This window comes from Xenopus laevis, chromosome 2S, assembly GCF_017654675.1.
Source record: "Xenopus laevis strain J_2021 chromosome 2S, Xenopus_laevis_v10.1, whole genome shotgun sequence".
Taxonomy (NCBI): Eukaryota; Metazoa; Chordata; class Amphibia; order Anura; family Pipidae; genus Xenopus; species Xenopus laevis.
In genome coordinates this window covers 9,612,741-9,756,919 of record NC_054374.1, presented here as the reverse complement: position 1 = coordinate 9,756,919, position 144,179 = coordinate 9,612,741, and the positions used below count along the sequence as shown (strand labels likewise).

The following is a 144,179-nucleotide window of genomic DNA, read 5'->3' as shown; positions in this document are numbered from 1 at the left end:
TTGGTGGAGGATTCGGTATTCAGCTGAATCCAAAAATGATAAATTTAGTGCCATCCCTTCTTTAAAGCTTGGAAAGAACAAAAAGAAATAGGTATCATGGAATCATGTACTTTTGAGTACATCAGGCTGTGATAAAAGATTACAATGAAATGCTCAGGACTTGGGGTTTTCTATAATGTTGAGCCCCATTACTTTTCCAATGCTATTTTAATTCTCTGAAGCCAATACTATACGTGGGGGTCATTTACTTAGGGGCAAATTCACCAAGGGTCGAATATCGAGGGTTAATTAACCCTCGATATTCGACTGGGAATTAAAATCCTTCGACTTCGAATATCGCAAATAATTTGATTAAACCCTTCGAATCGAACTATTCGAAGGATTTTAATCCATCGATCGAATGATTATCCTTCAGAAAACACTTGAAAAGCCTATGGGGACCTTCCCCATAGGCTAACATGGACTTCGGTAGCTTTTAGGTGGCAAACTAGGGGGTCGAAGTTTTTTCTTAAAGAGACAGTACTTCGACTATCGAATGGTCGAATAGTTGAACGATTTTTAGTTTGAATCATTCGAAGTCGTAGTCGAAGGTCGAAGTAGCCCATTCGATGGTCGAAGTAGCCAAAAAAACACTTCGGAATTCGAAGTTTTTTTACTTCGAATCCTTCACTCGAAATTAATGAATTGGCCCCTTAGTGTAAAGCGCAGGGAACAAAGTGAAAAAGGGTGCAAGGATATATACTGTAGCTCCATGCTTCAAGAAAAGAGTAGTTGCTAAAAGTTCCCTAAATATTCTTAACCTTATCTGTTATAAGCAGTCACTTTCACAACCCGAGATAATCAAAAAAAATACATAAATATATATTTTAATAATCTCCAAAAATCTGTTAATTTAGGTAGAATTTTCTTAAAGGAGAAACATGTGTGCCCCAGTTTGACACTATCCATAATCATAACTAACAAAGCAAAAACAAAAGCTAGTCCTGGTCTGAGACATGAATTCATGACCTACTTTTACTTCTTGATCCAAGGCAAATGAATAACACCGGAGCAGACTGTGACCTGCTTAGGCTGGTTTAGTGTGTCAACCACCACCTGGTTTTATGTCATTGAACATTTAATGAAGCCGTCTAAATAAGGCAGAGTTAACCTAGAAATACAACAGTCTTTAGTTTTATTTTTAGGTTAAATCCTGTTAAATACATCACCGTCTTCTGAAAGTTTGTTAGACCGGCTGGCATTGAAAACTGAAGGAAAAACATCAAACTCTTTAACTGAACTGCTTCCATCACTCCTGCAAATGAATTATAGCTACTCCATATTGTGTTAGGTATCAATTGAGTAAGCCTGGTAAATCTTACTGCATGCTAAGAGTATTATTATAGTAGTGGGCTGAGTAACCAGAGGCACCATCTCTTGCCTGCAAGACATAACAGAAAGAAGGATTTCAATGTCTGAAGACTTAATCCCTACAAAGGCTAGAAGAATGAGAAAGGTCACTAGGGTTGTGTTGGTCCAACACTGTGTGTAGAGCCTTTTGTCTCGTTTTGAAGCAACATGTTTCCATGGAACAGTAACTGGTGGTATCCAATAAGCAATGACCTTTGACTTATCTAGTGCAGTTATAATAATGAGTGCAAACTTATTTTTGGTTATTCTACTAGAGCATATCCATACCATGTTACTGTATAACCCTGCAAGTATTTTTTAATTGTGTGATTAGGAATTAAAAGGGTCACACTTATTTACAGTGCATGGGGTAGAAGATCCTGTTAATGGCAACCTCTTACAAAAAATGCTCAGATTTTTGTGTTTGTGGTTTAACCAAAGTATATGTAAATGTATGTAGACCTAAAAACTGTCATTAGTACATTCTTTGAAATGTTTATGAAGATTAGAAGCACTTAAAATATATGTGGCCATACATGAGCCAATATCTAAATCTTTTGACATCTATGCTGATCCAGTCCTCTCCTGGCCTCCATTATGACCCAATCGTTGGTCCAAGAGCAAAATGATTGGATCATCCTGTGTGTGTTGGTGGCCAAAATGTCTCTCTGTGCCTCTTGCAATGCCTTAATTGGGTTCCTTTTTTCCACAACTGACTTCTCATTTTACTTTTTACTAGATTATTGTAAATTTTTTTCTAAGCTAAATTTTTTTGCAGAACTTATTCTTCAGAATTTCAGTACTGAAGTGGGTGAGGCTTCAGTGCTGACTATGATAATCTTGTTAGACTGGACCCAGACATTATTTGTTTCATTCATTAAGTGCAGTGAACAAAGTGCCATTTCGCGCACCATCACCATTGCCAGAATTCCAGCATCATCAGGCCCGGATTTGTGGCCACAATGGCCTAGGGCAGCAAAAATTAAGGGGCGGCATGCTGCCCAGCCACGTCCCTAAGGAGCACTGGGGACTGATGCATTGAGTATCTAGAGATACATAATCATAGGCATACTAATTAAGGAATCAATAACTTTACAACAGAGAAATGTCATTCAGCAGTAAAAATAGAGGTTTCATTTTAGAAGACAAGTAAGCGCTAGGGCAGGGGTGCCCAACCTTTTTTACCCATGAGCCACAATCAAATGTAAAAAGAGTTGGGGAACAACACAAGTATGAAAAAGCGGTGAAAAAGAAGGGCTGTGATTGGCCATTTGGTAACCCCTATGTGGACTGACAGCCTACAGGAGACTCTACTTGGCAGTATACTTAGTTTTATGCAATTAAAACTTGCTTCCAAGCCCAGAATTCAAAAACAAGCACTTGCTTTGAGGCCACTAAAAGCAACATCCAAGGGGTTGGTGAGTAACATGTTCCTCACGAGCTACTGGTTAGGGATCACTGCGCTAGGGGGACCAAAATAGCAACCCTTGGTGCTCATTCAATTTACACTTGTGTCCAGTGATAGTGTTTCCTGCTAGTTGGCATTGATGAAGGAAAACAAACACATTAAGAAGCAGTTTCAGAGATAATGGGTTGTGATGAATCATAATACAATGAAGATAAGCAGCAAGTAACATAAGAGGTATTTAAATTCCCATGTTAACACATGTAATTTTGAGATTTCTACCAAAGATGCTGAACAATTATCCAGATGAACAGATTAAACTTTAAAAGGCAAACCTAAAATACACTGGTATAGATAGAATGGAAACCAATAGGCTAGAGTCCTGCGCAGCTCCATTTTTTGGAACCCGTACCGTACCCGCAACCTGCAATCCGGAACCTGCAACCCGGACCCGCAACTCGCATTCTTACACGCTTGAACTCGCTACCCGACCTGCAAGTACCTTATACCCGTGACCTGCTGACCAACAAGAATCAGGAAGTTCTGTCATTGTAAACCGGAATTGACATGATCGGAAGTAGGCATGATCAGAAAAAAGGAGTAAAAATCGCTGACCCGCGGCCCGACCCGCAAACCGCAACCTGCAATCTGGACCTGCAACCCGCATTCTTACCCGATTGGACCCGCTACCCGACATGCAAGTACCTTATCCGCAACCCGCGACCTGCTGACCATCAATAATCAAGAAGTGCTGTCATTGTCAACCGGAAGTGACATTATCGGAAGTAGACATGATTAGAAAAAATGAGTAAAAATCGCTATTGAGAAGACCCGCGACCCGCAAACCCGCAGAACTGAGGACCCACATCTATACCCGCACCCGGAACTTCTACCCGCAACACGCATGGTACCGCAGGTTTTTGTGGGTACCCGATCCGCTGCAGGACTCTACAATAGGATACTGAAATGCGAGTTAACATAATTAACAGGAACAGTATTTAAGGGAGCAAATTGTGACAACATTGCAGGAAGATGGTTGATTAGCAGCTAATTATAGCTGGGACAAGAAAAGCTGTTATAATTGTTGTGCTCCAATATATTCTGCAGCACCGAATTCAGTCCTCGAGACATTTCTAATCTAATTGCCCAACCTGAGGCCAACCCATGACTTCAAAATTCAAGTACCCAAGCAGTGATCGGCTGAGAACCCATCCGCCCAAACACAAAACTCTGTGCCAGGAGCTTTTTCTTCAAATTGGTCAAAGAATTGGACCACTGACACATTTTGCTTGTAGCTGATGTGAATGACAAGGAGCTTTAATCAGCTATCTGTCTTTGTTGAGTAAAACTTGCTTCTAAGGCCTGAAGAACATTGTGCAGGACAGCTGTGGTCTAGACAGCCAATATCATCTAACATACACTTCATAAGAAACAAATAAATAAGTAAGTAAATCCCCAGTTCATCTATGTATACTATGATTTAGGTGTGAGCTAGTGGCTATAGCATTGGCTGATCCTCCTCAAGGCTCACTACAAAATATGTGCACCTGCTTGATTTTTCACAAACCCCCCATTTAGATGCAATTTCTGTCATTCAGTGAGTGTCTTACAAACCACAGTTCAAACAAATTGCTGTTTTAGACATTTCAGTAGTAAGAGCTGCTCGACTGTAGAAATACCCCGTGCCATAGGCCTAAAGGTGACCATAAAACTATGTTGGCAGCTTATTGGACAGTGTATGGGGACCTTGAACAGGGCCTACATAACCAGAAACTGGGCAAATGTCTGCTTATTGATGTAGTCCTTGTCCTGATGGATGGTCTGTATCCCCGTCATTGTGATCTTTTGGTCCTCTCTTGGCCACCTCAAGAAGACTTGTCGAGGCTGCTTGAACCATTGCTAAATTCATTTGAACTGTCTTCGTTACCTACTGAAAAGTCCAAAGTTGCTTACACTATCACTCTGCTGTTTGGGAAGGCTCTGGCATGGGATTCCCCTCTCTGGGGACGTGATGACCCTTTGGTACATGATTCCAATGCTTTTCTCTCTGCTTTCTGTGAGATCGTTGACACCCCTGGTCTAAAGGAGAATGCTTCTTTCTGCAGCAGAATATGCAAATGATTTGCACACCTTTGCAGCTGAGGTTTCCAGATCTTGCTTCTCTTTTGAGACCTAAGGGGTTATTTATCAAAATCTGAATTTTTCTGATATTTTATTCTAAAAGTCAGGCCAAACTAGAATTGACGATTTGACCTTATTTATTATTTTAAGTTAGATTTATTCGGAGCAGGGAAAAACTCTCCAAATGTTTTTTTTTTTTTTTTGCAGCCTCAGGGTATAATAAATCTCGAAAAATTTGATTTTTTTTCCCCACTATAAATTTGAATTTTATAGTTAAAAAAAACTCAAATTTCAAGTTTTTTGCATACAAACTTTAATAAAAAAAAACCCTAGCCTCACTAGCAAGCGGAATTAAAACAGGGCCAAATAAGAAACAATCCCTGACATCTTGGGTTCACAGATTGGCTCCTAACTCCATTGTTCCTGCCCCCACTGTGGCTATATCAGAGCAAGATCCACTCATCTGCCAACCTCACCAAATGAATGAACATTTCCCAGATTTCCCCTCCTTAATTCATCAGTCAATCACATACAGTAGCTATTACATAAGGCACCTATTTACCAACTTTCTGTTTTTTTAACTTATTCAGTGGATTCTGCTTCCCCCTGTTATTGATTAATTCTCCCTGAAACAGTCAACAGACTGTATAGGAAATGATGCCACATCTGAGCAGAACAATTTGACGATTTCAAAAACAGTGTCTATATGGTTAAAGGGGAACTCCGGCTTCCAAACCAAAATTTGATAGAGACCCACATAACACAGAAACCCCTAATATACCCATCACATTTACCTGTTTCTTTAAAAATGAAACTTTACACTTTAATGTTAGAAAAACAGTGACACATAGAAAATAGAAAGTAATTGGAAAAAGTCATTATTTCCGGTGATCTATCTGAAAACAACTAGTTGTTTCAAGGTGAACAACCCCTTTAAAAAAAAATCCCAGCACCTCTCCAAAAAGGATGAAAAAGAAAAATAAAAGAACCTTTTTGATATTTTAACAAACTATTGACCTTCAATAAAAAGGTTTGGTTTGTGATTTTCTTCTCAGCAGCATTCGCTTGTAATTATAGTCATTTACCTGTTGCTGTCCTTATCTACGTTTAATCTCAGAACCACCTGAATAAATATGTGACTACTCTTTGGCTTTATTTTCAGGGGGGGTTTAATGGCAGATTTTACAAGTGAACAGGTAAAATAAGGTCATTTAAGCTTTCTAGCAGAACCACTGACCCAGTTCTGTTAAGCTGTTTATATTTGGTTAAGGAGCAAAATGCTAGAACATGTGTCAAATATCTGCGGATGATCGGGTCTACCGATTAGAAAACACGGAAAATACAAGCTATTTAAAGCTCACAACCAATTACCATGCCATAAGTGCTACCGCCTGGCTCTGGGTTTATAGGGTCAGTTTCAAGCAAGTTTATATTTTCTTCTTGCATTTAGTGGCTCCTGAATCTGACACAAGTGTGTGTGTGTGTGTGTGTGTGTGCTTCTGGGAGGGAAATTAGATTGTAATCTCCCCATGCGAGGGTTCTGCAAAACATTGTTCAATATATTGCTACATAATGTACAAGTCATGAGTATCCTATAAATTATATCCTTATAAACAGTGATTGGTGATGTAATTTATAATTGGTACTTGGTGATGTTATTTCTTTTGCATGATTTACTGAAACTTGTGAATTTTAATACATAAAGTACCCCCTGATGTAAAATATGATGATATTAGAAGTCACCTTGGCGTTCCATGGCCTACATTAAAAGCAATTGGCCTCTCTAATTTTATATGGTCATGCAACGCCTGGTGACTTCTAATATCCTCATATTTTACAATAGGTGGTACATTATTTATTTTATAATACACAAAAGCAATGAATAACTTGTAAATTATATCCTTATAAACAGTTCTGATGTCATCAGTTATAAACGGTGAGTTCTGATGTCATCAGTTATAAACGGTGAGTAGTGATGTCATTTATGTCACATGATTCAGTTAAACTTGTGTATTATAATAAATAAAGTACCCCCAGTTGCAAAGTATGAGGATATTAGAAGTTACCTCGCTGTTCCATGACCTGTATAAAAGCACTCGGCCTTCAGCCTCGTGTTTTTATATGGTCATGGAACTCCTCCGTGACTTATAATTTACAAGAGGGGGTACTTTATTCACTATATAACTAGAATAAGGGGTTACTTGCACATGTGAATGTATCCTCCAGAGTGTCTCTGAGCTTCCATGTCTTTGATCCACCCAACTACTGGTAAGGCCGTTGGGCATGTACAGAGACTGGTAATAGAGTGCTACTAAAGTGTAGGGGTAAAGCCAGCGAAATGAGCTGAAGAAAACCAAAGAATCTGCCATTGCCAAGGACATGGAAGAAGAATCTAAGATAAGATCCACTGAACACCAATGTTGTTTTTTTCTTTTAAATTTTATTAAACCCCTGGCCACCAATGTATTATTTAATCCTCTATAGGCCCTGGCCACCAATGTTTTTTTTTTGATGACCACCAATTTATTTATTTTTAACCCGTGGGGGGGGCTGTCCACCAATGTAGTCATCCAATGAGAAAGAAAGAGGCTGCTCTGATGTTCTTCTGCTTAGGAAAGATTTAAGAAAGATTTCTAATATTTTTCCTAAGCAGAAGAACATCAGAGCAGCCTCTTTCTTTCTCCTGACAACTTCCTTGACTACTTGGTGGTCAGACTGGTTGAAATTTGACCAGCAGGTGGCGCTGTTGTCACAAAGTTTATTCATATTAACAGTACAGCTTTTCTTTAATATCATGGAATAAAAACAAAATAAATAATGAATGCACATTGCAAAAAATAGCTTAGAATAGCCCCCTCATCAATTTTACATTCACTTATTTTAAAAGTTTATTTATTCTTTAACAACCTACAAAACAGTGGCTCATAACTAAGGAACACCTACCATTAAGTTTACTGCCCTTTTAATAAGCTGTAGTCCTGAGCAGATAGTGGGGTTTTTGATTTCCCAGGTGCCATGTAAGGATTCTGTGTTTCAGTCTAACTTACAAGGGCGATGACAAGAATAAAAAGGAAGACAACATTATCTGATGCAGTTAAAGACGTACAAAAGACTTAATCACGGGGGTGAACATAAGGAGAATGACAAGGTGAGAATAAAGCATGAAGAAGAGGAATAGAATATTATGGCAGAACGTATGGAATGTCTAGCCCCGAGCCGTTAACATGAACCTGACAAACATCTGACAGGAACTGTGTAGCTTCTTGGATTTCTTTCAATAATTACAACACAACATTTTCACAGTACCTGATAATTTTTCCTACACCACCCAAATGCCGCATACCTACTCAAGCATAAAGATGTCTCCGAGCATTTAGAACAAAATGTCTTTTTTCCTGCACGAGACGAGAAAAAATATGAAAGGGCCTCAACGGAATTGGGCCGCCTTCGAATTCAGCTTTGCCCTTTGCTAGAACCGTTTATGGGGATTCTGACAAGTGAGAGATACAGTATAAATGGCCAGAGAATCCATTATTATTATTATTATTATTATGTTTTCTGTGATGTAAAAAACAAAAAGGATTTCAAAGCGATTTACGAATCGTCAAATTTTTAACATAGACATCCATTATAAGAAGAAAAATGAGTCTGTGAATAAATATTTCACAGATTATTTGAATATTTGTATTGAAATTTCAGTAGAATACTGTAAGAAAAAAAGTCAGTAGTCTATCACCAACACATATACAGTACACCTAACTATACAGACCTACTGATACAAACACACATATGAATATATAAGACTAACTGTAGATCTTGAGACAACTATGGCCAGGGATTATTTTGCTTGTCCAAGAAGCCATCAAAGTTCACTTGGTGAGTCCTTGGCTTGGAGAAACTAGTAAATGTACATAAGGTGTGCTTCAAAAGCGGATTAAGCTCTTTGCAGCCCCGGGTGCACGCCGTACCCCCTGCCAGGGCAAAGTATACATGTAGTAAATAAAGCCAAAGGGCCTGCGTAGCCCGAAACGTTGCCTATGGCATTTAAGTAAAGGTTTACAAATTTTCAAAAATACCGGAGTGCTGCTGCTTTATTTACTACATGGCTTGGAGAAACTGTGACCTCAGCATTGGTTATTATATAAGTTCTTCTCATTGTATGAAGCCAATATCTACTTCAGGCCTTCTGAAAATAATATTCTCATTACAGATTAAATAAACCCATCCTGTTACAGTATTTTAATATTGGTCATGAAGTGCATTGGCTATAATCTGCTTTAGGGTTTCCCAACTAATGGCTCTTGGCTTGGATTTGTTCCTCTAGGGCAGTGATTACCAACCAGTAGCTTGTGAGTAACATGTTACTCTCCAATGCCTTGGATGTTGCTCCCAGTGGCCTCAAAGCAGGTGCCTAGTTTGGAATCCCTGGCTTGGAGGCAAGTTTTGGTTGCATAAAACCAGTTATACTGCTATATAGAGTCTCCTGTAGGCTGCCAGTTCACATAGGGGCCACCAGATAGCCAATCACAGTCCTTACTTGGCACCCCAGGAATTTTTTGCGTGCATGTGTTGCTCCCCAACTATTTTTATTTTTGAATGTGGCTCACGGGTAAAAAAGGTTGGGGACCCTGCTCTAGGGACTTTATTGGCTAAAAGACTGATCAAGGATTCCAGGCTTCTTTGCATAACACATAATCTTCATATGTTTCGGCCCAAAAACAAGTGGTGTGCCAGAAAATTGACCAATCATATGCAAAAAGTTGGATAGCACTGGTCTAGCCTGCCTTTACCCTCACGTTTATGGTTTTAACTGTGCTGTCAGTTTATTAATTTCTGCTAATCCTTTCACTGGTTTACTTAAACGCTGCTCTGCCTGCCCTCACTAGTGATGGGCGAATTTATTCGCCAGGCACGTATTCGTGGTGAATATGCGTGATTCGCCGTCAGAAAATAAATTCACAAAACGGCCATGAAAATTCGCCGGCGTCAAAAATAAATGGACGCCGGCGCATTTTCGATAAAAAAAAACAGCCGACGGTGTCAAAAAACGGTTTTAGAGGTAAAAGAAAAGAAAGGGAACTTCCATTGACTTCTACGTAACCTCAGCAGCTTTTACTTGCAGTACTTTTGTATTTGTAGATTTTATGGTTTTTACACTTGATAAATTACGAAAACATTGATGATTAAGTAACTATATTATAATATGATACGGAGAAACAAATGTTCATAAACCAGCCCCCTTAGAGGCAGATCTATCAAAGATGGAGACTGAGAAGTAGAGAACCATGTTATCTAATAGGGCACACCAGTAATTTCTTTAATTAAACAAAATACAGTGGTACCATTCAAGATGTAGGAAAAAGAAAAAGGATAGCTTATCTAAACATGTTGCTCTATAGTCCAGGCTTGTGCCCACTTGGTAATGTTATTATGCATTTCATTTGTTTACAACAATGCATAAATATAAGCGTTGGTGTGGACATATTTAAATCTGGGTCACAGCAGTGCAGATACAATTCCGAGGGAAATCTTGACACCACTGTAATGTGGTCATTAACAGTATCTGTGTGAAGGAGCTTAGTGACATTATAAATATGGAGGACATAAAGGATTTAGTACTGGGGATAAGGAATAAACCCTTGATGTAACCCGGAGGAGCATTATATCTGAGGTTTTTATTGTACTCATTTGCTTGTCAGAGCAGCACTTTCCAGAATACCAACAAAAACGAGCATTTTAAGTTCTTAATTTTGGTTCGGAGGCTACAGTGCTAGAACTTAATGTGTATTTATTATTAGCAGCATTCAGCGACAGTGATAATAAAGGATTGTCATCTTGTCCAGACCTGCCAGTTATTTTTATATCATTGTATCCCATTTTCTAACAATTCAAGAATAAATATTGCACCGGAGAGAACACAATAACATTGCATCATTTATACATGTTTCTTATTTAATGGGCTGTAATGTAATAATAACACGGGCACCTGCTTTCTTTGTGCATCATTCATTGCAACACTCCCAGTGGCCAAAGTCTCAAGGACAATCAACCTTCCTGATTGAGAGATAATTATTTAGATTAATTGGTTAATGAAGTGTTAGCCCTTTATAATGCTTGCCCTTGAGGACCAAATCATTGGGACTTTCCACTTTGGCATCAAAATCCTGTTTAAATTAATAAGTCAATATGTATGAAATACTGTCGCTGGCAATGTTTTCGGAGTCTGGCGACTGCATAATATACTACATATTTATCTGAAATAATCTTTCTTATACACTGGCAATATCATTTATGAGATGTAGCACAGCCTTATGTTATGTGAATTAGACTACAGCAAATAGTACAAGGTACCTGGTTTTACAAGATGCCTTATAATGGTTTGCACCTGTCCAGATAAGACTGCAAACATCCCAGATATTATTTGGCACAATGTCTTCCCACTGTCCATGGCACTGAGCTCTGGGCTGTTTACTGGGCTGCTCCAGGTTCTTACTGGGCATATCCATCACACACACTAATTATGCTTGCCCAACGATCTCACCAGTAGGGGAACAGACAAAGGACTCCATGATGCGATCAAAAGACCTTCAACATCTCTATTGGCTGGATGCATCACACCAAAGCACCATTTCTTGCCTATTCCTTTTGTGGGACTTTAGCTGCCATTATTCATAAAGTCCACATTTTAGGGCAGAGACACACGGGAAGATTCGGGGAGATTTAGTCGTCGGGGGACTAATCGCCTCTTCTTCAGGCGACTAATCTCCCTGAAATGCCTTCCCGCCGACTACAATCTAAATCACCAGCGGGATGCCACTCAGAACGCTTTGTTTTCCGAAGTCAGGAAACTTTGGAAAACAAAGCGATCCGAGTGCCGCCCCGCTGGTCGATTTAGATTCTAGACGATGGGAAGGCTTTTCAGGGAGATTAATCGCCCAAAGAAGAGGCGATTAGTTGCCCGATGACTAAATCTCCCCGAATTTTCCCGTGTGTTTCTGATTTTAGGATTGATGCATGATTCTCAATGTTATGTATTATGCAAGGAAACATTCAAATCTGTGTACAGTTTAACATTAGGAAATGATTGAATTAATGTATGACCCCGCATGCAGATTTCATCAAAGCTTCACAAAAGGCACCATGACATCATGTAAGACTGTGATAATTTCACCTTCTGATATAAAATCATTCTTTACATAGTAAATGTAGTAAAACCGTGACATTAGGTACAAAATGTCAATTTTTTCTTCCGCTAAACTTTTATCTTTCTTTTGTGTAGAAAAATAAAGAGGTGCTCAAATGTTAGCTCTGCTGCAATTAAAGAGCTTTTATCACATATCCACAAAAATAGTAACAAATGGCACACTCACTTCAATGCTTCTGCTTCAATTCAAATCGTGTTCTTTTTATTTCGGTGAGATCAATAAGCAAACGTTTCGGGGTCAAGCCCCTTCATCAAGTGCTACTTACAAACAGTGTGATTGAAAACATTTATAGGGTAAGGTCTTGTATGACCACACCCCTTCGTGATTAAATAACATTGGTTACACCTTTGATGTCCATTAACATTGTGCTTGTGTATTCTTTGTTACATTTTCCACCATCAAAAGGATACAAAGTGCCTCTGCAATAAATAAATCCATAAATAGTGTAAAAAACTTCATACCGCAATCCTTCTTGTAGTGTTCATTATATCGATATTTATCTAGACTGTGGGATAAAATTTATAATATAAAATAAAACTTTCATATTATAAAAACATAAAATCACGTATTCTTAGTTACAATCAAAGGCTGGACATATATCAATAAAAACAAGAGTAGCTCAGTTCCTCATTTAATCCCATGGGTGTAAGGGTATTTAATCTTTCAATCCACAGGACCTCCTGTTGTAAAAGCAATCTATCCTTATTTCCACCCCGTCTCGGGAACTTCACAACCTGTAATACCTGCCATCTTAGTTGTTTACTGTTATGGCCAAAAGTTTTGAAGTGTCTGCTCACTGGAGTGACATATTTCATCTTATCTAAATCACAATTATCAATTGCCCTCCTATGTTCCCCAATCCTTAACTTGATTTGTCTTTTTGTTTTCCCCACATATGCCTTACCACAGGGGCATTTAAGCATATAAATCACCCCTGTTGTGTTGCATGTAGCAAAATCTTTTAACTTAATTTCAAATCCTTTAGAGGGATGGTTTATTTTATTACCCTTTATTATGCTATTGCAACACTGGCAAGACAAACATGGGTATGTACCTTTCTGCGGTGCGCCAAAAAATGTTGGTTGGCGGTCGTCATTTTCTATCATATCCGTCTTAGTCAATTGGTCACCCAGATTTCTAGCCCGTTTATATGAAAATAAGGGTTTCTCCTTGAATAAATTCCCATATAGTTTGTCTTTCCTCAAAATCTCCCAATGCCTATGGACAATTGTTTTAATTTTTTGGGAATGTAAATTATAATTTGAGACCAACGGTATTTTTTGAAATTTACGTGTTTTATTCTCTTTTGGGGCAACCAAAAGAAGGTTAGATCTATCTATACTCATAGCTCTCTCCATATTCTGTCTCAAATCCTTTTGCGGATAACCTCTCTCAATAAACCTTTTTTCCATTTCCAACATTCTTTTCTGACAGTAATGTAGCCCCGAGCTATGCCAACATATTTGTCTCATTTATTGAGATAATGGTATTTTTTGAACAAGCCTATAGTGTGAATATAAAGAATTACTATAGATATGTGGATGACATATTTTTTACATGGCATGGAAGCAAAGAAGAGTTGATTGAAATGGGTCAGAAAATCAACTTATTACATCCAACAATTAAATTTACATTAACTTATGATGAAGAGAGTATAAGTTTTTTGGATGTATTGGTTATGAAACAGTCTAATGGTTTAAGCACAGATTTATTCCGTAAAGAAACGGATAGGAATAATTTGTTGATGAGTACAAGTTTTCACCCAAGGAATGTCAGTAAAGGGCTCCCATATAGTCAGTTTCTTAGGATAAGACGAATTGTCTCAGACAATCAGGTGTGTCAGAAAAGAATGTTGGAAATGGAAAAAAGGTTTATTGAGAGAGGTTATCCGCAAAAGGATTTGAGACAGAATATGGAGAGAGCTATGAGTATAGATAGATCTAACCTTCTTTTGGTTGCCCCAAAAGAGAATAAAACACGTAAATTTCAAAAAATACCGTTGGTCTCAAATTATAATTTACATTCCCAAAAAATTAAAACAATTGTCCATAGGCATTGGGAGATTTTGAGGAAAGACAAACTATATGGGAATTTATTCAAGGAGAAACCCTTATTTTCATATAAACGGGCTAGAAATCTGGGTGACCAATTGACTAAGACGGATATGATAGAAAATGACGACCGCCAACCAACATTTTTTGGCGCACCGCAGAAAGGTACATACCCATGTTTGTCTTGCCAGTGTTGCAATAGCATAATAAAGGGTAATAAAATAAACCATCCCTCTAAAGGATTTGAAATTAAGTTAAAAGATTTTGCTACATGCAACACAACAGGGGTGATTTATATGCTTAAATGCCCCTGTGGTAAGGCATATGTGGGGAAAACAAAAAGACAAATCAAGTTAAGGATTGGGGAACATAGGAGGGCAATTGATAATTGTGATTTAGATAAGATGAAATATGTCACTCCAGTGAGCAGACACTTCAAAACTTTTGGCCATAACAGTAAACAACTAAGATGGCAGGTATTACAGGTTGTGAAGTTCCCGAGACGGGGTGGAAATAAGGATAGATTGCTTTTACAACAGGAGGTCCTGTGGATTGAAAGATTAAATACCCTTACACCCATGGGATTAAATGAGGAACTGAGCTACTCTTGTTTTTATTGATATATGTCCAGCCTTTGATTGTAACTAAGAATACGTGATTTTATGTTTTTATAATATGAAAGTTTTATTTTATATTATAAATTTTATCCCACAGTCTAGATAAATATCGATATAATGAACACTACAAGAAGGATTGCGGTATGAAGTTTTTTACACTATTTATGGATTTATTTATTGCAGAGGCACTTTGTATCCTTTTGATGGTGGAAAATGTAACAAAGAATACACAAGCACAATGTTAATGGACATCAAAGGTGTAACCAATGTTATTTAATCACGAAGGGGTGTGGTCATACAAGACCTTACCCTATAAATGTTTTCAATCACACTGTTTGTAAGTAGCACTTGATGAAGGGGCTTGACCCCGAAACGTTTGCTTATTGATCTCACCGAAATAAAAAGAACACGATTTGAATTGAAGCAGAAGCATTGAAGTGAGTGTGCCATTTGTTACTATTTTTGTGGATATAAAACCGTGACATTACCTATCCGCATAATCTACAGATCAGAATATCTACAGAATCAGACAGCTCAAGGGCTGTCCCTGTAATAAAATACAACGCCTGAGGGCATATGGATTGCACCAATCTTTAGGGCAGAGACACATGGTCAGATTCAGGGAGATTAGTTGCCTGGCAACAAATCTACTCTTCTTCGGGGAGACTAATCTCCTCGAGATGCCTCCTCTCCTCGCCAGAATAAAAACCGCCGCGGGGATGGCGCTCTGAGCTCTTCGTTTTCTAAACAAAGTGCACCGAATGACATCCCGCCGGCAATTTTCATTCTACAAGGCGGGAAGGCAGTTTGGGGAGATTAGTCGCCCCGAAAAAGAGGAGAAGATTTGCCGACGGGCAACGAAACTGACTGTGTCTCTGCCCTTGATGGAGGTACGGAGTTTAACTATGTGCACAATAAATTACATATCCATGTTTCCAAGTACATTTTAGCAACACCTTCTGAAATCACAAGTTATTTACTTGTCTAATCCCATACACACAGCATTGTGTAGATACTAAAATAAGAGCTTCAATTCTCCCATAAAGCTTTAGGAGCAAAGACATGCAAATCACTCCTTTATCTCCCTTTGACCAACTAAGCATCCAGAACTGCTGGTTTATAACACAGATAAAGCTCAGAAACAAATGTCCAAACTTGCAGTCTGCTTTGATCTTGTTAGATCTCATTAGTGCAAGATATTAGACCATGGCTTCTTAGGGGTAGGACTTGGAGAGTAGTGAAATGGGAAACTGAACCTGGTTATGGTGAGGAGGGCTAAAAGAAGTCAAAAACCCCTTCACTAGCAATTTACATGCAAAGTGATGCCTTTTGAAATCAGAAGGTATTTACTTTTCTCATGCCATACACACAGCACTGCCTAGATACCAAAATAAGAGTTTTAATTCTCCCATAAGGCATCATGGGCAGAGACATGCAAATCACTACTTTGTGTCCCTCTGGTCAACCTCCTGTCCTCACTAACTTTTGCTACTTTCGCCTCGTTATTCAAACAGGCCTGTGTCAAGGCCAAATGGTTCAGAGACATATATCCAAACTTGCAGACAGCCTGTTTCAATCTTATTAGCTCTCATCAGTGCAAGATATTGGAACATGGCTTCTGAGGGGTAGGACTTCGTTTTCCAAAGTCGCCCGAAGTCCTCCCTGAAAAAGAGGAGATTTGCCGACGGGCAACTAATCACTCTGAATCTGACCGCATGTCTCTGCCCTTAGATGGAGGTCCAGAGTTTAGCTTTGTGTACAATAAATTACATATCCATGTCTCCAAGTACATTTTAGTGACACCTTCTGAAATCAGAAGTTATTTATTTGTCTAATGCCATACACATGACACAACATTGCCTAGATACTGTAATGAGAGTTTTAAATCTCCCATAAAACATCATGGGCAGAGACATGCAAATCACTTTTGCATCAAGAACGGCTGGTTCATAGCATATACAGCCCAATATCTCAGAACCACATGACCAATCTAGCCTGCTTTGATCTTGCTAGATCTCACCAGAGCAAGATATTAGATCATGGCTTTTGAGGGGTAGGACTTGGAGAGTAGTGAAATGGGAAACCGAACCTGGTTATGGTGAGGAGGGCTAAAAGGAGTCAAAAAGCCCTTCACTAACAAGTTACATGCAAAGTGAAACCTTCTGAAATCAGAAGATATTTACTTGTCTCATGCCATACACACAGCATTGCCTAGATACCAAAATAAGAGTTTTAATTCTCCCATAAGGCATCATGGGCGGAGACATGCAAATCACTCCTTTATGTCCCTTTAGGCAACTCTGCATCCAGAACCGCTGGTTTATAGCACAGATACAGCCTAATGGTTCAGAGACATATATCCAAACTTGCAGACACCCTGTTTCAATCTTGTTAGCTCCCATCAGTGCAAGATATTGGGACATGGCTTCTGAAGGGTAGGACTTGGAGGACTCCAAGTCCTATCCCATCATCTCTACTAATACAGTGTGCTCCTGACCTCACTAACCTTTGCTACTTTCGCTTTGTTATTCAAACAGGCCTGTGTCAAGGCCATTCTGAAATAGGCTACAATGGATCCATCCTGTTTGTCTAACTACTGTCCTGTCTCTCTCTTACACTAGCCTCTAAATTTCTGGAACGTCTCGTCTTCTCCCGTATTACTAACTTTCTCTGCACCAATAATCTACTTGACCCTATGCAGTCTGGCTTTCGACCTGCACACTCCACTGAGACTGCCTTATGTAGAGTTGCAAATGATCTCCAGACTGCTACGGCCAAAGGGCATTACTCTATTCTCATTCTCCTGGACTTATCTTCTGCTTTTGATACTGTTAACCATTCTGTTCTAATGCAAGTTTTCCATTCAATTGGTATGCGTGATCAAGCTGAATCCTGGTTCTCTTCCTACCTTTCTGACCACTCGTTCTTTGTTACTTTTGCAATTCCTCTCCTCCTGTTCATCTTAATGTGGGGGTGCCTCAGGGTTCTGTACTTGGTCCTCTGTTGTTCTCCTTGTACACTCTCTCTCTTTAGGAGACCTTATATCTTCATTTGGCCTTAAAATATCACCTCTATGCAGATGACATTCAGATTTATTTAGACACTCCCTCACTAACCTCTGACATTCAAACCCAGATAGCAGACTGCTTATTAGCTATCTCTTCCTGGATGAACCAACGCCACCTCAAGCTCAACTTGGCGAAGACTGAGCTCATATTCTTTCCACCCAAACCAAGCCCTTCTCTTCCTTTCACCATTATTATCGATGGCATGACTATTAACCCGGTTAACTCAGCGCACTGCTTAGGGGTCATCTTTGACCAGTCCCTCTCCTTCTCTAATCATATTAATAATACTGACAAAACCTGTTGTTTCTTCCTCCACAATATAGCCAAGATACGCCCATTTCTTTCACAAACAACAGCCAAAACACAAATCCATGACCTTATCGTATCCCGTTTAGACTATTGCAATCTCCTCCTAACTGGTCTTCCTGACTCCCATCTCTCTCCTCTCCAATCAATCTTAAACTCTGCTACCAGGATCCTTCTGCTCTCTCCTGAAAGGGAACCTGCTCAACCCCAACTAAAATCCTTAGCGTGGCTGCCTGTTAAGCAAAGAATAGCATATAAAACCCTTCTACTAACATTCAAAGCCATTCACTTCTCTGCTCCTCACTGCATTTTTTCTCTTGTCTCACTATACGTTCCTGGTCGTCTACTCCGCTCTTCTCAGAGCCGCCTTCTCTTCACACCATCCACATCCACTGCCACCTCTCGTCTCAAACCCTTCTTGCTGCTCCTTACCTCTGGAATTCCATCCCTGAATTCCTCCATAAGGAATTTCTTCAAGAAAAAACTAAGAGCCTACCTTTTGGATCACTAGAACATTAGCCTAGTCCTGTCCCTACTGACTATGCCCTTACCTTGTGTACTTTTTCATCTCCAATTTGTACCTGTATGTTAGCCTCCCATCCACTTAGACTGTAAGCTCTATGGGGCAGGGACCTCCTTCCCACGATGTCTCTTACCACATAGCACGTAAGCTCTTTGTCCTATGATTCTGTTTATATTTATTATGTGATTTGTCTCCCCCATGTATACTTTTTTTTTTTATAAATGTCTTTATTTGCACCAAACAAACATTACAAAATATCACAATGTAACATGCCAATGCCCTCTGAAGTAGGGCAGGACAACAAGGTAGGGGGTGGTCTGCACACATTTTTTCGACCACCCCAACAAACAAGAACATACAGAATTTGCTCCCGTGCCCTTAACAATGAATAAAGTACAATACGAGCCTTCCCCAAACCCCCTCCCCATCATTTCACCTCAGCCTGTCAGGGAAAAGGTTATCAGGGCCAACCCAAGCGTTTCCTTATAGTCGCAATGACCTTAAAGGGTCCCTCCCCGCTAGCTCCTCAGACATATACCAAGTGGTAAGCCGAAACACGTGAGAGATTTCTAGTTGTCTGGTAGGGGATAGTGTGTGCACATATTTGGACCAAGTAGCAAAAAAGGTTGTCACCCTACCCTCCTTATTGAGAGTGGCCTCCAGCCAGTCCATACGGTAAGCAAAATCAAGTTTCACAAGCATCATGTCTAATGAAGGGGGCAGATTGGAGATCCAACAGTGTAATATGGCTTTTCTGCTAACTGCCGAAACAATGTTTGCTAATTTCTTATCTATCTTTAAAACTTTTGTGGTATCGCCAAAGATAGCCCAGAGTGGAGTGAGACTTATATTGATATGCAGTGTTAGTTTACAATAACGAATAACTTCATTCCAAAATTGTGTAATCCGAGGACAGGACCAGAGGCAATGATAAATGTCCGCTTTCGGGGCCTGGCACTTTGGACAGGCATCTGACTCAGACCAACCCACTCGTTTTCGCAACTCAGGGGAAAAATACCCTCTATGCAATATATTCAAAAACATTACATGGAAATGACTTGAATTAAGCACAGACAGAGATTTGACATGCAAGGTAAATAGTTTATCTCGCGTAAGGTCAGGGATTTGTTGTAACCATTTTCCTACACCCCTCTCAAAGTCCCTCCATGTATACTTTTATATATATTGTACTTTAATGCACTGTACAGAGCTGTGGCTTGTTAACATCGCTTTACAAATAAAGTTATACATACATACATACATACATAGGAACATAAAGGAGTGATTTGCATGTCTCCGCCCATGATGCCTTATGGGAGAATTAAAACTCTTATTTTGGTATCTAGGCAGTGCTGTGTGTATGGCATGAGACAAGTAAATACCTTCTGATTTCAGAAGGCTTCACTTTGCATGTAAATTGTTAGTGAAGGGCTTTTTGATTCCTTTCAGCCCTTCTCACCCTAACCAGGTTTGGTTTCACATTTCACTACTCTCCAAGTCCTACCCCTCAAAAGCCATGTTCCAATATCTTGCACTGATGAGATCTAACAAGATTGAAGCTGTTTGGATAATTGGCTCTGAAAAATTAAGCTTCATCTGTGCTTTAAACCAATGGTTCTGGATGCAGAGTTGGCCAAAGAGACATAAAGGAGTGATTTGCATGTTTCTGCCCATGATGCCTTATGGGAGAATTAAAACTCTTATTCTGGTAACTGGGCAGTGTTGTGTGTATGGCATGAGGCAAGTAAATATCTTCTGACTTCAGAATGTTTCCCATTGTACATAAATTACTTGTGAAGGGCTTTCTGATTTCTTTTAGCCAGTCTCACTCTAACCAGATTCAGTTTCCCATTTTAGTGACCTATAAAGAGGCATTGCACATTTAGATAAATTATTTTTTCAAATGGGCTTATTGTTATACTTCCAACCTGACAGCTGCTCAACAATCTCAAATAAAATACAATAAACTAAAATAAAACAAAAAATACAGCAGACGATAAATAGAAAAATTACATATCCTCAAAATAATGCTGCTCTGAGTCCTCTGTCAAAAGAAACACCACATTAATGAGCATGCTCAGTTTCCTTCCCTCCCACTCTATCCTTGCTATAATCAGAGCTCGGCGTGAGCAGGGAGAGACTCAAGCAGGAAGTGATGTCATAGCAAGCTAATGGCAGCTGCTATCCTAAATAAACAGATACAGTGTCTAGAAGAGTTTACTCAGGTATGGTAAAGCATTCTAAAGAATATCAATGGTGTTCTAGCTTGCACTGCTGTGGTTAATCTATTGGCAATAAACTGCATTGGTAGCTTAACTTCTCCTTTAAAATTCATTCTAAGGTGAATTACACATTTTTGGGGGAAATATATAACTGCAATTGTAGAGAGCACACATGCCAACTTTAGTCCATGCTTGGGTTGGGGGGTTATACATGGTAACTGCACTGTACATTGCAGATAGGCAGGCAAAGTAGTTATATTGGCGCAAACACTCCCTATTATATTTGCTGAAAGAGAACAAGTCCAACCTTCTAGCCAAAATGCTGCAAAATTCCAAAGGATTTCAAAACTACATCTCTCAATTCCTCAAAATAATTCAAACATCATCTACTTAATTTTCTTTCTTTATTAAAGTCCTCATTGGGAAATGGACACTAAGATTAAAAAAAATAATATTAAAATCACATCGCATTATGTACAATGTTTGCTGCACCACAAGGGGGGGAACTGGGGAGAATATCTCCATTAGAATAAACCACAATTAAACATTTGTCTGTTAACTTCAGAATTCATGGATGAATGGCAATGAAAGACAACGGGGCAGATTCAATTAAGGGCAAAAAGTCGCCAGCGACCAATTCGCATCCATCGCCAGTCGAAAATTCGCTCAGACCATAATTCACTAAAATGCGGAGTTTCGTCCAGACCGTTGAACGCTGGCGACTGTGTTATGATGTAACAGAAGATTGGGGAAGATCTATGCACTCCAATGCACTTCGACTGGGCTGAGGTGGCGAAGGCAAGTCTGGCGTAAGAGGTAACGTTCAGTAAAATCCGCATTTTAGCGAATTTGTAGAGTGATGTCCATTCGCCAGAGTGAATTGTTGCCTGCCAATAAAGTGCGAATGACCGTTAGGGTCTATCTCTTTTGCTAGCGAATTGGCGCCTGGCGATAGAGTGCGAATGAGTGTCTATCTCTTTTGCTAGAGAATTTTCGCCTGCGCCCGTTAGTAAATTTGCGAAGTCCCTGTGGGCAGCAACGCTGGCGAATTCTCTCCAGCATTTCGCCCTTTAGTGAATCTGCCCCAAAGTCTTCTCTCGCAATGCTATATTTCTTCATTAACCATATTTATTCGGTTTATAAAAATTTAAATATAAACTATCAATCACATAACATTATAGGCGTTTCAACTAAGCTGTGACGTCAGAGCGTTTCGTAGGTAGCACATTTATTTTTACAAAATTAACGTACTTTATAATGTCTGAAGATTAAAATACAGTCATTTTTGTTTTGGAATTTTTATTTATAAAATAAGCATCTGACCTGACTGGTTAACAAATGCACGGGGGCCTCTTCCCATGCACCGAACATGCAAATCACAAGTTAAATAATTTTGTTATTTACATACAGGTTTCAGCAATATGCATTCATGCAACAGGAGTCTGAAAACCATCTGCTTCTATGTACATGTACTGTATACATACATTTTATATAACTTTTTATACAACCCAAAGATTTTTTTTTTTTCTTCAAAACAATACAAAATTTTTTTTTTTTTTAAGGCTTAATGGAAAAACATTATTTATTGTTTTTAAAAAAAAACATTTCAATGCATAACTGATACATTTCACATATTTTGGAGTCATTATATACATCTTTTCAAGAACAGTAAATCACCATACATACATGTTTGTAAAATACAATATCCCAATCAACATACCGTAAATACTCGAGTATAAGCTGAGTTTTTCGGCCCCCAAAATATGCTGAAAAACTCTACCTCAGTTTATACTCGGGTCACACACAAAAACGATCGCTGGCGTCTAAGAATAGTTGCCGGCGCCCAAGAACAGTCGCCTGCGTTCAAGAATGGTCGCCAGCATCCAAAAACAAGACGCTGGCACCTCCAATGGGAGCAGAAACCCTCAATTTTTTGATTGAAACTTACCAGAAGCTGCTGCATTTCTCACCCTAGGCTTATACTCGAGTCAATAAGCTTTCCCAGTTTTTGGAGGTAAAATTAGGTACCTCGGCTCACACTCGGGACGGCTTATACTCGAGTATATACGGTAAGCTTTCCATCTCAGTTCTGAACATTAATTCCCCTTATTTAAAAAACAAATTAAAGGCTATTACAGCTCACGCAGCGAGTTAGCACTTTGTATGAAAATGCAAAATTTTGCAAAAGCAAAAGAAAATTGGATTTAATTCACAGGTAACAAATAATTCTGTTTTAAAAAGCGAAGAGGATTTTTATACTGCGTTTTAAAAGTAGCAAGAGGTAGTAGTAATTAGGGATGCACCGATCCAGGATTCGGTTCAGAATTCGTCTTTTTTCAGCAGGATTCATCCAAATCCTTCTGCCCGGCCAATCCGAATTTCCCTTTGCACCTCTAATTAGAATATGCAAATTAGGATTTGGTTTGAATCTTTCGCCAAGTAGTGGATTCGGTGCATCCCTAGTAGTAATATACAAACATTTTTGTTTACATAGTCAGAGCAGATACAATATGCCACTCAATGAGAATAATTTTTGCATACTATGGGGCAGAACTGTTAAATTTTTTGTGAAATTCAAGTTTTTGTTTTTTTTTTGCACCAAAAATGATAAATTCAAGTTTCTGAAATTTGAATTTCTTAAAATTATTTTGGCATCGAAAAGCTGGCAAGATCATGTAGAAGCAATTTTGATTCACGGATCCACACACACAATTCTCTGCAGTCGGGGACGTGGCCCCTCTTTTTATTGTTATATGACCAACAGTATCAACGTTTCATGTAAAAGTCAACTGGAATTGCATTAGCAAAATTCAAGCTATTTTTCAATTTTTCAATTAGAAATTTGGAAAAACCATTGAAAATGGTGAGTAGAATGTAACTTCCTTATGTTCGAGAAACTCATTTGAATATTTTTTTTTTAAATACACAAGCACACATTCGAGATTTTTTAAGTTTTGGAATTAGAGAGCTCAAATTTAAAAAATTCGATTTTTCATAAAATGGCCTGTGTTTGTCCGTTATAATAGCAAAAAAGTAAATGTAGAAAAAATAAAGTCCTCTATTTAATCACATCTAATTATGACTTCCTAAACGCCACACAGTTTTGTTTTATTTATACAGGTCATAAAAGTCTTTATTTAAGGCCATGTTGATATCTCTGCTTTAGCTGCCTCTATTTTTAGTAATTTAAATTATATACGAATTTTATGAATTTTTCCGGAATTTCAACACGAAAACTCAGATTTTTCAGATTTTGGATTATTGCACGAAACCCAGCGCAGATTAAAAAATCTTTGGAATTTCTCCCATTGATTTATATGCAACCTTGGCAGGTCTGAGATGCCGGATTTTCGGATTCAGACTTTTTCCATCCTCTGGGTATAATGGCAATATTCAGCCAGTCAGATATCGAAAAGCCATACAATTCTTTTGATGATGCCCCTACTGAATGGATCTGAGGACCGAGATGGCATCTAGAGCCCCTTTATTTTAGGATCTACCAATGCCTCAGATGTGCCACAAAGAGGCATCAGAAGGTCCAAATATTTGTCTGAAGGTGCTATGGTGCCCTTGCATGTATTCATGATCAGAAAGCATCATGGGTTTATTAAACTGACCTGGTAGTTTAGGATTGTGACAGTTGGGTTGAACAAAAGTCCAAAACACAATTTTATTATGCAAAAATTATTTTCATTATATAGATGAAACCTTCATGAATTGTGACTCACGCAATTACATCATTTTCCAAACTGAAATGAAAGGTGACCGTTGGTTGTCATATGCACAAATTATAGTGGATCCACTTAAATACAGGAACGACCCCATGCCAATGAGAAAAAAATGGGTCCCAATTTTTTTTGTGTTTTACTTAAAGGTTAACAAAAATACAAAGTTATTATTTAATTTGGCACCTCATAAAACCAATTGATAACCATTTTTAGGTCGTCGGTTGGAAAGTTTAATAGCCTTGAATAACCTCTGGTTGGTAGATATTTCTGAGCAAAGTCTTTAATTTGGAACTAAATTTAGTATATTGTTAAACTTAAAAAGTAGAGTCCCTGCTTCACTGTACTGTAGGCTGGTCAGTTACAAAGACAATGAATTCACTTGTGCTAGAGCAGCGGTCCCCAACCAATGGCTCCCGAGCAACATGTTGCTCTCCAACACCTTGGATGTTGCTCCCAGTAGCTTCAAAGCAGGTGCTTATTTTTTTAATTTCTGGCTTGGAGGCAAGTTTTTGGTTGCATAAAACCAGGTTTATGGACAAACAGAGCCTCCAGTAGGCTGCCAAACCCTTTAGGGCTAACACATTGCCCAGTAAAGCCCTTATTTGGCATCCCCAAGAACTTTTTTCATGGTTATGTTGCTCCCCAACTCTTTTTGCATTTGAATGTTGCTCTTGGATAAAAAAAGGTTGGAAATCCCTGTGCTAGAGCATAGAGCTAACCATAAATTCTGATTGGTTTCGTCATCTTTACCGTTGTGCACACCAATTGTCAACAGCTTACAAAATGTGTTGCATTAGTATACAATTATCTATTAGGTACATATAATTATAACATTGATTTTTCAGAATATTCTACTTCATAAAAAAAGCACAACCCATGAATTAAAATTACATACTTTTAAAGAAAAGGTCAATTTTATTAGATTTCTTCAAACCTAGCAGCACTAAGTTTATTTGCAGCCTTATGTCATTTTGTATGGAAAAAAAACCACAGACCTGTGTGCTATAGTAAGTGCTATCAAGGGAAACAAAAAGAAAAACATTCAGTGCTTAGCTTACCACTAGGTTACACCAAGCTGTCCTTTGCGGTAACTAGTCAGGCTTTATCTAATTTTGGTATCGATTTCTGCATAAGGGAAACACTGCCAAGAAAAATGATGGATACAAAGGTAAAATATAATTTTTTTTAAAGAACTAGATCTAAGAAAAGATGTCCAGTGAAGGTTGAAGCTAACTGGCAGTCACTGGATGCTTCCTTGAAAATAACAAGAGGTTAAGTGCTGACAAGAATGATTTGTTTATAAAATTTAAAAAAAAAAAAACTCTGCCCCTAAAAAAAAATGATCACGGGTTTTTGATCCTTGGTGGCATATTTATCAAGTATCGAATTTGTGAGTTGTGTGAGGGCGTATTTGTGAAAAATCCAAATGTCAAAAACTCGAATGAAAAACGATGGGGAAAAACTAATGATCAAATTTATGTCCTGAAAACTCAAATTGATCAACTTTGAAGATAAAAACCGAATTTTAGCATTCATATTTTTTCTTAGTAACTCACAGACATTCAACTTTTTGAAAATATATCTCAAATGTTTGAGTTTGGGTGCAAAAACTTTTCGAATCATGGCAAAAATAAATCACATTTGAATTTTGATAAATTTACCCCTTAATGTTTAGTCATCGATATAAGAAGAAAATTATATAAAAAATATATTTAGGAAATATGCCCCATCTATGGCAAACTTCCGAGAGGGTTCTCCAAGACTTTCATGACTACAGGTCAACAACAGGTTGAAATAAGTAGATACATGTCAAAACTTGACTCTAAAACTGGCCATATATTGAAAGATCCACTTGTTTGGTAAGGTCTCCAAATGAGTGTACAGGTATCTTTCCTCTGTTTGCCCAACAGTTCCAATCAGTTGGCCCAAACGATGAGTATGTGGGCTGAGGATCGCATCAATGAGCCAAAAGGATTTTTATACGTGCCCAGATGATATATGCCCAGATAATAGTTGGGCAGGCTTGTTAAATGCCCCTAACGTTTTACTTTCCCCTGGGTGCAGATTCAGGCATTGGAGTTCACGGGCGCCATTCTTCTCTTTGGAAATCTTCGGAATGAGACCAGCATGTTGGCGCATGCGTAGTTGGAGCAATTTTCTGTTTGACGACAACTGCGAATGCGCCAAAACTCACGGAAATTGCGTTCTCATTCCGAAGATTAACGAAGCAGCTAAAGATGGCGCTTGTAAACTCCGATGTAAAACGTTACGGGCATTGGCCCGGGGTAACACTTAGGCTGGGGGAGGAGGAAGGGGGTATATGTAGGGTAGGGGGGTAGTTGTTTTTTTACGTTTAGGGTTGAATTCTCCTTTAAATCTGCTCATGTATGGACACCTTAACAAGTTGGATCAGCCAATTCCATATAGACTGAGGTCTATCACACACTATTTTGATATCGTACCTATAGACAAAAGTCTGGATAGGTGAATTAATTGGGGATTATTCCTTGGTGCAAAACACCAAGTATCTGGATACTTGATAGACACAAATTACACCCACATGACTGCATTATTTGAAAACCATTAAAAAAAAAATTGTATAAGGAAGTAGATACGACCAAGTTGCATAAGTCCATCGCTGTTCAGTTTATTGTAAACATCATGGGAGCTACAGAGGCTAACACTTCCCACAAAATAATCACCAAAGCAAAAAAATGCTGAATAAAATGTGAAATGTATGATATAGAAATGTTATTCTGTGGAAAAATACACATTTTACAGAGTTCTCTACTGTGCTGATACAGCTTATTATGTTAAACAAATTTCCTGGCTTACCTAGTGTAACCTTTCGGGCTATAAATTGTCTTCTAAAGCAGGGATATCAAATCCACAGTGTTCTACCACAGATTTTGGAAACTACATATCCCAGCCCTGCAGATGAGCCAATGGCAAGTAATGGATACTTGGATTTGCAGATCTGCACAACTGGGATGCAGTGGATTTGAAATCTTAGCTGTAATTATTGTCTCCACTATAGATAAGTTATCTTGTAACTATCAAGAGACCAATACATAAGGCACCAGCCATCAACAGCACTTTTATAATTTATAACATCATTTGTTTTACTAATTAGAGGGAATAAATACCCTTAAGAAAAAAAGATAATATCACAAAACCAAAAGATTAGAAACCATAATAGCAAAATCTGTACATTTTTCAAATAAGCTATAGCCACAAGCAACATAAGCAACCAAAATATATGAGATGAAAAACATGTCAAAAAGATCATGCTTTGCATCTCTAGTCTTCATGCCTGATACTCTAGAAATGATGCATTCTTTTATATTAGGTTTATTAACAACCTGGTGCAATGGCTACTCATAGCTGCTGTATTATTCAGGCTCTTTCTTAATTGTCAATATATCAAAAAGTCCATACTTGTTACCATTGGAATTATGCCATGTCTTATTTACAACAGGAGTGGTTGTTTTTGTTACAACACTGCCATTTGGGGTGGTTCCTCTACAATTGACCATTTCTCGTCTGAATGCCACTTCTGATGCATTTCCTAGTAAGGATTCAGTCCAACTGTCTCGATCTCTTAGCTCTTGGCTACCAGCAGAATGTGCTCCTTTCTGCAACATGTAGTATAATATCGGGTTGGTTTTGGTCAACCTTGGGGAATCCTTTGCAACATCATCCTTTTCCATACCTGTGATAACCCATTTAATTGGGCCTTTGTCGTTGGAAATAGGTGCCATATTGATTTGTCCAGATTCAGTCCGAGATGTTTTATGTATCAAACTATCTGAAGGTGAGTGGGGGGAACTCTTAAAAGAAGATGGACACTGAAATGGCATTTGACCTAAACTGTTTGTGTGGTTGGACATTTTCCCCATGTGCACATTTAATGAGGGTGTTACAAAATCAGAACTGCCAGCTACGTGACTTCTGTTCCATTTTACCATATCATCCACCGATACATTGTTCCTATGCTGAGACAAATCTCGGACACAATTCTCCGAAAGCAAGAGTTGTTTCAGCACATTAAAACCTTTACTTTCTCTTGACCAACCCAAATGTTTCCCTTCATTAAAGGAGTTCTGACTTACATTGCACCTAGGGTAATCACTTTTGTTACTTTGCATTCCATTCTGATGAAACATTGGCCCACTTAATGACGGTGAAGAACAATATTGGCCACTTTCAGAAGGACTGAGTTTTGCAAATTTTACTTGACTTTCTACGTGCTCGTTTTGGTGCATTTTTCTCTTTTTTGGAACAGTGCAGGGGGTTTTTGTTTCTGTTTGTCTCGGTCCAGAGTTCCTGTTGGTTTTAGCCGGGTCACTTATTTCGTACCCATTGTGGTTTTGTGTAAGCAAGTGGCTTAGTAGGCCATTTCTGGAAACAGAAAATTCATGTGGAGTGAGGTTTGGAGATTTCATGCCCTCTGAGGGTGATCTGGAAAAACTGTGAATAGACATTGCCAATGGACTCGGAATTTCAGTGTCTCTTAAATGCTGTGTGCTGTACGAGTCCTCAGGCTCAGTTTTAATTTTAAAAGCTACAATTTGTTCACTTGTTTTTTTTTCTACCCTGTCTTGTTGATTTTCATCTTTGATTGTGATGTTTGGATTCTTTTCAAGTTTCCCCTTATTTGGTGTTCCGAGAAGAAGCTGTAGAACAGTACGTCTTTCTAAAAGGTTTTCAATCTCTGAACCAGGAAATGTGGAGTCTGTTGGAGTAGGTGGGCTACTAAATGATTTCTCCACCTCAAAGGTATGAGACTGATTGGTCATCAGGGGGCTATTTAGTCTGTCTATCAGTCCTAGAGTTTTACCATTGGGTGCACTTACTGGTTTTTGTGCTATTTGCTCATCAGGTGCCGGTGTTTGCTTCCCGCATTGAGCTAGATTTTGTAGAAGTTTACTCGCACTGAAAGCAGCATTATTTGGTGCACTCTCATTGATTAATGGGATGGGATTATGAAATGATTTTTTCCTCGTAAGCTCTATCAAGTGTTTCGAGGCAGCATTTGTATGTCTTTCTGATTGAATGCTACTTATGTAAGATGTGTACGTATTTTTGGGTGAAAAAGCCTGGGTCAGGTTAACGGGGGAATCTGATTTTGAACAGTGGTTTACAGGTAATGCATTTAATAAAGCAGAATTATGTACATGAGTGTTTTCAGATACATGTCTTTGTATTGGCAAGCTGAATTTCGTCTGTGGAGCCTGAAGATCTTCCATCTTTTCAGGATTTTCATCAGCCTTATGCCCAAGAAGTAACTGTAACAGGGTTACCTTCTGATGTGGTTTTAACGTGGACACCAGTGAAGACTCTCTGTTATTATGTTTGTTGATGTCAAGTCCTTCAACTTTTGGATCCCAGTTTTTAAGCAAAGACTCGGTTAAGTTGTCTATGGAGGCCGTATTTAACAGCTCTGGCTTATCGACTCGATTTTTAAACGATAAGTCAATGGGCGCACAGTTAGAGTGACTACTTTCATCATCGCTGGTTTCATCTTCTGTAAAGCTAGGGTTGTTGTCAGAAAAGTCATCGGTGGTTGTTGGCGTTGCACTTTCTTCAAATGCAGGAATCTTGTCACTTTGAAGGTTGCATTTGTTCACATTTGTAGCGTTCTGGCTTTTGAGTAGATGTAGCAGCAAACTGTTATTCGGAGAGGGCTTCAGATGATTTTTTTCCGAATGATTCTTATATCCTACTGATTTATGTGGAGAATGAGGGACACTTAACGGACTTGAAAAGGGAGAAATGTTACCAATATTACCTATACCGTTGGAAATAGTTGTTCTTGCCGGGCTGTTGAGGGCTGTGGGCAAACTTGTTGACAAAGGAAAATGGCCTAGGTCTTTCTCTGAGGTCTCTTTTAACCTTGCCATTGCTGCTAGCCTTTCGCTTGCTAACTGATTAGCACTTTGCGCTTTTACAGCATGCTCTCTGGAGTATTGTTGCAAGTGAGCTTCACTAGAAAGCAGCAATGCCAATTGGCTACATGCAACACTTGGTTTAGGTGAGACAGTGGGGCTAGACCTCTTCTCTACCATACATGCAACAGCCTGAAGTCTGGCAGCACATGAAATTGGCTCAGCAGCTACTCCCTTTGTGCTGCTTTGCCCAGAATGTGAAGACTCTGTATATTTTCCTTGAATGGAGGCTTTAGTAGTCTTATTACTATCTGTTATTTTCTCTTTTGATCTGTTTTTGTTTAACAAAGTCTTAAGGTGACTGGATGCCATGCCCACACACTGGTTATTTTTCTCCTCCTGCACAGTCTCCGGGCTAAGAGAAAAACCTTGTTCTTTGAGACTCTGTTTAAGTTGCTGTGACAGAGCCACATTCTGAAGTCTAGAGCTGAAAGACTGAAGCAGAGATGCCAGTAATGTACTATCCTGTTTGCCTTTGGGTGCATTTGCCACCATGCCAGCCAAGAATGTTTCATTTTTGCCATTTATGCCGGGAATAGAATCCGACAGTCTTCTTCTCTTTGAAGCATTCCAGTCCTCTGAAGACTGCAACAGCCTTGCCTTTTTGAGATGCAGCATTCCAGATCCCTGACAAGGGCTACTGTTGTTGCGAAGTGGGACATTACTCTCATAATTGGAAAATATATTTCCGGAATTCTTAAAATTGTCATTGGATTTTGCACGGCTAACTGAGAGCTTGTCGACTGCAGTTCCCGAGCCGCCAGCTGCTTGATGCATTAGTAATCCTTCCAGATAGGTTAAAACAACGGAATCTTGTTGCATCTCAGAGCTAAGCTCTTCTCCATAAGTCATGTTCAACAAACGTATGCGAAGATGCTATGTCGCTACCTAGTTTAAGGGTTTAATGATTCCGTATGCAGAAACGTACGACCTAAGTCAGCGGGGTGTTCCAAACAGGCGCTGGTCCAAGGAACATATCCAAAAACTTGTAAGTCCAGTTAAATTACTGATGCAGCATGAGGAAGTTCATAGTTCTGATTCAGGATCAATTCTTTGAAGCAAGAAGCAATTCCATTCTTTTATTTCACATCCAGGAGTGGAAACCTTAAGAAAAACATAAAAAAAAATAAAAGAATCAGTTACCAAATGGCAATGACAAAATAAACTGTGCTTTTTTCATACACATACCAAACAAAAATTACAAAGAAAACATTTAAACAAAATCACTTTGACCAAATTAAAATTGCTTATCTGAAATATGCAGTACATACTGTGCCAAAAACACCAATTCCAAAATCACTTTGATCAAATTAAAATTGCGGATCTGAAATATGCAGTACATACGGTGACCAAAAACACCAATTCCAGCACTTGCCCCTTACAATACCATCCTATGGGGGAAATTTAATAAAATTTGCAAAGAGCAAAACTATCAGAGAATACAAAGTCACCTGTCGCAATGTAATATTCTTTACTATTCTAATCTTAATTAAGCATTGTGAACCTTTAACAGCTGCCCTGGAGTATAGTTTATTATTTTGTCGCAAAAAATGGTTTGCGATTGCGAATTTCTATTACATACACTGGGAATGTTCGCAAAAGCAATTTGGTCGTTGAGATCTTTAATCAGTCGAAAATGGTGCAAATATGGTCGATGATGTTTGAGAACATTTTTTGCGTCAACGAAACATATTACTGTACATATGCTTTTCCCATTTTCTAACCATTTTCTTGGTTCCTAACACTGGAAACATGGTGCCTGCTTGGTTTTGTCTCATATATTGTCCTCCTTGTGTGTGTTTTTGCTCTTCCAAATTTGATTTTGCAGCTTTATAAATATCTCTCCCGAAATAAAACACATAAAAGTCGTGCGGTCAAGGTCATGCACTACTGTGCAAGATTAAAAGCAGGGCTGACAGTTGGCATTTGATACCAGCTCCTGGGGTTTAAAAGACACTTAACATGCACATACACTATGCAGGCATACAGTACATTGTGATTCAAATATTTAGTAAGCTTAGGAATAAAAGAACTATGTAGCCTTACATGACACTCATAAGCAGTGATCAGAATCACAGTGGAGTGTGCCATTAAATATCCTGTGTATCCTTTTATACATTACAATATGGGATTTAAAGGAAAAGTAGGCCATATTTATTGTAGGGTTTACCTATTACAGGTACACATTTGCATTTGTACAGATGCCCTTTGAACTGTCAATATTGCTTGCAAACATCAACAAAGCAACGGCATCAGGAATGGGGAAGTAGCATGGAATGATATTATATAATACATAAAAGCCATGAATATCTTGTAAATTATATCCTTATAAACGGTGAGTTTTGATGTCATTTCTGTCACATGACTCACTGAAATTTGTGTATTATAATAAATAAAGTACCCCCAGTTGCAAAATATGAGGATATTAGAAGTTACCTCGGAGTTCCTTCGGCCTTGTGCTTTTATATGGTCATGAAACTCCTCGGTAACTTATAATATCCTTACATTTTACAAGAGGGGCTACTTTATTCACTATATACTACACAAAAGCCATGAATATCCTGTAAATTATATCCTTATGAACGGTGAGTTCTGATGTCATTTCTGTCACAAGACTCACGAAAACTTGAGTATTATAATAAATAAAGTACCCCATCTTGCAAAATATGAGGATATTAAAGGTAACCTCTAATAAAAATAGGACTAAAACTCCTGTGAGTGCAGTTCATTTTTTGTGCATTTATATTATGGTATAACCAGCACCCAAGCAGCTGTTGTGTATAGAATGTGGGTGCTATATAAATAGTGGGATTGTCTGGTACATGAATGAAAGTGATACAATTCTTATAAACTGAGTTCGGTGGTGATACTGCCTTGTAATGGCGGGGACTTGAGTTTGATTCCGACCAGTGCACTATATGCAAGGAGTTTGTATGGTTTATGTCTTTGTAGGAATCCTCCCAAAAAAAAAATTAAATACCCCCCCAAGAGACAGGTCAATGAGACTGACCCTAGGGTGTGTGGGGTGTGAATGTGATGGGAAACAAATCATAGGCTTCACAGGGGCAGATATTGATGGGATTGACAAACAATTTCTTGAAAATGCTGCATTAAATATCAAATGCATTGAATCCAGGATTTGGTTATGTGTTTGGCCAGGATTCTGCCTTTTTAAGCAGGATTTGGCTGAATCTAAGTGTCTGGCCGATCTGTATCCAAAAATATTTGAGTATGCAAATTAGGATTTAGTTCTGTATTTGGCTGAATCTTTTCAGAAGGATTCGTCTAAATCCTAAGGGTAGATGAGAAAATTCGGGGAGATTCAGTTGCCCGGCGACAAATCGTCTCTTTTTCTGGCGACTTATCTCCCCGAACTGACTCCTAGCCGGCTAGAATCTAAATCGCTGGAGGAATGGCAATCACAGCGCTTCATTTTTCATAGTCATCTGAAGTTGCCTTACGAGGAAACTTTTGGCGACTTCAGAAAACGAAGCGCTCCAAGTGCCATCCCGCCGGCGATTTAGATTCTAGCCGGTGGCAAGGCAGTTCGGGGAGATTAGTCGCCCAAAGAAAATGCGATTTGCTGCCGGGCGACTAATCTCCATGTGTCTCTGCCCTAAATGTGGATTGGGTGCATCCGTAATGTCAACTCAATATAAATAAAGCATATGAAGAATGCAACATTTCAGGACAATTATTATGGTACTGAACATTCCGTCAGGCAACATCCTAGCGATATTTCAAGTTAAGTATTCGAGCAAGAAGCCATTATGCAAGTTAGTAACATAACCCACTGGCAGTTTCATGTTGTTACGTTGGAGTGCGGGTTGGGAGCTGGTTAGGGTCAAATTTTTGTCGGCCCACACATGGAAGGAATGGACAAAGAATGTTTAGGACTGCTGTGGAACTCATCAACAAACGCAGGTCCCTAATCCTGTCCTAGTAATAGAAGGCTGAACAAGGGCCAAGGTGGAAAAGTTCTTGAGGTTCCAGTGGTTTGTTCTGACCAGCAGTACTAACAGATGTGCTAACACTGGAATTTATGTAAGAGGCAAAAACATTTCAAACTGCTGACTTGAAGATCCTGCAACCATAAAGTGCAATTTTAATAATTGTGCCAATTATATAAAATATGATCAGTGAAGCTCTACACGTCAGACTGTATAAGCCGAGTGCAGTGCTCAAGTCCGGCCCAATTCCATTTGGAATATACAGTAACTGTACAGTCCAATAACTCAGATTTATGGTGACAAGAGAAACATTTTATCAGTGTCAGACTGGGGCAAAGACCTGTGCATTAAGGAGCCACTCACAAAATTATTCATTTTAGAGCCAAAAGAAAGAAGGGAGAGAGCTGCAAAGTGCACAGTTTTTTGGCAGCGATTTCCATGTTGCGGTAAAATTCATAAAGGTTAATGCCGGTGGTGATGGGCCTCGGACAGGCTTTTTCTTTCTGTACATTCAGTCTTAGGCTGTGCTAGTTGTTGGTAGTACCTGTTATACAGAATACTTGGGACCTGGGGCTTTCCGGATAACGGATCTTTCCATAATTAGCAACCTCATAGCTTAAATCTACTAGAAAATCATGTAAACGTTAAATAAACCCAATAGGCTGGTTTTGCTTCCAATAAGGATTAATTATATCTTAGTTGGGATCAAGTACAAGCTACTGTTTTGTTATTCCAGAGAAAAAGAAAAACGTTTTAAAAAAATTTGGATTATTTGAATAAAATGGACTCTATGGCAGAGGGCCTTTCTGTAATTCTGAGCTTTCTGGATAAAGGGTTTCCGGATCCTATACCATACCTCCCAACATTTTGGAAATAAAAAGAGGGACAAAAAAGTTGCAGCGCTTAGCGTGGCGAACTTCTTTTTGACCATCTCCATTTCTGTGGCCACCCCCCCTAATTACCATGTTCGTGTTACAAAATTTCGGAGGTTATATGATGACATTATGTTTACTTTTCAAAAAGCTTAAGTTATGTTTTTGTGAAGTTCCCCTTTAAACACATTTTTTGTTGGATTAAAATGGAGTCTATATGAGATGGAGAACAGTTAATACATAACAGTTTCCGGATGATGATGGATCTATTTCCATCTTAAATTTACAACCATTTTGAATAAATTTTGCATATCACACAATTTTGGTAAAAATGGCAAAAAAAACAATGGTTTGTGAAAACCACCAGCAGTTAAAGCATGAATATTATTTGAGGGCTGTAATCAGTGATATCAAAGACTCCCCAAAGTTTTCCATGTAGCGACCTACGGCAGTGTTATCAGGGAGTTAAATTCCTTGGCGATTACTGGCGTAGAAGGACCTTAGGGGACCTCTAACTGTTACCTTTTACTGTCAGGCTGAAAGATAAGCTCACAGCCAGATTTAAAACTTGTGCAAAGCCACCACCTGCCCAGAAATTCTAATGACAAGGACGGCTCAGTTACATTGAACACAGCAAAGCACATCATTGTCCGTTAAAAAACACAGAGAGGAAGACACGCAAGCCTTAATGCCAGCACTCTTACAACTCCGGGACTGGTATAAAAGTGCCTGTACTGTAGAGGTTATGGGGCCAGGTGGGTGTATGATCAATGTCATGGCACATGTTCACTGGCAACACATGGGGGCAGATTTACTAAAGGGTGAAGTGGCCGTCGCTAGCGAAAATTCGTCTGAAAGAGAAGGAGAGGCCTCATCAGAAAGGTCTATATAAATACACCAGTAACTTCTCAAAGTAATGCTGCTCTGAGTCTGTCAAAAGAATCACCACATTTCTTTCCTTCTATTGTGTACTCATGGGCTTCTGTATCAGACTTCCTGTTTTCAGCTTAAACCTCCAGGGCTAGGGCTTGAGCATGCTCAGTTTGCTCCTCTTCCACCCCCTTCCTTCGCTGCTGTAATTTGAGCCCAGGGACATTGGCAATTTACTAACAGGCGTAGAAGACGATTCAGTAGCGAAAGAGACCGTCGCTAGCGTTTGTTCACACCCTATGGCCAGGCGAATTTTCGCTCAGGTGAACAATCGTTACTTCGCAAATTTACTGAAGTGCGAATTTGACCTCTTTTGCCAGTTTCCTTCGCCCACTTTGACCTGGCGAACTGATCAGATGAAGCTACATCCTTCTCAATCTTATGTTAGTGACATCATATCCTGTATGCCGGAAAGTCATAAAAGTTCTAAAAAAAACGGCGTTTTTTCATATTTGAAAAGTGGGATTGCCTTCAAAAGTTGTAACTATTGAAAAATTTTGTTTTAACATTTTTTACAATTTGAGGGGCATTCCACATTTATTTTAGGGTGGGCTCATATCTAGGGCATTAGAGGATCTATTTGCCTTTATTTTGCTTCCTTGGACATTTGTAATAAGTGGTCACTTCAAGCATTTGCACCAACATCTCTTTTGGATTTGGCCGAACCCCCGAATCCTTCTCGAAAGATTCGGGCAAATACCGAACCAAATCCTAATTTGCCTATGCTAATTAGGGTGGGAAGGGGAAAACATTTTTTACTTCCTTGTTTTGCAACAAAAAGTCACGCAATTGCCTTCCCTAACCCTAATTTGCATATACAAATTAGGATTCGGAATTCAGTTCGACCAGGCAGAAGGATTCGGCTGAATCAGTATTCTGATTAAAAAGGCCGAATGCCGAACCGAATCCTGGATTCGATGCATCCCTAAAAGACATATATATGACCTATATGTATCCGCCCTATTTAAATTGAACTAAGGGTACTAACAAAGTTTCATTGGCAGAAACTAACGGTAGCAAAAGTTTTTGAAGTTACCGAAACTTCGCCAGCGTTCGGTTGCAGAGACGCAACTTTGCATTTTTGCGAATTAGCGCAGTTGTAGAAATTTGAGTCTGGCGAAGTAGCGCAGAGTGTGGCGAAGCCTTCGCAAGTGAAAATTCACTCTTTAGTGAATTCGGCCCATGGTGTGACAAGTTCAGTTTGGTTTGGCGCTCCAAGGGTCAATAAGCAAAGGGAACTGATCAGAGAATTGCTATCAAACAAACACAAAACTAGTAAATACTACCAGCTGGTTAGTTTGGGTTACTGTCTCAACTATTTAAGTCTTTCAAAATCCGATTTTTTTTTTTACAACACTTCTCATTTATTATATCAGTTGTTGCAGGTGGCTTACAATATAGGGGCCGTTTTATTAAACTGCAAAAAAAGAAATTTGCCTAATTTCAGTAGCTGTCTGGTTGCTCAGATTTTTGTTTACCTTAGCAACCAGGCTCACGGAGCAATAGTTCTTTCACTTCCGGGGTCAGTGACCCCCTACTTAAGAGCTAAAAAAAACTATACAAAATAAATAATGAAGAGCAATTGCAAACCTGCTAGGAATAGGCCATTCTATAACATGCTAAAAATTAACTTAAAGGCGAAACGCCCCTGGCAACATTATACAGCAAACAGGACAGGAGTCAGCTGACATTTATAAAACTCTGTTCCGATAAATTAATAAATAATAAATAAATCATAATAAATAAATAATAATTAATAAATAGCTGTTCCATCTGGTCAACTAACAAAGTCATATACATCAATGTTTCTAGGCAAGTATAATCCATTCACAAGAAACAATATTCGGTCGTAGCATTTTCCGGTTTACAAAATGAAAATAGCAAATATAAAAAAAAAACAAATAAAAGGGCTATATAAAATCAAAAGTAGGCATGCACTGAATCCACTATTTTGGATTGGGCCGAACCCCTGAATCCTTTTTGAAAGATTCGGCCGAATAACGAATCCTAATTTGCAAAAGGGGAAAACATTTACTTCCTTATTTTGCAACAAAAAGTCAAGCGATTTCCCTACCCGCCTCTAATTTGCATATGCAGATTCGGTTCGGCCGGACAGAAGGATTCGGCCGAATCGGAATCCTTCTGAAAAAGGCAGAATCCCAAAGTGAATCCTGGATTCAGTGCATCCCTAATCAACAGACAGCATAGGGTATTTGATGCTGTGAGCCTACAACTCCCAGCATCCCCTTCCAACAGAACTAGGAGGTATTGTCCACGTGTTCACTGGAAAGCCTTGCTAAAAGTAATAAATGGCAGAGCAATACATATCTAGTTATGGGCAATGTATTCCTTACACCCGCTAGCCACAAAACAATACAAAAAGAGAGCGCAAGCATACCTTCCTCTGTCAGCTGTAGTGCCAGGCTCAGGTACATAGTGACAATCAATTTGTTGTGCAGACAGTGCGGCTTCCATAGAATACTAATAAAACACATCCTCCGCTCCTATTTGGCTCCTAATGCCCAGGTCTTGGCCAGTATAAAGGGGAGCACACGATCTCTTGAATACAAGCAGCAGTACTAATCAAGGGAATGTTCACCAGGGCAAGCGCGGGAATTAAAGCTGTAGCGAGCCTGAACCAGGCATTCAGCACAGATAAGCGTATGCAAAACAAGGTCAGTGTTTAACACACGCGTGTGGCTTAACGGGAGGACATGTCTACTTGAATGAACTGATTCATCCCTCTGTACAAGCGAACGACTGTTACCTCTGGGAATGGAAATGACATCTTAGTATAATGATAAGGGTACAGATAAAAGCCCAATGGCTGGTTCTATCCCCCACATCAATAATAAAAAAAAACTCAACACCCTCCCTGACATTATATTTCTGTATGAGTTTAGCATTCCAACAGAGAACACCTGCCCTTTAAATCTCATACAATGTATCAAAATGCCATGATAGTCAATCCCATTGCATCTTATCATCTAGTAATGTCTGGGACAGGGTATTAGGTCCCCACGCTAAGGGCATGGAAAGTTAAGGTGGCCATTTGGGAGCAAATTAAGGGGCATGATTACAAACATTGGAGATAAATATCTGGAGAGATTTCTGGAGATGTTGCCCATAGCAACCAATCAGATCTTTGCTTTTGTTTTAAAGGTGGCCATACACAGAGATCCACTCGTTTGGCAATGTTGCCAAACGAGGGGATCTCTCCCCAATAATCCCACCTTGAGACGGTTGATATTGGACGAATCCGATTGTGAGCCCTAGGCCCAACGATCGGATCATGATGCAAGGAGTACGGGCGGCGGGATTTTTATCCCTGCCCGATCGACATCTGGCCATGGAGGGCCCCACACTTGGGCCAATAAGCTGCTAGGGTTGCCACCTTTTTAAAAATCTTTTACCAGCTGCTGGGGGGCGGGCCGTGACGTCAAAAGGGGCGGGGCCACAACACAGAGACCACGGACGCTAGAAGAAGTAAGAGAAAAGGTAAGTTTCAGGGGATGTTCCAGGGGATTGGGGGCAGGCCGAGGGCTCCTTTTAATCGTATTACAAATTTACCGGCAGCTACATTGCCGGTAAATTTGTAATACCGGCCCCGGCAGGTATTTTTCCGGCTAGGCTAGGCCGGTAAAATACCGGCCGGGTGGCAACCCTATAAGCTGCCGACTGTCTTCTGTCGGCCTGTGTATGGCCACCTTAAGTTATAGGTGGCTGTTAAAATCTAATTGCTGATTGGTTGCCATGGGCAACTCTCCAGATATTTAGCTCTAATGTTGGCAAACATGCCCTCAAGCTGCCAATAGACTGATACAACAGTTATCTGCCAGCGTATGGGGCTTCCAACAGGTCTCCCCAATCGAGGGAAGAATGTTTAATTTTTTATGGGGATCGAGGACCACCTAGGCTAGTTGATGTGGTCCTCATCCCGTCGGCGATACATTCTCTTTGTTGTAATCCGATCGTTGGGATTAAACCAATATCACCCTGCCGTTGGTGGGCATATCGGGGAAAGATCCGTTTGTTTGGCAACCCTGCGATCTTATCTTGTATGGACACCTTTAGAGTTCATGGGGACGGGAGGGGAACTTACCCTTTAAACTCTTGCGGTGGCTGCTACATTAAAAAGAAAAGGGCACTTGGGCAGCCATATACCTGTACTGTCGGAAATGTTAACTCTTTAGAGTGTTCTAAATCATCAAAGTAAAGTTTTGTAGGCCTTTGGCAAATATCTGTACAGCAGCAGTTAAAACTGTGTGGCCTGACTCTTGTTGCGGCTGATATATAATCCTATAGCGTCATTATGTACTTACTGGAAGCACAATCTGCTCTATAAAATAGAACTCTGTAACCAGGACAGCAAGCAAACAGTATGTGCCGGTATATTATAAATCCAAAGAAAACAGCAACAGACCTATAGAGTGCAGGATATCGAAGCAGTAAACCTCTGCAAGCTGTTAGGGCACGTCGTTGTACATAAATGGTTAAAACTTTCTAGACACTATCTGATAAAGGTAAAGCAGTTAGATATGTTACCTTTTAACTACTGAAGTGGCAGCTGCAGTCCTACCGACTCAGCAAGGGCTAGGCAGAAATATACCTTGCCATGAAAAAGAAAGCATTAACCCTTTAGCACACGCAGTCACGCTATGCAAAATGTTGGGAGACAACTACAGTAGGCCAGACTTTATAACTTTTTATCAGTCTGATAATATAAAGAAGGTTAGATTATATAACATGTCATGGGCTCAATGAGCACTGGACAGACACCAGTACAGTATCATTAACCCTTTATTGTGACTAGATCTGCTTATCTGAAACCTGCTGCTGGGCGCAATATGTCACTCACATATCGACAATGGGGAGGAAAGGTAAACAGGCAAACCTTGTAACTCTTTCACTGTCAGTTACATTAAAAGTGCAATTGTCCATGAATGTAGCACAAGATCATTCTGCAATCCGCTGCGGCACGCGAGAAGTTAAAACCTTAGTATCTGGTCTCTCCGATAATGCAAATGAACAATCGCCACGTGATCCACAAAAACAACGTGTGTGAGCTGGAGGCATGGTGGGGGGAAGGCAAAGCAGAGACGCTCAGCTGTTAGATCACAATGACAGCTATTTATGAGCATTGCTATAAACCACATAGCTGCAAATTAAACAACGGGCCTAAAATAAGAAGAAGAATTTAAGACTTAAAGGAAAATTATACCCCCAAAATGAACACTTAAGCAACAGATAGTTTTTATCAAATTAAGTGGCATATTAAATAATCTTACCAAACTGGTATATATATTTAAGTAAATATTTCCCTTTTACATCTCTTGCCTTGAACCACCATTTCCTGATGGTCTGTGTGCTGCCTCAGAGATCACCTGACCAGAAATACTGCAGCTTTAACTGTAACAAGAAGAGATCACCTGACCAGAAATACTGCAGCTCTAACTGTAACAAGAAGAGATCACCTGACCAGAAATACTGCAGCTCTAACTGTAACAGGAAGAGATCACCTGATCAGAAATACTGCAGCTCTAACAGTAACAGGAAGAGATCACCTGACCAGAAATGCTGCAGCTCTAACTGTAACAGGAAGAGGTCACCTGACCAGAAATACTGCAGCTCTAACTGTAACAGGGAGAGATCACCTGACCAGAAATACTGCAGCTCTAACTGTAACAGGAAGAGATCACCTGACCAGAAATACTGCAGCTCTAACTGTAACAGGAAGAGATCACCTGACCAGAAATACTGCAGCTCTAACTGTAACAGGAAGAGGTCACCTGACCAGAAATACTGCAGCTTTAACTGTAACAAGAAGAGATCACCTGACCAGAAATATTGCAGCTCTAACTGTAACAAGAAGAGATCACCTGACCAGAAATACTGCAGCTCTAACTGTAACAGGAAGAGATCACCTGACCAGAAATACTGCAGCTCTAACTGTAACAGGAAGAGATCACCTGATCAGAAATACTGCAGCTCTAACTATAACAGGAAGACATCACCTGACCAGAAATACTGCAGCTCTAACTGTAACAGGAAGAGGTCACCTGACCAGAAATACTGCAGCTCTAACTGTAACAGGGAGAGATCACCTGCACAGAAATACTGCAGCTCTAACTGTAAGAGGAAGAGATCACCTGACCAGAAATACTGCAGCTCTAACTGTAACAGGAAGATGTGTGGAAGCAAGTGACAGAACTCTGTTAATTGGCTCATGTGACCTAAAATGTTTGGTTTGTTTGTGTGCACCGTGAATCCTACGATCCCAGGGGGCGGCCCTTATTTTTTTTAAATGGCAATTTTCTATTTAGGATTACCCAATGGCACATACTACTAAAAAAAGTGGTATTATTATGAAAATGGTTTATTTACATGAAGCAGGGTTTTACCTATGAGCTGTTTTATGCAATATCTTTTTATAGAGACCTACATTAGTCGGGGGTATAGTTTTTCCTTAAATTAAAAAAAAAAAAGCAGATGGCAGAATGGCCCGGGCCTTGCGATGGGGTAGACAGGAATGTGAAAGCGGCAGCACCATCGCTGAGAAGCCATTATCCTTTCATTTCTCCTGTCTGCCCCAATGCGCCGCCGGTTTAGCCGGTGACATCCAATATGTGAGCAGCTGCAATGAGCCATCATGAAAACAACCGCGATCAATAATGCAGCAATTGCCCTTGACACGGTGACATTGGGACGGGCGGTCATGTGACAGCCAATCATTCCTCTCCACCTGGTTCATGACCTTGTCCTCTGCGCGACCCCATGTCTCCCCCCGCACCATTGCACGTGGCTCCTCCCTGCTGTCTCTGCAAGGTCAAAGGGGTCAGCGTGTCCCCATCTATAATCCACCAGCATTTGTCAGCGGGGAGGCTGAAGGAAGCAGGCTGGCTACAAGGAGAGAATGCCCAATTAGGCAGCTGTCACACAAAGCATTGGATGCAAAATTATCCCCTGTCAAAAGAAAGAGCAGCTGTGGGTGCCAATTACAGCAACCTTTCCACCCTTTAGGCGCCGGAATGCACACACACACACCATGGAACAATAATTAGAGGACTCTTCATGTTCCATTAATTCCAGGTTACCTGGGTTACACAGCAAGGACGTGACATTTTCACTTTACCCTTTCATTTTTAATTCCTTTTTAAATTATAAATCAAAACCCACAATAGAAAGGAGAATAATCCTAGTTACAATAAAGATCATTTCTGCAGAGCGATGGTTCTATAGTCATATATATATATGTGCGTCTCCTGCTGTTATCGCCGACCTTTATGGGACTAAACACCTGTTTCACTAGCACCCGTCCAAGGGAGATAAGACATTTCTGCACATTTAGGGTCAGGGCACACCCTCACATTCGGGGGGATTAGTCACCCGGCGACGAATCTCCTCTTCTTCGGGCGACTAATCTCCCCAAGCTGCCTCCCACCGGCTAGAATGGAAATCGCAGACGGGATGGCACTCTGAGCGATTAATTTTCTGAAGTCGCTGAAGTTTCCTCGTGAGGCAACTTTGGGCGACTTCGGAAAACGAAGTTAAGGAAGATTAGTCACCGCGGAGAAGAGGAGATTTGTCGCCGTGCAACTAATCTGCCCGAATATGAGTGTGTTACCCACTCTGCTGCGTGGGATTAGGAATGCTGGATACCGTGGCGACATGCAGTCAAGCATTTCTCTTTCTTCAGTATGGCATGTCCTGTCCGGCAGCTGGCAGTGTAAGGTGGTGGCCGGGGAGAGCAGAAAGAAGAGCTTGACCTGGACCCACCCGTAACTCGCGGCCGGTCCTGAACACCTACCATAAGGTGCAGGCATTTTTAAGCTTGCCTTAACTTGTTGTTCCTACACATACAACTGACTTGCACCCAACAAATCCCACACTAAAGCTGTTGCGATTAGGGTTGCCACCTGTCCGGTTTTGACCCGGACAGCCCGGTATTTTGAGGGGCTGCCCGGTTTTCCAAATAAGGAAAACCGGGCGGGATTCCCTTGATTCACACGACGATCGGCCAATCGCTGATCGCCGCGTCATAGCCCCGCCCACTGATGTCACAGACACGGCCGCTGACGTCACGGAGAATGTTTCTGCCCCGCCCACTTTTGATGATGCCACTTCCGATTTGGAGCAACATCACTTCCGGGTTGGGTTGCGGATAAGGCAGTTGCGGGTCTGGATTGAGTAGCAGATCAAAGTGGGTAAATATGCGGGCAGTAGGTTCGGGTCCTAGAAATTGGTTCCGCTCAAGACTCCCCGCGGGTACCCAATGCCCTTGCAGAACTATGAGCCAAGCCTAACAGGAAGGTTTTATAAAGTCCCGAAGTAACTTCGTACAATGGAGACGTCAAAGAGCTAATTTTCCTCCGGATGAAAAAAAAAAATCTGAATATATTTCATAATGAAATGCAACAGGTTTTAAAGAAAATCTTATTTCTAATTATTTACAAATACATTTTTTCTTTTGAGGCTGGATGTTTTGCAGTATGATAATGCTCATGTTGTTTGGAAGTCAGATGATGTTAATGTGATTTCATGCACCAGCAACCCTCCTCAGATAAAGACATGCTTTTTTTATTTTTAAACTAGATTTTTTTCAGATGCAATTCCACGCACATCAGAACACTGGCAGCTATAAGCACGGCCTATTCCTGCAGGGTTCACTGCAGTATTGTTTGTAGATAGTCAGACACAATTATGCTAACCTATTTAACTCATGTAGGTAAAGCCAAGGACAGCAGCCACAAAATATTTGTTTGATATAATTCTTTATGCGGATGATCTTCAGGCATCCTGATAAAGAGTGATTTCCCTCTCTAGTAAATGAACCTTTTGGCCACATCAATAGATTTCCTAGAAAACGGTGTCCAGAAATGGCTCTGTAGACTGCAGGGTTACCCTAGTTTAAATTTAGGACCTATTATCCAGAATGCTTGGAACCTGGGATTTTCCAGATATGGGGCCTTTCCATAATTGCATACCTTAATTATACTAAATAAAATTAATTTACATTTTATTTAAACACAGTAGGATCATGTTGCCTCCAATAAAAAGTAGTAACATCTTAGTCTGGATCAAGTTCAATGTGCAGTTTTATTATTACAGGGAAAAATTTCAGTTGATTAAAAGGCAAGGGAGATGGCCTTCCCATTCTGGTTCAGGTTCCTAGATAAGGGTTCTGATTTTGTATATATATATCTTGCTCGGTGTCAGGAGTGCCCGTTGGTGCTCCAGTCTCCAGGGGCGTCCTTCCCTAAATGGCGCACGCATGATCCACATGGACCGACGCCAGCGTGATGACGTCGCGCTCCCGGCGTGAACTTTGAAAATAAAAGAACTCCCAGGTCACGGGTTCGATGCCGATTATAGGAATTGCTGAATCGTCTTCCTGGGTTTTGTAAATTCCTGAATTCTTGGTTCCTGGCATCCTGACCCTTGGCTTGACCCTGATTCTTGCTGTCTGCCTAATTAAACACTTGCCTGAACTTGACTACGCTTACGTCTGACCCCTTTAAGATACCATGAATTTGGAATTTAACCCTAAGCTTCCTCCTTGGTCCGGATTTATGCCGCTGGAAGCCGAAAGGCCCCCTAACACTTGGTTTGGTTCTAATGAAGATGGACCTTAATTGAATGTACTTTCCATGAGCTGTAATATCTACAAAGAAAAGTGGCTTACCCTGGTTTTACCCAGGAAGACAAGCCACACAAAGCATAAACGGTTTCCTATATCCATATCAGTATGATGTCACTTTTAATCTATAATAAAAAGTATTTTTAATATCCACCCTAGCAGTCAATAACTCTGCTTACAATAATGAGATTTGCTAGAAAGCCTGTATCTGTTTCACCGGAGAGTCAGCGCTAGACACTTCAGATGTCATTAAACGAGGATGTCCGGTTTTCTATCGTTTGGGAATCAAGGAATATTAGCCATGGCTTCTACGAGATGACAAATCCTGAGTCACATTTTCCTCCAACTTGCGTTGTTTTGTTTATTTAGGCAGTAATGAGATGAGAAGAAGGAGGCAACACTGGTAATCATAGCACGTCATAGCCGGAGTAAATAGGTCAATGGATTTATATCACATAAGTGTCAGTTGAAAACAAGCAACGTATCCGATACCCTAACTGGCAAACTCTACGGAGAGCAAAGCGAGCAATTGGCATTAATGACAACACTCCTCTCTGCTGCATCACGCCTAGGAGTAATTTGGCCACATCTTATTACACTGGGTATCGTTTTCCTTGAAGAATTGCCAAGATCCGTTTTTATTTATTAAGAAGTAGGACGCCTATGCACCAAGGCAGCAGATGTGTTATTTTCACAGGCTGGAATGTAGTCTCATATGTTCTATATTAGTGCAACGTGTAATGTCACACATATCATCTTCAACATGCCTTACATGGGATATTTGTCAGTTCTGAGCATATATAGTTCAGGAACTTGTTTGCTTTCGTAACAACACACACTCACCTCCTTCCTAAACAAAGTCGCACAAGTGGACGGACAAGTTGGCCTGAGCGAACAATCAGATTATATGGGGGAATTTGAAATAAACGATGCCACTCCAATAAACACCCACAGGCCAAAAGGTTATTCTGGCAGCAGTGACTGAATTAAATCTCATAAAACAGCTCAATCACTTCTGAGAAGAAAGAGCCTCGCACAGTGGTTGGCAAGTCTGGATTACAACCATATTGGGCCAACCATACTGTTCATTTCTTAGATCAGGGTTCTAAGCAGCCTCCGTAGTAAAGTGTTTTAGATAAGCAGGACTGTTGGGAGTAAATACTAGAAAATGACTAAACTATGCAATAGACTTCCAACTGATCAAGTGTGGACTAATACTGTAAGGCAGTGATCCGTGGCCTCAAGTAGGTGCTTATTTTTAAACTTCTAGCTTGGAGGTAAGTTTTGGAAGCATAAAGACACAAGCAGAGCCTCCTGTAGGCTAGCAGTCCACATAGGGATATCAAATAACCAATTACAGCTCTTATTTGGCATCCCTGAGGAACTATTTTTAATGCCTGCATGGCTCACCAACACTTTTAACATTCAAGTGTAGCTCACAAATAAAGGTTGAGGATCCCTGCTGTAAGGCATCGATGCCCAAGGGTAAATAGAAACCTTCCAGTAGATAGGATTTCCACCTTTTCTAGAAACACCAAACTTGCCTTCCTTTATTTATACCTTTCTTTCCTTTTGGGATCAGGTTTCAGCTGTACCGGCCCGGTGGAAACGCTACCAGCAGATCTTGAGCTGGTGACCAGTAGATCAAAGAATCAAAGCAACCTACTATGGTCCATTTTATATCATTATCTGATTTAGCCTTTTAGAAGATCTATCTACACAGAAGCAAAATTATCACCACAACCTCATGGATTTAGGGGTGAAACCCCTTAGGTATTCTTCTGCTTACACCTCAGGAACAAGGTAGGCCTTTAGTATTTGTATTAATAGATACAATATATCAAGGTATTGTTTTGTAACAGAAGCCTATAATACAATTACAATACAATATGTTTGTTTAGGTCGGAGAGGTTCAACACAAAAGTTCACAAAAAGGTTTCTACTGGACAAACCAACATAAGAGAGTTCAGCTTCTATAAACGGTCTTCCACCAAATTAATTATAATAGCCTGGTCTTGATCATTTTCTGTTGCAAGAAAGCAAAATTACTAAACTGGTAAGACAAGGAAAAGGTACAGTATACACATAATGAGAACACTCACTGAACTAAAGGTCAAAAGGAATGTTCCTGAGAGCTAAAGCTAAGGAGCAAGATTCTAGCTCATCACAAACCAAGCAGAGACACAACAGTTTTTATCTGGTGCTGAGTGATGGTTCCTTTGTCATGTCACCCAAAGCACAACCTATCATTGATTTATTTTTCCATAAGCCAATGCTGAAGAAATTTCACAGGGAGATCTGAAAACATCTATACAAACCATAAAAACAGGGGTATAAGATAAGCTTTCAAATGGTGCTTAATGGCAGCACTGTCTCATTCCTTATATCATTTGTGATGCTACAGACGTGACCCCATACAGTACATTGCAATAAAAAACGAAGAAGTCGCTCTGTAGTTTGTACAAGCTGCATAAAATTAGTCATGTTGTTCTAGCCTCATTAATTCTACCCAAATAAATATAACGTAAAAACTTTATGGAAACTAGAGAAGAGACAAAAAAAAGCAAATAAAGAATAACATTTTCAACACAAGCTAACGGAAGAGGGGGTCCAATACTATAAGGCAGAGCTGTCCAACTAGCGGTCTGAGTAGCATGTAACAAACAAAAAATTAGTTGCCCCCAGCGTGCCCAAGATCTTCATACAAATCTTTTGTAGGACATCAGTGTTAAATATTAATGTGTCCACCCAAATGTGGAGCTGACAAATATTTAACATGGAAATCACGTGAGAAATGCATATTAGTTTAATCTGGTCATTATAGGAGTCAAATGAAAGCTACATGAAAGGGTAGGGATAGAAGAAATCACAGCAATATGTTTGACAACATGAAACCTAAGCTGTGATGGAGGACTTAGGAGGCTAATGGTATCAACACGATTAGGATGCAATTGTCTCTGGACTTCATCAAAACCATCCACATAAAGCTCTCCCGGGCTCTTCCTTCTGAAAACCATCAATACATGCACAAGAAAAGGATAATTAGGGTAAAAAATTACTCTGGTGTCTTGCCCTTGTAAATCCCTGTTCTCCTCAGATTACTAATCTTGTAGGATCGTGCAGCCCATTTATTCTGCTAATTGAAGTGGTATGTCGGAGGGAATTGACCCACACTCTTCGTCTGGCAAAACCTTCTAGGTCAATACAACCTAGTTGTCCAAACTGACCATACTCAAGCAAGAACCAGTAACCCGGCCTAACTTTTCCAACATAATCAGCTAGTCAGTGTTGGTAGCAAAACAATATGTTTTATATATTTAACTTTTTTTTTAACAAATATATCACATCGGCAAGTAAAAACCCACTAAGGGTGGTGGCACACGCTACTACTTGGGGAGATTAGACGCCCAGCGACAAATTGCCTCTTCTTCGGCCAACTAATCTCCCTGAAATACTTTCCCGCCGGCTAGAATGTAAATCGCCTCAACCTTGGGCGACTAATCTACCCGAAATGCCTTCCTGCCAGCTAGAATGCAAATCGCCGGCGGGATAGCACTCGGATTGCTTTGGCTTTCCGAAGTTGCACGAAGTTTACTTGTGGGGCGACATCGGAAAATGAAACGTTCCGAGTGCCATACCGCCGGCGATTTACATTCTAGCCGGCGGGAAGGCATTTCGGGGAGATAAGTCGGATGAAGAAGAGCCGATTAGTCTCTGGGCGACTAATCTCCCCAGGTAGAAGCTTGTGCCACCCACCCTTATAGTAACCGTAGATTAGGGAACTAGTCATACACAAGGCAATGTTGCCTGCTGATAGGGATACTTCAGATCCAGTATTTATTCAGCCTGTTTCAGCAGTATTTGTATTTGGACGAATCCAAGTGTCTAGCTTAACGGAATCATGTGACTTTTGGTCACACAAACAAGGAAATTTTGACTTTTCCTGTGTGCTGTGCACATCATTCTTTTTATCCCTTCCTTGCCCTGATTGGTATATTCAGATTAGGGTTTGAATTTGGTTCAGGATTTTCTTGAATTCATCATAAATGATACTTCATAAAGGTTATGCATGGAGTAATTCAGTATTAGAAAAATGGCTGCAAATAGAAATTAGAAAGTAATTGAAAAAAGTTTTTATTTCTGGTGAACAATCTGAAACTTGAAAAAAGTGTTGGAAGGTGATCAACTACTGATGAGTGAATCTGACCCGTTTTACTTTGCCGAAAATTCACAAAACGGCGAATGCGTTGAAGTGTACGAGCACAAAATTTTTTTTCACCCACTATAATCTATAGGTGTCATTTTCACGGCAAAATTTGCCAAAAAAGAAATCGCTCATCACTATGAACAACCCATGTGTCATTTTTTTTTTATCTTTAAACCGAAATATTGCAAATTCTGAATTAAACGCAACATAAAATGTTAACTTAAACAGTTGGATTTTTGCAAATAAATTCACTAGATATTCGCCAATAAACTGGTTTTAAAAAAAAAACAACGATGCAGTCCGTCTAAAAATACGACACAGTGAAATAGAATTTTTATCCAATGACAGTAATTTTTATTCTCCAAATTACTTTAAGATCCCCATTGAGATCTTAAAAGGATACAATGAATAGGGGGTAATGCTCTAACACGAGCAAAATTTGACCGAGACCCATATCAATAATAAGCAGTTGGCTATCACTGGTCTGGCCTAATTGGAATCCTGGCTATGAAGTGAACGAGGGAAAACTTCGCTCATGTTACTAGACAAGCTCCATAGCACGGCATAAGAAGAGTTCTTGAAAGTACCATCTAAGGTTTCTACCAGTAATCCCGCAGTATAAAGGCATCTCTGCCAAACATTCCACAAGTGAAGCCTTTTTCAGGAATCGGTTGAACTTAGTCATCCCCAGAAGACTATTACAGTAGCATGTGCTGGGCACCTGTTTTTGTCATATGGGACCTTGGTTCCCATTTCCAGCACTTACAGATCAATAGCACAAAAAACAGTTTGGTTGCTGTTGTTTTTTACATTCAGACAGATACTCAGACAACAACAACAAATGTTGTCTGATTTGGACTTCACTTTAAACCTGGACCTCACAGCCAGTGACCAGCTGGTGGATTGCCATGACCTTGTGTTAGTGACAGTTGCAAAAACCAACAGAAAGTCATTTTGACAACGTCTTTTCCATACATAACGCTGGTGGCTTAGATGCACCACCAATGATATTTAAAGGACAAAACTTAAAACAAGTAAGTTGAAATCAATATAAAAGAAACCTATATGAATATAAAGATTAGAAAGGACAACGTGGCTAAATCGTTATCTACCTGGTGACATGAAGTTGATGCCTTTAGGTTGAAGGCACAAAGGGGGGATTTGTTGCTTTGCACCTTAGGAGACCCTACTTATTTGCCCCTCTAGCTTTGTGGTTTATGTTTAAAGGAGAAGGAAAGCCAGCAAAGCAGTTTATTGCCAATAAATTAGCCACAATAGTGCAAGCTATAACTCTATATATTTATTCTGCAGAATTCTTTCCCATACCCAAGTAAACAGCTCTAGAAACTGTGTTTGTTTAGTATAGCAGCTGCCATACTTGCTTGGTGTGACATCATTTCCTGCCCGAGTCTCTCCCTGCTCACTTATAGATCCGGGCTCAGATTACAGCAGGAAGGGGAGGGGGGTGAAAGGGAGGGGTAGAGGAGCAAACTGAGCATGCTCAAGCCCTAGCCCTGGAGGTTTAAGCTGAAAACAGGAAGTCTGATACAGAAGCCCATGAGTACACAATAGAAGGAAAGAAATGTGCTGTTTCTTTTGACAGAGGACTCAGAGCAGCATTACTTTGCGGGTTTACTGGTGTATTTATATAGACCTTTCTGATAAAGCTTACTTAGTTTAAGCCTTTCCTTCTCCTTTAAGTGCAAAGGATCTTCGTAAGGCACAACTAGAACTCCACTGTTGGTAATTATAAGGATCCCTTGCAAACGGTTTAGGAAGTTGCAGAGGCTTTGCAAATTGTGCCCCAGATATGTGAGAACACCTTCTGGTGTTCCATGACCATATAAGCATATTTTATATACACATAACACAAAATATCTTGAAAAATATATCCTTATTAACGGTGTTTAATGATGTCATAGGTTACAATCGATGCCTGATTAATGTAATTTGTGTCACATGATTCACTAAAACTTGTATGTAATTTAAAAAAAAAAAAAGTATATATATTTGAATGGCACAGGAGGAAAAGTGTGTAGAATTGTAAATGAAGGCAAATCCACAGCGCTACAAGAATTTCCGATTCCGTCTCTTTATGGATGATGCTTTAAATAATTGAAATCCTCTCCATCAACTACAAAGCCGTTTTGAAGCAATTTAAGCTTTGTTCTTTACATGTGTTCTAATTAAGTAAGGAATAACTTGGTTGTCACACGGCGCAGAAATCCCGGATTATTTCTTACAGCAAATAAAAAAAAGAAAGAAAAAATGAAGGGAAAATAAATAAAAAAAATAAATCACCTTGTTTAATGATGAACGTGGAAGTTTTGGTTGGCTGGATGCTGAAGCAGTTTCGCTGCATAATTTTTTTGTGCGTTGAATGTCACAGGGCGGGTTGGAGTGACCTTGAGCTGCATCAGCAACACAGCAAGGGTCGAGATGCCTGCAGGCGCCCTTGTACTGGATTTGCAAGACAAAAACCTTCCAACTGGCTGAAGGACATCTTAAATCTCTTCAAAGGTTTTCTCAACTAATCTGGGCTGCTCTTAGCCGGATCTGTGCCAGTATGAAAGACACAATGAAAAACAAGGACTTTGACAGGGATGTTGTCTTCCCGTAACCCCTTATGTGCTGACAGGAATGCCTGCAACGTGCCGTCCCTCGTAAATAAACAGGTGACATAAATGCACTAGCGCTAGGCAAGGCGCATGGGTTTTATGTCTGGGATTACTAGGAGGTTATTTATCAAAATCCAAAAATATCTTATAATTTTCTGAAAAATACTCAAATTCGCACTGATTTTTTCCCCTAAATGTGGCCATACAGGGGCAGATTAAAACTGTCGATATTGGTCCTTTACACTGATTCTGCAACTTATTTGCCCGTGTGTGGGGGCTTCCGACGGGTCTCCCCGATTGATATCAGGCCGAAAATCATCCAGATATCGATCAGGCAGGTTTGATTTTTCCTGCGATCGAGGACCGCATCGGCTAGTTGATGTCTGTGCCCATTTTCTTAATTATAATCGGATTGTTTGGCCCTAGGACAGAACGATTGTATTAACCGGATATCAATCTGCCTTTGGTGGGCATATCGGGTTAAGATCCGCTCGTTTGGCAACCTCGCCAAACGATACATTTCCAGAAATTTTTTTGTGCTGGGGAAAAACTCTTTTTATTTGATTTTCTCCATACATTTGAAGACATAGTATTAAACAGTAATAAAGACTTTAAAATAAGATGCAAAATATATCTATGAATAATAAAAAATAAAATAAATAAATAACAAAAATAAATCCAAATTAAGCAAAAATTTAATTAAAAACAAATACAAAGACAAGGTTACTTAACATTGGAATTGCTGGGAAAAAAACTTGAAATTTAGGGATGCACCGAATCCAGGATTCGGCCTTTTTCAGCAGGATTCAAATTCAGCCGAATCCTTCTGCCCCGCCGAACCAAATCCGGATTTGCATATGCAAATTAGGGATGGGAGGGAAATCTAGTGACTTTTTGTCACAAAACAAGGAAGTAAAAAATGGTTCCCCTTCCATCCCTAATTTGCATATGCAAATTAGGATTCGGTTCGGTATCCGGCTGAATCTTTCACGAAGGATTCAGGGTTTCGGCTGAATCCAAAATAGTGTATTCAGTGCATCCCTAAAAAAACATTTGAATCGTACAAACTTTTTGAATTGAACTTCTATATGAACTCGGCAGGTCTGAGTTGGAGTACTTTTTTTATTCTGACTTTTAATACCCTCGGGGGTTTAAAAATACCCAGAAAAATACGAAAAAAAAGTGTTTTCGACTTTCAAAGGCCGATGAGATAAATTCGGACTTTAATAAATAACCCCCTTAAAGTGTTAGCATTCCAGAAAATCAGTATGTTATCCACTGAACCCACTGTAACCTGCACGCCAGCTAGTTTTACGTTGGAGGCAAATCCAAACATTTGGCCATCATATTACAACAGCATTGGTCAGTGGCAGACAAAATGTCCCTCCGTGCCAGGGCACCTTCTATTTAAAGGGATACTGTCATAGGAAAACATGTTTTTTTCAAAACACATAAGTTAATAGTGCTGCTCCAGAGAATTCTGCACTGAAATCCATTTTTCATATAATTTTGAAATCTGACATGGGGTTAGACATATAGTCAGTTTCCCAGCTGCCCCCAGTCATTCCTTTATGTCTGTTATAATAAAAAAGCACCTTGTACTCAATACTAACTATGATATAATTGATCTTTATTGCGTTTTAATAAATTTTTAAGCAGACTTAAGGTATTGCGATAATAAGATGCCTTATTCGGAAAAACCCCAGGTCCCAAGCATTCTGGATAACAGGTCCCATACCTGTACCTGGTATCTTGAGCATCCCCACAATGTCAATTCCTCAGCCCTCAATACTGACATGAACTACAACTCCCAGCATTCAAGTGGGCGCTTCTGGCAGCCGCAATGCACACCAGCTTGTAAAAAAAAAAAAAAAAAGGACAGTATGATAGAAATGTTGTAAAGATTTAACTGAATATAAAAGATGCCTGGTTAATTGGCTCCAATTGCTGGTATTTTTCCCGAAATATAAAGCCAGTAACATGGTGTACCTCATTAACAGCAAAGCCCCTCTTCTCTCCCTGTGTGTTTTTAATGCTTTCCTTTCACGGATGTTATTGGTTTACCGCCTACTAGGTACTAATTATGTTTTCAGTACAGCGAGTTCCTAAGAACAGAGGGGAGGCAATTCCTACCCTTCCCCATCCAGCCAAAGCCACTCAAAGAACAGGGGTGCAGCATTACTCTGAAGGTGACCTCCACCTTGAGACTTCACCTTAAAATCTCTGACCTTCCAAACAATCCGATCTCTCCTTTTATCTAGAGAAAGGGTAAGGCGCCTACACATAAAACAAATTGCTGGGGCATTCCAGAGAGGGAAAAGCCACATTCCATCTCGCCCCTGGCAGCAGCTTCAAAAGGCAATTATTTTCCTTTAAAGTATACAGTTCTGCGTTACTGGAATATTATGCTTAAAATAAAAAATAAAAAAGTTGTTCCAAAATACCAAGAACTAGAGTCCTGCAGCTGGTGGGGTACCCGCGGGTTACCTGTAAAAAAAAAAGTGGGCACCCTGTGGAATGAGGAGAGGATTTTCAGGTGCGGGTATACCTGTGGGTCTGCGGGATGCGGGATCTAAATTTCTTATCTTATGTAATATTGTCTCTATTTTACTGCTTTTAAAGTTTTACAAAACTTGTTTCTGTCCCCGCCCAGTTTTGATGACGTCACTTCCGGTTTGCAGAAACATCACTTCCTGTTGGATGATGGACGGCGGGTTGTGGGTCAGGTTGCAGATAAGGCAGTTGCGGGTCTGGGTAGCGGATGAAAATGTGTAAATATTCGGGTTCAGATCGGGCCCGGGTCTTAGAAATTGGTTCCGCCCAGGACAAACAGTTTACTGACACGACTCTGCCTCTGTCTTATTAAGCAATATGGCAACTCATGCTTGATGCATAATTACTAGGGATGCACCGAATCCACCATTTTGGATTCTTGGCGAAAGATTAGGCTCCACCATTTTGGATTCTTGGCGAAAGATTAGGCCAAACAACATAATTTGCATATGAAAATAGCATATGCAAATTAGGGTGGGAATGGGAAAACATTTTTTACAAAAAAGACAAAAAGTCACGCGATTTCGCTCCCCGCCTTTAATTTGCATATGTAAATTAGGATTCGGCTGGGCAGAAGGATTCGGTGTTAAAAAAGGCTGAATCCTGTCCGAATCCAGAACCGAATCCTGGCTTCGGTGCATCTCTAATAATTACGAATATGCTCTGTATTCACATTACATCATGGAAGATGAGAGTCTATTTATGGGGGTTATTGGGAAAATACACTTCCATGACGTGCCTTAATTCCTGGGAAGGTGTAGCACAGACTCTGACCCTAATATTCCATCTTTAGGCAGATTATCTGTAGTACATCAGAGCCCCTAGAGTAAGGAGTCTCAATCAATTTGAAAGCCAAAGTGAGGGTCACTGGATGCCTTGGAGAGAATAAGAAGATATCAATAGCTAGGGTACTGACCAGTCATTACTATCCAATTAAAACACTGGATTGCCATGAGACGCTCTACCAAACAAAGCTGATAGACTTCTGATTGTAGCACTAGGTCTATTTCCACAATATGAGAAGTAACTATAGTCACCTGGATATAAAAGGTGAGTCAGCTGGTAAAGACCAAGATGGTTTAAACCTCCTTTTTTTTAGAACTGGGAGCTACAAGGAATTTTTCTAATTCTGTTTTGCCAGAGCCCTCATGTTATTTGTACCACCACCTGAAGAGAGCAGCGTCAAAAGAGGGCAGCGTTAAAAAAGAGCAGCCTCAAATGCGAGCATCATTTAAATAGAGCAGCGCTAAAAGAGGGCAGCGTCAAACGAGAGCAGCGTCAAACGAGAGCAGCATTAAATGAGAGCTCACATGAATCACAAAGACCAATTGCAGCACTATATTGAGAGAAAAAGAGTTCTACAACTAATTAGAATAGACAAACAATATTACACATGTGCACTCATGCTATAAAGGCAGTGTATGGCTAGCCTCTATCCTTGCATGGATGACTATATACTGGTTTCATTTCTAACCTATTCTAGATGAAGCCTTTATCAACAGGAATTAATAATTTAAAAAAAAAAGACAAATATGTGGCGCCGGGTATGAAGGTCTTGGGCCAAGTCAAGGCCCTTCCCCAATGTGGTTGATAATAATGGCTCTAATAGGCGTACAGTTCGCAATGAGATGGGGACCTTCTAAGGGCACATATTTGGCCCCAACTTACTCCATAGATATTCCGCCACTTCATGTATAAAACAGAGAACATACAGGGTGTCTAGAAATAAAACGCTGATCCTTCCTACCCCTGTTATCATTCTTCCCAATTATTAACATTGGCATCAAGTAAAATTTCTAAAGGAATACTGGAAAGGTATCGAGAAATAAATCATAAATAACCTATAACATATAAACTGAGCCCCACTGCAGAACTAGAGCACTAGGCAGTCAGTTCATATTCATTGGATAAATGGCTATGCCCAAAATAACTTACTGCTTACCTACCAACCAGCTAGGTAAAAGCTTCCGGGGAGCCTTATGAAGAAGCAATACACATGACCAGCTCTGAAGACTACTAATTCAGAATATTTAAAGGGATACTGTCATGGGAAAACATGTTTTCTTTTTTCAAAACACATCAGTTAATAGTGCTGCTCTAGCAGAATTCTGCACTAAAATCCATTTTTCAAAAGAGCAAACAGACTTTTTTATATTTCATTTTGAAATCTGACATGGAGCTAGACATGTTGTCAGTTTCCCAGCTGCCCCAGTCATGTGACTTGTGCTCTGATAAATTTCAGTCACTCTTTACTGCAAGTTGGAGTGATATCACCCCCTCTCTTTCCTCCCAGCAGCCTAACAACATAACAATGGGAAGGTAACCAGATAGCAGCTCCCTAACACAAGATAGCTGCCTGGTAGATCTAAGAACAGTACTCAATAGTAAAATCCAGGTCCTACTGAGACACATTCAGTTACATTAAGTAGGAGAAATAACAGCCTGCCAGAAAGCAGTTCCATCCTAAAGTGCAGGCACCAGTCACATGACTGGGGCAGATGTGAAACTGACAATATGTCTAGCCCCATGGCAGATTTCAAAATTGAATATAAAAAAATCTGTTTGCTCTTTAGAAAATTGGATTTCAGATGCATGAGTCTGCTGGAGTAGCACTATTAACTGATGCGTTTTGAATTAGGGATGCACCGAATCCACTATTTTGGATTCAACCGAACCCCCCAAATCCTTTGCGAAAGATTTGGCCAAATATGAAACCCTAATTTGCATATGTATATGCATTTTTTATATCCTTGTTTTGTGACAAAAAGTCTTGCGATTTACCTCTCTGCCCCTAATTTGCATATGAAATTATGATTCCGATTGGCCGAGCAGAAGGATTAGCCCGAATCTTGCTGAAAAACACCAAATCCTGGATGCATCCCTAGTTTGAATGGAGGAAACGGGAAATCAGTATCTAATAAAAGGAGGTAATGTTAAATACCACTTTCCCTTTATGAAAAACCGACCCACCAGTCTCCCATTCCATTTGACCGCGTATGAGAAACTTCATTAAAGGACCAGTAACATCAAAAAAATTTTTTGATTTTTTTGCATTATATACAATCACATTTTTTAAAAATTATTTTTGATGTTACTGGTCCTTTAATATTTTAGTTTCAGACTGCATATGCGCAATACAATTAACATACAGTCTGACCTTCAGGCCAATAGGTGACAGAATACATTCCCAATTGAAAATACCAAAATCAGATCATGGGGGATAAAATAGTCGAATAAGTGTTGAGGGAGCAGCGTACAACAGGGATAAGCCTCATACAATGGGCAATAAGAAGCCAAGACTGTTCCAAATCCATATGACACAACATGGAACAGAGACACGTTGTTCCCAAATGACAAACTGTTGTTTCCCTTATTTAAATGCTAATTACGTACACACAGTACATCCACACGGGAAGCTCCCCCCGGGGGCATGAATCTCTTCTGAAATTCATTGCATGATACAGCATGATCCAGATTATCCCAAATAGCGGGACACGCTCCCTCACGTTACACTCTTTCTCTCTGGTATTATATATTATTTTATAATGATTTACTCTCTTCCATAGGAAACACTGCACCATAATGTCCAAACAACAATATCATGAGTAACGCTGGACAAATAAAATAAAAATGAAATAAAAGGTTCTTCGGTTAAATTTTAAATTCCTTCTCACCCTTCTTTCCTGTTCTAATTTAAAAGAAATATGTGATCATGAGAACTTAGACCTAAGCAATTTGGGGATTAAGGCCACCAACAAAAAAAAAAAAAACTTAGTAATTAACTGTGGGCTCAAAGGCTTCATTCATGTAAACCAGTGCTGCTCACTGGTTTCTATAGAGTAGGCCAAATATTCACTTGAATAAAGATGGCCATAGACGCAAAGATCCGTTCGTACGAATCAAGGATTCGTATGATTTTCAGACCGTATGTGGAGAGTCCCGATATTTTTCATCCAGCGGAGATCGGTCGTTTGGTCGATGGGACAGGTCGGCTGCCGATATCTTTGCGTGTATTGCCGATCATACGATTTTCAGTGGGAGACTGTCACCAGCTTTTGTCGAACATAACTCTCGTACGATTGCTGTCAGGGGCAGAACATTGCTGATCTGTTCTTTAACTACTTTATTTGATCTGACTGGTAAGACTTTGATCTCAATGGTTAGTGTCAGGTCGGGAGATGGGGAAGTCCGATCGTACGATGATTCGTACGATTGGATCTTTGCATCTATGGCCAGCTTTAAGGTCTCTAGGCCATAAAACAATAATCCATAAGCCAAGCAGCGAATTCATTCCTTCCAAACTGCAGAGCTGGCAGTTTACTGGCCTGGGCACTGGGTCCTGCAACGGGCCTGCTTGACCAACATCTGGCCAAGAATCAAGGAGGTTTAAAAATCTCCTCAGGGTAACGAACACATCACCATGTTGATGCGGTCCTAGCGCCAATAGGCTACATCTTTGGCTCAATGATCAGATAAGGGTCAAAGGCCCCAAGACCAGATATTTGGATCAGCCCAAAGTAGCCCACCTGAAGGTGGCATATTGGGGAAAGATCTGCTTGTTTGGCGACTGCTTGTTTGAAAGTTGACTATATGGTCAGCTTTAGGGTTGCCCCTTTTAAAAATAAAAATTCTGGCCAAATGATAAGGGGACAGAATAGGTAAAATAAGAGGTGGGGTGGTGATAATATAAAGGGACAGATCAGGTGGGGGATTTGCTTGGTTAAAAGAGCAGTGTGGGGACAGATTTTAGGGTGCTGGCAGACGGGGAGATTAGGCGCCCAGCGGCAAATATTCCATACTGCGGGTGACTAATCTCCCCGAAATGCCTTCCCACAAGCAAGAATACGAATCGCCGGCGGGATGGCATACCTTTCGCTTCGGAAATTCCGAAGTCGCTAAAGTTTCCTTATGAGGCAACTTTGGAAAATGGAATGGAGATTTAGGTGAAACAGAGGAAGGCTAGAGATGGAATTACAAATTTACTGACATTTAATTTAATTTATCGGTCGTGGTACTTTACACGCTAGCCTGGTGAAAAAAAGTCTAGGTAGAAACCCTAACAATATTACATGTTTGGGGCCAGGATTATAAGGACCACTCTCCAGGTCACAGTTAAGGACGGTCCAAACTATACCAGAACAATACGGAGTTAGAAGTACTTCAGCCATAAAGTATGTCAAAACTAAATATTATCCAATATATTTAGATGCAAATTATTTTATTTTTTGATCACTCTAGTAGTTCTACACTACAACTGGAACAAAATGTTTATTACACTGAGCACAGCCTCTTGGGCAGGTAGGAATGAAACACTAAATTCTAACAGAAATAGCATTTCCGTACTCTGTGTTTTGACTGAAACGCTGACCTACTTAGCAGCCGCTGCATTGTCTCTGATTTTCATGGTGTCATGTATGGGATAATCCATGTGCCGTGATACATTACTCACAAGCCAGAATACGTAACGTGCTTCGCAGGGTTGTTTTCCACTATTAGAGGTCAGCGAGCTGAGCAATCCACATGCCTGTTGTGCCTAAATAACTTCATAACCCCAGCAACATGTCTTATTATTATCATCACTGATGGTTCCAGGGAGCGCCCCTAACCTGTGGCTGCAGACTTTTGGCTTCCAGCGTGCTCAGTTAAGCACTAAACTAAAGCTATAGATGTAAAGATTTTTAAAAGATCTTTTCGTTATCATAAGACCAAGCTTATCAACAACTAAAAAGACAATTTCAAGCGACGTTGTCTAGTTGAAGCCAGGAAAACTGTGGGTAACTGCCTGCTTGGCCCTGCAAATGATTGGACAATAAATACATTTCACAGTGAAATGTAAATTTTCTAACCTGGCCGATCAATTTTCTGACCGATGTTGGGCGAAAAACCGGTCGATGCACGATCATTCGATTCCCACTAACCTCAAGATAATTTGACGGATTGGTTGGATTGCAATGAAATCGGTCGTTCATCAAAGAAAAATCTTTGAGTCTATGGGGGGCCTTAATATACAAAAAAGTATGTCGTCTGCCATAAAAAGACAGTTTCATTTTATGGTTTTGCTCATCTAAAGGGCAACTAAAGTCCGCATTAGAATTCGGGCAAAGAAGGAATTCTGGGAATTGTAGCTGGAGAACAGCAGGACAGGTCTGGTATTCTAGACTTGAACAGTTGAGCATGAGTTTCTAACCTTTTTTTTTAACTGTAAGCCTATATAAAATGTTAAGCTGGCCATAAACACAAAGATCTGAAAAAATGTCGGGACTCTCCACACACGGGTCGAAAATCGTACGAATCCTTGATTCGTGCGATTTTCGACCCGTGTGTGGAGAGTCCCGACATTTTTCGTCCAGCGGAAATCGGCCGTTTGGTCAATCGGACAGGTTGAAAGATTTCTGTCGGCTGCCGATAATTTCTCTGCATGTATTGCCGATCGTACGATTTTCAGAGGGAGACTGTCACCAGCTTTTGTCGGACATAACTTTCATACGTTTGTTGTCAGGGGCAGAACATCGTCTGATCTTGTTCTTTTCTATTTTATTTGATTGAAATGGTTAGTGGCAGGTTGGGAGATGGGAAAGTCCAATCATTTGATGATTCATACGATCGGATATTTGCGTCTATGGCCATCTTTAGGGAGATGCCTATGATTGAAATATGTTTCCAATGGTTGCCAAATTTGGGCTCTGATTGGCTACTGGGTAGCCCCATGTGGTTTACCAGCCTGCAATGAGGCTCTGGTTGGCAGCAATTCTGCGTCCAAAACTTACCTCTAAGGAAAGCACCTGCTTTAAGGCCACTTGGAACAACATCAAATGCAACATATTGCTTATAAGTCACTTTTTGGGGGTCCACCAACTTAGAAGGTTGTATAATAAAAGTTGAGAAGGTTGTCCCAGTTCCTGGTCTAGAGAAACAAACCGTATCCAAAGTTATCAGGGGGCATCTTGGTCACTTTTGCCACGCCTCTGGCCCCACCCCCTGGTCCACTGTTTTGGAAGTGCTCAGAGGACTTTGGGTGATGGCTGTTTGCATTTCAATGAGCAGGCAGATTAGGTTACGGACAGTGGGAGATGGACCTGTTCCTGCAGGTGACCAAGTGAGGAAGCCTTCTGACAAATACACAAGAGTTCATATGTTTTCTGGTCATGTTGAAACATATCATTGGCTGCTAGGGGTAATAAAATCTGGTGCAAGCTTTTACATTAAGCTAACCAACTTTAGCAAATTTAGCTGCAATCGTAATGAATCTGTTCCCTTTGTAGAAAATACCATCAGGCACGGACTACATTGGACCTTTGCTACAGTCCTATCCTGATGGGTCTGCATAGGTCTCTGTTGTGATGTGATGGTTGGCCTGCACCTCATCAACCAAGCAGATCTTTCCATGTACGGCCAGTTTTATTCCCTTAGGATCAAACACTCATTGCACAATATGTCACTAATGGTATTCTCTGGCTAAGGGCCCCTCTCCTTCCTTTCTCTCAACCCTTCCCTATAACCAGGCCTAATAAGGAGCCCACGACAATCTAGTTGTTGCTCTGCCAAACTAGATCTGAGAATGTTGCTCTAGGAAAATAAGCAGGGCCAGTGTTAGTGGAAGTTGGGAGGCTCAGGGTGAATAAACACAAGGTTTGGTAACACTGCACCTGCTCTTGTCTCCAGCGCCCATCTACACATATTCCAAGAAGCAGTTACAGAAAGGAGGTGTGTTACCTAAAATAATCCCAATTTAAATTCATTTATATTCTCATATTAACAAAGCCAAATCATAAAAAAGAATCATATCATCCTGAATATTTTACAAAGCAGTAAAGTTGTGACATTAATGATTTACCCGATTTAGATAACATCGCTCTTTGATCAAAGATATTGGGGGGCAAGTGCACTTTCTTGTTCTGCAAAGCAAAAGGCTGGCCAAAGCAAGTTAGACATTATTCGCGATTAAAACACAAAGGGCACACACTACATAAAATGTGCATAAATGGTATACAAAAGGGAAGTCATAACTTTAGCTCTAGTTATGAAACTGACCCTTAAAGGAGAAGGAAAGGCTAAACTTAAGTAAGCTTTATCAGAGAGTTCTATATAAATACACCAGTAAACACTCAAAGTAATGCTGCTCTGAGTCCTCTGTCAAAAGAAACAGCACATTTCTTTCCTTCTATTGTGTACTCATGGGCTTCTGTATCAGACTTCCTGTTTTCAGCTTAAACCTCCAGGGCTAGGGCTTGAGCATGCTCAGTTTCCTCCTCTCTCCCACCTCCCCTCCCTGCTGTAATCTGAGCCCAGAGCTATAAGTGAGACAGGGAGAGACTCAGGCAGGAAGTGAAGTCACAACAAGCTAATATGGCAGCCGCTATCCTAAACAAACAGAGACAATGTCTAAAGCGCATTACTCAGGTATGGTAAAGTATAATTCAAAAACAAAAAAGAAGGAAAAAAGGCCAATATAAAAGTTACTTAAAATTAGCCATTCTACAACATACAAAAAGTTAACTTAAAGGTGAACCAGCTATTTATCATCAACTACAATTCAAGTAAATTTGCAATACCAGTCTGAACCTTTGCTGATGATTTACTGAATAGGCAGGAGTAATGCCAGCTGGGTGGCGACCACATCAGGAAAACTACATTTTTATTGCTGGCGCAAGTACTATCAATTAAAATACCTTGAGTGCCGTAGCCCTACAACACGTGGTACACTCCTTAGGGATTAACTTTTGTTTTAATAACTAAAAATCAATAGATTTTGTTATTTCTTGGACAAACATGGAGATTGAGGCTACTCCATGTTTGTAGATAATTAGATCACCAGTGCTCCGTAAATAACCCTGCATAATGGACGTCTGCCAATAAAACAGTGGCAACAACATGGGAAGGGGGTTGTATACTGGCAATTATCTACCTTGCAAGGACCAAACATGGAGTAGCGTCACTTAACCTGTTTAGCTCATGAAATAACAAAAAACATAGATTTTCCTAGACAAGATTATTTTCAGCCCAGGCCCTGTTGCTGAACAAGGTGTAGCCTACCCCTTTAAGTAAGCAGCAACTATGAATATTGTGCTCAGAGGATACCGTGAAATTGCCTTAATTTATCAGAGATTTGCAAATGTATAATTTTCTGCCAATTCCAAAACAGCACCTATTTTATTTGCACAAAAACATACGCCTGGGTTCCACTAAGATGCTCAGGGCATGTTATTTCTTTTCCCCCCCCCCCCCCCGAGAGATTGTTTTATATAAACAATTGCATGTGAAGCAGAGGAATAATTAAACAAACAGATAAGGAGGTCAGTTTGACCAGTTGTTCTGTTCTGAAAAAAATCATAACAAAACAAGGTAATTATCAGAAGAATTCCGTTTACCAGAAAGCGAGAATTTTAACCACAAAACTGCCCCACCGATTTCCAGCTTTTCTTAAAGGACCAGTAACATCAAAAAATGTTTTTAAAAAATTCGTTAGTATTAGGGATGCACCGAATCTAGGATTCGGTTTGGGATTCGGCCTTTTTCGGCAGGATTCGGCCGAATCCTTGTGCCTGGCTGAACCGAATCCTAATTTTCATATGTAAATTCGGATTCGGTTCAGGATTCAGCCGAATCCCAAAAAGTGGATTCGGTGCATCCCTAGTTAGTATACCACGAAAAAAAATACCAAGGGGCAGATTTATCAAGGGTCGAAGTGAATTTGAGGACATTTTCGAAGTAAAAAAATTCGAAGTAATTTTTTGGATACTTCGACCATCGAATAGGACTCAACGACTTCGAATTTACTTAGAAATCGATTTGAAGTAAAAATAGGTCGAATATTCGACCATTCGATAATCGAAGTACTGCCTCTTTAAAAAAAACGTTGACTCAAATACTTCGCCAAATTAAACCTGCAGAAATGCTATGTTAACCTTCTACGTCTTTACACATCGAAGTAAAATCGTTCGATCATACGCTAAAATTGTTCAAATCGTTAGATTCGAACAATTTAATCGTTTGCTGGCCAAATTTGGTGAAAAATACTTTGACTTCGATATTCGAAGTATTTTACACTTCGAAATTCGACCCTTGATAAATCAGCCCCCAAGACCAATTAAACTTTAAATTCGCACCTTTATTAAGAAATAACTTCCTGAAGTTCCACTTGCCCTCCTCTTCAGAAACGACACAGCGACAATCCATTGTGCGGCACTCGATTTCTCCTCCCTTGCTATCTCCTATAAGGAAGGCAGGGAAGAGAAAACGAGTGCTGCACGATGGATCGCCTTTTCTAAAGAGGAGTTTCTGTAAGTTATTTCATAATAAAGGCTGTGCGATTTTAAAGTTTAATTTGTCTTGGTGGTTTTTTTTTTCGTGGCATACTAACGAATTTTTTTTAAAAAAATGTTGATGTTACTGGTTCTTTAAGCGAATGTTACATTTCTTTTCTGTGCAAATCATAATGAGGATATGTTCGTGCCCGGGCTCTTAATTAAGCAATTAACTCAGAAAGACAAGACATTATCCGATGACGAGGATAACTTGTTTTGTTCTGGACAAAAGTGAACTTGACTAGTGAACACAAAATGACTAACACTCGCTCGAGAGGGCCACGTTTATTACAAGGATCCGGGCGAAAGTGTTACATTACTTTTTGTTTTGGTGGCCTTGTTATTTATTGTGTATGGTCTTTTGTATGAAATGAGATGCAATGGTAAGATAGAGCCAAGAAACTGGTGGACAAGCTACACAAGAAAAGTCCTTGAGGGAGGTTATACAGTTACAAAAAGTAGGGATGCACCGAATACACTGTTTTGGATTCGGCCGAACCCCCGAATCCTTTGTGAAAGAATCGGCCGAATACTGAACCAAATCCAGACCCTAATTAGCATATGCAAATTAGGGGTGGGAAGGGGGGAAAAAACTTTTACTTCCTTGTTTTGTGACAAAAAGTCACGCGATTTCCCTCCCCACCCCTAATTTGCATATGCTAATTAGGATTTGGTTCAGCCGGGCAGTAGTGCTCACTCTTGTGAGTATAATATACCACCGGGAGTAGTGCGGTTTTCGGTTTCGGTTTTCACTAAACTACAATACAACCCTTCATCAGCATTGTGATGTGTGGGTCCTATTATATCACTTCTTTTTCTACATTTTTACCTTTTTTCAATTTTCGCCATTTTTTGTTTTAAATTTTTTTTCACTTCATAATCACCACATGTTTACTTGATATTATTTTTCACTTATGGAGAATATCTTTTAGCGGACAACGCACACATTGAATATAAAAGAAGCACTAAGGGTGTCACTAACACATTTTAAAAATACTACACTATATTATTTGTATTTTTCTGGTTTTTCCCCCCTCAATAATCTGTGGTTTTTGAGGTACACAGCGATCCAAACTTGGATATTATTTTTTCCAAAACCAGGCACCAGGGAAAGAAATATGGAGTCTCTGAAGTGGGAATTGATCTTACGTTCTGCTTTGAAGCCTTTTCGGGTGTAAATGCATCAATACAGGACGAGGAGAGCACTCAAGCAGCAGGAACCACTGTGATCAAGGTTTTTATTGCAGGACTAGATGCTTGCACACAACATATTTCGGGCCTTAGGTGCCCTTTCTCAAGTGTTGAGAAAGGGCACGTAAGGCCCGAAACATGTTGTATGTAAGCATGTAGTCCTGCAATAAAAACCTTCCGTTTTTCATTGTGTGCTATAGCCATTGCTTGTGCTCATGTGCTATACTTTCTCAAACATTTTCTTCCTGAGCCTCAATGAATGGCTCCAGGGAACTCAAGGACAGACACCACCATTTCAACAGCACTGAATCCTTTCTAAAAAGAGTAAACTAATTTTTTTATATTTAATTTTGAATTCTGACATGGGGCTAGACATATTGGCAGTTTCCCAGCTGCCCCCAGTCATGTGACTCGTGCTCTGATAAACTTCAGTCACTCTTTACTGCTGTACTGCAAGTTGGAGTGATATCACCCCCCTCCCTTTCCCCACAGCAGCCTAACAACAGAACAATGGGAAGGTAACCAGATAGCAGCTCCCTAACACAAGATAACAGCTGCCTGGTAGATCTAAGAACAACACTCAATAGAAAAAGTCCCACTGAGACTCAGTTACATTGAGTAGGAGAAATAACAGCCTGCCAGAAAGTAGTTCCATCCTAAAGTGCAGGCACAAGTCACATGACTGGGGGCAGCTGGGAAACTGACAATATGTCTCTCCCCATGTCAGATTTCAAAATTGAATATAAATAATAATAATCTGTTTGCTCTTTTGAGAATTGGATTTCAGAGTGGAATTCTACTGGAGCAGCACTATTAACTAATGTGTTTTGAAAAAACATGTTTTCCCATGACAGTATCCCTTTAAGCCTAAATTAACAGCACAGGAGATAGCAGCTCATGGAGTCTTACTAACCTTGTGCTAGACCCTCACAGGAAGCACATTTTCATTTTAAGCTCCTACATTCATGTTGTATATGAACAAGCCTATTGTTTTCCTAGCAAAATGATGATTTCAAATATAACATATCCCTGGCAGCAGCCAGCTCAACAAAAATAGTAATAAGGTCAGCGATTTTATCTTTATTTATGCCAGGGAAACTGCAACTCACAAGGACTGCACTAAAGAAAGATATTTCCAAAAGGACCTTCTTGTTTTTCGTAAGAAGAACATTATATGGGATACATATACAACATATCAGTTGAGTATACAAATAATACAAGGAAGGTCATTTCTCTTGCCAAAATTGTTTGGTGGGTTCTACTTAGCAGAACAAGGGCAAGTCCTAGATCTGGTGATAGTGAAGTTGCGTATCACATCTCTTCACTCTCTTCTACTTAATACCACTGTGATGTAACAATTGCCATTGAAAAGTAGGGGCAGATTTATTAAGGGTCGAAGTGAAAATTCGAATTTAAAAATTTGATTTTCAAGCTATTTTTAGTATATTTCGACTATCGAATAGTCCAAAATTTGATTCAGATTTGAAAAAAATTGACTATTCGAATATCGAAATTTATCATGTACTCTTTAAAATTTCGACCATTCGCCATCGAAAACCTGCCGATTTGCTGTTTTAGCCTATGGGGGACCTCCTAGAACCTATTTGACATTTAGTGGACTTTGAAAATTCGAAGATTTTTGGGGCAAATACTTTGGTTTGAATTCAAATGAATTCGCTACAACTTCGATTTGAACATTTCGAATACAGCCTATTCACCCGAACTTAAATACTTGGATTTTTAATAAATTTGGTAAATTTTTGGTCTTTTTTATTCGTATCTCGAAGTTATGGGAGTTAAAAATAAAACTCAGTACTTCGAAATTCAACCCTTGATAAATCTGCCCCGTGATGTCTTATGTATTTGTAGGGGATTGTCATAAGTATATAGTGACTAAAGTACCCCCACTTGTAATAGTACAATTGCACAGTGTTTTGGAGACTTTGGCAACAGCAACAATGCAGATGTTTAACCTAAAATATAACAGTTTATTTGCCCTATTTTATACTTAATAGTAAGCATGTCAAAACAGAAACTTGTGAGATGGATATGGCCTTCCAAAAGTTATCTATGGCTCCAAGCCCATGAGTAAACTGTAAAATAGAGGTGTAGGGTAAACAAAAGTACAGGATTTGAGTTAAGCTGGAACACATCCCAATTTCAGAATTAGGAATGTTGGGAGGTCTATAGAAGACAGGCAGGAACCAACACCATGCAATGAGGCTTCTTATTGGCTAATGGTCTATGCATGCAATATGAATCTCCCAATACCAACATTAATGGGCACATTTATCAGAGGTTGAATTTGAATTCATGTGAATATTTACTTTAATAAATTCAAAAATACTCAAAATTTGAATGGGAGGTTATTTAAGAAAAAATTTGAACATCTAATATTTGGTCGAATAGTCCCAACCCGAAAAAGTCGAATCGAGTTTTACCTTCGAAAAAAAAAATATGCCTCTGGTTTCCCTTTGGACATTTATATGTTTACCGCATGTTCTATATACATAGACCTTGTGAGATGTTTCTGTAATTTGGATCTTCGTTTAGACTCCATTTTATCCAAATAATCCAGATTTTTAAAAATTATTTCCTTTTTCTCTGTTTTAAAACAGTACCTTGTACAGGTATGGGACCTGTTATCTAGAATGCTCGGGACCTGCTTTCCAGATAACAAATCTTTCTGTAATTTGGATCTCCATACTTTAAGTCTACTAGAAAATCATGTAAACATTAAATACACCCAATAGGCTGGTTTTGCTTCCAATAAGGATTAACTATATCTTAGTTGGGATCAAGTACAAGCTACTGTTTTATTATTACACAGAAAAAGGAAATAATTTTTAATAATTTGGATTATTTGGATAAAATGGAGTCTATGGGAGATGGACTTTCCGTAACAGGTTTCTGAATAACTAACTGATCCAATGACTGTGCAATCTTTCCCATGAGAAAAGTTTTTTTTTTCTTACTATTAAATGCCCCTGTAATTCTATTTAAAAATGCATATTTATTTGCTTAGTGTTGCTGTGTAAAGGTCTGCGTTTTTATTCTCACACGGTTCTCCGGGAATTGCTTGGAAAATCTAGAAAAGAAGTTTGTCTTTCTTTGCCAGAAGGAAGGGTAGGTGACCTTGATGCTGCCACCACAAGCCTAAGCCCCCTTGGGGGGAAAAACAACAGCAGACACCTTGGATAAGAAATGCCTTAATTACATTTATTTATATGACTCATAACATTGTTCCAGCCTGAAGTCAATGACTGCAAGGTCATAGGAGAGAGAGAGGAATACAATAAAAAGGGCTCGACAGCTCTACATAGTTCATTCACTAAGGGCACTGTACTTTCTTTCTCTGGAAATAAACTCAAATACAGGAATGTCCAATTGCATTCACCCAAAGCATTTTCTCAAACAAAAGGACACCTTGTTGGGTCCTCAAAAACTTCCATATAACGTTCAACGTTCCATATAACGGAATGTTGGTCTAAAGAAAGACAGCCCACAAAATATCTCCCACCATATGCATCCATATATTAGATCAGGGATCCCCAAACTTTTTTTACCCATGAGCCACATTCAAATATTAGAAAAAGTTGGAGAGCAACACAAGTGTGAAAAAAGTTCCTGGGGTGCCAATTAAGGGCTATGATTGACTATTGGCAGTACTATTGGTTTTTATACAACAGATACTTTCTTCCAAGCTGGGAATCCAAAATTAAAGGGGATCTATGGTCAAAAATGTAAATCCCCCTTTGGCGAGTCAATATAAGCGTTTTTCCAATAGCGATTAATTATTTTTTATGAGCAGTTTTTCAAGCAATCGCAGCGCAATCATATGCCCGACATACATGCAGCCAGCTTTAGCATTGCGCAAACCATTTAGGCCAGTGGCCGTCTACTCTACTTAGTCCGCCTACATCTGCTAGTCTCTGCCGCCTACCAATGAAAAACAAGTAGGCAGTGACAGTGGGAGTGACATTGAGACACATCGAGCAGGCGGCTGCAAATCATTACTGCCTACTCGTTTTCATTGGTAGGCGGGCGGGGACTAGCAGAGGTAGGTGGACCAAGAAGAGGAGACGGCCACAGGCCGTGAAGGTTTTGCTCGATGCTAAAGCTGGTGCAGGTATGTGGGGGATTTGATTGCGCTGCGATTGCCTGAAAAACTGCTCATAAAAAATAATTAATCGCTATTGGAAAAAAGCTTATATTAACTCCCCAAAGCCAAAGGGGGATTTAAATTGTTGACCATAGTCCCCTTTAAGCACCTGCTTTGAGGCAACTGGGAGCAACATCTAAGGGGTGGGTGAGCAACATGTTGCTTAGGAGCCACTGGTTGGGGACCACTGTATTAGATGGTCGAAAAAATAGCAATAAAATCTAGAGAGCCTTCCTTTATCTTATAACCCTCCTCATTATGGTCAGAGCACCCTTCCACACTTGCAGAGTCCATAAAACATCTGAATCACACACACACTGCTGTGGTTACCTGGGGTTTACTTGTAGTGGGTGTGTATAATATGGTCATAAATGTGATGGCTAAATGTCTTTATGGAATGGTTTGGCCTGAAGACTGCATGAAACCAAGGACACCCCTAAACCAGTTAAGGGAGACACTTGTAACTAAATGGACTTTACCAAAATCACATGACTTTCTTACAGGTATTAATAGGTGGCAACTAATTTGTGTCCTGGATTCTTAGCTTAATTTTAAATATTGCAACTATATTTAGCTTTTCATATTAATTTGGAAAAGAAATTCAGGAAAAATTCAAAAAATATATATGTACTTTTTTTTTTCACTAGAGCACAATGACACAATAAAAAAACAGAACAGAATAATGTTAGGTTTACTAAACAGTAATGTGAAGAAGCTTCTGTAAGTAAGTGTCCAGTGACCTGGAAGAGAAGCCCCATACAATTCTTAGAGCAAGACATCTGAATCAAAAGCTTTTTTTTCCCTTTACCAGCTTAGTTGCCCTTCTCTGCACCCTCTCTAACTTTCACACCTCATCACCTACATTCTCTTATTCTTCTTATAATACACAAAAGCCATGAATATCCTGTAAATTATATCCTTATAAACGGTGAGTTCTGATGTCATCCGTTATAAACGGTGAGTTCTGATGTCATTTCTGTCACATGACTCACTGAAACTTGTGTATTATAATAAATAAAGTACCCCGAATTGCCTTCGGCCTCGTGTTTTTATATGGTCATGAAACTCCTCGGTTACTTATAATATCCTTATATTTTACAAGAGGGGGTACTTTATTCACTATATTATTTACAGACTTCGAAAGAAACCTTAGCAGTGACTTAGGGATTATATCAATGACTTCAATAAGATGGATTGCCCGACCCTCCGTTGTGAAATCAAAATTTAGAGTTGGAATTAGACCATACGGCTACTCTTTCAAAGAAACTTTCAAATTTGCATTAATTACACATTTTGAATGCTTTTAAAGTTATTCGTAAATATATGAATGTTTATTGAAAAGTTGCTTAGAATGCCACTTGATTTATTAGGCAACATTTCATTATCATGTTCAGATCCCCTAAAAAAAGCAAATGCAGTAAATTCTCAATTGGAAAGCTGTTGCTTGAACTTGTTTATATTGTAAATATAAGATAATCCAGGCAGATAGGAAGAAATGCATTGATTTTATGCATGTGCAGTATGAATATGAAAGAAGGCAAATAAAGGCCGAGGCAGCAATGGAATGGGTCAGCTCATGGGTCAGGAAACTCCCACAGCCCACACACTCCCACAACCTTGAGAAGAGAAAGGATACAAGCCAGGAAACAAACTTCAATTAACCTTCACTCAGCCCTTCATAATAGACGGCTATTGAGAATGAATAACCCACAAGCTCAAACTGCCATTTCCCAAATCTGTCCGCAGAAAAAGAGCAGGGCAGCCTGGATACCCAGAAGGGCCACAGGTGGATCTGGTGGAGTTAATCATCCAAATATACAGCCACATCTGCCTTGTGCACCTTCCACGTTCTGCTCTACTTAAATTGAAAGTAATCTCCATTTTAATGAGAATGGTAGGAAATAGACTAGGAGACAGTTCTGCAACTGTCAATAAAATGAAGGGGGTTATTTATTGAAGTCTGAATGCCAAAAACTAGAAACAATCAAGTTTTTTTTTTTGTCTATAATATCTGAATTTTTAGTGGGAAAAAAAAAAAACTAGAATTTTTCGTGATTTATTACACCCCGAAGATAGAAAAAATCTGAATAAAAAAATCCGGCATCTCGGACATGCTGAGGTTGTATATAGGTCAATGTGAGAAGTCTTGAAGATATCCTGATCTGTGCTGGGTTACGTTCAAAAATTTGAAGATTTCATGTTTTTAGGCAAAAATCAAAAAAAAAAAATCTGAGTTTTCAGGCGGAAAATCCGTTACAATCGTACGAATTTTTCAGGAAAATGTATTGATAAATAAGGGGAAATAACCCGTGGGGATTTGGTATATTTCAGAAAATAATTATATGAATTCGGAATTTGATAAATAACCCCATAAGAGTAGCATGCGCCTCCTTTTTGTGAATTCTTCATCCACTCAGAGGTCCCTAGGTCTAAAGGATGAGATGAGTTGATGAGTAAAGATTAATTATACTTCCATGTTGTTTTTGGGACGACTTTTGTTCTTTTGTATACAGTATTAGCTCACATCTAACATGCTGCACCAAGTGTTTCTTTTATAATGGCACCATAATCATGTGCAGATTGGCTTCACCATGGCTGGACCTCTGAAGGTTCTAATGAACTGGCTACAGGATCTATTCAAGCTACAATTATACATACTCATAACCAAGGCCACCATCAGGGGGGCACAGGGAGTACAACTGTACCGGGCCCGGTTCTGAAGGGGCCCCCCTTGACAGCACCAAAGCCATGCCGCCCTTCCGAAGTCCCGAACCGCCGAAAAGCCGAAGTCCCAAAGCAGCGAAAAGACCCAAAGTCACAACAATAGTCAGAATGGAAGTCCTGAAACGCCGAAAAGACCTGAAGTCCCAAAAACAGCCGAAATTGAAGTCCTGAAACGGCGAAAAGACCCGAAGTCACAAAAACAGCCGAAATTGAAGTCCTGAAGAACGAAAAGACCCGAAATCACGAAAACAGCCAAAATAAAAGTCCTGAAGTGGCGAAATTACCCAAAGTCACGAAAGGAGGCAAACACCAATGTGTTTTTTTTTTATTTATTTTTTTAATCCCCTGGGCACCAATTTATTATTTTAATACTCTATAGGCCCCTGCCACCAATGTTTTTTTAAAAAAAATATTCTCTGGGGCCCCAATTTTTTTTAACTTTTAAGGGGGGCCCTGGCACCAGTGTTTTTTTTAAAAATATTCTCTGGGGCTCCAATTTTTTTTTAACTTTTAAGGGGGGCTCTGGCACCAAAGTTTTTTTTTTAATTAATAGGGGGGGGCCGTGGTCACCAATTATTTTTTTTAAAAAAAAAAACTTATGGGAGGCTCTGGCACAACAGGTTTTTTTTTTTTACTTATAAGGGGGCCCTGACCATCATTTTTTAGCGCTGATGTCTATGTGGAGTGGGCGGGATCTGGGGTGGGGCTTGGGGTGGGCATGGCCCCATGATTTCTAATGGCGGCCCTGCTCATAACATAATGATTTTTGCCAAGTGGACACTGGGTGGACAATCCCAATCAATATGTATGTACCATGGATATCGGTCGGGTTATCAGTTGGTCAGGTTTGAAAGTTTCATCTGCTGATGCAAAATATCGGTCAGTCCATGGTCCATGGGGAAATTAGTAAGTGAAGAATATTCCCTTCTGCTGTTCTTATTGTTTGTCCCCTGAATGAATGAAACAATAAAAGGGTATGGCTTCTACTTGTATGGTATCGGTCTACTTGACCAGTGGTTTTGTCAATATCATTCAGGATCAGTCGATGTAGGGCTTTTAGCCATAAAAGATGGTCACAACCCTAGGAACACCCTAGTTCAGTGATCCCCAACCAGTAGCTCGCGAGCAACATGTTGCTCATTAACCCCTTGGATGTTGCTCCCAGTGGCCTCAAAGCAGGTGTTTATTTTTGAATTCCTGGCTTGGATGCAAGTTTGGTTGCATAAAAACCAGATGTACTGCCAAACAGAGCCTCCTGTAGGCTACCAGTCCATATAGAGGCTACCAAACAGCCAATCAAAGCCATTATTTGACATCCCCATGGACATTTTCATGCTTGTGTTGCTCTCCAACTCTTTTTTACATTTAAATGTGGCTCACGAGTAAAAAAAGGTTGGGGACCCCTGCCCTAGTTAAAGGTGCCATTGCCTAGTAACTTGTTACAAGACTAATTACTGACCATTATTATTAATTTAATCATTTAATTATTTTTTTTCTCTCTCTCTCCGAGTCCCTGAAACGCTACTCAAACAATGAAACAGAAACATGCTCTGAGTATTCATCCTGCACATAAATAACATGAAAATAAAAGCAGGCCGGGTCAGCTCAGTGTTGCCTTGCAGTGAAAATAATCTGTGTGCAGCCTCTGGTGTAAATGAATCAGAGCAAAGGTTATACATTAGTAGAGAGAGGAGGATTCTGCAAGTGTCAGATCAGTAGAAAGTACCCCCAGGACAATGCACCCCGTGCACTCGTAATGTCAATGAAACAGTGATGGGAAACGTAGGGATTCATAAAGAAAGGAAATTTAGGGGCATATTTATCAAGGGTCGAATTTCAAATTGAAAAAAACTTTGAAATTCGAATTCAAAAAGACCAACCGAAATTAAGACGAAGGTTTTTGGTTTTTTTGGTCGAATAGGTCCGTTTTTGATCGGATAGGTCTGTACTCGGCCTAATTCGAATCGTACCAATCAAAGGAATAGCGCATTCGATCAAATTCGATTTGAAGTTTTTCACAAAAAAAACTTCAGTTTTTCAAAGTCCACCAATTGGCTCCAAAAAGGTTCTAGGAGGTCCCCCCATAGGCTAAAACAGCAATTCAGCAGTTTTTAGATGGCGAATGGTCGATGTCGAATTTTTAAAGAGACAGTACATAAATTTTGATATCCGAATTTTTTAATTTTTTTCAAATTCAAATCGAATTTGGACTATTCCCGAGTCGAAGTACACAAAAAATAGCTGAAATACAACCTGTGTTGTTATGTAATATAATGTGGATTTTATAGTTTTTGTATTGTTTAATAAAAACTTTCTCCAACTCTGCAGAACCAGTGGCTGCAGCAAAATAATCCTCCAAATAGAATCCCAGTTTATCTGTTTAAATCTGGCTCCATTCACAGTCAACATTCTCTTTCCCAGCAGGTGCCAAGTCAATCACAAGTCCTTGAGGCTGTGTTAATATTAGACAACACGGCCTGACCTCCACTTGTCATTAAACAGGAGAACAACCTTGAACTGTGAAGGAACTCCGAACATTATCCCCAATAGCTTATGCTCTCATCAACATTATATTAATAGTATCGCATTACCTGCCATCCAGCTCCGTCTCTGACCTCTCAAAGTCACGCGCTGTGACATAAACACGTCTCTCTATAGAGAAGGAATCCGGTCTTCCAGGTTTGCAGTCAGAAAGTGGATGTTTAGCAGTCTGACACCTGAAGTTGTAACAATGCGTCTTGTTTCAAGGAATCTGCTCCCTCGCTCCACCCAAAACATGCACAGCCGCACGTCTGGCCAGTTTATTAGAGAGTAGGATTCAAAATGAGGTGAGGTCCATTTGGTAGTAAATCAGTAGCTCAAGTTTTAATAAAATAAAAAGATGTTATTGGGACATACAAGAAGCCTAACGCGTTTCGTGCCTGATTGGGCACTTACTCATAGGCTACTTGCCCATTCAGGCACAAAACGTGTCAGGCTTCTTGTATGTCCTAATAAAGTCGGCTGGCGATAGGATACTAACGAACGATAGCGATGGTCTCATTCACTAGAGAATAGTCCTCTACGCCTGTTAGTGAATTAGCGACGGCCACTTCGCCTTTTAGTGAATCTGCCCCTAAGGTGGATAATATAGTGAATAAAGTACCCCCTATTGTAGAATATAAGGATATTATAAGTTAACGAAATGTTCCATGACCATATAAAAGCACGAGGCTGAAGGTTACTTCTAATATCCTCATATTTTGCAACTGGGGGTACTTTATTTATTATAATACACAAATATCAGTGAGTCATGTGACAGAAATGACATCACTACTCACAGTTTATAACTGATGACATCACTAGTCACTGTTTAGAAGGATATATTTTACAGGATATTCATGGCTCTTGCGTATTATATACCTTATAATACACAAAAGCCATGAATATCTTGTAAATTATATCCTTATAAACGGTGAGTTCTGATGTCACCAGTTATAAACAGTGAGTTCTGATGTCATTTCTGTCACGACTCACTGAAATTTGTATTATAATAAATAAAGTACCAAAATATGAGGATATTAGGAGTTACCTCAGAGTTCCATTACTAGTATAAAAACATGAAACTACTCGGTAACTTATAATATCCTTATAAATTTACAAGAGGGGGTACTTAAGTCCGTATATAACAACGTACAGTATCCCGGAGTCGGCACCAGCTAAAAACCTCAAATCTGGTCTCAATATGACCAACGTATGTATCCAAGCACGGCCTCGAGGTGCTTCCATTCAGCTGCTGTCACTTTACAATTATCCCATTAACACTTGTAAGACGTTGAGCCGAGTTTAAATCCCCTAACACAGGCAATCTTGCCACTCACTCTTTAATACGTTAAATGAAACTACGCAGTCGGACATGGCCCATAATCTCAACATATACTGAGAAAGAATTCATAGTACATGTATGGGACCTGTTATCCAGAATGCTGGGACCTGGGGATCTTTCCATAATTTGGCTTTCCCATAAAAAAAGATAATTTAAACATTAATTAAACCTCATACAGTTGTCCTCCAATAAGGATTCATTTTATCTTCATTGGGATCAAGCACAAAATACTGTTTTATAGGGATGCAACAAATCCACTATTTTGGATTCGGCCGAACCTCCGAATCCTTTGCGACAGATTCAGCCAAATACCAAACCCTAATTTGCATATGAAAATTAGGGGGGGGAAGTGAAATACATTTTTTACTTCCTTGTTTTGTGACAAAAACTCATGCGACTTCCCTTCCTGCCCTAATTTGCATATGCAAAATAGGATTCAAATTCGGTTCGGCCAGGCAGAAGGATTCTGCCAAATCTGAAGCCTGCTGAAAAAGTCCTGGCCGAATCCCGAACCGAATCCTGGATTCGGTGCATCCCCACTGTTTTATTATTACAGGTATGGGGTCCATTATGGAAAGGGCGTCTCTCATAGACTCCATTTTATCCAAATAATGAAATTTTTTAAAATTGATATACTTTTTTTCTCTGTAATAAGGGAGACAGCCTTCCTATAATTCATAGCTTTCCGGATAACAGGTTCCGGATAACGGATCCTGTACCTGTATAGGGACCATGCATGTTTATTAAGTTTTATATAACTTATTCCGCGGGGCTTTATAGAAATTATACATCATTCTCATCAGTCCCTGTCCCAGTGGAGTTTACAATCTAAGGTCCCTATCGCTTGCACACACTGTAATCAGTTTTATTAGGTGCCAATTAACCTTCCTGTATGTTTTCTTAAGCCACCATTTTGTGATGGTCTGTGTGCTGTCTCAGAGATCACCTGACCAGAAATACTGCAGCTCTAACTGTAACAGGAAGAAGTGTGGAAGCAAAAGACAGAACTCTGTCTGTTTATTGGATCATGTGACCTAACAAGTAGTGTTTGGTATGTTTGTGTGCACCGTGAATCACACGATCCCAGGGGGCGGCCCTTATTTTTTAAAATGGCAGTTTTATATTTATGATTACCCAATGGCACATACTACTAAAAAAATATATTATTATGAAAATGGTTTATTTACATGAAGTTTACACAAGTTGTTTTATGCAATATATTTTTAGAGACCTACATTGTTTGAGGGGTATAGTTTTCCTTTAACGTAGCTGTATCCAACTGAACCTATAGGACTGGCAAAGAAATGCAACAAGTTCAGAGGCACTCCCCTTTGCAAGTCGTTAAAAAAAAAGGCAAAGTAAAACCAAAGTCATGCTGACAAAAGATCTGCGAGAAACTGTAACAAAGCGAAGACACTCCCCTAATTAAGGCAAAATTTTCACGTTTTGTGACCTTTTGTTCTGTAATATTAAACCTGTGAAGCAAAAGTTCAAATGCTTCGGAAAAATAAACAATGATGGGGAATGTAACGCGCTTCCGCCGGGGAGAGAGAATGAATATGTCTTGTTTGCGCTGCTATCTGGGTCAGGGTTTACTAGCAAACCTGTCTGTAAAGAAAAAATGCATCTAGGCTTTGTCTCACGGCTTCCACATGTGCACAAAGGCTACGGGTAAAAAAGGAAAATATTACCTGATGCCAATGTTATTAATAGGGAGTAATGGGAAACGATCCCTGAGGCTTTGTACACTGCTCCGAGGCAACATGTTTGCCCAATACCCGAGACTACAGGTGTCTTTTAAGTAATACAGGTATGGGATCCATTCTCTTGAAACCTGTTATTCAGAAAGCTCCATAATACAGAATGGCCATCTACCATAAACTCCCATTTAACCGAATAATTACAATCTTCAAAAATGATTTCCTTTTTCTTTGTAATAATAAAACAGTACCTTGTACTTGATCCCAACTGGGAAATAATGAATCCTTTTTGGAAGCAAAACATTTTTTTATCTTTTAAGCAATACAGGTATTGGATCCGTTCTCTTGAAACCTGTTATCCAGAAAGCTCCATATTACAGGAGGGCCATCCACCATAAACTCCACTTTAACCGAATAATTACAATTTCCAAAAAATGATTTCCTTTCTTCCTTGTAGTAATTAAACAGTACCTTGTACTGGTTCCATCTAGGAAATAATGAATCCTTATTGAAAGAAAAACAATTTTTATCTTTTAAGCAATACAGGTATGGGATCTGTTCTCTTGAAACCTGTTATCCAGAAAGCTCCATATTACAGGAGGGCCATCTACCATTAACTCCACTTTAACCAAATAATTGCAATTTTCAAAAAGGATTTCCTTTCCTTCCTATTAATAATTAAACAGTACCTTGTACTGGATCCCAACTAGGAAATAATTCATCCTTATTGGAAGCAAAACATTTTTTTTATCTTTTAAGCAATACAGGTATGAGATCCATTCTCTTGAAACCTGTTATACAGAAAGCTCCATATTACACTAGGTCCATCTACCATAAACTCCACTTTAACCAAATAATTACAATTTTCAAAAAGGATTTCCTTTTTTTCCTTGTAATAATTAAACAGTACATTGTACTGGATCCCATCTTGGAATTAATTAATCCTTGGTGCAGGCAAAACAATCCAATTGGGTTTAATTAACGTTTAAATGATTTTTTAGCAAATTTAAGGTATGGAGATCCAAATTATGGATAGACTCCTAATCTGGAAAACCCCAGGTCGAGATCATTCCGGATAATACCTGTAATATACTCCCTATCAGTAATACAGAAGCTAATAGGGTTGTCATCACCCATGCTATAACTTTATCTTTCTACCCTATTAATAACATCACCATCAAACCCCATTTTTATCTTCTACGTCGCATCCCTGTCTGTCCAAAGAACAGCTCCTACAATCCTCTGAGACAAAATAGCACATGCCACATCTCTTGTGTATAACATCAGACACCCTATATTAAACACATCAGCATGTCCGGCTCTTGCTCCTGTAATACATTTCCCAGCAACCTCCACGGCAGAAGGGAAATCTAGAGGCTCTGTTCCGAGCACATTGCTTCTGTTAAATTTATCCTTGAAATCAGGATCGGCGCCAATGATTGAATGGATTTCCAGTAAGCAGTTACACACAGCTGAATTCTCGAATGGCTATGGGACGGACGGAACTTCATTATTATGAAAGATTCATCCCCTTCTCACTGGTTACAGAGCCGAAATATCTCTCACCTCTCTCTGGCTTGTGGCGGGCGACTCCGGCCACCGGAAAAGGGGAGGTTTCCCACAAACCACAATTGTAAATACCAGTAAAATAAACATTTTTTATTGTTTATAAAGAAAAGACGTCACACCAGAGACCAAAGTCTTGGGTTCAACAACAGGTGCAGTATAGAAGGTTTGCCATTATGGGTGTGGGAGGAAACTCATAAAGACACATACCAACTCCTTGCAGATAGTGTCCTGGCTGGAATCGAACTCAGAACGCCAATGTCACATGGCAGCAAAACTATCAGTGATTGGTAAGGTCGCTCAACCTATTTAATAGTTAAAATAATGAATGTTTCAGTTTGGTTTTCTGATTTCAGAAAAACAGCAGGGACTCGGCCTGCTTGCCTTTAAATAATCATGGAGCTCCTTAATGACCAATATCCTTATGTATTACACATGGGGGTACATCATTGCCTTTATTTAATGCTTCTTTCTACCCTGGCATCAGTGAATCCCCAGATCAAAGCGTCCAACGCCGCTGAACAACCTTCATCTGTAACCACCACTATAGTCTTTCCTCTAATGTCAATGTCATGTCCAGCTGTCGTCTCTTCCAGCTGTCACATCGGCCCTCGTGTGACCATGCTCAGCAGTATGGCAACTTTCCATTCAGGACTCCAGCCTGGGAACAGAATATGTGACTGATGCAATGTCAACAGCAATAGTGAGGGGGAGACATTATTTAAGAAGGGGAGTTTTAAAGGGGCACAGCATATCTATACATGAGCTGACAGTTGTTAGAAGCCAGTCTCAATGATGTGCTGTGCCCCCCTTAAAAGGACAGGAGCCATGTGTAAGATCCCTATATATAACTAACATGCTGTGACCTCAGCATACACTCGGGGGCCCAGCATTCATTCATCCTGTTTACTCCATTGCAGAGAGGCTGGAACCTTTAAGACTTCATCTGGAGATCGAACTCCAGTTCACATAGAATTTTACAATAATGTAACCAGATGTGGCAGCCAAGAAAGCACTCAGACAGGCCGAAAATGCATTACCCAGGTACACCCTGTGACTGAAGAACGATAGGGTGCACAGGGAACAAAAAGGTTTGCCGAAATTTTGACCATGTTCATTTTTGCGGCCACGCCCCCTAATTTCCGTGTTCATTTTACAAAATTTGGCAGGTTATGAAAGTTTGAACACATTTCTGTGTTTTTCCCTTTTAGCTGCAATTTACAGTTTCCCCAAGAGACCTGCTTGTCTGAAATTGTTACAATTGCATCTTTGCTTATCTTAAATTGTTGGCTGAGCTCTCTGCCAAAAGCCAATTAAGTTAGAGACTTTGTATCTTATTCTGGCAGTTCAGTGCTGGAGATCAAAGAGAAAGATGGGAAATTTCAGCAACAATCTGGGACTACGGGTTGAAACATCAAAATCGGGACTGCCCTGCGAAAAATGGGACATTTGGAGGTATGTAATTAATCAATCGCAGATAATAATAACATACAAGTGCCGTTGGGCTGCCGTATAACAGATAACACGTCCTAAAGGGGAAGGTGAGCCAACGTACCAGCAAAGGTAAAAAAAAAAAAAAGAGAGAGAATCCTCTTATTTAAACAAGAAAAAGTTTTTAAACTCGTCTCTCCTGGGAGCACTAGGGTCAGTGGCTCGGTGGAAAGCTCCTGCATATCAGCAGATCAGCAAACTCTCTTTATAAAGAAATGCAAATAAGGATAAGAAAACCAACAACCGTGCGAATTCATGCGATACGGACGCTGAGCGCCAGGAGTCCATTAAAAGGATAACCTTGTCACATATTGACAACCCTAGTACCGCTGAGTTATATGCAGATATCTGGAACAGCAGAGGATTTCATATACGGATGTACATTCAATAGATAGTGGTTTCGTTTGGCCTGCCTTAACCAAGTTTCTCATCACTCCACATCAGGGACAGTGGTCGAACTTTGGCAATATAGTAAATGTCTACACAGCTATAGTAAATGTCTACACAGCTATAGTAAATGTCTACACAGCTATAGTAAATGTCTACACAGCTATAGTAAATGTCTACACAGCTATAGTAAATGCCTACACAGCTATAGTAAATGCCTACACAGCTATAGTAAATGCCTACACAGCTATAGTAAATGCCTAGACCGCTATAGTAAATGTCTACACAGCTATAGTAAATGTCTACACAGCTATAGTAAATGTCTACACACCAATAGAAAATGTCTACACACCAATAGAAAATGTCTACACACCTTTAGTAAATGTCTACACACCTTTAGTAAATGTCTACACACCTTTAGTAAATGTCTACACAGCTATAGTAAATGTCTACACAGCTATAGTAAATGTCTACACAGCTATAGTAAATGTCTAGACCCCTATAGTAAATGTCTAGACCCCTATAGTAAATGTCTAGACCCCTATAGTAAATGTCTAGACCCCTATAGTAAATGTCTAGACCCCTATAGTAAATGTCTAGCCCCTATAGTAAACGTCTAACCCCTATAGTAAACGTCTAGCCCCTATAGTAAATGTCTACACAGCTATAGTAAATGTCTACACAGCTATAGTAAATGTCTACACAGCTATAGTAAATGTCTACACACCTATACAATAAGAACTCTGGGCACACTGGGCAATTACAAGCATTTTCCTGTCCCGCTGGCATGGCACAAAAAAAACATGAATTCATTAAAATTTGCATAAAACATATCAAGTCAATATTTACTGTATTCAACACCACTATCTGGGAAATCTGGATTTTTTTTTTTTAACAATCTACTACAAATGACTATAATATAAATACAGACTTGGTCATGGCTTTTATGAGACCAGATATCAGCTTGGATTCCTGGTGTTTGATCAGCTTTTAAAAATGTTCTTCCCCCCCCCCCCCCCCCCCAGTGTGCCATAGTCCTAAAACCTTGCCCATGGCTATAAATGTATATAGTAAGCAAAAGCCTTCCTGCTAATAACTTTATAGTAATAGGGTGAATACACAATGAGTGACTGTATAAGTGGTGCCTAGTGATACATATTTGCACAGTGTGTTTCTATAAAAGAGGAGCCTTTCATGTGGATTTTACTCCTTTATACTCTCAATTTCCACCCCGTTCTCTATAAAAAGCTTCATGTAAACAGCACCCAAAATGAATTTATTTAACCCAAGGTAGAATCTGTCATTTCACAACATGTTCTCCAGACATGGGCAGAAACCGGCTGTGGCTTGTGCGTTTCACGCTGCTGAATCATTTCTGTACATATAGTCAGCTCACGGCTCTCATGTTCCAGTAACAGTCAGGCGATGCCGCCCCCAAGTACAAATGCAAATCGAGGTGCAGCCTGAGGACTAATGTTAGAAGCAAAGCCATTAACCTTTAGACCAGCTCTTGCTGAACTACAACTTGGAGAATCTCAAAAGCCGCTATGGCTGTGTCGTTTTGGAACAGCCGGAGAGTTTCAGGTTTAAAGGAGGATGTAAAGTCAACTGGAAAATTAAAGGAAGATTGCCCAGCGCTCTTCGGAGCACTTTTGCTGAATAATTATACTTCTCATTTTGAACAGTTGTTTTTGAGAGAGAGAGAGAGAGAGAGAGAGACAGACAGACAGACAGACAGACAGACACAGAGAGTCAGACACACAGAGAGAGTCAGACAAACAGAGAGAGTCAGACACACACACAGAGAGAGAGACAGACAGACAGACAGAGAGTGACAGACAGACAGAGAGAGACTGACAGCGAGAGAGAGACAGAGACAGAGCAGCAAAAGGTCCCAGTATAGCAGTGCAATGCTACTTACCAAGAGCGAAAAACAGGAGGTGCAACTCTTAGGGGCAGATTATCTAAAGGAAGAAGTGACTAACGTTAGCGAAAATTTCGACAGCATGACGTCATTTCGGAACTTCGCCGATATCCTAACGGGCGCAGGCGTCACTTCGCTAGTGAAGGAGATAGACACTAAAGTTGCTTCGAACTCTAACGCCAGACGAATTTTCGCTCTGGCGAATGGACGTCACTCGGCAAACTCAATAATTACGGATTTTACTTAACGTTATCTCATTCGCCAGACTTGCCTTCGCCAGCTTAGGCCAGGTGAAGTGCAATGGAGTGCATACAACGTCCTCACTTTTTAGTGCAAAATTTTTATCACGCGGACGTCTTTTCCTTTTTTCAGAGTGATAGTCTGCAAAGGTCCGTATTTTTTTGGGTACTCGGCCCCTACATTTCCTAACATATGGAACATTAACTATACAGTGGGCTCATGTGTAGGGCAATATAACAACTCTATTGTCTTTATTAAGGTTCCCTGGACTTGTGTAATGTAATGTATTTGCTGCAACATATACGTCCATTCAACTTTATCATATCCCGCCGTATCATATCCCTTCCATTCCAGATCGGTGGTGTTTGCTCTGTTTACTTCCTGCGTCCCTGACTTCCTGTACCAGAACACCAACGCATTTCATGCCTCCTGCTGCACAAATAGGAGGTTTAACCAATCGTATGCTTATGGAGGTGGATATGTGCATGTTTTTATGCAAGGCTAACAATGGGAACATGGCACATGACAAAGAAAGCCAAAAAATAATAGATTTTGGGGCTTCCTCCTAGAAGCAAAAAGGTTGAGGGAGTCGTTAAATAAAACTTCCTATTTATTAATGCCTAGTGTCAAAAAAAAAAAAAAAAAAAAACTAGTGTCAGCCAGAAACTATCCAGGAGCTACAGAAATAACAGTCAAGGTCTGACAGTAACCCCAGCTGCCAGCCACTGGTCCCATTTATCTCACCATGCACAAACTGACAACATATTCCAGATGACGGGTGCCAAGGAGATTTAACAAACAAACCAGTAAGTCATGGGCAGAAATAGGGTCACCAGGAATCCGCACGCACAGAACGAATAGTTATGCCATTCTTATTTATGTGCACTAGTTAATTGGTTGGTAAAATCCAGACCCTGCCAGGTAATGGAACCTGGCAGTTTCCTTTCCATATAAGTACAAGGCCACATCCATTACTGCGGCCACTGAGAAACTACAACTCCCAGCAGTCTCACTCCAGCAAAGCAGGATGGGGTTTATAGGCCAAGGTTGCCTTCTTCAAAGTGGGTACTCCCACTCCCATATTCCAAAAATGTACAGGCCAATTAAATGGCTCCTAATAAAACAGACCCCTAATGGGTGACGAATGAGTCAGTGATAAGGACCGCAGATTGTAAAATCCAATTATCACTTGCAAAAAGAATATAAAGAGGATAGTTATACAGGTGTGGGGCTGTTATCCAGAATGCTCGGGACCTGGGGCTTTCCGGATAAGGGCTCTTTCCATAATTTGGATCTTCACACCTTAAGTCTACTAGAAAATCGTGTAAACTTTAAATAAACCCAATAGGCTGGTTTTGCCTCCAATAAGGATTTATTATATCTTAGTTGGGATCAAGTACCAGCTACTGTTTTATTATTACACAAAAAAATAAATCATTTTTATTTGGATAAAATGATGTCTATAGGGGATGGCCTTTCCGTAATTTGGAACTTCCTGGAAAACGGGCTTCCGGATAACGGATCCCATACCTGTAATAATAATGGGTATCCTAGAGATCTTGATGATCTCCTGAAAGGGCACTGCCCTTGTTGTATTCTGCTGGTGTTATTATATGCCCTGTGGGTATCCAGCACAAGGGCAGGGGTTATTATTCTCCTGTGGTTATTATACTCCGAGTTTGTATTTTGCAAAAGGGAAGGGGTTATTATACTCCCAGTTGGTATTTTGCACAAGGGATGGGGTTATTATACTCCCAATTGGTATTTTGCACAAGGGAAGGGGTTATTATTCTCTTGGGGTTATTGTACTCCCAATTAGTATTTTGCACAAGGGACGGGGTTATTATACTCCCAATTGGTATTTTGCACAAGGGAAGGGGCAGGTCCGGACTGAGAATTAAAATAAGCCCTGGCATTTCAGGTACACAGAGGCCCAATCAGCCCACATAGAGGCCCAAACAGCCCCCACCAGCCCACTAAATATTGACTTTCTATGGGACCTTATAGCAGCCCCTCTGGCATTTGCCAGAACCCACAGATTGCCAGTCCGGGCCTGGGAAGGGGTTATTATTCTCTTGGGGTTATTGTACTCCCAATTAGTATTTTGCACAAGGGAAGGGGTTTTTATACTCCCAGTTGGTATTTTGCACAAGGGACGGGGTTATTATACTCCCAATTGGTATTTTGCACAAGGGAAGGGGTTATTATTCTCTTGGGGTTATTGTACTCCCAATTAGTATTTTGCACAAGGGCCGGGGTAAATATACTCCCAGTTGGTATTCTGCACAAGGGCCGGGGTTATTATACTCCCAGTCTGTATTTTGCACAAGGGAAGGGGTTATTATTCTCCCAGTTGGTATTTTGCATAAGGGCAGGGGTTATTATTCTCCAGGGGTTATTGTACTCCCAGTTAGAATTTTGCACAAGGGAAGGGGTTATTATACTCCCAGTTGATATTTTGTACAAGGGCCGGGGTTATTATACTCCGAATTTATATTTTGCACAAGGGCAGGGGTGACTCAGAAACCCATTTACATGTAATTTAAATAAATAGCTGTGATGTATTTCCTTTCCCCTCCAAGAGATAAGGAGTACTTGAATAGACAAAAGGTTGGTTAAAGGTTACCCAAAAAGGTCTAGGCTCATTGCCCCGGGAAAGTACCAGTCACATGAGCATTAATCCGCCTTCAAACTGGCTAAGGTAAGAGAACTTCTGCCTGCAGGTGAACTGCAACTCTCAGAATTCCCCGCGGCAGTTAAGTGGCAGTTAAGTGGCAGCTTGGGAGTCACATGGTGAAGGTTACAGAATCCAAGGAACGTGAATACTTTCCAGACTTTGCTGCAGGGAAGTGAAACAAAAACTATTCCTGTATCCACCCGCCATGCAGTTGGTCCCTGTTTGAGACTCATGGGCTAAAATACAAAGACGGTACTGGGATGCGATCACTATCTCCCTTGAAGACAAGAGGATACCTTTAAATACATGTCTCACAAGCACGCCGACCAGATAAGGGACCGTAATCTCTAAAATCTCTGGGTTTTATCTAATCTCCCATCTCGCAGGCCATCGACCTCAGGGAGTGACATACACTACAAAGAAATTCTCACTAAAATATCAAGGCAATGCCCGGCACACAAAGGGTGGCATTAACCATTAGGACAAATCATATCCAATCATTTTGATTCACTGTAAGAAAACAGGAACATCCACACAGTTACCAGGGTTGTACTCCCATCCCATAATATTGTTATTTCCCAGCTTCCTTATTAAATACTTGGGAAATTTCTGTTCCACACATTACTGAATGTCCCATTTGATGCTGTGGTGTTAGCTCCTCTAGATTGCTCGACTTACTTACTTTAAAGGGCAAGTAAAGTGCAATGTACAGGTGGTGGCAATCGTTTGTGCAGTGAATTCTAATCTTGGACCCGGGTCTCTCCACCATTTTTTCTTTTTAATTATACTGTGAATTACTGGGTATTGCAAGGGATACCCAGGACAACATGTTTCTCAGTTAAGAGAAGCACAAGCGTGGTGGCCTGAAGTTAGTACAGGTATGGGATCCATTATACGGAAACCAGTTATCCAGAAAGCTCCGAATTACGGAAAGGCCATCTCCCATAGCCTCCATGATAATCAAATAATCCACATTTTTCTCTGTAATAATAAAACAGTAGCTTATACTTGATCCAAACTAAGATATAATTTATCCTTATTGGAAGAAGCAAACCCAGCCAATTGGGTTTATTTAATTTTTACATGATTTTCTAGTAGACTTAAGGTATGAAGAGCAAAATTATGGAAAGATCCATTATCCGGAAAGCCCGAGGTCCTGGGTGTTCTGGATAACAGGTCCCATACCTGTAATTCTATTCACTGAGGGCTGTCTAATAAATTGTCACCACCTGCAAATTGCACTTTACTTGTCCTTTAAACCATGTGGCCTTTGACACCCTTATGTAGGAAGAGGTTAATCGGCCTCTGGCTTCATGGGTGTCACTTTGCATTAAATAACAGTGTGAGCCAGGAGTGTAACTACAAAAGGAGCCTGCTGAATAAAAAAAAACTAAATAACGCAAAAACCAAAAATAATAAAAAATGAAAACCAATTTTAAATTGTCTCGGAAAATCACTCTCTACATCATACTAAAAGTAAATGTAAAGGCGAACAACCCCTTTAAGGAGAGCAAATCAGGAAACAAATCCTGTGTGTTTCAAACTCACTGGTCTAGAACATTACGTTTGCATTGGAGACCAATGTAAATAATACAGGGGGCAACGCTGGGGCACAAGAAGGTCTACTGGGAACCCCCCCCCCTTTAATGTAATATCAGCAGAGCCTCTCCAGCAGCAGAACATGATGAAATTGGTGCTACACATACTACTTATCTGTGACACAGCGATCTCTGGGCACCGGGTGCAAAACTGTCAGTAACTGCAGCATCAGGGGAGTGAGGATGAGAGAGGGAATGAGCTACCGTCACACTCCCTGCTCCCACTCCCAGCTCTCACTCCCAGCTACCCTCACACTCCCTGCTCCCACTCCCAGCTATCCTCACACTCCCTGCTCCCACTCTCTGCTTCTGCTATCCTCACACTCCCTGCTCCCACTCCCAGCTATCCTCCCACTCCCTGCTCCCACTCTCTGCTTCTGCTATCCTCACACTCCCAGCTACCCTCCCACTCCCTGCTCCCACTCCCAGCTACCCTCCCACTCCCTGCTCCCAGCTACCCTCACACTCCCTGCTCCCACTCCCAGCTACCCTCACACTCCCTGCTCCCACTCACAGCTACCCTCACACTCCCTGCTCCCACTCACAGCTACCCTCCCACTCCCTGCTCCCACTCCCAGCTACCCTCCCACTCCCTGCTCCCAGCTACCCTCACACTCCCTGCTCCCACTCCCAGCTACCCTCACACTCCCTGCTCCCACTCACAGCTACCCTCACACTCCCTGCTCCCACTCCCAGCTACCCTCCCACTCCCTGCTCCCACTCACAGCTACCCTCACACTCCCTGCTCCCACTCCCAGCTACCTTCACACTCCCTGCTCCCACTCCCAGTTACCTTCACACTCCCTGCTCCCACTCCCAGCTACCCTCAAAGGCCCTGCTTCTACTCCCAGACACTCTCAAACTCCCTGCTCCCACTCACCCTCACACTCCCTGCTCCCACTCCCAGCTACCCTAGTGTAACTGCAGCATCAGGGGAATGAGAGTCCATATTCCCTAGCGTGAGCTTTCTAATAAAGTAGATGGGGGGTCCGGGTAAGTAAGGAGGCAGAGTTGTGTCCAGATACTTTCTCATATGGGAGATTGAATGATCGGCACAATCAGGATTAGCCCAGTGGGGGAATCACAATGCAGCTGACTTGCCCACAGTCGTAACCCGGGCACGGTGCCAGTTATTGTGGCCAGTCAGTGCGACTCACTGAAGCAGAATCAGTCCATTTCCAACCTGAACTCATTACTCTGGGATTTCTAGGTGTTCCATGAACCCGTCTGTGTCGAAGAGGCAGCAAGTTAAACCGCAACTCCCAGCAGCCTGGCATGTTGTGCCTTCAGCTCACTACTTTGGGAGTGTAATGTGTGAAGCAGGTACAAGCAGCAGTGTCCCCATCCAGCAAGGGGCGGTAGTCTCACAACAGCTGGAGGGCTGCAGTTACTAGGGCAGGGGGCTTCCAAACTGACATATATATGGCATATATATAATTGACAGTTTAGCCACAGGGTTTTTGTAGGCCACGAGACTGCCAGCGCCTCAGCAGGGCTTTGTACAAAAACAGAATAGTATCAGGAGGAGATCACTAGCAATGTGGCCCCCAGCTGTCTCCTCTCTCCCCCCAGAGCTGACACATCACACTCATTGTCCCTCTGGGCAGCACCTCCTCATCCCTCTGACCTCTGACCCCTGTGACGTCCCTTGGCCCCTCCCTCCCCATGTCCAGCAGGTAAAGCAGCAGCATTAGATCATTTCCATCAGATCCACAGGTCTCCCTGCTCAGTCCCTCACGCCCTCCATCTCCATTAGACACATGATCAGCTCCCGGGGCAGCGCCACAAGCCCCCCAGTCCCACTGACTTGATCCTTCCTCAGACTCCCGGACACTGGATCCTCTTATAAATCACGTGTTGTGCTTCCTGGTAACTGATCGTCCAATGTCCCCCTCCTCCTCCCCAGCCAGACTCGCACACACAGGGATAAAACAGTAGAGCCAGGGCCGGACAAGAGGAGGGACCCCCAGTATAAATATCAGTAGCACCTCCAGCTGTTGTTCAACTACATTTCCCAGCAGCAACACTAGAGAAGAAGCAGTAACACACTTACCCTTTACTGCCGGCCAGCGCACGTATCACGTATCCAGCCTTCCCCTGGCACATCCATTCCACACGGGCCCGGCTCATTCCCCGCAGCACCAGCACTGACTCTCACTACAGCAGCGGCGGCACAAACGAAGAGTTCGTAGCGAGCAGGGAAAGCAGCGCCTTATTCTCCTCCTTCCTTCCTTCCTCTCTCTCTCGTTCTGGGATCTGCTGCAATGTCTGAGTGTCACAGCCTCCCCGCAGCACTGAGACCCGCCTCCTACTCCACCGGCACTCGCTTGGCTCCTCCCACCGGCCTCTCTCTCACGCCCTGACTGACACTGAATGATTGATTGACTGACTGACTCTCCCCTCAGCACCGTGTTCTGTCACACCATGCCGGGCTCCTGCCGCTGCTCCCACTCCCTGCTCCCCTCATTTTCTCTGCTCTCCTCATACTCCCAGCTCCCCTCACGCTCTCTACTCCCACTCCCTGCTCCCCTCACATTCCCAGCTCCCACTCCCTGCTCCCCTCACACTCTCAGCTACCCTCATTTTCTCTGCTCCCACTCCCTGCTACCCTCACGCAGTCACACTCTCTGCTCCCACTCCCTGCTCCCCTCACGCTCTCTGCTCCCACTCCCTGCTCCCCTCACACTCCCAGCTCCCCTCACGCTCTCTGCTCCCACTCCCTGCTTCCTTCATACTCCCAGCTCCCCTCACACTCCCAGCTCCCCTCACGCTCTCTGCTCCCACTCCCTGCTTCCTTCATACTCCCAGCTCCCCTCACGCTCTCTGCTCCTACTCCCTGCTCCCCTCACACTCCCAGCTCCCCTCACGCTCTCTGCTCCCACTCCCTGCTTCCTTCATACTCCCTGCTCCCCTCACACTCCCAGCTCCCCTCACGCTCTCTGCTCCCACTCCCTGCTTCCTTCATACTCCCAGCTCCCCTCACGCTCTCTGCTCCCACTCCCTGCTCCCCTCACACTCTCAGCTACCCTCATTTTCTCTGCTCCCACTCCCTGCTACCCTCACGCAGTCACACTCTCTGCTCCCACTCCCTGCTACCCTCACGCTCCCAGCTCCCCTCACGCTCTCTGCTCCCACTCCCTGCTCCCCTCACACTCCCAGCTACCCTCATTTTCTCTGCTCCCACTCCCTGCTACCCTCACGCAGTCACACTCCCTGCTCCCACTCCCTGCTCCCCTCACACTCCCAGCTCCCCTCACGCTCTCTGCTCCCACTCCCTGCTCCCCTCACACTCCCAGCTCCCCTCACGCTCTCTGCTCCCACTCCCTGCTTCCTTCATACTCCCAGCTCCCCTCACGCTCTCTGCTCCCACTCCCTGCTCCCCTCACACTCCCAGCTACCCTCATTTTCTCTGCTCCCACTCCCTGCTACCCTCACGCAGTCACACTCTCTGCTCCCACTCCCTGCTCCCCTCACACTCCCAGCTACCCTCACGCTCTCTGCTCCCACTTCCTGCTCCCCTCATTTTCTCTGCTCCCACTCCCCGCTACCCTCACATGGGTCAAAACCAGTGATTGTTACAGCTGATTATTATGGGCTCCAGAGAGCCAGTATCACGTCCTGTGCAGGGGGTCAGTAAGTAGGCCGCCCCTGGTATCCTATTATTCACGGTGCACACAAACAAACCATACTTGTTAGGTCACATGAGCCAATTAACAGACAGAGTTCTGTTTTTTTGCTTCCACACTTTTCCTGTTACAGTTAAAGCTGCAGTATTTCTGGTCAGGTGAGGCAGCACACAGACCATCACAAAATGGTGACTCAAGGCAAGAGATGTAAAAGAACAATATTTACTTTATATATATTCCAGTTTGGTAAGATTCTTTATGATGTCATTTAATATGATATAAACTGTAAATCTGTTGCTTAAATATTCATCTTGGGGGTAAAGTTTTCCTTTAAGTTAGTCATGGTATTTCGACCATTTATTTAAATCCCAAGAAAAACAATTAAGTCATCATGGTATGCACCCATTTATAGGATTTTCAGCAAAACTGGGCATCAATAACCATTAATGCCCATAAACAATAGGTTGACGCATGGAAATGCTGCCTTTGGCTTTTCTGGGGTGGCTTTAGGGTATTGACAGCTACAGGGGTTAATCTGCAGGTAATGGGCAAGGGGGTATCACTTTTTTCAGTTCAGTTGTTTTCAGATTATTCCCCAGAAATAAAGACTTTTTTCAATTACTTTCCAACATGCACGTAGGCTTCTTTTCCCAACATGCATTTATCATTGTTCTCGTTCCCCATAATTCCGCTGGCTGGAAATAGAAAAACGATTTACATGCAAAATTTACCAGGAATGATCGTCAGTACACAACGTAAAAACGTATATATATATATGCGTCATTTATCTTGCGGGAATTTGGACGCCATATTTAAAATACGCTGCGTATTTACGTAAACTATCATTTCAAACTTGCAATAGAGTCTATTGACTTGGTAATTTCTTGACATATTGGTGTTTCTGCTAAAAAAACACCAATACTGGGAGAATTGCCATAGTGCGTTTCCATTAGTTTCAGTGGTAGTGCAATTTATGCGTATTTACGCCCGACGGAGCTTTTTTAAAAACGCCAAGTCTGGCCTTACCCTAAGTTTAAAGTTGAATGTCCCTGTCTCTGGTGTTTGAGTCTGGCAGCTCAGTAATTCAGGGGCAGACTCTAAACTGTTATAATTTTGCAGCATTTAGTTGATCCATTTCTCAGCAGCATCTCTGGAGTATTAGTAACTATTGTATCAAATCTAACAGCTGCCTGTAATGAAACTCAGATTCTGCTCAGCAGGAACAAAGATAAGAAATGTATCAACTAAGGGTAGAACTACATGGGCGATTTCAATGCGTTTTAGGCGGATCCGACTCGCTGCGCCAAAACGCAGGGATCAACTCGGATGCGACAGAAAATAAAGTAAGCAATAGCAATGTTGGATGGTGTCGCAGTGTTCATCCAACACGACTGTCGGATGCAGAAGCTGCATGCTGCGCCTGCATCCGACAGTCGTGTTGCGACAAGATCCGACATTTGTATTTCTTCGCTTATTTTCTGGCGCATCCGTTTTAACGCCTGCGTTTTGGGGCAGCACGTCAGATCTGCTGAAAACACATTGAAATCGCCCGTGTAGTTCTACCCTAAGGGGCCGATTCACTAACTTCGAGTGAAGGATTCGAAGTAAAAAAACTTAGAATTTCGAAGTTTTTTTGGGCTACTTCGACCATCGAATGGGCTACTTCGTCTACGACTGTCGAAGGATTCGAAGTAAAAATCGTTCGGCTATTCGACCATTCGATAGTCGAAGTACTGTCTCTTTAAAAAAAACTTCGACCCCCTAGTTCGCCATCTAAAACCTACCGAAGTCAATGTTAGCCTATGGGGAAGGTCCCCATAGGCTTGCCTAACTTTTTTTGATCGAAGGATATTCCTTCAATCGTTGGATTTAAATCCTTCGAATCGTTCGATTCGAAGGATTTAATCGTTCGATCGAAGGAATAATTGTTCGATCGTACTATCTGCGCTAAATCCTTCGACTTCGAAGTCGAAGGATTTTAATTCCCAGTCGAATATCGAGGGTTAATTAACCCTCGATATTCGACCCTTAGTGAATCAGCCCCTAAACGTATCAATTTAGAACAGTTTACCGGGTTGGTGATCCCCCCTCCCAGAGCTGCTTTAGAAGGTGAAAAATTACACTTTACACTTCAATATTAGAAAAAAACGGTCACACATAGAAAATACAAAGTAATTGGAAAAAGTCGTTATTTCTGGTGATCTATCTGAAAACAACCAGTTGTTTGAAGGTGAAACACCCCTTTAAACCTGGACTGGCAATCTGTAGATTCTGGCAAATACCCGAGGGGCTGCTGTAAGATTCCTTAGTCACTATTTAGTAAGCTGATTTAGGTGCTTTTGGAGTCTCTGTTTACAGGAGCTTTATGAATTCCAGTATGGGCCTTGCACCCATGACTCTGATGGAGATGACAATAAGGATCACTGGTATAGACTGAGCTTGCGCTGCACATCAGAATGTCTCCAAGGGGCTTTAAAGGGTTAATTAAACACCTGTGGGACATCCAAACTATTAAGCGCAAATGTGTATCATTACATAGGGGTAAATTTACTAAGCAGCGAAAATTCGACAGTGACGGCTTTGCACCCATTGCTACTTTGCCACTTTGCCAGGTGAAAATTTGCTCAGACAACGCTAATTCACTAAAATGCGAAGTTGCGTCCAGGGTGCGGAACACTGGCAAATTTTCACTAGCGTTACTTCAGCAATCAAAGTGAAGATGCGCTATCGTTCAATTATGCCTAGCGCAACTTCGTTAGAGGTCTTCCCACAGGCTAATTTGCATACGCTGGAAATTTAAAGTTGAATGGACGTATATAATAGATAAAATAGAGTTGTTATAATGCCCTACACATGAGCCCACTGTATAGTTAATGTTCCATATGTTAGAAAATGGATGGGGGAACCCGGTTACCCGAAAATTTTTTTAAGGAAATTACACAGTGGGCTGTGTAGGGAGAGTGTTTGCACTCAGCATTTAGGTACAACAGGAAATTAACTCAAGGATAAACATGTCATCAGAGATGAACCCATAGCAAGAATTACACGATCGAGCACTTCTATCACGTTAAAGGAGTTGTTCACCTTTGAGATAAATTTTAGTATGATGGAGAGAGTGATATTCTGAGCTAATTCGCAATTTGTTTTAATTTTTTATTATTTCTGTTTTTTGAGTTATTTAGCTTTTTATTCAGCAGCTCTTCGATTAGCGTTTTAAGCAATCCGGTAGCTAGGGTCCAAATTACCCTAGCAACCATGCATTGATGTGAATAAGAAACTGGAATATGAATAGGAGAAGGCCTGACTAGAAAGATGAGTAATAAAAAGTAACAATAACAATACATTTGTAGCCTTACAGAGCATTTGCTTTAAGAAGGGGTCAGCGACGCCCATTTGAAAATTGGAAAGGCAAATAACTATAAAAAATAAATGATGAAAACCAATTGAAAACTTGCTTAGAATTATCGTGCTATAACATAATAAAAGTTACCTTAAAGGTGAACCACCCCTTTAATGAGCATTTTATAGGGAGATTCCTACTCAAATACCTAAAATCCTACAAAATGCGAGAATATATGCGACCATATAGCACCGGGTTATTGTGCTGTGCCTAGAGATCTTGGACATTGTAGTCTTCAGAACCATTAAAGTCCGACAAAGTACCCGGCTAGAAATGATGGATTTTATGCATAAAATATACTGTACTAGTCCAGGGGCACAGCAGTCTGATGAAGATCCACAACCCACTTGTCTCCATATCTTTGCCAACAAGAATTATATAAAGCCTGGTGTTTGCAGTTAGCTTAGAAGCCGATACAAATAGAAAATGAATGTATTTTACAAAAGTGCTGAGAGGGGAACTCTGAGCAATCAATTGATTTTTTTGGGTTTAGATCCCTTTTAACTCAAATTATTTAATAAAAATATCTTCCTCTGAATACCAGTTCCATTGCAAACCTTCCCAATGAAATATTTTAGCTGCATCTTTTTGAAATGCAATTACAGATCCACTTGTGTTCGATTTATGAGCACTTTATGAAAGAAAACTGAAATGTACAGAGATGTATTTAGTATATCTATTTTCCTTAAATACACATTGGTTATAAAGGCTTGGCACAGATACAGAAATATTCCTTCAGATTATCATTCAGACTATCATTAGTGTCCAGCGTGGTTACAGCCCCTAAGCAGAAATGGTGTATATTTTGTATAACTGAATTGCCGGCCTCTGTTTGGTTAGACCTTCCTCCGTGTATTCCAGCAGACTTGTATGTGGATCTGTAGAACATTCATACCTGGGCATTCTTCAATGCATGTTGTTCACATGTTGCATGTGAACCTTGTGATAGAGTCCTGCGAGGGTCCATTCTTTGGTACCCGACCCGTACCCACAACATGCAATCCGCAACCCGCATTCTTACACGCTTGGATGCTCTAACTGACCTGCAAGTATCTTATCCGCATCCCTGAGCAACGACCCGCTGACCATCAAGAATCAGGAAGTGCTGTCATTGTAAACCGGAAGTGACGTCTTCGGAAAAAGGTGTGATCAGAAAAAAGGAGTAAAAATCGCTATTGAGAAGACCCGCGGCCCGGCCCGCAAACCTGCAGAACCGCTGACCCACGTCTATACCCACGCCAAGAACTTCTACACGCAAACCGGAAGGTATCACAGGTTTTTGCGGGTAACCCACGGGTACCTGTGGGTACCCGACCTGCTGCAGGACTCCACCTTGTGACTAAGGTCAGCTAACACTAGGACACTCACCGGCATTCTTATTTTTACTAGGAAAGCACCGAATCCAGGATTCGACCATTTTCAGCAGGATTTGAACCTCAGAGTTCCAACCCTCACATACATTTCTCAGTATTCCGCATATGGCCTTTTTGTAATTCTGAATGATGAGTTTCCAGATTGCAAATTCCATACTTGTACTAACTAGACTCCACTCTTCCCACAGGGCTTGCCCAAAGCATCTAATGGAGCTATGCTACGTCCTCCAACTAGAGGATCCTACCCAGCATCTAAAACTTTCCAGTAGGGAAACTCAAAACAAGAAGACTTCTTGGCAAAAGTAACTCCTTGTGCAGGGATAGCGCCTCCTTATTGGCCCTTCCCCAAACAGAAACCTCTATTGAGAGAGAGGGAGGCTAGGGTGGTGGCCTCTTTTTGCACTCTAAATACGGCACTTCACCCATCTTCTGACTTTTGCTGGATTTGGATCCCAGAAGAGGTTAACTAATTCAGAATGCAGGCTGCATATATAAAATAATACAGAAAACCATGCATGACTGTAGCCTGCTTTCTGTCGCTAAGCCTAGTACTTCACCTCAGCTCACCTCATTTCAATATTATCGCTTAATTAATTAGTCAGCCAGCTGCTGGCTTCTTTCAGTCTATATGGTAATCTGTAGAAAACATTGCTAGCATTGTCTTACTTAACCAATCTCCACTTCATAATTCACTTGGCAAGCCTTTCTGGGAGACGTTCTTTCACTCTGCAGCTCTCAGTGTTTGTACTATACAGCTCCTCCGTGCAGAATATTGGAATTCTTTTTAGCCTTTCCCCGGCCTTTTGCTCTGAGATCATGGTTTATCTTATTTTGTCCACTTGTTTTATTGCCCTCGCTAGAAACACACACAGCTGTAACCAAAGCAGGGAAGTGACTGTCTTTGGAACGACTTCTTGTATGCAAAATAGATGCGCACCATGGTACATACTGATTCCAGTGACCAAGCGGCAGATGGAGGGACTTTGTAATAATAGGCGTACTTGAAAACAATAAAAAGTTATTTGTAACCACTATTTACAACCACCTATGGCAACCAATCAGCAGGTACAGGTATGGGAGGTTTTCCAGATAATGGATTTTTCCATAATTTGAAGTCCCAAAAAACGCTGGGGTTTTTTCTTTTTTTATGGGTGATAGGCTGAAAAAGATCGAAAAGATTTTTGGGGCTACCCTCCTTCCCCCCTACATTTCCTAACTCATGGCACCTTAACTATACAGTGGGCACATGTGTAGGGCAAAATAAAAATGTTATTTGCTGTTTTGAAGGTTTCCCAGGCTTGTGTAGTGCTGCTATGTATACTTCCATTGTAAATTCAATTTGGCACCGTATGCAAATTAAGCATCGCTAGCGTAACTTCGCTTTGCCTGGCGAATTAACGCTAGTGCAACTTCGCAACCTTTCCTTTCCCCTGAGCGCAACTTCGGATTTTAGTGAATTTGCATAGCGCTGGCGAAAATTCACCTGGCGAAGTGCGGCGAAGCAGGCGCTGGCACAACTACGTATCTTAGTGAATTTGCCCCATAGTAGTAAGGCTACCTTGAGTTCTTCATCTATTCCTTTCCCAGGACACTTTGGGGTATATTTATCAAAGAGTGAAGATAGAAATCGTCACAGTCCTCTAGAGTGAAATTCCGCCACTCTCAATTCAATTTTTAAAAGAGTATTTATCAATGGGTGAAAGTGAAAGTTCATCCTTTGATAAATACACCTTTCAAAATCCCATAGAAATGGAGAGTGGCGGAATTTCAGTCTAGGGGGGCATATATATCAAAGAGTGAAGTTAGAGATCACCACAGTCCTCTACAGTGAAATTCCACCACTCTCCATTCATTTCTATGGAATTTTTAAAGGCGTATTTATCAAAGGCTGAAAGTTTACCATTTGATAAATACGCCTTTAAAAATCCCATAGAAATTAATGGAGAGAGGCGGTATTTCATGCTAGTGGACTGTGCCAATCTTTGACTTCACTCTTTGATAAATATACCCCTAGAGGACTGTGGCCATCTCTAACTTCATTCTTTGATAAATATACCCCCTTGACTTCTGGCAAAAGGTCCACAGTGTCTCTTTCTCTCTATGGAGTAGTCCACTTGAGTGGGATTGATATTTCCTACAACATACATTCCTAAGCTAACCTAAGGGAATTAATTGGCCAGATAGAAAATACACATTACGGAACTCCTGCCGTGATAAGGTAACATAAATGTTGCAGAAATGTTACAGGAGCTATATGTAATTGCTGGCAATATTGAACAAATATAAATGTTTCTAAAAATGTTTCTAAAATGTTTGAATCAATGTCTTAAATACATTGTAATACGGACTTGCTACATGCTTGAAGCATCCCTGGGGTAGGCCATTACCAGTGGCAGTACCATTTCTTGTTACTTGTTTTTCCTGGTTTTAAAATTGCTAGGATAGGCTGGAAGAAGCAATATCCTTACAAACTGGACACTGAGATGGACATTATATATATTTTTGACATTTTTTGATATTTTTGATTTTTCTGTGATATTATGGACTGATTAATGGGACCATATGGATTAGAAAGGTCTTCACTATAACACTGTCACTTTAAGTTGGGGGAGGTGTTATGTTCCATGAAGGTATTTATATCCCACAATGCCTCACTGTTGTTACACTTGAAAAAGGGCACTGCCCGAAACATGTAGTGCGCAAACACTGCTAATAAATATTTTGCAGTTTAAAACTACTGTTTGGAGCTGTGATTGATTCACCTTTATGCTTTATCGATTACCAAGGGTGTAACACAGACACCTGAATCCACAGCCACAAAGAATACAGCAACAGTGACCTGAATCAGAAGCATCTTGCTTTCTATTGACTTTTCTGTGATCTGACTCAGGATCTACAACATACAATAAGGTATGTCAACTACAACTGCAGTGGACTCTGGAACAAAAACCCTGACACAAGCTACATTTGCTTATAATAGCAATGAGATTGATCGGATACTGAACAGACATGAAGCCTTGGATATAGGCTTAAATTCAAAAACAGCACCCGAACCAGGTAAAGATCTGTTATATACTGAAAAACGGCTACTGAACCTGAAACTCCATAGATCTGCGTTAACAGAATATGTGAGAGCAGGAATCATACCAAGAGGCCTTAGGGCAGACATTAAACCCACCCTTTGTGTGAATAACCCATTGATGAGTACACGGTGGACGGAAATCTGCAATAAATTTTCTACAGACTTAATGGTATTAACTATTGAATGCCTTGATACTGAAATTGATGACACAGAGGAGAAGGCCAAAAGCATCAAAGAGACTTTCCTTGCAGACAGCAGCGTAACCAATGCAGAAAGTCTGCTAAAAGATCATACCGAAATCCTGCATAAATTAAGGAAAGAGATTACCTTGCGTAAACAACGAAAATTCCAGAGAGATAGTCACGACTACGAGAATAACGTTGTCTACGAGTGGAGAGAGGAGAGGAACAAACAGCGCCAGCAGCGCAGAGGATTTCCGCCATTCCCACGTGACCAGCAGTATCACGTGACGCGACCGGAAGATACCAGGAAGTGGCCTGCGCGCAGAGGGGGATACAGCTTACCGGATGAGGAGAGAGATCAGCGCAGACTGACCGCTAGACAGAGCGATCGCCCTAGATCACTGCAGGAAGAAGAGGAGAGAGGTTTTCAAACCAGCAGCAGCGAGGACGACTACGGCACCACCAGCGCTCGTTTTTTAGGTGTAACCCACGCCAGCAACAGAGGCAAGAAAGACTACACAAAACCTATGCCCAGGGAGCCATATCCACGAAGGGACAGAAATCAGCGGAGGTAAATAATCTGGTGGTTAACCTTTCCTCCTATGTTTTGTCTGATACAGAGACTGCCGTTATAAACAAAGGTTTAGGTTTTGTCCCACATTATAAGGTTGATCCTTTTGAGTGGGAAGTGGATTTCTTTAAATTCATTAGAACACTCAAACTGAAAATGTACTTTAAAGACACAGTGTCATTACCTAAGAAACTGTATAAAAAGAGTAATTTTACTCCTGATATTATCAATGACAGCCTTACAACGTTTATGAATATGGTAAACTCTGAGGTAATTAAATTACAGAGCAAGGGGTTAAATTCCCATAGACCTAATCTTACAAAAAAAGAAAAAACAGCACTAGATACCCTGATGAACAATAGGGATATAATAATCAAAAAAGCCGAAAATGGTGGAGCTGTCGTAGTGATGGATAAATCTAAGTATAACGCTGAAATTCTGCGGCAATTAAATATTCCAGGTCACTATACACCCTTAAGTCAAGACCCAGTTTGGGAAATTAAAAGGCACATTACAACCATGGTAACTGATGCTTGTTTGAATGGGGTAATAGATAAAGACACCCAAGAGTTTCTCCTAAATGAACATCCAAAAACACCTGTTCTCTATATCTTGCCTAAAATTTATAAAACCCTGATTGACCCACCCGGCAGACCAATTGTTTCAGGTATAGACTCCATATTGGAACCACTATCAAAATATGTGGACCAATATCTGCAAAAATTGGTCGCTGAATTACCAACTTGTCTAAAAGACACCACTGCTTTTTTGAATTGTTTGAGCGATGTCGGCACACTGAACGAAAATGCTGTTCTTTGTAGTATTGATGTGCAAAGTTTATATACCTCTATACCCCAAGATGAAGGTATAAGATGTATAGAGGAGGCACTTGTAAATACTTCATTGCCAACCAGACTCATATATTTCATGTTGGATTGCTTAGAAATAGTCTTAAAGAAAAATGACTTCCGTTTTGACAATACATTTTATTTACAATCCCAAGGCACGTCAATGGGTTCTGCAGTAGCCCCTTCTTTTGCCAACATCTTTATGTATCATATTGAGACTAGGCTATTTTTGAAACAACCATTTTTACAATATATTAAGAAATATCACCGCTATGTGGATGATATTTTTGTGATTTGGGATGGCCCAGTAGAACTGTTTGAACAAATGGTCACTGAAGCAAATAAGGCACACCCTACGGTGAAATTTACAACTGAATTTTCGAAGGTTGAACTTAACTTTTTGGACGTAAATGTTCGAATTGTTGAAGGGTCACTCGTCACTAATCTATATCGAAAAGAAATAGACCGCAACAATCTACTCCACACAAAAAGCTTTCATAATCCTAATATTATAAGAGCAATTCCGAAAGGGCAATACTTGAGAGCAAAGAAAATTGCCTCATCAGATTTATTGTTTGAGAAAGCCGCATTAGATCTCACAGATCGCTTTAAAGCAAGAGGCTATTCTGGGCAAAAATTGGAAAAAGTGCTAACAGAAGTAAGAGACATTCCACGTGAGAACTTACTGGCACCACAAGTGAGGGATACAAACAATCCCAATAGACCAATATTTGTGAGTAAGTATGATAACCAAAGTAAAGACATTGAAAAAATCGTGAAACAATTCTGGCCCTTACTTCAGATGGATAAGGATTACGGTCACCTATTTAAAGAATCCCCATGTTTTGCGTATAAGAGGGGATCTACATTAGGTGACTTAATAAGCCCTACGGAACCTAAACAAAAATACAACCAAAATACTAAAATAGGGACTTTTCCTTGTTACAAGTGCAATTGTTGTACGTCAATAATTAAGGGCCCTAATATCCAACATCCAACTAAAGGCAATGAAATACGTTTGAAAGCTAATGCCACATGTATGAGTACACATGTAGTTTACACACTAAAATGTCCCTGTGGCAAATTATATGTGGGTAAAACAATTAGGCCTGTTAACGTAAGAATCAAGGAACACAAAGGTTCTATTAGGAACTACAAGGCAGATACATATACGGATACCACCGTTTCAAGACATTTTTCTGAAGCCAAACACAATGTAACCCAACTAAGGTGGAAAGTCTTGGAGATAGTAAAAAGACCACAGAGAGGTGGAGATTGGGATAGATTGCTGCTCCAGAGAGAAGCCTTTTGGATAAGCAAGTTAGATTGCAGCAAACCTAAGGGTATGAACGACTACACTAGCCTGAAATGTTTTCTATGAACAATGTATGCGAAATTTTGTATTGTTATTGACCTTTCTTTCTTTTTTCTCAGGAATTAATTGGCCAGCTAGAAAATACACATTACGGAACTCCTGCCGTGATAAGGTAACATAAATGTTGCAGAAATGTTACAGGAGCTATATGTAATTGCTGGCAATATTGAACAAATATAAATGTTTCTAAAAATGTTTCTAAAATGTTTGAATCAATGTCTTAAATACATTGTAATACGGACTTGCTACATGCTTGAAGCATCCCTGGGGTAGGCCATTACCAGTGGCAGTACCATTTCTTGTTACTTGTTTTTCCTGGTTTTAAAATTGCTAGGATAGGCTGGAAGAAGCAATATCCTTACAAACTGGACACTGAGATGGACATTATATATATTTTTGACATTTTTTGATATTTTTGATTTTTCTGTGATATTATGGACTGATTAATAGGACCATATGGATTAGAAAGGTCTTCACTATAACACTGTCACTTTAAGTTGGGGGAGGTGTTATGTTCCATGAAGGTATTTATATCCCACAATGCCTCACTGTTGTTACACTTGAAAAAGGGCACTGCCCGAAACATGTAGTGCGCAAACACTGCTAATAAATATTTTGCAGTTTAAAACTACTGTTTGGAGCTGTGATTGATTCACCTTTATGCTTTATTCCTAAGCTAATATAATGATTACTACCTTCCAGCTAACCCCTTTTAGGATCTGGGTTGAAGACCAAAACCCTGATCAGTGGCATAACTAGATGTTACTGGGCCCCACAGCAAATTTATTTTAGGGCCCCCAAAATATTCAGAGTTTGTCCTGTTTTACCAATATATATTGAAAATGCTCATTAAGTAGGGCCTCATGGGGCCCCTAAACCTCCTGGGCCCCCCTGCAGCTGCAGGGTCTGCTTCCTCTGTAGTTACGCCCCTGACCCTGATCCTTATCCTCCAAGACCGCATGTTGAGTGTCTCTTTATTTTGGTAAATGGGGAAGACATCTAATGCCATTAAGTAACCAGAAATACAGTTGAAAGTCTACTTACCACATATTAATAGTGTCAATGAATACTTCTCAGAGACAAATTAAGCCTGAAGACAAATGGAAAAAAATACATTTTTCTGGATTAGTCAGTTGTTTCAGCCAAAAGGTTCAGAAAACCTCTCATTGAGACTGTCCATGTCTCCAAGGTTGTCCATTATAACTTCACATGCAGGTCCTTGTATAACTTCCTACTGGTGACATCAGCAGACATGTAGGGAGTAGACAGATTAGCAGACATGCAGGGAGTAGACTGATTAGTGCAAGAGCATGCCCAATAAGCATCCACAGCAACTCAGCACTCACAGAACATATAGGGGCAGATTCACTAACTTCGAGTGAAGGATTCGAATGAAAAAAATTCGAATTTCGAAGTATTTTTTGGGTACTTCGACCATCGAATTGGTTAAATTCGTTCGAATTCGAACAAAATCGAACGAATCGAAGTAAAAATCGTTCGACTATTCGACCATTCGATAGTCGAAGTACTTTCCCTTTAAAAAAAACTTCGACCCCCTACTTCGGCAGATAAAACCTACCGAAGTCAATGTTAGCCTATGGGGAAGGTCCCCATAGGTTTGCTAACCTTTTTTTGATCGAAGGATTTTCCTTCGATCGTTGGATTAAAATCGTTCGAATCGTTCGATTCGAAGGATTTAATCGTTCGATCGAACGAAAAATCCTTCGATCGATCGCAGGATTAGCGCTAAATCCTTCGACTTCGATATTCGAAGTCGAAGGATTTCAATTCGAGGGTCGAATTTCGAAGTATTTCGAAGTATTTCGAAGTATTTTTAACTTCGAAATTCGACCCTTAATGAATCTGCCCCATAGAGTGCATGGAGACAGAGTCATGAGTCTTTAATGTAATAGCACAATAAGTTCAGTTCTGTAAAAAAATACATAAATCAAGTTAATTATGCACATTAAAAAAGAAAACGAACAAACCGTTTTGGCAACAAGTGTAATAGTATCCATGGCTGCTTCCCAGCCATTACAACATGGTTTGAAATGATCCACAAGTAGAGCACCAGCTCTAAATATTTTTATGAGGATTATTTACGGTGCCCACCTGTTAAGGATTTTCAGATTTAAATGACCCTTTGAATTCCCCATGTTACATATATTGTTTTTCTGGAGGGTTCTCACCTCTCAAAGTATTGATAGTCACCTGTTCTCGAATCAGTGATTCAGTCCACGGTGGGTGCCACATGTTAGAGCCCTGCAGCGGGTCAGGTACCCGTGGGTTACCCACAAAAACCTGCGGTACCCTGCGGGTTGCAGGTAGAAGTTTGAGAAGTGGGTATAGATGCGGGTCGCTGTTCTCCCGGTTTGCGGGTTGTGGGTCTTCTCAATTATACTCCTTTTTTCTGATCATGCCTACTTCTAATGATGTCACTTCCGGTTTACAATGACAGCACTTCCTGCTTTACTCCTTTTTTCTGATCACACCTACTTCCAACGATGTCACTTCCGGTTTACAATGACAGCACTTCCTGATTCTTGATGGTCATAGGGTCGCGGATCGGGTTGCAGATAAGGTACTTGCGGGTTGGGTAGGGGGTCCAAGCGGGTAAGTATGCGGGTCAGGGTTTAACAGATTGGTTCCACGCAGGACTTGTGTTGAATTTTAGAGCTTTCTATTTATCTAGTTGAACCATGTATGTAGGACTTGGCAGAAACCCTTCAGTACAAGGAAATATAATCGAGGCAGGCGCCTAAGATGAAATATATAAACATGATGTGGCGTATGAATGAGTTGGTCATTCGTAATGGAGAACATGTGACCTTAAGGGAACGAAAATTGATTTCATGGGAAATATTTATATCTGATTTCAGGAACCAGTGTTTCAATGTGTTATGGATAGGAATTAGCCAATCAAAGGTCTTTGGAATAACATTCAGCAAAATATAAATCGACCCTCATTTCAAATATGAATTCTTCCCAAAATTTTATTCTAATAAAATTTCAGGCTGAGCCCTTTGTCAGAGCTACAGGTTTCCCCAGAGGACCTGTTTGGGAACTGCTGTATTTTAAAAAGTTATAGATACTTTTGTGGTTGCTTTTGGAATGAACTTTCCCTTTTCCCCCAAGTCAATATCGCTGTCACTCTTGGTGGATTAGAATCTAACAATGTTGTTGATGAAACAGTCACACCCCCATTGATCTGACTTTCTATTTGAAACCCACTGTCTAATTTAGGCACCGGTTACTTCCCTATGCACTATTTGCCTAACCCATTCTGTTAAAGGAACAGTAAAATCAAAAAATATAAATGTTTTAAAGTAATACAAATATAATACAGTGTTGCCCTGCACTGGTAAAACAAGTGTGTTTTCTTCAGAAACACTACTATTGTTTATATAAATAAGCTGCTGTGTAGCAATGGGGGCAGCCATTCAAGCACAGGATACACAGTAGATAACAGATAAGTACTACTATAGTTTATATAAACAAGCTGCTGTGTAGCAATCGGGGCAGCCATTCAAGCACAAGATACACAGTAGATAACAGATATGTATTACTATAGTTTATATAAACAAGCTGCTGTGTAGCCATGGGGGCAGCCATTCAAGCACAGGATACACAGTAGATAACAGATAAGTACTACTATAGTTTATATAAACAAGCTGCTGTGTAGCCATGGATGCAGCCATTCAAGCACAGGATACACAGTAGATAACAGATAAGTACTACGATTGTTTATATAAATAAGCTGCTGTGTAACAATGGGGACAGTCATTCAAAGGAGAAAAAGCCCAGCAGATAGCAGATAAGCTCTGTAGAACATTAAGGTGTTATCTGTTATCCACTATTTAACCTGTGCCATATAGTAGAGCCTGAAGTGGGTCGGGTACCCGCAAAAACCTGCTGTACCCTGCGGGTTGTGGGTAGAAGTTTTAGGTGCGGGTATAGACGCGGGTCGGCGGTTCTGCGGGTTGCGGGTCGGGCCACAGGTCTTCTCAGTAGCGATTTATACGCCTTTTTTCTGATCGCGCCTACTTCAGATGATGTCACTTCCGGTTTACAATGACAGCACTTCCTGATTCTTGATGGTCAGCGGGTCGCGGGTCCGTGTTGCGGATAAGGTACTTGCGGGTCAGGTAGCGGGTCCAAGCAGGTAAGAATGCGGGTCTAGGTTCCGGATTGCAGGTTGGGGGTACGGGTTTCAAAAAATGGACCCGCGCAGGACTCTACCATATAGCCTTTTTTCAATTTCTTTTTTCAACACAGCAGCTTTTTTATATGAACTATAGTAGTGTTTCTGAAGCAAACATATCAGTTTTACCAGTAATACACTTTAATTTTTTGGTGTTACTGTTCCTTTAAGATGAGGCTGTTTAGCACATGGGGCAGATACCAAGGTTCAGTACAGGCAGTTCTCATCCCAAAAATTCAGTTCAACGGGAAGCGGCGTGGTTGGTTTCATACCACAAAGCTGTTTTTTAAAGCTAAAATCGCCGACGGTATAACAATGCTTGTGTAGTTGCACATAAAGCTGTAAGTAGTTTTGTTACAAAAAAAAAACAAAACAGAATTTCCTAATGTTGTACCATAGTTCCGTTGCACAAAATCATTTTCAATTTGCTTTGATAAACACGTGAATGCAGGAACATGCTGACCATAAGTGGTTGTGATGGTATGACCGTGGTGGAGCGAAGAGATCAGCTAGGTCTCATTGACCTGGACATCATTATAATAGACACAAGAATATTGATGAATCAGTCTTAAACAGCTTCTTCAATAGATTAGTTAGAATTGGCCTTTTGTCTGAAACCAAGCAGGCATGTCTTCAGTTTTGTTAGCTTTTGCTTGTACAGGCTCATTTATTAATGTCGTACCAACACAACTCGGCTTCATTTCTATGACATTTATGGCCTATATGATCCTATGCTAGAGCCAAGGGAGCACCTCAATCTGGCCCACCACTTGGTAGGACAAAGGGGCAAAAGATTTGTTAATTTGCAAGGCAGGCTAGACAATCAGTAATGTATGGCCAGTTATGGATAGCTCAAGGTTCACGATCGGGTGTGCAGTGGCTCCCTATATAATAATATCCTAGAGTTAATGGAAAAAGTCAATCTGACCCATCACTTGGTAGACCAAAACAGCAGAAGCTTTGTTAACTTAGAGGCCCTGTCAATCAATCAGATCTTATCATGTATGGCCAGTTATGGATGGCTCAAGACTAATGTCTTAAAAACCTCTATGGCCAGGGGCGTAACTACAGAGGAAGCAGACCCTGCGGCTGCAGGGGGGCCCAGGAGGTACAGGGGGCCCCATGAGGCTCTCATTGATGAGCAATTTGAACATATATTGGTAAAACAGGACAAACACTGGATATGTTGGGGGCCCTAAAGTTAATTTGCTGTGGGGCCCAGCAACATCTAGTTACGCCACTGTCTATGGCAGTGCCATTCCAGCACTTGTACTGCATGACACTGATTGCTGTAGAATCATGATTAATGGAGTGTTTCCATCACAGCAACGCATGCCATAAGGACATGTTCACTCCAAGAAGTAGTCCTCAAGGGACGGCTACCAATATTGGCAGAAACTATAGGGGTCATTTACCACCACAGGCGCAGTTGTGCTCACACGAAATCCCCTGCAGTCAGTTCCATGATCCCATTCATTACTTGTGTCAAAATAGTTGTGCTCAGGACCGCTCATTCCTTCCTTCCTCCTGTCCGAAAAACGTGCAGTTTCACCTATTGACGCAGAGGAACCCTGAAGCTACAGCCACCTCAAGACCCCTAAAGAGAGAACCCTAAGGTGGTAACTTTAGGGTTTCCTCAGTGGCCTGTGTCAATGGGTACAGTGTACTTGCATCTAAAATATTGACCATAACTGCATTAATTTTGTTGCATCAGCTGCAGTTGCATTAGATGTAATGCCCCCTTGCAGCAACAACAACACTTGATTGATTACTCAGCAAGTCCAGTTGTTTTTAGATTGACCTATACTAGATATACCATGACCTGGATGAATGAAAATCTTCATAGTCAACAACAACGCTGATATTCTGGGACACAATGCTGCATTATGGGAACAAACATGGCTCGAAATTGTACTTTGCTCACTGCATCTGTGGTTGAAATTACCCTTTATGTCAGTGTTAGATGAAAAGCATAATCCAAGAAAAAATAAAGTCTATATTTTTTTTATATATTCATACATTCAGAAATGGATGAATCAGAATGGCCATTGTAGTCCCTTATTATATGACTGTGACCTATAAAGGTTAAAAATGAATACGTGTGGCATATTCAGCACGTTTCCACTGCCGTTCCTTTATGTTTTTTTAATCATTTCTATGATGTTGCTTTTGATTTTCTCCCAACTCCTTTGACTGAGACATTCAGTTTGGCAGCTGCTAAATATGAGATAATGCCAACATTTCAATTACAAATGTAAAAAACTCCTGTTTCATGGTTGTTTTGTAGTTCCTTTATCGCTGTTTAATTTTATTTAATACAAATATTTGTTCGTTTATACGCATCAATTAAATCACTGTTTCTGCAGCCGAAATGAAAACTTCTGTAGTATTTCCAGCACTTTCTTCTTGTCTTTGTCTCCTGCTCCAGCCCAAAATGCTTCACCCTAAGCCTATAAACCATTTCAGCCATCCTGTCACTAGTCTGTCTATAATATATATATTGGCACAGAGCAGAAGGCATTTTGTCAACACCAACTCTATAAGGGTTTGCTCGTACCACTTTTTTTGGCTCTCGGCATACAGTATTTTGCATGTAAACATGTGGCATGCCATAGAGCAGTGATCCCCAACCAGTAGCTTGTGAGTAACATGTTGCTCTCCAACCCCTTGGATGTTGCTCCCAGTGGCCTCAAAGCAGGAGCTTATTTTTGAATTCCAGGCTTGGAGGCAAGTTATGGTTGTATAAAAACCAGGTGTTCTGCCAAACAGAGCCTCAATGTAGGTTGGCAATCCACATTGGGGCTACCAAATAGCCAATCACAGCACTTATTTAGCACCCCAAGAACGTTTTTCATGCTAGTGTTGCTCCCCAACTCCTTTTACTTCTGATTGTTGCTCACGGGTTCAAAAGGTTGAGTATCCCTGCCATAGAGCAAAGAGAATCTTCATCTACACCATGGCATCATCAGTAAATTCTACAAGCAGCCACTAAGAGGGTTAGAGGCAAATTCAGAAGGAAAAAAACACGTTTTAGACACTTTACAAAATGACATCATGTTTATATATTTAATAATATTTATTTTGATTCTCTCCCATATGGATCAACTTCACTTAGTGATCTTAAAGGGGACCTGCCACTCTAAGAAATAATTCCAAATCCAATTTCATGATGTTAGTAAAGCAAAATAAACTTCAGGTACACAATATAAATGATTTAAATCTTGTTTCTTTTAGTATTGGAATTCAAAATCACATGACGCAGGCAGGCGCCATTTTGTGGACATTGTAATTAATTAACCTGTCATCCAAAACAATTATTCCAAATCCTATTTTATCATGTTAGTTAAGCAAAATGAACTTTAATTACACTGTATAAAATATTTGAATCTTGTTTCCTTCCGTCTGGGAATTCATAATTATAGCAAGCAGGCAGGAGCCATTTTGTGGACACTGTTATTAAGACAAGTCTTGTATCATCTCAGAATCTTGTTTGTGCACCAGAATGGGGGACCTGATGTCCATTCCCATGTCCTGGTTACACAATTAAACGGTGAAGAGAACTGGGGGAATGTGGGGAGAGCAGTGACAACTAGGAAGTGCTGAATGGAAAATTAAAGTAACCGCTTGCCCCGCCTTTATGCCTAAGGCATAGAGGAGGGGCAGCCGATATTTGATTGACAGCTGAGATTTTTAAATGAGTTTACAACAGCTATGAATGCTTTAAAAAAAAAAAAAAGAATTTGTATTTCAGGTTTAATTTTAAAAGGACTTGTATTATACAGATTTTTATGGGTGACAGGTCCACTTTAAGGCAAGCTTTTCATCGTGCAAATATATTGATTACGCATCAGAATGTGGCACCTGATATCCATGTCCTTGAACTGGTTAACCAATTAGATGGTGAGGAGAGAAGGGGAATGTTAGAAGAGCAGTGACATCAAGTAATTGCCTGTTTTGCCTTTGTGCCTCTGGCATAGAGTGGGGGTGGGCAATATATGATTGGCAGCTGAGATTTTTAAATGGATTTTTGAATAAAAAAATAATAATTTGGGTTTCATGATTAATTTGAAAAGTACTTTTATTATACAGCTTTTTATGTCTGGGTGACAGATCCCCTTTAATGGAGCCATTTAGGAGCATGGAGCTTTCATTGGGGACATCAGGTCAGAGGTCCAGGTTTTTTTCAGGGATATAAACTCCCTCTGCAACTTAAAGCCCATTGTCCATGGCACAGAATTCTGTTCATATTATAGTGGGCCCCAGCATTCCTACATTTTCAGGGGACGCCTCCATCTCCAGCCCTAGCTTTCGGAATGGGACCTGTTTGGTTTTAGTGGCGTTACCCTTTGATCTTGCCACCAGTAATCACAGAACAAAGAGAAGTCCAGGAACGTTGGTATCAGAAAGATACTACTGTACTTTTAGGCTCCTGACAAAGATTCTGCAATCTAAGGAACTGAAAGGGTTAAACAGCCAATAATATTATCTTTTTCTTTGTCTGTTGTAAGGTCTAATTATACGCTGTCAGATATTCGCCTCCGTGGAGCCCTGCAGAGTTATTTTGCGGGTTGTGCTTGGGATTTCAGGAAGAAAGAAATCAAATTGTGAATAACAAATCGTCACTTTAATTTTCCTCCAGGCTTATCGCTGAATCCCCACAAGGTGACTGGATGTTGCTGTGATTATACAGAGCATATAGTCAAATTTACACCCGCCTTGCTTTGAATAGGGGGAGAATGACAGTAAAGCCCCCATGTGAATTGATCTAGGACCCAAACTCTGACCTTCTGGGTTTTTTTCTCTTGAAGTGCGTGGTTTGCAATTTATGATCTATGGTTATGCTCCTTATCTGGAGAATGACCGGCAATTCTCAAGGCGCTTAATGTAAAATTAAAATAGTAAAAAGACAATCCTGTTTTATGACATTATTAAATACTCAAGCAACAACCTGGAAGCTGTGAATTACCTCCAGCCAGAGAGGGAATCTCATGGTGACCTCAGAAACACCGCCCGCCTTCTCTTAATAGCATCTTAATAATCTAGATTGTATGCCTTTGGGATTTTATAGCTGGTATAATATTTATAACCGGCACAATAAACCGAAGCACATGAACACACACACACAGAATTCATGGAAATAAAAGGCTGTTTTTCTTTGCTGTTACTTCGATGGCCATGATATCGCTGCAGTTCTGGTGATTGCTGCAGGGCAGGAGCAGATATATTGGGGGTAATTTACAAAGTCTTTGCTACCCCGCAATTTCTTAAAATTTCCCAGGTCACTAAGTTCCAAAATAAGGGGCAGATTTACATAGGGTCGAATATCGAGGGTTAATTAACCCTCGATATTCGACTGGCGAATGTAAATCCTTTGACTTCGAATATCGAAGTCGAAGGATTTAGCGCTATTCCTACGATCGAACGATCGAAGGAATAATCGTTCGATCGAACGATCAAATCCTTCGAATCGAACGATTCGAACGATTTTAATCCATCGATCGAAGGATTTTTCTTTGATCAGAAAATGCTTAGGAAGCCTATGGGGACCTTCCCCATAGGCTAACATTGGCCTCGGTAGGTTTTAGGTGGCGAACTAGGGGGTCGAAGTATTTTTTAAAGAGACAGTACTTCGACTATTGAATAGTCGAACGATTTTTAGTTTGAATCGTTTGATTCGAAGTAGAAGTTGTAGTCGAAGGTCGAAGTAGCCCATTCGATGGTCGAAGTAGCCATATTCGACCATTCGAAATTCAAAGTATTTTTTCTTCTATTCCTTCACTCGAGCTAAGTAAATGGGTCCCTAAGAGTACAGAGACATCCCCGCATAAATAGCTTGCTGCCTCTGTTCAGCACTGTATTCATGAGGTTGGGCAGGAGGATTAAAGTAGACACCTCACATCCTACAAGTTCCCTAATTTGTGTCTTGTACAGACACACAAAATAAGGGGCCGTTGGTGGATTCAGGTCCTTACTGCCTGTCCTATCTGCAAATAATAAAAACTACAATATATATGTATTGTTACAAGAAATGGTTACAGAGGCCAATAAAGTTGATATTCCCTTCATTAACATGTCTATTAAAAATCTAGTGACTTTTTTATGTGTATAATATTTAACTAATAATGGGTTTCTATAGGTGCCAATTCTTGTAAACACCAAACCTAAGACATTAAAGGCATGAGGGGACCAGCCTCTTTGCCACAAAGCTCTGTATGGTGCATTGTTCCTAATTAAAGCAAAGTGATTGGAACTAATATATAATTCCACATACTGTATCACTTCTCTTCAGGTGCAGTTATATAATGTGATTATTATAGTGATAGGACCAATTATCAAGGGATTTAGTATCAGACCTATCACACATGTTTAGGGTGGTGGCAGACATGGCTACTTAGGGAGATTAGTCGCCCATCGACAAATCACCTCTTCTTCGGGCGACTAATCTTCCCCAAATGCCTTGCTGCTGGATAGAATGTAAATCGCCGGCGGAATGGCTTTTTGAACGCTTCTTTTTCCGAAGTTGTCTGAAGTTCCCTCACAAGGAAACTTTGGGCAACTTCAGAGTTGAAGCGATCAGAATGCCATCCCGCCAGAGATTTACATTCTAGCCGACCGCAAGGCATTTGGGGGAGATTAGTCGCCCCAAGAAGAGGCGATTTGTTGCTGGGTGACGAATCTCCCCAAAGAGCCACGTCTGCCACCACCCTTACAATTGGGCTGTTCCTCATTAGTCCCCAACCACTCGAGCATTCCACCCAAGCATAATAGATACATCTATTTCAGTTTGCTATATGCTGCCAGGATGCAAAGCCAAACCTACAGTATATGGAATGCATAGCACTCAACATTCTAGATCTACATTGCTCCAGGTTAGTTATCCATATCAGCCAATGAGATTGTTCCCTTTATTTTCAAACGTCTACGAGGCTGGCCAAAACTAAAAGCTGTCAGTCTTGAAGTATCAAACTCAGGGAGTCTTCAGTCTCAGGGAGCCAGTCTCGAGGCATCAGTCTCAGGGTGTTAGACTTAGTCTCAGGGAGTTAGTCTTGAGGCATCAGTCTCAGGGAGCCAGTCTCAAAGGCATCAGTCTCAGGGAGTCAGTTTCGAGGGATCAGTCTTAGGGAGCCAGTATCGAGGCATCAGTCTCAGGGAGCCAGTCTGAGGGTGTTAGTTGACCATCAACTAAAAAGACCAATTTGCCAGGAAAACAAAGGGGAGCTGCCTGCTTGGCCCTACAAACATAGATACATTGCACTGGGACCGACAAAGATTTTTTGACCTGCCCGATCAATTTCCTGACAGATGTCGGACGAAAAATCGTAAAATGTACGATCGTTCGAATCCCACTAACCGCACGATAATTTCGAAGGATTGTTCGGACTTCGCTAAAATCGGTCGTTCGGCAAGAAGAATCGTCGCGTCTATGGGCAGCTTTAGTCTCAGGCAGTCTCTCTTGAGGCATCAGTCTCAGGGTGTTAATGTGGACATAGATGATTTATCTCTTCCAAATGACCAATTTTAGTGTGATCCGACAGATCCATCAAATTATCGTGAGGTTAGTGGGCATCGAACGATTTTTCGTCCAACATTGGTCAGAAAATCGATTAGACAGGTTCGAAAATTTTTATCATTCACAGTGAAATGTATGCATTGTCCAGTTGTTTGCCGGGCCAAGCAGGCAGTTTTTCTAACTTCAACTAGACGATATCGTTTGAAGTGGTAATTGTCGTTAATGGACAAATCATACATTTAAATGATTGTTTCAGGATAAGCTTGGTTCAATGATAACAAAAACATCTTTCAAAAATTTGAACGTCAATGGCCACCATAGTTCTCAGGCAGTTGGTGCAGCAGGTGACAGACACAAGGTCAATGTCCCCGAGGTGTTAATCTTCTATGACACAATGGTCTGTGGTCGTGGAGTTCCCAGATCATTTTATGACTGGCAGGCATTATATTAGGTGATTTTTTTCACACTGCAAGAGCTCAGGGAACTGTTTGAATTGCAATAAATAAAAATATATTAAGGTCATTTATCAGAATGGCTTGACAAAGTATTGTTGTACCAGGTTATTATAACTGAACTTCCATTCAAGCAAAACAATGCGTTAATGCCCCACAGAAATGCGTCTGCAACTTGTAAGAAAGATCAGGCACAAAAAGGTGACGAAGACAAATGTTATTTCTAACAGATCAGCCCCTTGAAGATCCAGAAGGAATTGTTTCTGGACATCTGGTTTGTGTACCATTCTATGTATATTGCCAGACTGATGCAATGGACATTTGGACTCCCAACAGCCTTTGCAAGCATAGAGCCTATAGAACCAAACATACAGCAGTATTACTGAACATATGGAATAAGACTGGAAAAATTGGAGGCAGATTTACTTTTAACATCTTCCCCCCTGCCCCAAAAACTTCTCCTTTTAGATTGTAAGCTCTTTTGGGCAGGACCCTCTGCACCTTTTGTATTGGTTACTGGTCTCTATGTATGTAATTCTGTATTTTCTTTGTATAAACCCACTTTTTTTTACAGCGCTGCAGAATATGTTGGCGATCTAAAAATACGTTAATAATAATAATTTTCTAATTTACATAAATCTTTACTGTTATTTACCGATTAAAATAGTGCAGAACATTTTGGCACATGGGTTAAGAAGCCAAAAAACGTTAAAACACTTGAAACAGTCATACACTGATTTTAACAGCACAGCATGAGGGACCATTTTTACTTTCTTTTATGAAAAAGAAACCTCCAATATACTTTAATTAAAAAATGTGTACCATTTTTACAAGAAACCTTACTGTATGCAGTGAAATTCTCCCTTCATTTACTGCTGTGGATAGGAATTGTCAGATGGTCCCTAACTGCTCTGCAGGGAAACAATCATACTTATGAACAGCAGGGGGAGCCCCCGCCTTACTTCCCAGCCATACAGAACTCAAGCAGCTTTGTTCGTTTCCCTGTAGAGCAGTCGGCGACTGTGTAGAGATTTGTATTGAATTTTGTTTTTGCATTTACATCCCCTTTACTGTTTCCAGTAAAGGGGCACATTTATTAAGGGCCCAATTTTGAATAACATGTGAGTTTTTTTAAAACTCCCATAGTCTCCCATGAACTCGAAATTCGAAATTTATTTATTAATTTCAAAACTCGGGTGAATAGAATCGATCCGAAAACTAGAATCAAATTTGAATCGAATTTGATTTGAACTTAAAAAACTCGATCCAGGATGGCTGAAAACAACTGAAAATTGATCCCTGGACCACTCCCATTGACTTAAACAGCAATTCGCAGATTTTAGGAGGCGAATAGTCAAATTCGAGTTCTTAAAGGGCCAGAGTATGAAAAAACTTGAATCGAATTTGAATAACTCCCTAGTCGAATTTGACAGTTTTGACCATAAAAAAAAACTTGAAAATTCTAATTTTCAATTCGACCCTTGATAAATCTGCCCCTCAGCGTGAGACTGGCCCACACGGGATACTGGAAAAACATTTGGACTATTTCATGGACATTCCCTGTTTCTCTATTTACAAAGACGCTAAATAGATGGAATAATAGATTATAATATTGTAAGGACCAGCCGGGACTTGAACTCTGGGGACTGGTGTTTGATTCGGGGCACTTACCTTGTGAGCCACTGGAGGCTCTTGGGTGGTCTTGATCTTGTCTTATTGTTGTTCTGTATTTCTGTCTGTCTGTTTCCAGTTTGTCTCTTCCCTTCTTGTTACCCTCATGTGTTTTGTATTTCCTAATCACCTGCCCTTTATAAACCCCGCCCTGAGCTCTGCTCTTTGTTCCTTGTTCCTGTGAATCCTAGTTCCAGAAATTTTGTTTCAGCTTTCTTGCCTGCCTGGTGAAGACTTTTGTTTTGACTTTGTATCTGATTTTGACCTGTGTTTATCTTCAGTTCCATTAAAAGCTGCAAATTCACCATGCCTGCTCCAATTGTTTGTGGCGATTTCCCTGGGCTTCCACCACACCCATTACCAAGTGTGAGACTTACTCCCGTTACAGAGGCTTCCTGTGAACGTTACAAGTATGTAAAGAAAAGAGACTAGGAAAATAGAGCGAGTGAGAAGAGGAAGAGGGTCTAAGGGTTTTTGGTGGGCCCCTGGTGTCTCAGTCCAACATTGGACTCACTGCACTAATCCCACTCAAAATATCTGACCCTGAAAATGCTTTCACAAATATTCTTCAGCATATACTTCACAAAACCATCTCCCTTACAATAAAAAAACAGAGAAGAGCGCCCCAAGCACAGCTATTTCATGCAATGACGTTTGTGTGTGATAATTTTGGTGCAAATCTGATGAGCCTCTCGATGCAACCTACTGTGGGAACCCTGGAGTTATTTGCCCCATTCATGATGGCATAACTCTTAGGTTCCACAGCGTTAACAGGTGTTTGTTAACACCCCTTTAGTTTCATAGTTTCAACAGTCTCACCCAGCTCAAACAAAAGTCCAATCGCTACTAAATCTCTGTCCGAATATTCAATGAACATTTCGAAAATAGTCTTTCAACATATAAAAGATTTAAGATAAAAATATCTAAAATCATAAATACTGTAATAAGCCAGAAAAACATCTAGTCACTAAATATTCCCTACAGATTTTGTTTAATTAGGTCTTTAAGATACACGCGACTGATTCCATACTAGCAGTCTGACATCTGGTAGAGCTTTGTTTCACTTTAAAAAAATAAAAAACCTCTAAGGATTATAAAAACACATTTTGGGTTTCTGTGCTGCTTGTGCAGCCTTCTTTGATAGTTTAGAAGATTTGGAATAACCAAATAACCACAGGGGTTTAGGAAGGCCACCAGATGGCTGAGAGAACCTAAGATCCCCAGCCAAAACATTTAAGGATGTCAGTGTTGAAAGGGATACAGCCGTAAAATACAACCACCTGAGGTCAACTTTCATGTTCTCCAGGCTGGAAACATTAATGTTCAACGATACAAGGTACCAGGTTAATTTTGCTTTGTCCTTTTACTTGGTCCTTGTTTTCCAATTTAGGTAAAGAACAAAAACATTTTATTCTTGCCAATTTAATATGCATTGCATGAGAGCTGCCAGATAAAATCTCTTTGAAAGACCATGGGATGAACTGGTGACCACATAATTCAGTGAAAATACCTAACGTGTATAGGCGTATAGCCCTTTAATTTTGATATTGATAGGTGCTTTTACTCTGTGATGGGTGAGCATCTAAGTTACAGGTGGAGCAAACTGGTTTAGGCAATAGAGAGCAATCAGTCATGCCTGAACTACAAACTGTAGAAGCTGTATTTAAGAAATAGTTGAAGAGTCATCATCACTTGAGAAATTCCTGCAGTAGAGGACTTGACAATACAAGGCAGTTATTGGGACACCGATGGGTTGCACTTGAAAGTCAAGGTTCTGTGAGTATATTAAGCCACTTAAGTACACCAGAAATGGTTTCAGAGCTTTAAGTGGATCATTTATAACGAAGAGACAAATATTCAAGGCAGAAAAATAGAATCAACAATTGGTGAATTATCAGAAGTCAAAGAACCCTTGCTATTGTGATACTAAGCTCTATAGTTAGTATAGGTATGGGTATATAGAATTTAATAAAAAGTAGGGAGAAGTGTATGTATGGATGCTGGGTTTTCATTTGGAGGGGTTGAGCTTGATGGACTTTGTCTTTTTTCAACCCAATTTAATTTAACTATGTAACCCTAAATCTAAAAACCATTGGTATTTTTGTTCAACTGGCCATACAAAATAAGATTCACTCGTTTTGTGTGGTTGCTAAACAAACAAGTGAACCTTTTCCCTGATATGACCACCTAAGATGAGCAATATCAGGCTTTATCCAAACATTGGCCCCAGGGCCAAATGATCAGATTGAAATGGTAGGAATAGGAGCCATCAGAGCGAGGACCGATGCTCAATCCTACTGGAAAATAAAATCTTTCAGATTAGTATCTGTCCAATTTTCAGACCGATATCGGTCGAGTGGCCCTCCGGAGGGCCCGATTCAGATAATCTGCTGAATCAGTCTGAAGGACCTGAATTGGAAACTTAAATCTGCCTGTGTATGGTCACCTTTACTCCCCTTCTCTTATCGATGCAAATACTGGCCGGTACTATGTAAATAAATGATGGTGATGATTCTGTAGTCCAATCACAGGAATGAAAGGCTCTGCTACCCTTTTGTTTCCATCTGGAACCTTAAGGATGAGAGAGAAAGGTTGAATCTGATAATCCGAATAACCTTGCCTGGTACGTAAAGCCAACACAAACAGATTGCAATATATATAGCTTAGCCTTGCATTTCATAAACGAACAAACCGATGCCCACAGTCAAAGACAATCATGTATTTTTTTTTTTATTTCATTTAGAAAATGTCAGGTCTTGGTTCAATAACTCTGACAGTGTTAACTAAAAGGATCTCTACTGTATCCATGGAAATAGTCGGTAGAAATAAAATGCATTCTGCGGTACAACAATGCGAGTGACACAAAGGGCTGCTGTAATATCGTTTTACTCGAAAATGCTGTTGCTTCTTTGTCCTTAGGAAGAACGTACCTTCTGGGGTATCATTCTTTCACATTAGAGGGGTCATTTATTGGGACACTGGATACAAGTGCTAAAGAACTAAGTTGTGTGTTTCAAAAAAAGCACTTGCCACTGGGAACTGGCTCCCTAACATGTGTGCCATTCAAATGGGTACATTTTTGTGGTGGGGGGTAGATGCCTACCTGCTTCCCCAGCCCAGTCCTCATAAATACACGCTGCCGAATGTAAGTAGCATTGTACTCATGGGGCACCCGCAGATTTCTGAGCTCCATTTTGGAGCACAGAGACCTGTGACAATTGAGAAAATGCAGACTGGGCCATCGGGACACCAGTAAAAAGCAGCATCCCCTGACCCAGGTCCACTTCTTCTCCTGGATCTGAACTGCAGGTGTCACATGATCTAGTCCGCAAGGCGTTGAGTACACAGTAAAGGTAGTTGAATACACAGTAAAATATGTGGTGTATGATGGGGAGGTTGGATGGGGTGGGGGCAAGCTAAGGATACCCCAGTCTGACACAGATGCTCTCTTATATCTTGTATTCCAGTTGCCAAGCACTGATTGAAAGCTCTACAAGCTTTTTTGGAAAGATGAAAGGAGGGACGATATCAGGCTCGGTTGTTTCTTATTTGAAACCGTTTTGTTTGTGGCGAACATCCAAAAGCAAACAATTGTAGGAACCTCAGCAATCACATCTGCTGACCTTCTCGTCTGCTTCCAATGTTCTTTGGCTCCCTGCAGCCCTACCATTGGAAAAGATGAACCCTGCAGTTTGTGGAGGACTGGTACTGAGCATTTGAACTTTGCTTATTGATGTGCACTTTCTTTCAATTCAGTGGCACAGTAGTTAAAGAGAAAAAAGTATTCTCTGTGTATGGTCCTTCCCTACCATGCACAATATATCCATGAATATTACAATATATTACAATAAATCCACGAATATCCTATAGCCGAACCCTTATTTCACAGATGCTTTCCTGAGGCCACAGTTGGAGATGCATCTCTCATTACTAACTATATTTCTCAGTATAAAAAGTTTAATGATATATCTGCTTACTTGCTATTGGTCCTGATTTAGAAGGGTGAAAAGTCTCAAATTGCAGGTCTCTTAAAGCACTTTGTTAAAAGTAAAAGGACCTTAATTGAGTTAATTGAGGTTCTTGGTGCATGGCCATATAAGTAGAAGATCTCACGAGGATATACAGTATATGTGGGGTCTGGGTGTACGTGCCCCAGACCTTTAGCTCAAGGTGAAGGTATCCAACCAAGGAAGAAACAGCAAGCACTCAAATCCCACAGACAGGCAAAGTAAAGGAACTGCAGGCTTACAAAGCCTTACACATTTTCTGCACTTAAGCTGTCAGCCTATAATTAAGTGCATGAAACACGTAAGGCTTTGTGAACATCATTGCCTAAATAAAGTATTCAGTTCCTTTGCTTCTCCTGTGGCAAATTTGTTCTTATATATTTGTTCTTATGCTCATTATATGAGGATTGCTGTTATGCACAATTTATACTTTTAAAAGATGACCTTTATTACCACCATCATTACTCAGTGTTATCCTGGGCCCTCTACCTTCTTGGGTCCCATTGCAGTTGTTTCCATTTCCCATGAGCACCCCCACAATAGTGCAAATATCCATGGCCCTTTGCAGTATAAATCACAAACACCTATAACCCAACCACACACAACTGTCCTCCTAGAGGGCTGAGGCCTTAATATACAAAGTGCAGGAATGGAAAAGTGAATGACATAGCTGGCATGCAATAACCAAATTGGGTCAATTAGTCAGGATTTTGCTTTTCCCTTTAATTGTCATTTTTTATTTCTTTTCTTTCCAGTATCATACTGAATTGCACAAATGGGGCGCTTAAAGGGGAACTATCGCAAAAATGAAAATTTAATCCAAGCTTTAGGATACTGAAATAAGAAATTTTCAAAGAAAAATTCAGAAATAATCAAGTTTATCTTCACTATTCCTCTCTCAGCATCTGTTTCTCCTCATTCTGTCTTCATGCAGCAGTTGGGTGTCAGATATTAATTGACAGTTTGATCCAATGTATCTTATAGGGGGACTCCTTTTGCCTAGAAGATGTATTAGAGGTCACTCTATCAAACTCACCAGACATCATGTCTCTCTACATGCAGGATTTGTGCAAAAGGCAGTTATTTGTTAGATTTTGTTTGTACTGGAATCAGTTATTTGAGTGAGCTCTAATACATCTGCTAGGAAAGGAGCCCCCCTATAAGATATATTGGATCTAACTGTCAGTCAATATCTGACACCCAACTGCTGCATGAAGACAGAATGAAGAGAAACAGATGCTGAGAGAGGGATAGTGAATATAAACTTGATTATTTCAGAAACGATGCAGAATTTTTATTGATTGTATTGAGCAAGTTTCTTATTTCAGTGTGATGAAGCTTATATTCAATTTCAATTATTCAATATTCAATGTAATTTTCGTGATAGTTCCCATTTAAATGAGATGAGCATGCTACAGAAACTGTATATCATTTAATGAAATCTATATCTGAATGAGAAATATAAATATAAATGTAAGGTTCAATCATTGTGCGTGTTTTTGGTAAGTCCAGGCAAGTATTACAGGTGAAAAACACAAAATCCTGTTCTATTAATCTAATCTAACTTAATATTATTTTTTATTTATTTTATTGTTATTTATTTTCCCTTTATTTCTGTTTACTAAAATACTTGTACAATCCGGCGACTGATCTACATTTTTTGTGACAACCAAACATTATCTCGATTAAGAAAGAACACCATTTCCTTTGCCTCCAAATTCTATTTTCCGATGGTTTCATGTTAAAACAGCAGTAGAAAAACAAGAGGGAACAGACGCGGCGGTGGCCGGACCTTGTCCTAGTCGGCTCAGTAACAGGAAGGGAGGAAGGCAGACATTGAACCGGGGAATCCAAGGTTGTGGCGGGGTTAGGAGCTGTCGAGCAGCTGCACTTTCCAACATGACCTTTGTACTTAGACACAGCAGTGTTTAATGTGTGTAATAGAACTCTTTGTTTCATTACTCATTAACATCTCCTCCTTGGGTAAAGTTCTCTGAGCTAGGCCTTACACAGAGTGATCCCGTGTTATTTACATCAAACCGGACCTGGATGATGCAACACAACTGCCATTCTAGAGCCCATGGATCATTTGTTTGCCTTCTACTCATTATTGTCGTCAATTTATTGCTGCTTTAAACAACCAGGGTTCTGTAGTTCAATACTTCAACGTTGATTTAAATACACATTATTTAATTCATATTCATTTGCACACAAACTCACATCCGAAGCCAGTGCCGAATCCATAATAGTGCATTCGGTGCATCCCTAATATATACTGGACTATGAGTGCACTGATGCAAAAAAAAGGTTTCCGACTTTATAGATATAAGCCAACCAAGGACACCAGTGCTGTAAGTTTGGCTTCTTTAGGAGAAACTGGTGCACAAAATGACAATTCATCAAATGGCACACAGGGCATTTTGCATCCAAAGGAAAACAGCAGCTGACAAAACATCCCTGTCCATCTGTCTCTTTTGCTATCCCTGTCCGAGTGTCCGTCGGTCTCTTTTGCTAATGTATTTTAATTGAAATTATGATTTAGTGGTGGAAGTCCTCACTAGTGATGAAAAAGCCATTTTTAGCTGAGTGGGAAATGGGCAGGTAGCAAAATATTTGAATTTGCTTGTTGTGCCATTGCCAGAATACAACAGTCCTGTACTTGGTATCCTCAGTAAAGGATTAAAGTCAATGCAACGCAAGGAACAGCTAAAAAGTATATACATATATATATTCATATTAGATAAATACTTGAAATAAGCTGGTCATTTGAAGCCGTAAATGCAGTTACAGCTCTGTATTTTAGTCCGTTGCCTCTCTAGGCACCAGACCCATTGGCACGTATGCAATATGTATGTGGCTTAATGGAGAAGTAAAGCTACAGAAGCAGTTTATTGCCAATTAGCCACAACAGTGCAAGGTACAACACTATATTTATTCTGTAGAATGCTTTACCATTCCTGAGTAAACAGCTCTAGAATCTCTCGCTGTTTGTTTAGGATAGCAGCTGCCATATTAGCTTGTTGTGACATCACTTTCCGTCTGCGTTTCTCCCTGCTCCCTCATAGCTCTGGGTTCAAATTACAGCAGGGAGGGGAGGAGGGAGGGAGAGAGGAGCAAACTGAGCATGCTCAAGCCCTAGCCCTGGAGGTTTAAGCTGAAAACAGGAAGTCTGATACAGAAGCCCATGAGTACACAAAAGAAGGAAATAAATGTTGTATTTCTTTTGACAGAGGACATTACTGGTTTACTGGTGCATATGGACCTTTCGATAAAGCTTACTTTTAGCTTTTCCTTCTCCTTTAATGCGCATGTGTGGAAGTAATGTAAGACACATGCATTTTAGAATGACTTACGCCTGTGCATGGCAAGCAGGTACTTGCTACCACCCCTTTATTTTTTGGGGGTGAAAATTGTATTTACCATATAGGCACCTGAAGCTTTCACCCTGAAGTTGCTGCACGAAGCACAGGCCCTTGAGTACCTATATGATAAAGTCAATATGGCCCTGGTTGCAGTCACACAAATTTCCTGTTTTCATCCCATTCAGCAGTCAAAAGGCACACCTTGCGCTTCTATATAATTACACTCGGCAGTGATTGGTCTGTCCTGCCTCCTGTTCCAAATTGAACACAGGGGTTCTAACAGGGGTCAGTGGCACTTTCTGCAGCAGCCTAAAAGATCTGGTGCACAATAGTCATGGGCGAATTTGTCCTATTTCGCTTCATCGGAAAATTAGCGAATTTCCCAGGCGACGAATTTTGACGCAAGTCAATTTCGTCGTCTGCAACAATTTTTATATGCACGCCTATTTTGTCCAAATGCATTAAAGTCAATGGACGTCTGAATAATTTTTACGCGCACCAATTTTTATGTGCGCAACTCTTCTGACACTCCCAAATTTTTTTGAAGCATCAGATTTTTCGATGGCAAATTTTCTTTGCAGTTTCGCACATTTATTCGCCAGTGGCCAGAAATGCGGAAATTCTGCAAATTTATTCGTCCATCATTAGTGCACAACTAGAGCTGGCCATACACCGGCCGATAAAAGCTGCCGACAGACCGAGTCGACAGTTTATTGGCCCATGCGTGTGGCCCTCCGACAGGCTTCCCCGATCAATATCTGGCCGAAAGTCGGGCAGATGTCGATCGGCCTTCCATTTCCGAAGTCGCCCGTAGTTTCCTCGTTTGGCAACTTTTGAAATCGAAGCGCCGCGGGTGCCATTGAGCTGCCATTTCTCATTATGCAGGGGGAAGGCAGTTCGGGGAGATTGTCGCCCAGAAGAAGAGGCGATTAGTCGCCAGGCGACTAAATCTCCCCGAGTCTGCTCGTGTGCCCCTGCCCTTAGTGAAAATGGGATGTAAAGGAACCGCTGCTCCACATTCTATTTGTCGGGACAATGCTGAGATTTTGCAAAGAAAAAAAACAATGTTCTTTTGACCTCCCGTTTCATCTTTTGTGCCTGTGTTTATCCAACTCCGCTAAAGGATATTAACCTCTCTTTAAAGCTCTCATTGAAGATAAATGAAGGGAAATCTGTGAGAGGGCACGGCGAGATTGGGCCTTTGTTGATAACATTTAAAACACTTGTCTGCCTAATGTTGATTAAAAGGAATCTGCCCTGGATTTGAGAGAGAGACACAAGACTTTTTGCATTGGACAAAAAAAAGTTTTGCTGACCTTAAAGTGCAAATATAGAAAATGTATTTCCCTTCCTTAAAGGAGAACTAAACCCTAAAAATGAATAGGCTAAAAATGCCATATTTAATATAGTGAACTTATTGCACGAGGCTAAAGTTTGAGCTTGTCAATAGCAGCAATGATCCAGGACTTCAAACTTGTCACAGGGGGTCACCATCTTGGAAAGTGTCTGTGACACTCACATGCTCAGTGGGCTCTGATTGGCTGTTGAGAAGCTAAGCTTAGGGCTCGTCACTAATTATCCAGCAGAAAATGAGCTTCCCTGGCTGTAATATAAGCTGATGCTACAGGTTTGCTGATTATTAAATTCTGATGCTAATTGCACTGGTTTCTGAGCTGCCATGTAGTAATTATGTGTATTAATTACTAATCAGCCTTATATTGTGACATTTCTATTCTATGTGTACTGTATATTGTGAGTGGGTCCCTAAGCTCAGTAAGTGACAGCAGCACAGAGCATGTGCAGTGAATCAGCAGAAAAGAAGATGGGGAGCTACTGGGGCATCTTTGGAGACACAGATCTTTACTGCTAAAGGGCTGTGGTTGCCTTGGGCTGGTACAGAAGCACAAAACATAATGTATAACATTTCTAGACGACTTCTTTAGTTTAACTTCCTTGTCCTTCAAGGCAAAATTGCAACATGTTATTGCTCTGTGTGAGAGCTAGCTAATATTAAAGAAAAAGTCACCTTATGCGTTTCGTGTATTTCCACGTGTAGTCATATAACCTATATAACCTATAAGACTTTTTCTTTAATTTTTTAGCAGACTTAAGGTATGAAGATCCAGATTACAGAAACAGCCCTTATCCAGAAAATCCCGGGTCCCAAGCATTCTGGATAGCAGACCTCTTACAGAAAAAGGGAAATACATTTAAAATTTTTAATTATTTGATTAAAATGGAGTCTAGAGAAGACGACCTTCCCATATTTCTGAGCATTCTGGTTACGGTGTTTCCAGCAGGGGAGCAGAATCGTCCCTGGTTTCCAGATAAGGGGTCCTACATCTGTACAGTATATTCAGGAAATAAAATGCAGCTTTTCTTGAATAGAGAATGGGTAGTTAAAGCAAGCAGTGGAAGAAACAGTAAGAACACATACGGCTTTCAACAGCAGTTACATTCACATAAATGTTTAAAATCATGACAATGTTTAAAGGAGACATTCTGTGTAAAAAATAAGAATGTACCAGTGCGTTATACTCATTTAGATATAGAAGAATTGTGCTTAAAAAAGTAGTGTTTCAGGCTGATTTATTGAATATTTCTGCAAAAACCCTAATAATCCCTCCCTTCTCTTCCACTTCCTGCTCCCTGAATTCTCTGGTTGTGCAGGGGAGCCGGTGGCTCTCAGCTCACTGCACTGTTGGACAGGAACCAATCAGCAGCTCGCAGGACCTGATAGGGAACTGAAGCCTGTCTGTGCTTGTGTGACTGCAGGGCTGTGATTGGCTGTCCCCCTCCTACTGTGCTTCTGGCAGGGACCGTTAGGACACGCCCAATCCTCATTTGAAACATGGACCAGAGAACATCTATAGGGAGCTCCAATAAAGGGGCTATTTTTAAAGATAATATTAATGTTTAGCACTATGTAAAAGCAACACCATATATTACTTTTTACAATTGCCTACAAATTATGGGGTTTTCATTTATCCTTTATGTCTCCTTTAATGAATGTATACTAGTTGCTCAGAATGACATTTTATTTCATTAAGCTTCAGAGTGGATGTCCCCTTTAACCTGGAGTTGATGAACTTGAAGACTTTGATTCCAAACAGATGGGAAGGCCAAAAGCCTCAGTTGTGATACGTTAAAAGGAGAAGGAGAAAGCAGTGCAAGTGCAAAGGGCAAAAAAAGGATTCCAACTGCCATGGTTTTGCTGCTGCTGCTCCATAAATAGTGTTGTGTGACATTCACAAAATTTGGAGGCATATTACAATCTGCTTTGGTGTATCCCATCCAAGTTGTAGAACATGTTTCAGCAGAATATCAGAAACAGTGGCAGTGGTGTTGGTAAGAGCAATCAAGTGTTATTTAATAGGTGCAAGTCGGTTGCGTGTTTAGGCGCAACCCGTTAAGTAAAGGTGACAATAAATGGGCAGATCCACTTGTTGTAAAGGTCGACACATATCCTGCCCAGATATGGCCACCTTGAGTGGGTGATATCAGGATAATCTGATTGTGGGCCCTAGGGCCTAATTATAAAATCACAACGCCAGGAATGCATCGACGAACCAATGTAGTCCTCAATCTGCCTATGTTTAAGTGCCATGTAGGCATGAAACACATACAGCTGTTTTGATTATGGTATAAATAACAGGTTTTTATGCTTTTTACTACTATCTGATGGCTTATTTGTGGATTTCCAGAGTGCCGAATACCTGCTTTTTTTCTTGTACTATTACGGTTTATCCGCTTCTAGATACTGGGGGTCTGGGGCTGGACCACCTTATTATGTTAGTGAGTTTCTCAACTATAAGTGAAGCTTTAGTGCCCTTTTTGTTTTTCTCTTAATTATATTCTAAGCTAATTGGCTTTGATGAAGGGTGGAGTTGGCAGAAAACAATGTAAAAGACACGGACTTCAAAATTGAATGGGCGATGAATTTAATTTCTGTGTCTTTTATTTGCATACTGCCAACTCCACCCTTCTTTTCTTCAACACCAATGCGCTGAGAATATGCCTGAGTGGCAGAGAACAATGGCTGCTGTGATATGTGATGTGTTATATTGCATAGGGCAGCAAGTGTTGCCATGGGAACTGCTGATAGCAGTCAACAATAAATATGGAAATTCTGACTTTCCTCTCCAAAGTGGATTGACATCTATTTCCCTCTTCGCATTATGACACTCCTCCTGCCCGGCTGATTTGGTGAGACTGCTGTGAAATGCGTCCGACACATCCCAATTGTGACTTTATGGGCGGACACGGAAGGAACAGCCCTGACAGTTAAATAACTCCTATTTAAATGCAACCTGGGATCGTCAATGCTGCTTAACGTAATCTGCCACTTTCTTTGTTTCATCGGTAGCACAGGGTTCATTAGAAAATAATGTTGTCATTCCCTATTTCCTATACCCCTTTAGCTTATATCAGGCTCATTTATTGAAAGGGCAGAGTATAAAGTGCAAAATAGTGGGTTTTTTTTTTGCTTCTTTCCCCCATTAAAGAAGCACAGGTAGGCAGACGCACAACCTTAATAGTCCATAGACTTAACACTCCTGCTCATCATCCATAACGCTACATTTGTACCTCAGCAGACTAAAGAATCCAGTGCAAGTGATCATAGCCAGAATCAGTGTCGGACTGGCCCACCGGGATACCAGGAAAACTCCCGGTGGGCCCAGGTGTCAGTGGCCCATCATGCTGCTAAACTTTTGGCCTATTTGATGGCAATACCCTATTTCTATGAGGACAAAGAGCCTAAATAGATGGAATAATTGATTACAGTATTTAGAGAACAGACTAGGAGAATAGAGGTTGATTGAGGAGATGAAGAATATTAGTACTGAGAGTGGGCCCCTGGTCTAAGGTTATATGGTGGGCCCCTGGTCTAAGGTTTTTGGGTGGGCCCCTGGTGTCTCAGTCCAACACTGGCCAGAATGCACATGATTAATGAGATGCAAGTGCACTGTGTCTATGTGAATCCTGTAGCAACCACCACCTTTGGATAAGGAATTGAATGGACGTACTGTATATGTTGCAGCAAATACATTACACTACACAAGTCCAGGGAACCTTAATAAAATAAAATAAAGTTGTTATATTGCCCTACACATGAGCCCACTGTATAGTTTATGTTCCATATGTTAGAAAATGTAGGGGGGAACCCGTTTACCCCAAAAAAATTTTAAGGACTTTTGCAGTCTATCACTCTGAAAAAAGGAAAAGACACCAGCGTTTTTTGGGACTTTCTGAAACTTTTTCCACTAAAAAATATGATGTAAGTAACAGAGGATTGAGGAAGATCTATGTACTCCAATGCACTTCATCTGGTCTGAGCTGGCGGAGGCAAGTCTGGCGAAAGAGGAAACGTTCAGTAAAATCCGCATCTTAGTGAATTAGCGGAGTAACGTCCATTCGCCAGAGTAAAAATTTGCCCGGCGATAGAGTGCAAATGGCCACTATCATCTGTCTCTTTCGCTAGCGAATTTACACCTGCACCTGTTAGTAAATTGGTGAAGTGCCTGAAAGCGGTAATGCTGGCGAATTGTCGCCAGCGTTAGTCACTTTGCCCTTTAGTAAATCTGCCCCTTTCTCTCTCTCTATATATATATAAATATATACTGTGCACAATATATCCCAGCCACTGACAATATAATGAATTTTGTTCCTTTAGTTCCATTGCCGTGGGGATTCTATATTCCATGCCATTTCACTTACCTTATTGAAGCAGGTGTTCCCACCCGCTCTTGCATTGCTGATCTTTTCCTTTTGTGCTTCCATTTCCCTAACCCAACTTTTTAGCTCTTATCTTGTGTTGGGTTAGATATAAGCAGAGAGAATTTTTCTTATTTGGGCATGTAAGTGGTAGGCCATATAAAGGTGATAGAATTGTGGGATCCTACCCAGCCAATGATTGTATTATAAGAGGTCCCTGAGGGCCCATTGTAAGACTACCAAATCCATGGCCTTGACATGGTTCCAACCAGTGTTCCCAATAGATATCTACCTGAGCCACAATTAGATCAAGGAGACAAGGAGATTCATAAAAGTTACTTGTTTTCTCCATTATTTATTCATATTTGTTCCTTTGTCTCAAAATGGTTTGACTCGTTAATGTATTGGCATACGCCATAAATAAATATGTACAGTATGAATGAAGATGTACAAACAGCAAATTGGAGGCCTTTTCAGAGGGGTTCCATGGCATTTCTCAGGTTGCAGAGGATAGCTGAAACTGAGTATTGAATTCTCTTTAATATAATAATAAAAAGCTGCTGAGGATCAGCTGTACACAGCAATAGACAAGAGGGATTTGTGTGCAGAGAATAAACAGTGATGCCAAAATGCAGTCAGACAGGAATAAGAAAGGTAACGGATGCAGAACTAAAAAACTCCTGCTTGTCTGGGCACATCTGTTCCTCTTGATACCGGTTTCCCCTAAAATCAGTGTCGGACTGGCCCATTGGAACACCAGGAAAACTCACGGTGGGCCCAGGTGTCAGTGGGCCCTCTTGCTTCTAAACATTTAACCTATTTCATGGTCATTCCCTATTTCTTTATGGGGAAAAAATGCTTAATAATGGAAGAATATAGAAGGTACTGTAGATATAGAAGACTTGGAGAATAAAGAGGTTGAGTGAGGAGAGGAGGAATAATAGTTCTAAGTTTTTCTTGTGGGCCCCTGGCAACCCAGTCCGACACTGCTTAAATGGCACAGGGACAAAACAACAACGAGCATCTTGTTTATTCCCAATGCTTTAGAAGGCTTGTTTAGAAGTCACACTGCATTACGACATGCTAATATGTCCACAGATCTGCACCAACATTAACCCCATTCATAAAAGTTACTTGCTCCCATACAAGCACCTTGTACTTGCAAGAAACACCAATGCATCTGGTGATCTGCACAATCGCATGGCTTGATGCTAGTGAACCCAAGCAAGTATTGGCTCCAGAAGTGATGCCATCACTTAAAGGAACATGAGGCAACACATGTTAGAAAGGTGCAAGTCTTATAGCATATATATTCCAGAAAAAGTACAGTGCACGACGTTTCAGGGTAACAAGCCTTCCTCGGGTGCATAAAGGTGTCCAGATGCTGTTGGGACCTAGAGCAGCACCAGTGTCGGACTGGCCCACAGGGATACCAGGAAAAGTCCCGGTGGGCCAAGGTGTCAGTGGGCCCTCATGCTGCTAGACATTTGGCCTATTTCATGGCCATTCCCTATTTCTATGAGAACAAAGTGGTTAAATAGATGGAATAATAGATTATAGTATGTAAAGTAAAGGAGAATAGATGAGTGAGGAAAGGAAGAATAATAGTACTAAGAGTGGGCCCCTGGTCTAAGATTAATTGGAGGGCCCCTAGTCAAAGGTTTTTGGGTGGGCCCCTGGTGTCCCAGTCCGACACTGAGCAGCAGTGAAAATTGAAGGAAGCAGATCACATTTGGAGGTGTGTTTATTCTGTTTTTCTTATACATCCCCACTTTCAAATACTTCATGTAGCTTCAACTTGTACCCCATTCACAGAAACATGCAATGTAATTAGCAAACTTGTATTGTGCACAATTGTGCCAGACGTGTTGTGTTTGTTGCAGTAAGGCCTGGGCATTTCATTCTTTATTTCTTTCATTCCTTCTATTCACATTCATTTCAACCCACTGGGACTTTTTATTGGTTTCATCTCTCAAGTGATTATAGTGCAAATTCCCCTCAGTCTCAAGATAATGATTTTCTGTCAGCCAATGAATAATTCCAGGTATTCCCACATAACATACCTTTTGGCCGGTATATTAATTGTTTGTGGTTTGTCATTCACTATTCATACGAGTATGACCTCTTTGCTGTTAATTACAATCAATGGGAAAATGTCAACGTGACCTGTTCTACTTACCGGAGCATCAAACCTGAACACAATGAGCCTTCAAAGGATAGTGAGGAGAATAACGTGTATATGATCTGAGACCTCACCTGACTTTAGTACAGTATTTTTGTTTAAATTCACATTTTTGAAATTGTAATAGACTTAGCTGTTTACTGGCAACAAATATATAGTTGCTTATTTTGTCAGTACTTAAAGGGCACCAATCATAACTAAAATCACTTTCTAAGTAAATACACTATGTGAAAGTTCAAGAAATCTGATTTTTAAAACAGTTAGAATTGTTTGTATAATGTAAATGATCAGCTCACTATTCCTTCTGCAAGATCTCCCCTATCTCCCCTGCAGTTCTAACTGAGGCAGCCATCTTGGATTTCACTGGCTCCTCCTACCTATATCTTCCCAGCCAACTGCAGCTCTGAAATCTCACACATGCTCAGTTGAAATTCCTTGTTGCTTATCAACCCTTCTAAGCTGTTTTCAAATCAGCCAAACCTGTGTGTTAGCTGCTGTTCAGTAGTGCTGCCACCTGCTGGAAGTTAGTGTGTGCCCTTCATTTGCATAATAACATCACCAGCAGGGGACAAGATAGGGAAATCTCCTAATACTTTCAGTGGAGGAGTTTACTAAAGCAAGGCATTCTGGGTAGAATTCTCAAAGCAGTGTTGCAATCTGAGCATGCTCCTGAAATTTGCATATTATAGTCTCTGTTATAGTCTCAGTATGGCCTCCCTCAGTTAAAGAACCCATTTGACAAAGTAAGGGATTTTTTTTAAAACCTGCAGTTTTTTTTCAAAAAACTATATATGTAGTTTGATTAAACGTGTTTATGTTGTACTGGTCAGATTTTTAATATGTGTTTGATTTTGGCTGTGATAGGTGTCCTTTAAGGTGCATTGAAACTGAAAAACATGGCGGGTTACAGTTCATTGGTCATTTAGAAAACACTGGGTGGATGGCAATTATTCATTGTTCTAAAAACTGACTAAAGCTATTCACTAAGTAGTTGCAATGGGTTAATGCCCATTTTTCCACTGTTCTCTCTACTGAAAAGAAATACGGAAAAAAAGATGGAAAACTGAGGCCACAAAGCAGTCTCTGAAATAATATTTAATTTTGAAATCTGTGTGCGGGATGTCTGTGACCCATCATTATTGTTGCTTACTGAGGATTATAGAAGAAGCACAACGGTGCCTGTTATATGGCTTTTGAAGAAAACAGAAGGTGTTAGGGCGTAGTAATGGGCGAATCTGTACAGTTTCGCTTTGCGGAAATATTCGAAAAATTAGCAAATTTACCGTGAAACGGTGAAAAATAATTTTGACGCATGTCAATTTTGATGTGAGAGACAATTTTTATACACGTGACTATTTGGTCCAAATACATTTGGTCCAATGGGCGGCTGAATTATTTTGACGTGCATACATTTTTTTTTCACATGGCGAATTTTTCAACTGCGAATTGTCGCTGCAGTTTCATAAATTAATTAGATTGCGGTAAACTGCCCATCACTGTTAGGGTGTCTTGCACAGGGTCAGTCTGGGGCTTTGGGGGCCCACCAGGTTCTAAGCTTCCAGGGGTCCAGGGGGAGCGAGTCTGGGCCCATGAGGACCAGGATCCACCTGTTTTTTTCCTGGTGTCCCACCGGCCCAGTCCAACCCTGATCTTGCAGGCAGACAATGGTTCTGTTAGACATCTTTACTAGAGCTCCATAGTTTGATCTCTGTGGAATATATATTTATTTTATATATAAATATATTTTTGGGGTCAGTTTCAGTTTCATACATAGGGCTAAATTCATCAAAGAATATCAAATAAAGCTCACCACATTTCACCCACATAAAATTTCCCAGCTGTCTATTGACTTGTTTAGAAATTTTAGGAGCAAAAGGGTGGAGTTTTTCCAGGCCCTAAAAATCCTATACAAGTATACGGCTGGATGGCACTCGGAACGCTTCGTTCGTTGCCTCACAAGGAAACTTCGGGAGACTTTGTAAAGCCGAAGCAATCCGAGTGCCATCCCGCAGGTGATTTACATTCTAGCCAGCATTAATGCAGTTCAGGGAGATTAGTCGCCTGAAGAAGAAGCGATTTGTCGCCGGGCGACTAATCTCCCAAAACAGATGCGAGTGTCTCTGCCCTTAGAGTTGTGAGTTTCCCTTGCACTGAAGCATTTCTATCCTGTAACCTCCATTCCAACACAGGCCACAAATGCAAGAGTAAGAAAAAGCTTTTCCTTTCCGAGATGACACGCTAGACAAGTGATGATGTGACCATTATGGGATTGAACAGTTGCTGGGGCAAGGATCAGTGGGATTACTGTGGTGTCCTCACTTAACCCCATGTTAAACCAGTCAGGCTAGAATATTTTTTCAGTCTGTCCAAGGAATGCGCTCGCAATTGGCAGCCTGTTTTAAGGAAGAAGACACAGAAAATGTATTCTCTCCGGGAGTCCCACAGATTTAAATACAAGGTAGGGCCAAGGCATAACTAGCCGTGGTCGAAAAATAACGGGGCATGGCCAGAGCGTATTTGGGCCATGGTCAGCCCAGAGATTGACATGTTTGTCTATTTCATGTACTTTAAACGGAGATAGAGATAGTTTCCAAAAACTTAGCAATAGACTTTTTACAATTATTTTTAGGGCAATCCTTAGCACAATTTAGCTGGCCATACGCAGGCAGATTTCAGCTGCTGGGTATGTATAGGCCCCCTGACTTCTGACCTGACAAATTTCCAGCTGAAAATCAGCCAGATATTTATTGGATAGGTTTAAAGATCCTGTTGGAGCAATGACCTCATTAGCTCGTTGAAGTCATCGTCAACAGTTTATATTGGCCTTCATTATGATCTGACAGTTGGCCTGAGTGCCAAACCTTAAAGGTTGACCTTTGAGTTAACTTTTAGTATGTTCTAGAATGTTTCACATCCTACAGCACTTAAAGGAGAATTCAACCCCCTAGGCGCAAAAATCCCTCCCCCTCCCCTGCATAGACCTCCCTCCCCCCCCCGGCCTACCTCCCCGCTGGGCAAATGCCCCTAACTTGTTACTTACTCCTCCTTCTAGGTCCTCTCCAGTGGAGTTCACGGCAGCCATCTTCTCCCGAGCGCTCTTCTTCCTGTATTCAGCGGCGTTTGGTGGCGTATGCGCAGTAGGAGGCATTTACCGGTAAGGAACTATTGTGCATACGCCAAAAGAAAGTAACGCTAGCAAAATGTCGCCAGCGTTTTGAAATGATTTTAGGCAGACTTAGAATTTTTCATGATATATTATACCCCGAGGATGGAAAAAGTCCATATCCGAAAATCCGACATTTCAGACTTGCCGAGGTTGTATATAAGTCAATGGGAGAAGTCCCAAAGATTTCCTGATCTGGGTTTTGTGCAAAAATTTAAGATTTCATGGTTTTCGGGGGGATGATCGGGGGAATTCATTCGATTTGAATTTTCATACGATTTTTTTTTTAGTTTTTTCCCCGCACAGGAAAATGTATTGATAAACAAGGGGAAATAACCCGCGTGGATTTAGTCGGAGTACATTTCAGAAAATAATTATATCAATTTAGATTTTGACAAAGTATGGAGATCCAAATTATGGAAAGATTCCTTATTCGAAAAACCCCAGGTCCTGAGCCATATACATACCTTCCAGAGCTAATGAATAAACTTACTATAGCAAACGGCATATGGTTATTTGGGAAAGTGTTTGTGAGACAAGATTTTGATTTAATCAAACAAGAGTAGAAGACTGTCCTCCTCTGCATTTGAAGCTAGTGTGGACTCTTTGCCGTTGTGCTATGTCACTAATCAGGGATCAGTTTCTATTCAAATCTGGATTTAAAGGATCAGTAACAAAAATGATTCCTACGAGAGATGTGTATTAATTAAGTCCTAGTTTTATTGCCCTGGATTATCTCCTACTTGATGTCAGGCATCATATATCTGTTTTATAAACTAACAACCCCCCAGTGAGCCTCGTTGACTTTAATAGAGCTGTAGATGATGAATATCCATGACCAGGGCCGCCATCAGAAATCGCAGGGCCCCATATGAAAAAATTTGCTGAGCCCCCTGGGCTGCACCCACCACAAGTCCCACCTTCAGGTCCACCCTCCCCACCCCACAGGTCCACTCCCCACCACACACACAAAAAAAAACAAAACATTGGTGGCTATGGTTCCACATGTTAATAAAAAAATAAAAAATATTGGTGGTCAGGGCCCCCCATTGAAAAAAACATTTGTGGTCAGGCCCCCCCCACTAAAAAAACATTTGTGGTCAGAGCCCCCCCATTAAAAAAAACATTTGTGGTCAGGGCCCCCCATTAAAAAATATTGGTGGCTAGGATCCCACATGGGGAAAAAATTGGTGTCCAGGCCCCCCCCTTATAAAAAAATTGGTGGCCAGGTCCCCCCTTAAACGTCCATGTAAAAAAACTTGCCTCCCCCAGAAGTTTAAAAAAAATTAGGTGCCCAGGGCCCCACCACACAACAGGGACCACAAAGGGTTACCTTTAGGGGGGCCCTGCCATGTTACACTTACTTCATTAGTGTGGCCCACCTGCTGTCAGTGAGCTGCTAACTACAGAAGGGAGGAGGGAGCACAGGTGGCTGCATCTTCTTCCAATGACAGCATTTCTTCCCTTATTGGTCACAGAATTTCAAGTCCTGGTAAAGCTGCATGGTGATTGGATGAGCTGGAGGAGAAGTTCAAACCTCAGCTATCCAATACCTGAGCAGCTCAACCGGGACTTAAACTCAGTGACCAATAAGGGGAAGTAATGGACAGAAGATACCTCCCCTTGTGCTCCCGCCCTGCCTTCCCGAAGTCAGCAGCTCTCAGAATGCAGGGGGCCCAGCTAATCAAGAAAGTGCGGCGTGACCGGGCCCCCCTTACCCTTGCGGCCCCCTACAACTTTCCCCCCTGTCACCCCCTGATGGCTGCCCTGTCCATGACTTGTGTAAGATCAAACATAGAGTATGGATGGAGGAAGCCACGAAATGCATCGCTCCACCTCCCAGCAATTCTTGTTAGTCCAATCACACTAGAATACAGATGAAGCCACTTGGATTTGTGAGTTAAATGCGTCATGACTCAGAGTTAATTGAAGAAACTGTGTTATCTAAAGTTATCTTAACTCATTTAATGCATTTAACCTTTTCATTAGCATACCAAAGCACCATTGTTCACAATGGTGAATGCTTTAATTAGATGGGATGTTGTGTCACAGTTTTCTGTGTTAAATGAGATAAATGGGATATCTGTGTTTAGTTATTCTGTGTCAAACAGACAAACCAAAGTGGCTGCATCTGTAGATTGCCGAATGTGTAATAAGAATCCAGCTTTCCAACAGTGAACAATAATGTCCACATACCACAGTCCAAAAAAGTCTCTGGTAAAACAGTTCAGGAGTTCAACATAAAGTTTTTTCATTCCATAAAGATCCACACAATCCCTGTTTAAAAACATATATGCAGGAAAGGTGGTACTACCCATTTTAGGGTCTACCTGTCCTGTTAGTAAAGATTTTGTCGTTCTGTATGCACACATTGCAGAGAATGAATTAGAGGGAACATTGGGTATGGGATCCATTATCTGGAAACTCATTACCCAAAAAGTTTTGAATAATGGAAAAGCTGTCTACTAGTGTTGGGCGAATTTCTCCCGTTTTCACGTAAATTTTAATGCCCGCGTCAATTCGTGACACGTTTGACGTTCGTGTCAATTTTGAAGCGGGTGTTAAAGTCACTGGGCGTCCGAATAGTGTTGACGCAAGCGTGATGGTTTTGACGCAAGCAAATTTTTTCGACACGTGTCCAAAATTCTTTGCCGTTAGCGAATTTTTACCGGTGAATTTTCGCTGCAGTTTCATGAATTTATTCACCCATCACTACTGTCTACCATAGACTCCATTTTATCCAATTCAATTTTTAATCCAAAAATGTTTAAATTAAAATTGTTAAAAATGATAATAATAATAAAACAGTAACTTGTACTTGATCCCAACTAAGATATAATTCATCCTTATTGGAAGCAAAACCAGCCTATTGGTCTTATTTAATGTTTACATGATTTTCTAGTAGAGTTAAGGTATGAAGATCCAAATCTGTTATCCAGAAAAACCCAGGTCCCAAGAATTCCGGATAAACGGTTTCATACCTGTATAGACGTTGGGCATTGGGCAGGTTTAGGTAAGTATGAAAAAGCAAAAATCTGGAAATAAAGATTACAAAACGCACAAAAGGAATATTTCACAGATAATACAAAAAAAGACAACGAGATGTATCAGCATAAGAACAGAAAGACGGATATTTTTACTCTGAAAAGTTTCCGCACAATAATGTCTTCTGGAAATACACAGCTGCACAAAAAGGATAAGGAAGCACTTCTCATGCTTATCATGGCAGACAATTGAACTGTACCCAAGAGATTTAAAAAGAAAGAGAATAATATCAAAACTGAGAAATATAGCAGCGAGGCTAAGGTGTAGCTGAAGGCACTTACTGCAGTATTACTGGTGTTCACTGGTGTTACTGGTGTTCATTTAAACATTAATTAAACCCAATACAGTTGTCCTCCAATAAGGATTAATTATATCTTCGTTGGGATCAAGCACAAGGTACTGTTTAATTATTACTATCCCAGGTATGGGATCCGTTATCCGGAAATCCGTTACCCAGAAATCTCAGAATTACAGAAAGGCCGTCGCCCATAGACTCGATTTTATCCAAATAATGAAAAATTTTAGAAATTATTTCCTTTTTCTCTGTAATAATAAAACAGTAGCTTGTACTTGATCCAAACTAAGATATAAATAATCCTTATTGGAAGCAAAACCAGCCTATTGGGTTTATTTAATGTTTACATGATTTTCTAGTAGACTTAAGGTATGGAGATCCAAATTACAGAAAGATCTGTTATCTGGAAAGCTTCAGGTCCCGAGCATTCTGGATAACAGGTCCCATACCTGTACAAGGTACTGTTTTAAAACAGAGAAAAAGGAAATAATTTTTAAAAATCCGGATTATTTGGATAAAATGGAGTCTACGGCAGATGGTCTTCCAGTAATGCATAGCTTTCTGGATAATGGTTTTCCAGATAACAGACCCCATACTTGTAGTAGCTTTCCATTTAGTAAAATGTTGTAATTTTCAGGAACGTTTCCCATGAAAAGGATTTTTTTTCTTTAAAGTTATCTTAAAGGGCACCAATCATAACTAAAATCATTTCCTAAGTAAATACACTACGTGAAAGTTCAAGAAATCCGATTTGTAAAACAGTTAGAATTGTTTGTATAATGTAAATGATCAGCTCACTATTCCTTCTGCAAGATCTCCCCTATCTCCCCTGCAGTTCTAACTGAGTCAGCCATCTTGGATTTTACTGGCTCCTCCTACCTATATCTTCCCAGCCAACTGCAGCTCTGAAATCTCGCACATGCTCAGTTGAAATTCCTTGTTGCTTATCAACCCTTCTAAGCTATTTTCAAATCAGCCAAACGTCTGTGTTAGCTGCTGTTCAGTAGTGCTGCCACCTGCTGGAAGTTAGTGTTTGCCCTTCATTTGCATAATAACATCACCAGCAGGGGACAAGATAGGGAAATCTCCTGATACTTCTAGTGGAGGAGTTTACTTAAACAAGGCATTCTGGGTAGAATTCTCAAAGCAGTGTTACAATCTGAGCATGCTCCTGAAATTTGCATATTATAGTCTCTGTTATAGTCTCAGTATGGCCTCCCTCAGTTAAAGAACCCATTTGACAAAGTAAGGGATTTTTTTAAAACCTGCAGTTTTTTTCAAAAAACTATATATGTAGTTTGATTAAACGTGTTTATGTTGTACTGGTCAGACTGTTGATATGTGTAATTATATTGACTTTATTTGCTGCCAAATAACAATATATATCATATATAATGATGAAGGTATTCTCATGATCATTTATTCTGCGTTTCCTTCCCACTTCTCTCCGTTCCTAATTGCATTCATTCCAGTTGCTCCGGAACATGAACAGCTGGTACAGTAGGTACTTGGAGACGCTCGAGTCGTTCCTTCAAATTCACTGTAACCACATTTCCCTTCTGATGCCAAGTCTGTAGTGAGAAGAGAATGAAGATTTCATATGCAGAGGAAGCAGAATTCCAGCATTGCACAATGACATTCATTTCAAGTCATATTTATTGTGTCACTTTAACATTAAAATATCTTTTCGGATTAGGTTTGTAAAGACCTGATGTCCTGAAAGAGGTATTAGTATGGGATCCGTTATCTGGAAAGCCATTATCCAGAAAGCCGTCTCCCATAGACCCAATTTTATGCAAATAATGTAATATGTAAATATGTAATATGTAATAATAAAACAGTCGCTTGTACTTGATCCACACTAAGATATAATTAATCCTTATTGGAAGCAAAACCAGCCTATTGGGTTTATTTAGCATATTTATCAAGGGTCGAATTTTGAATTGAAAAATCTGCGAAATTCGAATTCAAAAAGACCAACCGAAATTAAGTCAAAGGTTTTTTTTGGTCGAATAGGTCAGTTTTCAATGGAATAGGTCTGCATTCGGCCGAATTCGAATCGTACGAATCAATCAATTGAATTTGATTCAAAGTTTTCCCCCCGATTTTTCAAAGTCCACCAATTGTCTCCAAATGGGTTCTAGGAGGTCCCCCATAAGCTAAACCGCAATTCGCAGGTTTTAGATGGCGACTGATCGAAGTCTAATTTTTAAAGAGACAGTACATGATAAATTTTGATATTCAAATTTTTTAATTTTTTTCAAATTTGAATCGAATCCTATTCATACATCAATGTTCTTGCTTAATCCTATAATTAAGATATAATTAATTCTTATTGGAGAATTAATTATTGTCTGTTATACAATATATAGCCAAAGGCATCCAGATACATTTTTAGCCAAAATATCTGGAGACTCCATCTAAAATGACGTCCTCAGCTGGAACCCTCACCTTTAAGTCCCAATGTGCCTCCAGAAGCAATGTCAGCAGAACTATTAGTTGAGAGCCTGTGGATTTTATGGGTGATCAGAGGCAAACAAAACTAACTTCACCATGTGGAATACCAACAGCGTCTGGAGTACAAGTCACATCTATTCATTACTGGAGCAGTAAAATGTGTTCTCTGGAGTGAAAAATGGCATTTCACCATCTGCCAGTCTGATGGATAAAGATGGCCATAGATGTTACAATTCTGATCTTTCCAGGAAACGTCGTCTGCTTCAATACACACGTGTAGAGCTGAATTGTCAGATATACAGGTGCCTTCGAAAGTGCCCAATCAAAATTATTAGGCCTGCCCGATCGATGAGCCAACAGATATCCGAGTCTTCTGCCAATACCGATCAGCTTGTCTCCCACCATACATGCATTGAATATCGTACGAAAATTTTTACGTTTACTACGATATTATCTCTGCGTCTAAGGCCACCTTAAGACTTGGTTTGGCAGATGCCAGAAGAACACTACCTGCCTGAATGGATATTGCTGACTTTCAAGTTTGGTGAACTAGGAACAATAGTCTTGGGCTGTTTCCATGGTTTGGACAATGTCCTCTGCTGCCTTTGAAAGCAAACTTTAAGGCTACAATGTACATGGCATGTTTGCCAATTCCATATGGCAACATGGGGAAGACTATTTCAGCATAATAATGGCTCATGAACACTGCAAAGTCTTCATAGGATGGGTTACTGAAATGGGCATGGAAGAACCTGACATGCACAGAGCCTTGACCTCAACCCACCTATGGGCTGAATTAGAATGTAGATTTATGGGCGCAAGCTCAGTTGCATTTGGGGAAATTTACTCACAGCCAGTTGCCCATAAAACCCTTTCTCTGTAATAATAAAAAAGCACCTTGTACTTGACCCAAACTAAGATATAATTAATCCTTAATGGAGACCAAACAAACGATTGGCTTTTATTAAAGGGATCCTGTCATCGGAAAACATGTTTTTTTCAAAACACATCAGTTAATAGTGCTACTCCAGCAGAATTCTGCACTGAAATCCATTTCTCAAAAGAGCAAACAGATTTTTTTATATTCAATTTTGAAATCTGACATGGGGCTAGACATTTTGTCAGTTTCCCAGCTGCCCCTGGTCATGTGACTTGTGCCTGCAATTTAGGAGAGAAATGCTGCTGTTTTTCCCTTCTCAATGTAACTGAATGTGTCTCAGTGGGACATGGGTTTTTACTATTGAGTGTTGTTCTTAGATCTACCAGGCATCTGTTATCTTGTGTTAGGGAGCTGCTATCTGGTTACCTTCCCATTGTTCTTTTGTTTGGCTGCTGGGGGGGGGGAGGGGTGATATCACTCCAACTTGCAGTACAGCAGTAAAGAGTGATTGAAGTTTATCAGAGCACAAGTCACATGACTTGGGGCAGCTGGGAAATTGACAATATGTCTAGCCCCATGTCAGATTTCAAAATTGAATATAAAAAAATCTGTTTGCTCTTTTGAGAATGAATTCTGCTGGAGCAGCACTATTAACTGATTCAATTTGAAAAAAATGTTTTCCCATGACAGTATCCCTTTAATGTTTAAATGATTTTTAGTAGACTTAAGGTATGAACAGTGTTGGACTGGCCCACTGGGATACCAGGAAAACTCCCGGTGGGCCCAGGTGTCAGTGGGCCCTTTTGCTTCTAACCATTTAGCCTATTTAATGGTCATTCCCTATTTCTTTATGGGAAAAAATGCTTAATAATGGAAGAACATAGTAAGTATATACAGTATAAAAGACTAGGAGAATAAAGAGGTTGAGTGAGTAGAGGAGGAATAATAGTTTGGAAAGTGGGCCAATGGTCTAAGGTTTTCTGGTGGGTCCCTGGCATCCCAGTCCCAGTATGAAGATCGGAATTCTGGAAAGATCTGTTATGTGGAAAACCCCAGGTACTGAGCATTTTGGATAACAGGTAATTTTGGAAAGAAAGTTAGTGATGACTAAATCCCTACAGGTTTGGACATGTAGCGATTAATTCATTGACTTCATTAATTTAGTTGTCATTACCTTTCTTTCCAGATATAGATAATCTCCTAGTCTCGAAAAATGAATTTCTTGCACCACGTGGCATTGGACTTGGAAAAGCCTCACAGTAGTTTTAGGATACATTTAGCCAATGTTGCCCTTTATATACAGTCATAGAATGTTCTGCATATTTTATTTTAGTATTAGTATCAATGTTATCTTCATATTACTGCTGCAGCATAGCTAACATAGTTACTTGGAGCCAAAACTGATTTTGCCAGGAGAGATCTATTCCTGCAGTATAACCTGTGTCTGTTTATAGGAAATTGAAGATCCCAAGTTACATCCCTGTGTGACCATAGTCCTCTTAGATTCGATTTCACTGGCTGTTTCTAAGTAAGTGTATTTTCATACATCCTTGTGATCTCACTGTGACATCCAATGTTTTTGATAATCAGAGCTAGAAAAAAC

The 144,179-nt window shown here is 40.5% G+C and overlaps 1 protein-coding gene across 3 annotated transcripts; it reads right to left on the bottom strand.

Moving 5' to 3' along the window:
- Nucleotides 1-25,126: 25,126 nt before the first annotated feature.
- Nucleotides 25,127-91,634, bottom strand: nrip1.S (nuclear receptor interacting protein 1 S homeolog). Of its 3 annotated transcripts, XM_018248160.2 has the most exons (3): nucleotides 91,233-91,634; nucleotides 84,662-84,704; nucleotides 25,127-31,687 (listed from the first exon to the last, which is right to left on the bottom strand). In XM_018248160.2, the coding sequence occupies exon 3, from the start codon at nucleotides 31,433-31,435 to the stop codon at nucleotides 28,028-28,030; it is 3,408 nt and encodes a 1,135-aa protein (XP_018103649.1). In that variant the 5' UTR covers nucleotides 31,436-31,687; nucleotides 84,662-84,704; nucleotides 91,233-91,634; the 3' UTR covers nucleotides 25,127-28,027.
- Nucleotides 91,635-144,179: the final 52,545 nt, after the last annotated feature.

What these genes read in the sequence shown, in the direction of transcription:
- nrip1.S (XM_018248160.2), bottom strand. Translation starts at nt 31,435, where the DNA reads ATGACTTATGGAGAAGAGCTTAGCTCTGAGATGCAACAAGATTCCGTT.